We start from the raw sequence: 144,179 nt of genomic DNA, 5'->3' as shown, positions 1-144,179 counted from the left end.
GAGATCTGATGGTTTTATCAGGGGGTTCTACTTTTGCATCTTCCTCATTCTCTCTTTGCCTGCTGCCATCCGTGTAAGATGGGACTTGCTCCTCCTTGCCTCCCGCCATGATTGTGAGGCTTCCCCAGGCACGTGGAGCTGTAATCTCTTTCTTTTGTAAATTACCCAATCTCAGGTATGTCTTTATCAGCAGTGTGAAAACGGAGTAATACATATATACATACATATATAGATATACACACACATATTACATATGTACACACACACAGTGGAATATAGTACAGTCTTTTAAAAAAACAAACTACTGATATATCTTAAAACATAGATATATGTCAAAAACATCATGTTAGGGGAAAGGAGTCACAATAAAAGTATACACTGAATGATTCCATTTATATGAAATTCAAGAACATGCTAAATTCAATTTGTGATAATAAAAGTGAGAACCATGGTTATTTCTTGGGGGCAGTATTGGACTAAAGGAAACTTGTGGGATGCTGTAAATGTCATATACTTCATCAGAGTGGTGATTACAAGAATGTACACATTTGTCAAATGAAAAACTGGGAAAAAGAAACAGGTCATGACCCAAGAGGAGTTTTATATCACCAACAAGCCTATGCAAAAAATAAAATAGCTGCTATTAATAAAGGAAATATCAAATAAAACAGAATACTACAATATACTGGTTTTTAATCCAAACTGTTTTTTTTTTTTTTTTTTTTTTGAGACGGAGTCTGGCTCTGTCGCCCAGGCTGGAGTGCAGTTAATTTTGCTGGGGTGGGATGATAGTGGAGGAGTATAAACTCTTTACATATATATATTTTATATTTTTATATATATATACACACACACACATATATATGCATGTGTGTATGTATGATATACAAATATGTGTGTATGTATATAATATACACACATATATAAACATATATATAAAGTTTGTTTTGTTTGATTACAATGAGCTCAAATTACTTTTTTAATTCAAAAAGCAAGTAAAATAAAAAATAAATCTACCCCAAATTAAATGAAGGAGCAAAGCAAATGTAAACAAGCTTATTCCATTTTGTACAGAGCTTCTGGCTGCTTAAAATGGAACAGTCTAGATTATTTCTATGCTACACTAATAGCATACATTAGTGGCAGCATAGTCAAGGACAGAAAGATAGACAAAGAATCCAGGATCACCCACACCTAGTCTATCCCTCAAAACCACTATACTCTTTCTTGCTTGCAGAAATCATTGTAAACACAGAAGAGGATTTACTTAGGTTGGCCAAATGTTTTCATTTCTCAGCTGCATAAGCTAGACCACACATTCCCAGAGTTGAAGACCCATAGAAGATTGATGCTTACAGATTACCTAATCCATTTTTTTATTTTACATGTAAATAGAGGCCAGGAGAGATAAAATAATTGTCGAAAACCGTGAAGTTATTCCCAAGTGTTCCGACTCCAAGTCCAGTAGTAACATATAGGATAAGATAGGAGCATGTATTATGGTACGCCACAGAAAGCAAATAAATGGATTGTACATGTATAGAGAAAGAGATGTATTGTAAGAAATTGATTCATGCATTTATGGAGACTGACAAATTTCCAGATCTGCTGGGTGAGTCAGCAAGCTGGAGACGCTGGAGAGCCAATGATATAGTTCCAATCTGGATCCAAAGTCATGAAAACCAGGAAAACTGATGATGTATTTCCAGTCTGAAGGATGACAAGATTAAGATCCCAGCAAAACTGATGTTTTAGTTTGAGTCTGAAGGCAGGAAAAAGCCAATGACCCAGCTCAAAGGCATTCAGGCAAGAGGAATGTTCTCTTAATTGGGGAAGAGTCAGTCTTTTTTAAATTTTTTTTATTTTAATTTTTGTTGGTATATAGTAGGTGTATATTTGTGGGGTACATGAGACGTTTTCATTCAGGCATGCAAAGTGTAATAATCATATGATGAAAAATAGGGTATCTCTTCCCTCAAGCATTTATTTTTTGTGTTACCAACAATCCAGTTATACTCTTTCAGTTATTTTAACATGTATAATTACCTGATATTGACTATAGTCACCCCGTTGTGTTATCAAATACTAGGTCTTATTCATTCTTTCTATTTTTTATCCCCATTAACAATCCACACCTCATCCCTCACCCCCCATTACCCTTCCCAGCCTCTAGTAACCATCCTTCTTTTATCTATCTCTATGAGTTCATTTGTTTTCATTTTTAGCTTCCACAAGTAAGTGAGAACATGTAAAGTTTGCCTTTCTGTACCTTGCTTATTTCATTTAACATAATGACATCCGGTTCCATCCATGTTGTTGTAAATAACAGTATCTCATATTTTTGGCTAGATATTACTTCATTATGTATAATTACCATATTTTCATGGTCCATTCATCTGTTAATGGACACTTAGGTTGTTTCTAAATCTTGGCTATCGTGAACAGTGCTGCAACAAATATGTGAGTTCAGATATCTCTTGGATGTACTGATTTCCCATCTTTTGAATATATACCTAGCAGTAAGATTGGTGGGTCCTATGGTAGCTCAATTTTTAGTTTTTTGAGGAACCTTCAAACTGTTCTCCACAATGGTTGTGCTAATTCCACATTCCCAAAAACAGTATACAAGGGTTCCCTTTTCTCCACATCCTTGACAGCATTTGTTATTGCCTGTTTTTTGGATGTAAGCCATTTAACTAGGGTGAGATGATATCTCATTGTAGTTTTGATTTGCATTTCTCTAATAATCAATTATGTTGAGCATCTTTTCATTTGCCTGTTTTCCATTTCTATATGTTCTTTAGAGAAATGCCTATTCAAATATTTTGTCCATTTTTTGATCAGATTATCAGAATGTTTTCCTGTAGAGCTCCTTATATATTCTGATTATTAATCCCTTGTCAGATGAGTAGTTTGCAAATCTCTTCTCTCATTCCGTGGGTTGTCTCTCCACTTTGTTGATTGTTTCCTTCACCGTGCAGAAACTTTTTAACTTGAAGTGATCTAATTTGTCCATTTTTGCTTTGGTTGCCTATATTTGTTGAGTACTACCTGGGAAATCTTTGCCCAGTCCAATGTTCTAGAGAGTCTCCACAATGTTTTCTGGTAGTGGTTTTGTAGTCTGAGGTCATAGATTTAAGTATTTAATCCATTTTGAATTGGTTTTTATTACTTTGAGGTATGTCCTTCTCTGCCTATTTTATTGAGGGTTTTTATCATAAAGGGATGCTGGATTTTATCAAATGCTTGTTCTCATCTATTGAGATGATCATACAGTTATTGTTTTTAATTTTGTTTATGTGATGTATCACATTTATTGACTTGCATATGTTAAACCATCCCTGCATTCCTGGGATGAAATCCGCTTGATCATGATATATTCCTGATAGCCAGACTAAAGTGACTGTTATTGTTCTTCTGGGTCTAGCCATCCAGTGGGGCTACCAGACTCTGGGCTAGTGCTGGGGAATGTCTGCAAGGGATCCAGTGATGTGGCCAGTCTTCAAGTCTCCCAGCAGTGGATACCAGCACCAGCTCTGAAGGGGGTGGCAGGGTCATGACATAGACTCTGAAATTCCTTGGTTGTAGATAGACTTAGTGTGCTGGCTTTCTTGAATACTGGTTATAATAGTAGTGAACTTTTCATGTGGACATACTCAGGACCTCTGGTTAGCCAGGATGTTGCAGGTGGTGGTAATGGCTGAGATCACTCAGTTGTTTTCTCCTTCCTGGGCACACTGTTTTTCTACCTAGAGATGCCTACTGGCCTGTGTTGGTTGACCTCCATTCAGGAGGTGGCACTTGCAAAAGAGCACCAGCTGTGGTAGTAGCAGTAGGATTTGAGCTTTCCCTAAGTTGCCCAGGGAAAGTATTCTGGTTTCTCAAGTAAAGCAGGGGGCAGGGTGGGCAGAGGGCAGTTATAAAGCTCCCAAAAGTTTATGTCATTTGTGTTAAGCTACCAGGGCAGGTGGAAGGATACCACAAGGTGGGGGTAGGGTTAGGTGGCTCTGCACTCTGACTCTCCTTGTGCGGGGCAGGCTGAGGCCCCTGAGAAGTTTGGGAGGTGGTACTCAGTCCACTGTGGTAAGGTATAGAGGAGAATATAACTGCCTCTACTGCGCAGAAGAGTTCACAAAGGGAGTGGGGAGTGGCAGGCAGCAGTAAACCTCCCCTGGCTCCCACAAAGTTGGTGAGGCCAATCTTTATCCTGCAGTGCTCTGCTAACAGCAACAGGTTTAGATCCAGGCAGTCTGCATTCATCTCAGACCTGCCCCAGGCCAGCAGCATCTCTGCAGAGATAGCAACCATGACTTTGAGGCCATGCCCTTCTCCATCTGCCACAAGGCCAGGTGCCCAGCTCCTGCACTGGTGTCTGCAGTGTACTTTTCACTTTCTGACCACCCAAACAAGGTTCTGGTCAAGGGAGTTTGTCTCCACCCAAGATTAAATCACAAAATAGAGTTGGGAGCTTCTTTCACCCTGCGATCCCTCTCTGAGCTCATTGGCTGACTTCCCTCAGGGCCCTTGTGAAATATCATCAAGAATGGCTTCCCTCAGTTCACAGTGGAAACTGGGAATGCCTGCAAGGCACTTTTCACTGCTGCTTCTAATTTAAAATTTCACACAACTCCCTAAATCCATTCTAGCTCTGGGTAATGCTAAGGCCTTCTCCTGTAGTCTGGATTTTCAGATTTCCCAGTGGGAATGTGTACTCAGAAGCAGACTCTCCCTCACTCACACTCTGGGGACTTGACAGTCTTTCACCCATCTCACAGAGTAGGCTGCAGCCTGCCACTTATTTCAAAGAGTCTGTGGATTCTTTTGGTTTTCCAATATGTGGTACATTAGCACACAATAGTTCCTTTCTTGCAGGGTTGTGATAAGCATTAAAAGAGTTAATACATGTAAAGCACTTAAAACAGGGCTTGGCACATTAGGTATCATATAGGTACCACATTAGGTACCAAGATGGCCCTTGACTTAATGATATTTTCAACTTATAGTGGGTTCATTGGGATATAAAACCATCATAAATCAAGGAACATATCTACCTGTTATCTATGATCATTAGCTCAAATATAAGCTTCAGGAAGGCAGTGATCTTGGTCTGTTTTTCTACTAATATATCTAGCACAAGTGCCTAAGGAGTGTATATCACAGAGTAGGTACTTAAAGTATTTGTGGAATAAATGAATTTATATGGTTGTTTTTGCTTTTCAAAGGATTTACATCTCTCAACTGAGATACATATTTACCTTGCTCAAGTCTCAAATCCTTCTCTGGAAGTTTTCTGGGTAGCCCTATTAGTGACATCTTGGCAAAGTGGACAAGAATCTGAGACTTGGACAAAACAAACATGTATCTCAGATGAGAGGTAGAATGATTGTATCAGGTGGAGAAGTTTGCAAAATCTATTTCCACTATGCCTTTACCACAGCATATCAGCAGGGGTGAAAGCAGAACTGGCTGTCTAGGAGACTGAGTCAGTGTTCTTGGTGTACTCCTTGGAAAGGATCACTATCACTTACATCCACCACATATTCTTGCTAAAGTCAACCATTGCTTTCCATTTATCTGATCATTTGTGGTCAGAGCCTGTCCTTCCACCATCTCAGAGGAGTTCTCACTGACATGGACCACTTGGGGGCTTTTATGCACTGCCAAAAAAAAAAAAAAAAGAAATGCAGATCCTTGTCCAGGATCAGCTTCTGGATAGATGGAGTTTAGAAAAAGAGTGAGAATGAAAGAGTTTGGGGAAACAGAGTTGTATCCAGCAAAACCAGCCATATCTTATATCACAACATTATCACAAAGGGGCCCTGTTGAAGGGCACAACCCCCTGGGAACTTGCCCAAGAAAGCCAGGCAGTCCAGGGAGTCAACCACCAACCAACCACAGTGGCTCCTGGAACCTTTCTCAGACATGGTTTTCCCAAGAGCATGTCTGTGTGCTCAGGCTGGGTTGTAAATCACTAGTGATATTGAACACGTGGAGGAGAAAATACCCACCATCAAGGCATTGAAAACTGTTGCCATTCATTTGTAGCAGTTGTTTTATTTCTTTTTCTCACAGAACCCCTCAAAGACTTTTTAAAACAATGTATTCCCTGGTACATGTTTAGGCTAACATGTGTCTTAAGTTTAACTAGACTAAAAGGATATCCTATCTGGTATATTGAAAATACTGACTTGTCAAATAAAGCTGCTATATCACCATTCTAAGTGTGTCCAGTGGAATCTAACTACTGCAGAGATTTGATATCCAACCTTAACCATTTAAAAATATGTGGAACATCAGCAAGACAGTGGAATACAAGCTCCGCAGTACTAGTACTCCCACAAAAACAGCATTTTAACAACTATCCATGCATTAGAATGCCTGTATGAGAATTTTGGAACCAAGGAAAAGGTTACAGCACCCTAGAAGAGCACCCAAACTGAGAAAAAAACATTTAAAAGGCAAAAAAAAACCATTGCAATATGTTCAAATTGACCTTCCCCATGTTGGCACAGCACAGTGCCTAGAAAGGTATCTTCAGCCTATGATTTCTCCAGTGAAGAAAAGAGAGATTGAAGTGGATATTTACTTCCTTCCAGGGCACTGCCCAAGAGGTTCATTCTGTCTCACTTAATGAAAAATATTTGAGCAATTAGAAGAGCTAGCAAATTCAGGGACAGCTAGAAATAAAGAAAAGTGGCAGGAGCTCTCAGTGGCTGCTGCACACAGATTTTGGCAGTAGCTCCACAGCACCCATCAGTGGCCTCACCCAAATGCAGTCCCTGCCATCAGCCCTGCAAAAGTATGCCCTCTACTATCTGGCCCTGCTTGAATGCAAAGCCCAGCCAGCTGCTCCACCTGAACATGGAAAACCCCTCAACAGTGGCCTTGCTCAAATGCAGTCTTGCCATTAACACCAGCAAAACACGGAAATCAGCCTGCTGGCCCTGTCTGACCATGAAGTCCCTCCAGCTGGCCTTGTCCAACTGGACACACAAGAAGGAGACCCCATGCCCTCCAAAGACCACGATGGCAGGCCCTGACCATCATCAGGCCCATGCAGCAGACCTCACCCACCTACAGATCACACTAGTTGGCCTGCCCAGAATCCCAATCTTGGATGACTGGGGAAAGTCTTTCCCTGCCAAAGCCAATCTGTAAAGACTGGAAGAAGTGACTACTTTTTCAAATTTGCAAACACCAACACAAGAATACAAGGATTACAAAGAATCAGGGAAACATGACATCACCAAATAAATAAATAAATAAATAAATAAATAAATAAATAACGCTCCAGTAATTGACTTTTAAGGAATAGATATCCACAAATTTCCTGAGAAATATTTCAGAATAACCATCCTAAGCAAGCTCAGTGAGCTGAAAGATAACACATATAGATATCTGAACAAAATGAGAATTTCAACAAAGAAATAGAAACCACAAAATAAAACCAAACAAAAATCATGGAGCTGAAGAACGTACATATCTGAACAGAAAATTTAAAAGAAAACTTCAACAGCAGAACCAGTCAAGTAAAAGAAAGAATTAGTGAACTCAAAGACAGATCATTTTAAATTATCCAGTCAGAGGAATAAAAAGATAAAATAATGAAAAAAATGAAGACTTATGAGACATCATCAAGCAAAATAATATATGCAAAATGGGAGTCTCAAAAAGAGAAGAGAAAGAGAAAGAAGATGAAAGATATTTATAGCAATAGTTATTGAAAACTTCCCAAATCTGGGGAGGTAAATGAACATCCAGATACATCAAGCCATATATTTTCCAAATTGGTTAAACTTTCAGCCGTCTACACCAAGACAAATTATAATCAAACTGTCAAAACTCAAAATTAGAGAATTTTGAAAACAGAAAGAGAAAAGTGATGTGTCATATGCAAGGGAGCCTCTATAAGAATATAAATGCATTTCCCACAGAAACTTTCCAGGCCAAGAAAGAGTGCAATGATATAGTCAAAGTACTGAAAGAAAAATAAAACTGCATTCTAAGAATACTATACCAAGAAAAACTGTCCTTAAAAATGAAGTAGAGCGAAAGACTTGTCCAGAAAAACAAACAAACAAACAAAAAACCCAAGAAATTTGCCACCACTATACTTACCATACAAGAAATACTATAGGGAGTTCTTCAAGTTTGAAAAAAGTGGATTTTGAGCAGCAACACAAGTCATATGAGTAGAAATCTCACTGCTGAAGTTAAATATATAAGAAAACACAAAACGTGGTAGTAATGTAATGGCTGCACATAGGTCACTTTTAATCCTAGTATAAAAATTAAAAGAAGGGGGCAGAGCAAGATGGCCGAATAGGAACAGCTCCCAGCGCGAGTCTCCAACTCCCAGCGCGAGGGACACAGAAGACCGGTGATTTCTGCATTTTCAACTGAGGTACTGGGTTCATCTCACTGGGGAGTGCCAGACGATCAGTGCTGGTCAGATGCTGCAGCCCGACCAGCGAGAGCTGAAGCAGGGCGGACCAGCCAGAGCTGAAGCAGGGCGAGGCGTTACCTCACCTGGGAAGCGCAAGGGGGAAGGGAATCCCTTTTCCTAGCCAGGGGAACTGACACACAACACCTGGAAAATCGGGTAACTCCCATCCCAATACTGCGCTTTAAGCAAACAGGCACACCAGGAGATCATTCCCACACCTGGCCGGGAGGGTCCCACACCCACGGAGTCTCCCTCATTGCTAGCACAGCAGTCTGTGATCTACCGGCAAGGCAGCAGCGAGGCTGGGGGAGGGGCGCCCGCCATTGCTGAGGCTTAAGTAGGTAAACAAAGCCGCTGGGAAGCTCGAACTGGGTGGAGCTCACAGCAGCTCAAGGAAACCTGCCTGTCTCTGTAGACTCCACCTCTGGGGACAGGGCACAGTAAACAATAACAAACGCAGCAGAAAGCTCTGCAGACGCAAACGACTCTGTCTGACAGCTTTGAAGAGAACAGTGGATCTCCTAACACGGAGGTTGAGATCTGAGAAGGGACAGACTCCCTGCTCAAGTGGGTCCCTGACCCCTGAGTAGCCTAACTGGGAGACATCCCCCACTAGGGGCAGTCTGACACCCCACACCTCACAGGGTGGAGTACACCCCTGAGAGGAAGCTTCCAAAGCAAGAATCAGACAGGTACACTCGCTGTTCAGCAATATTCTATCTTCTGCAGCCTCTGCTGCTGATACCCAGGCAAACAGGGTCTGGAGTGGACCTCAAGCAATCTCCAACAGACCTACAGCTGAGGGTCCTGACTGTTAGAAGGAAAACTATCAAACAGGAAGGACACCTACACCAAAACCCCATCAGTACATCACCATCATCAAAGACCAGAGGCAGATAAAACCACAAAGATGGGGAAAAAGCAGGGCAGAAAAGCTGGTAATTCAAAAAATAAGAGCGCATCTCCCCTGGCAAAGGAGTGCAGCTCATCGCCAGCAATGGATCAAAGCTGGACAGAGAATGACTTCGACGAGATGAGAGAAGAAGGCTTCAGTCCATCAAATTTCTCAGAGCTAAAGGAGGAATTACGTACCCAGCACAAACAAACTAAAAATCTTGAAAAAAAAGTGGAAGAATTGATGGCTAGAGTAATTAATGCAGAGAAGGTCATAAACGAAATGAAAGAGATGAAAACCATGACACGAGAAATACGTGACAAATGCACAAGCTTCAGTAACTGACTCGATCAACTGGAAGAAAGAATGTCAGCGATTGAGGATCAAATGAATGAAATGAAGCGAGAAGAGAAACCAAAAGAAAAAAGAAGAAAAAGAAATGAACAAAGCCTGCAAGAAGTATGGGATTATGTAAAAAGACCAAATCTACATCTGATTGGGGTGCCTGAAAGTGAGGGGGAAAATGGAACCAAGTTGGAAAACACTCTTCAGGATATCATCCAGGAGAACTTCCCCAACCTAGTAGGGCAGGCCAACATTCAAATCCAGGAAATACAGAGAACGCCACAAATATACTCCTCGAGAAGAGCAACTCCAAGACACATAATTGTCAGATTCACCAAAGTTGAAATGAAGGAAAAAATCTTAAGGGCAGCCAGAGAGAAAGGTCGGGTTACCCACAAAGGGAAGCCCATCAGACTAACAGCAGATCTCTCGGCAGAAACTCTTCAAGCCAGAAGAGAGTGGGGGCCAATATTCAACATTCTTAAAGAAAAGAATTTTAAACCCAGAATTTTATATCCAGCCAAACTAAGTTTCATAAGTGAAGGAGAAATAAAATCCTTTACAGATAAGCAAATGCTTAGAGATTTTGTCACCACTAGGCCTGCCTTACAAGAGACCCTGAAGGAAGCACTAAACATGGAAAGGAACAACCGGTACCAGCCATTGCAAAACCATGCCAAAATGTAAAGAACATCAAGGCTAGGAAGAAACTGCATCAACTAACGAGCAAAATAACCAGTTAATATCATAATGGCAGGATCAAGTTCACACATAACAATCTTAACCTTAAATGTAAATGGACTAAATGCTCCAATTAAAAGACACAGACTGGAAAACTGGATAAAGAGTCAAGACCCATCAGTCTGCTGTATTCAGGAGACCCATCTCACATGCAGAGACATACATAGGCTCAAAATAAAGGGATGGAGGAAGATTTACCAAGCAAATGGAGAACAAAAAAAAGCGGGGGTTGCAATACTAGTCTCTGATAAAATAGACTTTAAACCATCAAAGATCAAAAGAGACAAAGAAGGCCATTACATAATGGTAAAGGGATCAATTCAACAGGAAGAGCTAACTATCCTAAATATATATGCACCCAATACAGGAGCACCCAGATTCATAAAGCAAGTCCTTAGAGACTTACAAAGAGACTTAGACTCCCATACAATAATAATGGGAGATTTCAACACTCCACTGTCAACATTAGACAGATCAACGAGACAGAAAGTTAACAAGGATATCCAGGAATTGAACTCATCTCTGCAGCAAGCAGACCTAATAGACATCTATAGAACTCTCCACCCCATATCAACAGAATATACATTCTTCTCAGCACCACATCGTACTTACTCCAAAATTGACCACGTAATTGGAAGTAAAGCACTCCTCAGCAAATGTACAAGAACAGAAATTATAACAAACTGTCTCTCAGACCACAGTGCAATCAAATTAGAACTCAGGACTAAGAAACTCAATCAAAACCGCTCAACTACATGGAAACTGAACAACCTGCTCCTGAATGACTACTGGGTACATAACGAAATGAAGGCAGAAATAAAGATGTTCCTTGAAACCAATGAGAACAAAGATACAACATACCAGAATCTCTGGGACACATTTAAAGCAGTGTGTAGAGGGAAATTTATAGCACTAAATGCCCACAAGAGAAAGCAGGAAAGATCTAAAATTGACACTCTAACATCACAATTAAAAGAACTAGAGAAGCAAGAGCAAACACATTCGAAAGCTAGCAGAAGGCAAGAAATAACTAAGATCAGAGCAGAACTGAAGGAGATAGAGACACAAAAAACCCTCCAAAAAATCAATGAATCCAGGAGTTGGTTTTTTGAAAAGATCAACAAAATTGACAGACCACTAGCAAGACTAATAAAGAAGAAAAGAGAGAAGAATCAAATCGACGCAATTAAAAATGATAAAGGGGATATCACCACCGACCCCACAGAAATACAAACTACCATCAGAGAATACTATAAACACCTCTACGCAAATAAACTGGAAAATCTAGAAGAAATGGAGAATTTCCTGGACACTTACACTCTTCCAAGACTAAACCAGGAAGAAGTTGAATCTCTGAATAGACCAATAGCAGGCTCTGAAATTGAGGCAATAATTAATAGCCTACCAACCAAAAAAAGTCCAGGACCAGATGGATTCACAGCTGAATTCTACCAGAGGTACCAGGAGGAGTTGGTACCATTCCTTCTGAAACTATTCCAATCAATAGAAAAAGAGGGAATCCTCCCTAACTCATTTTATGAGGCCAACATCATCCTGATACCAAAGCCTGGCAGAGACACAACAAAAAAAGAGAATTTTAGACCAATATCCCTGATGAACATCCATGCAAAAATCCTCAATAAAATACTGGCAAACCGGATTCAGCAACACATCAAAAAGCTTATCCACCATGATCAAGTGGGCTTCATCCCTGGGATGCAAGGCTGGTTCAACATTCGCAAATCAATAAACATAATCCAGCATATAAACAGAACCAAAGACAAGAACCACATCATTATCTCAATAGATGCAGAAAAGGCTTTTGACAAAATTCAACAGCCCTTCATGCTAAAAACGCTCAATAAATGCGGTATTGATGGAGCGTATCTCAAAATAATACGAGCTATTTATGACAAACCCACAGCCAATATCATACTGAATGGGCAAAAACTGGAAAAATTCCCTTTGAAAACTGGCACAAGACAGGGATGCCCTCTCTCACCACTCCTATTCAACATAGTGTTGGAAGTTCTGGCTAGGGCAATCAGGCAAGAGAAAGAAATCAAGGGGATTCAGTTAGGAAAAGAAGAAGTCAAATTGTCACTCTTTGCAGATGACATGATTGTATATTTAGAAAACCCCATTGTCTCAGCCCAAAATCTCCTTAAGCTGATAAGCAACTTTAGCAAAGTCTCAGGATACAAAATTAATGTGCAAAAATCACAAGCATTTTTATACACCAGTAACAGACAAACAGAGAGCCAAATCAGGAATGAACTTCCATTCACAATTGCTTCAAAGAGAATCAAATACCTAGGAATCCAACTTATAAGGGATGTAAAGACCTCTTCAAGGAGAACTACAAACCACTGCTCAGTGAAATAAAAGAGGACACAAACAAATGGAAGAACATACCATGCTCATGGATAGGAAGAATCAATATCGTGAAAATGGCCATACTGCCCAAGGTAATTTATAGATTCAATGCCATCCCCATCAAGCTACCAATGAGCTTCTTCACAGAATTGGAAAAAACTGCTTTAAAGTTCATATGGAACCAAAAAAGAGCCCGCATCTCCAAGACAATCCTAAGTCAAAAGAACAAAGCTGGAGGCATCATGCTACCTGACTTCAAACTATACTACAAGGCTACAGTAACCAAAACAGCATGGTACTGGTACCAAAACAGAGATATAGACCAATGGAACAGAACAGAGTCCTCAGAAATAATACCACACATCTACAGCCATCTGATCTTTGACAAACCTGAGAGAAACAAGAAATGGGGAAAGGATTCCCTATTTAATAAATGGTGCTGGGAAAATTGGCTAGCCATAAGTAGAAAGCTGAAACTGGATCCTTTCCTTACTCCTTATACGAAAATTAATTCAAGATGGATTAGAGACTTAAATGTTAGACCTAATACCATAAAAATCCTAGAGGAAAACCTAGGTAGTACCATTCAGGACATAGGCATGGGCAAAGACTTCATGTCTAAAACACCAAAAGCAACAGCAGCAAAAGCCAAAATTGACAAATGGGATCTCATTAAACTAAAGAGCTTCTGCACAGCAAAAGAAACTACCATCAGAGTGAACAGGCAACCTACAGAATGGGAGAAAATTTTTGCAATCTACTCATCTGACAAAGGGCTAATATCCAGAACCTATAAAAACTCAATCAAATTTACAAGAAAAAAACAAACAACCCCATCAAAAAGTGGGCAAAGGATATGAACAGACATTTCTCAAAAGAAGACATTCATACAGCCAACAGACACATGAAAAAATGCTCATCATCACTGGCCATCAGAGAAATGCAAATCAAAACCCCAATGAGATACCATCTCACACCAGTTAGAATGGCGATCATTCAAAAGTCAGGAAACAACAGGTGCTGGAGAGGATGTGGAGAAATAGGAACACTTTTACACTGTTGGTGGGATTGTAAACTAGTTCAACCATTATGGAAAACAGTATGGCGATTCCTCAAGGATCTAGAACTAGATGTACCATATATCCCAGCCATCCCATTACTGGGTATATCCCCAAAGGATTATAAATCATGCTGCTATAAAGACACATGCACACGTATGTTTATTGCAGCACTATTCACAATAGCAAAGACTTGGAATCAACCCAAATGTCCATCAGTGACAGATTGGATTAAGAAAATGTGGCACATATACACCATGGAATACTATGCAGCCATAAAAAAGGATGAGTTTGTGTCCTTTGTAGGGACATGGATGCAGCTGGAAACCATCATTCTTAGCAAACTATCACAAGAACAGAAAACCAAACACCGCATGTTCTCACTCATAGCTGGGAACTGAACAATGAGATCACTTGGACTTGGGAAGGGGAACATCACACACCGGGGCCTATCATGGGGAGGGGGGAGGGGGGAGGGATTGCATTGGGAGTTATACCTGATGTAAATGACGAGTTGATGGGTGCATTACACCAACATGGCACAAGTATACATATGTAACAAACCTGCACGTTATGCACATGTACCCTACAACTTCAAGTATAATAATAATAAATAAATTTAAAAAAAAAAAAAAAAGAAGTGTTCCCTGTGAGGCAATAAAATCACATGTGGAATTTCAATTAAAAAAAAAAAAATTAAAAGACAAAAATATTTAGAGTAACCTCAAAAATGTGTTGATTCATGCACAATATTTTTCAGAAATAAACTCTAACATGAATAACATAAAGTTTGTGTGGGGGGGATAAGAGGTTACAGCTTTTGTATGCAACAAAAGTTAATTTATTATCAGCTTTAAATAGACTTTTATAACTATGAAAGGTTCAATGTCAGCCTCATGGTAACCACAAGATACACAAAAGATAAACAGAAAATAATGAAAGCATATCCCTGTAAAAAGTTGTCAAACCACAAAGAAAAACATCAAGAGAAGAGAGGAACAAGTGAAATACAAATCAAACAGAAAAAAATGACTTGACAAGAGTGAAACCTTCCCTATCAGTAATTCAATTAAATGTAAATGAATTAAACTCTTTAATTAAAAGATACACAGTGGTTGAATAATTTTTTCCGTCAACTTTTCTTTTAAGTTCCAGGGTATATGTGCAAGATATACAGGTTCATTACATAGGTAAATGTGTGCCGTGGTGATTTGCTACACAGATCAACCCATCACCTAGGTATTAAGCCCAGCATCCATTAGCTGTTCTTCCTGATGCTCTCCCTCCTCTCACCCCCTGACAGACCCATGTGGGTGTTGTTTTCTCCATGTGCCCATGTGTTGTCATTATTTGGCTTCCACTTGTGAGAACATACAGTGTTTGTTTTTTTGCTCCTGTGTTAGTTTGCTGAGGATAACAACCTCCAGCTCCATCCATTTCCCTGCAAAGGACACGATCTCATTCCTTTTTATGGCTGGATAGTATTCCATGATGTATATGTGCCACATTTTCTTTATCCAGTCTATCACTGATGGGCATTTGGGTTGATTCCATGGAATGAATTTTTTGAAAAGACCCAACTACATGCTGTCTACAAGAGACTCATCTTAGACTTAAGAACACACATAAGCTAAAAAAGAACAGATGAAAATATTCTATGAAAATTTTGATCAAAAGAGAGCTGGGGTGGCTATACTTAGACAAAATAGATTTTAAGTAATAGACTCTCTAGAGACAAAGATGTTCATTGTATGGTGATAAAAGCTTGAATTCAAAAGAAAGATATAACAACTATAAAAATATACCCTAACATTAAAGCACCTAAACATACAAAGCAAATATTAACAGATCTGAAGGTAGAAATACATAGCCAAAAAATAGGAACTTCAGTACTCTATTTTTCCTAATGGATAGATTATCCAGACTGAAAATCAATAAGGAAATAGCAAACTTGAACAACACTATAGATTGAATTGAGAGGTGAAGCCGGCTGGGCTTCTGGGTTGGGTGGGGACTTGGAGAACTTTTCTGTCTAGCTAAAGGATTGTAAAACGGGCCAATCAGCTCTCTGTAAAATGGACCAATCAGCACTCTGTAAAATGGACCAATCAGCAGGATGTGGGTGGGGCCAGATAAGGGAATAAAAGCAGGCCACCTGAGCCAGCAGCGGCAACCCTCTGGGGTCCCCTTCCACGCTGTGGAAGCTTTGTTCTTTCACTCCTCACAATAAATCTTGCTGCTGCTCAGTCTTTGGGTCTGCACCACCTTTAAGAGCTGTAACATTCACCGTGAAGTTCTGCAGCTTCACTCCTGAAGTCAACGAGACCATGAACCCACAATAAGGAAGAAACTCTGGACACATCTGAACATCTGAAGGAACAAACTCTGGACACACCATCTTTAAGAACTGTAACACTCACCGTGAGGGTTTGCAGCTTCATTCTTGAAGTCAGCGAGACCAAGAACCCACCAATTCTGGACACATTTTGGCAACCATGGAGGGACTATCACTTATCACCAAGCAGTGAGACTATTGCCTATCGCCAAGCGGTGAGTACTATCGGACCTCTTTTGCCTGCTATTCTGTCCTATTTTTCCTTAGAATTTGGGGGCTAAATACCAGGCACCTATCAGCCAGTTAAAAGCGACTAGCACTGGCAGCGGACTAAAGACACAGGTGTCAGGCTTTCAGGGAAAGGACTCTCTAACAACCCCCGAATCTTTGGAGTTAGGAGTGTTCATTTGCCTGGAACCAGCTTCTGCTTTTCCTGTACTTCTGGGCTGAGCTGAGGTTCGACAGAGAGGAAAGCCATTCAGCTCCAGGGTCCTGACAACAAGTTGGTTGACCCTGCAACCATGAGCAGAACTCTCAAAGTCATGTCACCCAAGGGAGACTCACCATCTATTCTATCTACCCTGGCTCTTGCCTCCTGGGTCCTAATGCCTGCCAGACAAACTTCCACTCACCTCTCTTCTCCGAGGCTAGTCCTGCTTCTAAATACCACTCCCTGTCTCTGGTGCTTTTCTAGTTTCTCCTATAAGAATGATTTCTAGTATAAACTCCAGGACTCTGTTACCTTCTTTAGCCACCTGGGCTCACCAATCAGAAAGACATAATTTTTGCCCAAAGCCCCGATGTAGGGGGAACTATCTGGAATTTTAGGATCCCTCCTCAGACAAGCAGGCCTTACAAAAGCTGTTCCTGAAGCTAGGGTATGGGGAGCCTCAGAAATTGTGTCCTTCCTATTCATATAAGTGGGGACAAAAGGCGTCACTCTTCCAACCCTGGAGATCCCTACGCTCCCTCAGGGTATGGCCCTCCACTTCATTTTTGGGGCATAACATCTTTATAGGACATGGGTCAAGTCCCAGTACTAACAGGAGAATGCTTAGGACTCTAACAGGTTTTTGAGAATGCGTCAGTAAGGGCCACTAAATCCAATATTTCTCGGTCCTCCTTGTGGTCTGGGTGGAAAACTAGTGTTTCTGCTGCTATGTCATTGAGCACAACTATTCCGATCAGCAGGGTCCAGGGACTGTTGCAGATTCTTGGGCAGGGGTTTTTTCTGCTGCTGCAATGGTGAGCACAACTATTCCAATCAGCAGGTTCCAGAGACCCTTGTGAGTTCCTAGGTAGGGGGAGAAACAAAACAAACCTAAACCATGGGTGGTTTTGTCCTTCAGATGGGAAACACTCAGGCATCAACAGGCTCACCATTGAAATGCATCCTAAGCCATTGGGACCAATTTGACCCACAAACCCTGAAAAAGAGGCAGCTCTTCTTTTTTCTGCACTATGGCCTAGTCCCAATATTCTCTCTCTGATGGGGAAAAATGGCCACCAGAGGGAGGTACAAATTACAATACTATCCTGTAGCTTGACCTTCTCTGTAAGAGGGAAGGCAAATGGAGTGAAATGCCTTATGTCCAAACTTTCTTTTCATTGAAGGAGAATACACAACTATGCAAAGCTTGCAATTTACATCCTACAGGAGGACCTTCAGCTTACTCCCAAATCCTAGCCTCCCTGTAGCTCCCCTTCCTATTAATGCTAACCCTCCTCTAATCTCCCATGCCCAGAAGGAAATAAGCAAATAAATCTCCAAAGGACCACAAAAAACCCCAGGCTATCGTTTATGTCCCCTTCAAGCTGTAGGGGGAGGGGAATTTGGCCCAACCGCGGTACATGTCCCTCTCTCCCTCTCTGATTTAAAGCAGATCAAGGCAGACCTGGGGAAGTTTTCAGATGATCCTGATAGGTACACAGATGTCCTACAGGGTCTAGGGCAAACCTTCTATCTCTCTTGGAGAGAAGTCATGCTATTGTTAGATCAAACCCTGACCTTTAATGAAAAGAATGAGGCTTTAGCTGCAGCCCGAGAGTTTGGAGATATCTGGTGTCTTAGTCAAGTCAATGATAGAATGGCAGCCAAAGAAAGGGATAAATTCCCTATCGGTCAGCAAGACGTCCCCGGTATGGATCCCCAATGGGACTTTGACTCAGATCATGGGAACTGGAGTCGTAAATATCTGTCGACCTGTGTTCTAGAAGGGCTAAGGAGAATTAGGAAAAAGCCCATGAATTATTCAATGATGTCTACCATACCTCAGGCAAAGGAAGAAAATCCTTTTGCCTTCCTCAAGGAGCTACAGGAGGCCTTATGAAAATATACTCCCCTGTCACCTGAATCACTCGATGGTCAATTGATTCTAAAAGATAAGTTTATTACCCAATCAGCTGCAGATATCAGGAGAAAGCTCCAAAAGCAAGCCCTGGGCCCTGAACAAAATTTGGAGGCATTATTAAACCTGGAAACCTCAGTGTTCTATAATAGGGATCAAGAGGAACAGGCCCAAAAGGAAAAGCGAGATCAGAGAAAGGTCACAGCCTTAGTCATGGCCCTCAGACAAACAAACCTTGGTGGTTCAGAGAGGACAGAAAACGGAGCAGGCCAATCACCCGGTAGGGCTTGTTATCAGTGTGGACACTTTAAAAAAGATTGTCCAATGAGAAACAAGCCACCCCTTGTCCATATCTACTATGCCAAGGCAATCACTGGAAGACGTACTGCCCCAGAGTGCAATGGTTCTCTGGGCCAGAAGCCCCCAACCAGATGATCCAAGAATGTGACTGAGGGTGCCCAGGGCAAGCACCAGCTCATGTCATCACCTTCACTGAGCCCCAGGTACGCTTAACCATTGAAGGCCAGGAAATTGACTTCCTCCTGGACACTGGTGTAGCCTTCTCAGTGTTAATCTCCTGTCCTTGATGACTGTCCTCAAGATCCGTTAACATCCAAAGAATCCTGGGACAGCCTGTAACCAGGTATTTCTCCCACCTCCTCAGTTGTAATTGGGAGACTTTGCTCTTTTCACATGCCTTTCTTGCTATGCCTGAAAGTCCCACACCCTTATTAGGGAGGGATATATTAGCCAAAGCTGGAGGTATTGTCTACATGAATATGGGGAACAAGTTAGCCATTTGTTGCCCTACTTGAGGAGGGAATCAACCCTGAAGTCTGGGCACTGGAAGGAACAAACTCAAGCTCCATCCTTAAGCCTTCCCACAGGACAAAACTTCTCTTTATATGTCACAGAGACAGGAGGGATAGCTCTTGGAGTCCTTACTCAGATTCGTGGGACAACCCCACAACCAGTGACATACTTAAGTAAGGAAACTGATGTAGTAGCAAAAGGCTGCCCTCACTGTTTATGGGTAATTGTGGTGGTGGCCAGCTTAGTGTCAAAGGCTATCAAAATAATACAAGGAAAGGACCTCACAGTCTGGATTACTCATGATGTAAATGGCATGCTAGGTGCCAAAGGAAGTTTATGGCTATCGGACAACCTCCTACTTAGATACCAGGCATCACTCCTTGAGGGACCAGTGCTTCAAATACATACGTATATGGCCCTCAACCCTGCCACTTTTCTCCCAGAGGATGGGGAACCAATCGAGCATGACTGCCAACAAATTATAGTCCAGACTTATGCTGCCCGGGATGATTTCTTAGAAGTCCCCTTAGCTAATCCTGACCTTAACCTATATACTGGTGGAAGTTCATTTGTGGAGAATGGGATACAAAGGGCAGGTTATGCCATTGTTAGTGATGTAACCATACTTGAAAGTAAGCCTCTTCCCCCAGGGACCAGCACCCAGTTAGCAAAACTAGTGGCACTTAATCGAGCCTTAGAACTGGGAAAGGGAAGAAGAATAAATGTGTATACAGATAACAAGTATGCTTATCTAATCCTACATGCCCATGCTGCAATATGGAAAGAAAGGGAGTTCCTAACCTCTGGGGGAAACCCCATTAAATACCACAAGGAAACCATGGAGTTATTGCATGCAGTGCAAAAACCCAAAGAGATGGCAGTCTTACACAGCCGAAGCCATCAAAAAGGGGAAGGAGAGGGGAGAACAGCAGCATAAGCCGCTGGCAAAGGCAGGGAAAGACCAGCAGAAAAGAAAGAGAGAAAGAGACAGAAAGTCAGAGAGAGAGAGATAGGAAGAGACAGAGAGACAAAGAGAGAAAGAGAGAATGAAAGAAAGAGAAAGACAGGCAGAGACAGACAAGTGGGAGTCAGAGAGAAAGAAAGAGAAAGACAAAGTCAAAGAAAGAGAAGGAAAGAGAAAGAGAGAGACAGAAAGTCAAAGAAGGAAAAATGAAGAGACAAAGAGGGAGTCAGAGAAAGAAAGAGAGAGAGACAAAGAAGAAGTCAAAGAGAGAGAAAGAGAAAGATAGAAGTAGTAAAGAAAAAACAGTGTACCCTATTCCTTTAAAAGCCAGGGTAAATTTAAAACCTATAATTGATAATTGAAGGTCTTCTCTGTAACCCTGTAACACTCCAATACCACCTTGTTGTCAGTGTAAACAAAGTCGCAGCCCAAAAGCACTGAGGTCACTGATAACCCACAGCCTTCCTATCAAAACTCCTTAACCCAGCAGGTTTCCTAACAGGGGATCTAAATCTTAATTAATTACCATACAAAGGTCCGACCAGATCTAGGAGGAATTCCTTTCAGGACAGGACAGGACCAGGACGGTTCCTCCTGGGCGATTAAGGAAAAAAGACACAATGGGTATTCAGTAAATGATAAGGAAACTCTTGTAGAAGCAGAGTTAGGAAAATTGCCTAATAACTGGTCTACTCAAACGTGAGAGTTGTTTGCACTCAGCCAAACCTTAAAGTACTTCCAGAATCAGGAAGGAGCCATCTATACCAATTTTAAGTTAATATGGACTGAACGAGGTCTTATTAATAGCAAAGAATAATTGAAATCCCAAACTTACAAGGTTTTCAACAAACGTAAAGTTTGCAAAAAGTTAACAGTGTAACATGTATTATCCTACTACCACACACTCTCAAAGGATTTCTCAGACAGTTTGCAAGAAACAACAAAATCTATCCTTACTCTACAATCCCAAATAGACTGTTTGGTAGCAGTGACTGTCCAAAACCACCGAGGCCTAGACCTCCTCACTATTGAGAAAGGAGGAGTCTGCACCTTCTTAGGGGAAGAGTGTTGTTTTTACACTAACCATTCAGGGATAGTACGAGATGCCACCCGGTGTTTACAGCAAAGGCTTCTGAAATGAAACGCCTTTCAAACTCATATACCAACCTCTGGAGTTGGGCAACATGGCTTCTCCCCTTTCTAGGTCGCGTGACAGCCATCTTGCTGTTACTCACCTTTGGGCCCTGTATCTTTAACCTTCTTGTCAAATTTGTTTCCTCTAGAATTGAGGCCATCAAGCTACAGATGGTCTTACAAATGGAACCCCAAATGAGTTCAACTAACGACTTCCACCGAGGACCCCTGGACCGACCTGCTGGCCCTTCCACTGGCCTAAAGAGCTCCCCTCTGGTGTGCACTACAACTGCAGGGCCCCTTCTTTGCCCCTATCCAGCAGGAAGTAGCTGGAGCAGTCATCAGCCAAATTCCAAACAGCAGTTGGGGTGTCCTGTTTAGAGGGGGGATTGAGAGGTGAAGCTGGCTGGACTTCCGGGTTGGGTGGCGACTTGGAGAACTTTTCTGTCTAGCTAAAGGATTGTAAATGCACCAATCAGCACTCTGTGTCTAGCTAAAGGTTTGTAAAAGCACCAATCAGCACTCTGTGTCTAACTAATCAGGTGGGGACTTGGAGAACTTTTGTGTCTAGCTGAAGGATTGTAAATGCACCAATCAGCACTCTGTCAAAATGGACCAATCAGCTCTCTGTAAAAAGAACCAATCAGCTCTCTGTAAAGTGGACCAATCAGCACTCTGTAAAATGGAGCAATCAGCAGGATGTGGGTGGGGCCAGATAGGGAATAAAAGAAGGCCACCCGAACCAGCAGCAGCAACCTTCTCAGGTCCCCTTCAAGCTTTGTTCTTTCACTCTTCACAATAAATCTTGCTGCCACTCACTCTTTGTGTCTGCGCCATCTTTAAGAGCTGTAACACTCACCGTGAAGATCTGCAGCTTCACTCCTGAAGTCAGTGAGACCACGAACCCACAAGAAAGAAGAAACTCCAGACATATCTGAACATCTGAAGGAACAAACTCTGGACACACCATCTTTAAGAACTGTAACACTCACCGTGAGGGTCCGTGGCTTCATTCTTGAAGTCAGCAAGACCAAGAACCCACCAATTCTGGACACAAAATGAACCTAACATATACAGAACATCCTACCAAATAGCAGCAGAATACATATTCTTTTCAAGTGCACACAGAATATTTTACAGGCTAGATCACATGCTAGGTAACATAAAAGATCTTAACAAATTAAAGAAGTTTGAAATAATTTTAAGTGTCTTTTTCACCCAAACTGGTATAAAACTATAAATCAATAATAAAATTAAATAAAGAAAACTCACAAATACATGGAAATTAAACAACATGCTCTTAAACAACCTTTTTGTCAAAGAAAAAATCAAAAGAGAAATCAGAAAATATCTCAAAAAATGAAAATAAAAACACAACATCCCAAAACTTATGAGATACAGCAAGTGCAGTAGGGAAGTGTAGAAGGGAATGTTATAGTGATAAATGCCTACATTTAAAAAAGAAAAAAGTCTCAATTAAACAAACTAACTTTAAAACTCAAGAAACTATAAAAAGAAAAACAAAGTGAGGACAAATTTAGCAGAAAAAGGAAATAATAAAAACTGGATCTGAAATAAATTAAATAGAGGATAAAAAAGAGTGTAAAAATCAATGAAACTAAGAGGTGGGTTTTTGAAAAGATAAAATTTACAAACCCTTAGCTAGACTAAGAAATAAAGAGAGAAGACTCACATAAATAAAATCAGAAATGAAAAATGAGACATTACAATTTATGCCAAGAAAATTTTTAAAAGATCAGAAGGGACTGTTAAGAAAGGTTTTACACCAACAAATTGAACAACTTAGAAGAAATTCATAATTTCCTAGACATATACATTCTACCAAGACTGATTTAAGAAGAAATAGAAACCCTGAGCAAACCAATAGCAAATATATAAATTGAATGGGTAATCAAAAAACATCCAAACAACAGAAAGCAGAGGACCAGATGCCTTTATGTATGAATTCTTCTGAACATTTAAAGAAGAATTAATACTGACACTTGTTAAACTCTTCCAAAAAATAGAACAGGTAACATTTTCAAACTCATTTTCTGCAGCCAGCATCATTGATACCAAAGCCAATTACACCACACACACAAAAAGAAAACTACAGGTCAATAGCACTGATGAACATGGGTGCAAAAATTCTCAACAATTTATTAGCAAACTGAATTCAACAGCACATGAAAAGGATCATACACTACAAATATTAGTCCATTTGCATTGCTATAAAGAAATACCTGAGGCTAGGAGTTATTTATAAATAAAACAGGTTTAATTGACTCATGGTTCTGCAGACTGTACAAGCATGGCACCAGCATCTGCTTGGCTTCTGGTAAGGTCTCATGGTGGAATGCAAGAATCAGCATATTACATGGTGAGAGCAGGAGCAAGAGTGAGGGGACGTGCCACACATTTTAAACAAGCAGATCTTACAATAACTCACTCACTACTGCAAGGACAGCACCAATCTGTTCATGAGGACTCCACCCCCATAACCCAAACACCTCCCACCAGACCCTACCTCCAACATTGGGGATTACATTTCAACATGAGGTTTGGAGGGAACAAACATCCAAACCATATCACCATGATATAGTGGGATGTCCCAGGGATGCAAGAATGGTTCAAGATACACAAATCAATAAATGTGACACACCACATTGGGAGAAAGAAGGGCAAAAATCACGGGTTTATCTCAACAGATGCACAAAAAGCATTTGGGAAAATTCAAAACGCTTTCACAATAAAAACAGTCAACAAATTAGGAAAAAATAGAAAAAAATTACCTAAACACAATAAAGGCCATATGTGAAAAGCCCACAACTAACATTATACTTGTATCAATCCATTTCATGCAGCTGTAAAAGGCACATCTGAGTCTGGGCAATTTATGAAATAAAGAGGTCTAATTGGACTCTCAGTTCCACATGGCTGGGGAGGCCTCACAATAATGGTGGAAGGCAGGGAGGAGCAAGTCACATCTTATGTGGATGGCAGCAGGCAAAGGAAACTTGTGCAGGGAAGCTCCCATTTTTTAAAAACCATCAGACCTCATGAGACTCATTCATTATCAAGAAAACAGCACAGGAAAGACCCGCTGCCATAATTCAATCACCTCCCACCTGGTTGCTCCCACCACATGTAGAAATTGTGGGAGTTAAATTCAAGATGAGACTTGGTGGGGCGGGGGAACACAGCCAAACCATATCAATACTCAAAGTCAAATACTGAAAGTTTTTCTCTTTTATCTGGAATAAGTCAAGGATACCTATGCTTACCACCTTCTATTCAACATTGTACTGAGAGTCCTAACAAGGGCAGTTAGACAAGACAAAAAGGAAAGGCATCTGAAATTGAAAGGAACAAGTAAAATGATCTCTGTATACAGATGACATGATCTTGTATGTAGAGAGCACTAAAGACTAAACACACACACACACACACACAAACTGTTGGAACTAATAAACAAACTCAGTAAAGTTGTAGAATATGAAATCAACATTAAAAAGTTGAATTTCTATAAACTAGTAACGAACTATCCAAAAAAATATAAACTTAGCAAAAACAGAAACAAAACAAACAAACAAAAAACAAAAGGACACAAACTTTTGAAGGTGATGAATATGTTTAGTACCTTGATTGTGATAATAAAAACACAAGGGAATACATATATCCAAAGTCACCAAATTATATATGTTAATTATGTGCAGCTTTATGTATAAAATTGTACCTCAGCAAAGCTGGGGGGAAAACGAAAAACTATGTAGTTATATAAACTTTGACGCAAATAATTCCTTTATCGATATTCAGCACCAATTTATGACAACAGATTTTTACAAGAAATCTACAGCTAACTTTATACATAATGGTGAAAGATTACATTTTTTAACGTTAATTTTGGGGAAAAGGCACTAATGTTCTTTTGCAATACTTTTATTCAGCACCATAATTGAAGTCCTATCTAGTGTGTAATAGGCAAGGAAAATAAATAACAATTTTACATAGAAGGAAGGAAAAAACCTCTTATTTGTAAGCAACATAGTTGTACATCTAGAAATATTCTTTTTATTCTCAAGGACTAACAAGTAGGTAAAATATTATTTAAAAGACCTAAGTAACGAAAATACATACCATGTTTGTGGACTGGAAGTTTCAACATAGTCAAGATGTCAAATCTTCTCTTACTGTTCTAGAGATTTAATGCAATTTTAATCAAAATCTCAACTGTTTTTAAAGATTTCAACAAATTCACCTAATCCTGAAAATTATACTGAGGGTCAAAAGAGCCAGCATAGTTGAAACAATTTTGAAAAAGAGGAATAAATCACACTATCCAATTTTAAGGTTTACTATAATGCCACAGTGATTAAGACAGCATGCTACTGGCAAAAAGACACATAAACCAACTGAATAGAGAAAAAGAGTCCCAAAATTGACCCATACACATAACCAATTTATTTGGCAAAGATATAAATCAATGCAATAGAAAAGGGTATTTTAAACAATATTCAGTAATATAAAAAATACACGATTGATACTTGCAACAACTTAGATAAATCTGAAGTGCATTGTGCTGAGTAAAATGAACAAGTCTGAAAATATTACATACTATAAAATTCTACTTTTATGGCATTTTCAAGTAGATAACAGATATTGTAATTAATAGAGCCCTCAGAAATAATACCACACATCTACAGCCATCTGATCTTTGACAAACCTGATAAAAACAAGAAATGGGGGAAAGATTCCCTATTTAATAAATGGTGCTGGAAAAATTGGCTAGCCATAAGTAGAAAGCTGAAACTGGATCCTTTCCTTACTCCTTACATGAAAATTAATTCAAGATGGATTAGAGACTTAAATGTTAGACCTAAAACCATAAAAACCCTAGAAGAAAACCTAGGTAAGACCATTCAGGACATAGGCATGGGCAAGGACTTCATGTCTAAAACACCAAAAGCAATGGCAACAAAAGCCAAAATTGACAAATGGGATCTAATTAAACTAAAGAGCTTCTGCACAGCAAAAGAAACTACCATCAGAGTGAACAGGCAACCTACAGAATGGGAGAAAATTTTGCATGGGAAGGAAATGTTGCTATAAAGAGATGCATAAAGGAGGTTTGAGGGCTTATGCCCCTGATTTGTGTCATCATTATGGTGGTCGTTACATAAACTTGTACACCAAAAACTAATCAAATTTTGTACTAATTTTTACAAATAAAATTTTAAATTAAAAGATTGTTTCAATAGGAAAAAATAAAAAATATGTGAACATCTTTTCTCCTTGAACTCGTATTTCTGTTTTACTTCCCCCACAGAATATTACAATATATTAATATGTTTAGAAATGTCTTACTGATCACTGTCACATACTTGTATTTATATATATATATAATTTTATTTTTATTTTTGTGACCATGAGTCTCTAATTGCTTTTATTTCCTAGAGTGAGTTGCCATTACTATTATGCATAGCACATAATTGATAAAACTACATGACTATATCACACATTTTTGGAAAATTAATATGAAAAAGCAGAAAACCAGGAAACCTGAGAGGACCCACAGACCCTCTGAAAAAAGCGGACTGCCCCTGAAGGACCCAGGAGACACTCCAATACTGTGAGTGCCCAAACTGTGGTAGTGAGAAAGGGAGATCCTCTGCTCGTGAACACACATTCCCACTGGGGAAACTGAAGGTCTAGTTTGCGGGAGAAGTTTCTGACCTTACCTGGAACTGAGTGAATTCGCTCAACCTGGAGTTGAGTGAAATACGGGGTAGAGGAAGCAACAGGAAAGGTCCTGGGAGCTGGCTGGGTCCCCAAGCAGGCCATTCTTGCCTGGTACCACAGGGATCCTTCAAAAGGACAGTCAGAGGTGAGGGGAAAATACCACAAGGAGAAAAGTCTCCAGCTGAACTTTGTAACAATTTAAATAGGGCGAGACGTCTCCTGATCAGAACTCAGGGGAGGGCGCTAATCAGGTGTGCAGACTCCACAGGTGGGAGAAGAACCAAAGCCCTTTTCTTTCACAGCTGGGAGGCCGGTAGCCTCAGGCAAATGCTCAAGCCCTTCTCCCCCACTGCCTGGAAACAGACTCGGTGCTGTTAGTCGGGGGGTGTGGTGGGAGTGAAACCAGCCCTTCAGATTACCTGGGAGCTGGGTGAGGCCTGTGACTGCCGGCTTTCCCCCACTTCCCTGACAACCTGTATGACTCAGCAGAGGCAGCCATAATCCTCCTAGGTACACAAGTGCATTGACCTGGGAATTTAACCCCCATCTCCAACAGCAGCCACAGCAAGACCCAACCAAAGAGAGTCTGAGCTCAAATACGCCTAGCCCTGCCCCCACCTGATGGGCCTTCCCTACCCACCATGGCAGCTGAAGACAAATAATGCATACTCTTAAGACTTCTAGGGCCCTGAACACCAACAGTTCCTCTCCATACTACCACAGCTGATGCTCTCCAGAAAGCACCACCTCCCTGCAGGAGGTCAACCAGCACAAAAGCAGAACATTAAACCACCAAAGCTAAGAACATTTACAGATTCCATTTCACCCCCCTGCCACCTCCACCAGAACAGGTACTGGTATCCATGGCTGAGAGACCCATAGATGGTTCACATCACAGGATTCTATGCAGACAACCTCCAGTACCAGCCCAGAGCCTGGTAGACTTGCTGGGTGGCTAGACCCAGAAGAGAGATAACAATCACTGCAGATCAGCTCTAAGGAAATCACATACATTGGAAAAGGGGGAGAGTACTACATCAAGGAGACACCCCGTGGGACAAAAGAATCTGAACAACAGACTTCAGCCCTAGACCTTTTCTCTGACAGAGCCTACCCAAATGAGAAGGAACCAGAAAACTAACTCTGGTAATTTGACAAAACAAAGCTCTCTAACATCCCCCAAAAATCGCACTAGCTTACCAGCAATGGATACAAACCAAGAAGAAATCTCATATTTCCCTAAAAAAGAATTCAGGAGGTTAGTTATTAAGCTAATCAGGTTGGCACAAGAGAAAGGCAAACTCAATGAAAGGGAATCCAAAAAAATGATACAAGAAGCAAAGGGAGAAATATTCAAGGAAATAGATAGCATAAAGAAAAAACAATCAAAACTTTAGGAAACATTGGACACACTTATATAAATGCAAAATGTTCTAGAAAGTCTCAGCAATAAAATTTAACAAGTAGAAGAAATTCAGAGCTTGAAGACAAGGCCTTTCAATTAACCCAATCCATCAAAGGCAAATAAAATAGAATTAGAAAATATGAACAAAGCCTCCAAGAAGTCTGGGGTTATGTTAAACGACCAAACCTAAGAATAGTCAGTGTCCCTGAGAAAGAAGAGAAATCTAGAAGTTTGGACTATTTGGGGGAAAAATTGAGGAAAACTTCCTCAGCCTTCCTAGAGACCTAGACATCCAAATACAAGAAGCACAAAGAACACCTGGGAAATTCATCACAAAAAGAGAATTGCCTTGGCACATTGTCATCAGGTGATCTAAAGTTAAGATGAATGAAAGAATCTTAAGAGCTGTGAGACAAAAGCACCAGGTAACCTAGAAAAGAAAATCTATCAGATTAACAGCAGAATTCTCAGCAGAAACCCTACAAACTAGAAGGGGTTGGGGCTCTATCTTCAACATCCTAGAACAAAACAATTATCAATAAAGAATTTTGTCTCCAATGAAAGTAAGCATCATATATGAGGGAAAGACACAGTCTTTTCCAGACAAACAAATGCTGAGAGAATTTGCCACTACAAAGCCACCACTACAAAAACTGTGAAAAGCAGCTCTAAATCTTGAAACAAATCCTGGAAACACATCAAAACAGAAACTCTTTAAAATCTACATCACACAGGACCTATAAAACAAACGACAATTTAAAAAGCAAAACCAAAAAAAAAAAAAAAAAAAAAAAAAAAGGTACCCAGCAAAATGAATGGAAAGGTACCTCATATCTCAATACTAACATTGAATATTTAAGTGGCGTCAATGCTCCACTTAAAAGGTGCAGAACTGCAGAATGGATAAGAACTCACCAATTAACTATCTGCTGGCTTTAGGAGACTCACCTAACACATAAGGACTCACATAAACTTAAAGTAAAGGGGTGGAAAAAGGCATTTCATGCCAATGGACACCAAAAGTGAGCAGGCGTAGCTATTCTTATATCAGACAAAACAAACTTTAAAGCCACAGCAGTTAAAAGAGACAAAGAGGGATATTATATAATGGTAAAAGGCCTTGTCCAACAGGAAAATATCACAATCCTAAACATGTATGCACCTAACACTGGAGCTCCAAAATTTATAAAACAATTAGTAATAGACCTAAGAAATGAGATAGACAGCAACACAATAATAGTGGGGGACTTCAATACTCCACTGACAGCACTAGACAGGTCATAAAGTCAGAAAGTCAACAAAGAAACAATGGATTTAAACTATACCTTGGAACAAATGGACTTAACAGATACATACAGAACATTTCATCCAACAACCACAAAATACACATTCTATTCAACAGTGCATGAAACTTTCTTCAACATAGACCATATAATAAGCCATAAAACAAGCCTCAATAAATTTAAGAAAATTGAAAGTATACCAAGCACTCTCTCAGACCACAGTGGAATAAAACTGGAAATCAACTCCAAAAGGAACCTATAAAACTACGCAAATACATGGAAATGAAATATTCTGCTCCTGAATGAGCATTGGGTCAAAAATGAAATCAAGATGGAAATTTAAAAATTCTTTGAACTGAATGACAATAATGACATAACCTATCAAAACCTCCGGGATACAGCAAAGGCAGCGCTAAGAGGAAAGTTTATAGCCCTAAACACCTACATCAAAAGACTGAAACAGCACAAATTGACACTCTGAAGGAACTAGAGAAACAAGAGCAAACCAAACCCAAACCCAGCAGATGAAAGGAAATAACCAAGATCAGAGCAGAACTAAATGAAATTGAAACAACAAAAAAATACAAAAGAATAAAATGAAACAAAAGCAGGTTATCTGAAAAGATAAACAAAATTAATAGACCACTGGCAAGATTAACCAAGAAAAAAAGAGTGAAAATCCAAATAACCTCACTAAGAAATGAAACAGAAGATATTACAACCGACACCACTGAAATACAAAAGATCATTCAAGGCTACTATGAACACCTTTGCACACATAAACTAGAAAACCTAGAAGAGATGGACAAATTCCTGGAAAAATACAACTCTCCTAGCTCAAATCAGGAAGAATTAGATACCTCGAACAGACTAGTAACAAGCAGATAGATTGAAATGGTAATTTTAAAATTAGCAACAAAAAAATTCCAGGACCAGACGGATTCATAGCAGAATTCTATTTGACATTCAAAGAAGAATTGGCAGTAATCTTTTTGACACTATTCCACAAGATAGAGAAAGAGGGAATCTTCCCTAATACATTCTATGAAGCCAGCATCACCCTAATACCAAAACCGGGAAAGGACACAACCAAAAAAGAAAACTACAGGCCGACATCCCTGATGAACATAGATGCTAAAATCCTTAACAAAATACTAGTTAATCAAATCCAACAACATATCATAAAGATAATCCATTATGATTAAGTAGGTCTCATAGTAGGGATGCAGGGATGGTTTAACATATGCAAGTCAATAAATGTGATACACCACATAAACAGAATTAAAAACAAAAATCACATGACTATCTCAACAGATGCAGAAAAAGCATTTGACAAATTTGGCATCCCTTTATGATTAAAACTGTCAAGAAAATCAGTGTACAAGGGACATATCTCAATGTAATAAAAGCCATCTATGACAAATCCACAGCCAACATAATACTGAATATGGAATAGTTGAAAGCATTCCCTCTGAGAACTGGAGCAAGACAAGGATGCCCACTCTTACCACTCCTCTTCAACATAGTTCTGGAAGTCCTATCCAGAGCAATCAGACAAAACAAAGAAATAAAGGGCATCCAAATAGGTAAAGAGGAAGTCAAAATGTCACTGTTTGCTGATGATATGATCGTGTACCTCAAAAACCCCAAAGACTCCTCTAGAAAGCTCCTAGAATGGGTCAAAGAATTTATCAAAGTTTCTGGATACAAGATTAATGTACACAAACCAGTACATTCTCTACATAGCTCTTCTATACACCAACAGCAACCAAACGGAGAATCAAATCAAGAGCTCAACCCCTTTTACAATAGCTGCAATAGATAAATAAATAAAATACTTAGAAATGTACCTAACCACGGAGGCAAAAGACCTCTACAAGGAAAACTACAAAACACAGCTGAAAGAAATCACAGGAGACACAAACAAATGGAAACACGTTTCATGCTCATGGATCAATATTGTGAAAATGACCATACTGCCAAAAGCATTCTACAGATTCAGTGCGATTCCCATCAAAATACCAGCATCATTCTTTGCAGAGCTAGAAAAAGCTATTTTATAGTTCATATGGAACCAAAAAAGAGCCCACTTAGCCGAAACAAGAGTAAGCACAGAGAACAAAAATGGAGGCATCACACTACCAGATTTCAAACTATACTATAAGGTCATAGTCACCAAAACAGCATGGAACTGGCATAAAAATAGGCATATAGATCCATGGAGAATACAGAACCCAGAAATAAACCCAAATACTTACAGCCAGCTGATATTCGACAAAGCAAACAAAAATATAAAGTGGGAAAAAGACACCCTTGTCAACAAATGGTGCTGGGATAATTGGCTGGCCATATGTAGGAGAATGAAACTGGATTCTCATCTCTCACCTTATACAAAAATCAACTCAAGATGGATTAAGGACTTAAATCTAAGACCTGGAACTGTAAAAATTCTAGAAGAAAACATTGGAAAAACCCTTCTAGACATTGGCTTAGGCGAAGATTTCATGACCAAGAACCCAAAAGCAAATTCAATAAAAACAAAGCTAAATAGCTAGGACTTAATTAAACTGAAGAACTTTTGTGTGGCAAAAGGAACAGTCAGCAGAGTAAACAGACAACCCATAGAGTGGGAGAAAATCTTCACAATCTATACATCTGACAAAGGACTAATATCCAAAATCTACAATGAGCTCAAACAAATCATTAAGAAAAAAAACAAACAATCCCATCAAAAAGTGGGCTGAGGACATGAACAGACAGTTCTCAAAAGAAGTTATGTGAATGGCCAACAAACATATGAAAAAATGCTCAACATCACTAATGATCAGGGAAATGCAAATCAAAACCACAATGCAATACCACCTTACTCCTGCAAAAATGGCCATAATCAAGAAATGAAAAAACAGTAGATGTTGACGTGGATGCAGTGATAAGGGAACACTTTTACACTGCTGGTGGGAATGTAAACTAGCACAGTCACTATGGAAGATAGTGTGGAGATTTCTTAAAGAACTAACAGTAGAACTACCATTTGATCCAGCAATCCCACTACTGGGTATTTATCCAGAGGAAAAGAAGTCATTATCCGAAAAAGATACTTGCACACACATGTTTATAGCAGCACAGTTCGCAATTGCAAAATCATGGAACCAACCCAAATGCCCATCAATCAACGAGTGGATAAAGAAATTGTGGTATATATGGAATACTACTCAGACATAAAAAGGAATCAATGGCATTCAAATCGACCTGGATGAGACTGGAGTCTATTATCCTAAGTGAAGTAACTCAGGAATGGAATGCCAAATATCGTATGATCTCACTGATATATGGGAGCTAAGCTATGAGGGTGCAAAGGCAGAAGAATGATACAGTGGACTTTGGGGACTTGGGGAGAAGAATGGGAGGGGGATGAGGGATAAAAGACTGTAAATTGGATGCAGTGTATATTTCTCAGGTGATGGGTGAACCAAAATCTCACCACCACTAAGGAACTTATTCATGTAACCAAACACCACCTGTACCTCAATAACCTATGGGGAAAAAAAGCAAAATGTTATCGAAAATTGCTAGATTTAGGTATGTCTCAGTATCAATTCAATTTCTTTCTTTTATGAAAAAAGCTCATCACTGGTCATTAATTTTTACTTTTTGTAGAAAAAGTATTGAGAAATTTTTTTCATATAAAAAAGTTTATAAGAATGGAAGTTTCTTTGAATGTCTTCTGTGTTACATGTGAAATGTTACACAGTGTTCTACCCTCAACGCACTTTTAAATGATCAGTCACTGGTAATATGACTAGCTCAATTTTATTGGAAGCAAATGATTTAAAACATTTGACTTTTAAAGAAATTTCTCTCTATATTATTAGAGATCCCTATGATCAAAATGAGAACAATTTGAGCAACAGAATAGATAACAACAGTATAGGATAATAACTTGTAGAATTAAAAAAAGTCAAACACAAAATTATGAAGGAACAGCTCTTCTTTACAGAAGAATTCCAATTAACAAATGTAGAAAGATTGAGGGAAATAGAAAATCACCATTAGAACACCACAGTAATTATTGTTGCAAAGAAGATCCACCAATGGATGCTCAAATCAATGGGCAAAAGTTTAAGGAGAAACAGGATATTTGCATTGTTTCAAAGTATCTACTCCAAGATACATGTGATGGTTAATTTTATGTGTCAACTTGACTGGGATCAAGGATGCTCAGATTGCTGGTGAACATTATTTCTGGGTGTGTCTGTGAGGGTGTCTCCAGAAGAGATTAGCATTTGCATTAGCATATACTCTGTCTACTCAGTAGACTGACTAAAAAAGATCATCATCAACAATGTGCATGAGTATAAATCATTCTATTATAAAGATTCACGCATGCATATGTTCATTGCAGCAATATTCACAATAGCAAAGACATGGAATCAACCCAAATGCCCATCAATGATAGACTGGATTAAGAAAATGTGGTACATATACACCATGAAATATTATGCAGCCATAAAAAGGAATGAGATCATGTCCTTTGCAGGGACATGAGTGGAGCTGGAAGCCATTATCCTCAGCAAACTAATGCAGGAACAAAAAACCACCCACCACATGTTCTCACTTATATGTGAGAGCTGAACACCTGTTGGAGGGCTGTGCATGGGAACGGAGAACATCAGGATAAATAGCTAATGCATGCTGGGCTTAATACCTAGGTGATAGGTTGATAGGTGCAGCAAACCACTATGGCACACGTTTACCTATGTAACAAACCTGCACACCCTGCACATTGTACATGTATCCCAGAACTTAAAATAAAACTTTCAAAAAATAAAAAATACACAAATTGTCAACCAAAACATAAATAAATAGAAATGAAGATATTCAAGACATGCAAAACAAAACAAGACAAAAACAGTGTATGTGAGGATCATTTGATCTGTTTAGGGCCTGAATAGAGTAAAACAGGTGGAGGAAGAGTGAATTTGCTGTCTCTGCTTGAGGTGGAACATCCATCTTCTCCTGCTTTCAGACATCGATGTGCCTCATTCTTGGGACTTTGAACTCAGAATGAGACTTATACCGTTGTTCCACTGGTTCTCAGGCCTCCAGATTTGAACTGGAAGTTCCACTGGCTTTCCTGGGCCTCCAGCTCTCAAACAGCAGATCATGGGACTTCTCAGACTCCAAAAATACATAAGCCAATCCCTCATAAAAACATTTTTCCGTATATCTATACCTGTTAGCTCTGTTTCTCTGGAAAACACTGAATAATAAAATATATATTAATTGCAAAGAGAAAGTCTAAAATTATTTTAAAATAAGAAGTTAAAACAAACTAAAAAATTAGAAATTGTTTATTTTAGGATTTGTCTCATGGACTACAAACACAGGCACATACATACAGCCATATATTTTACAGGTCATATTTCAGTTTTCTAATCAAAATCTTCTACAAGCACTTCTAAAATTTATGGTAGACAGAGAGTAAGACACTTGAGAGTTATTATATATAGATAGATTAGTAATTTAGTTTTATTGGTAAAAATTATTGCTTATAAGTATTCATTTGACATAATTGGGCAGCATATTAGCTGAAAAGGAAGGGTTTTCTTCTAATTAGGTGAAACTGGTTTTCTGAAGCTCTGGGCATCACATTCTTGATAGCATTTCAGTAACATTTTGTATTACACTTGTGCATAAGTAAATATTCTACTTTTATAAGGTCATTTTAAATCTCTGTGTGGAAATCTCTGCATGTAAACATATAGAGAAGCTATAGGGTCATTAGTAACTGACGGGTCCACCAAAGTTATTTTTTTTTATCAGTGCTCTCTTTGCTTTTCTCTTTCTCAGCAATGTTGCTATTATTTTTAAACATAGTTGGGTGATAGAATACATCATAGCAAGATTCAAGATAAATGTTCTGCTTTTCTTTTGTGGAGTGGGGGAAGGGCAACTATGAATGGAGAGGAAGGAAAAGGGAACCATGGTAAGACATCTTGACTTCAAGCATGGACTCTGGTAGATCAATATTAAGAATTGAATCATATGGAAGTTGAGATAACACTGGGAATTGATTCTTTTAATTCTCCCTTTGCCCGAATACCCCTTGAGAAATCTAGTGTTCCTCCAGGGGAAGGAATACTTCTAATTTGTAGAGGATCCAGAGTTTCAGAGAAAAAAAGAACAAAAAAAAAACTACCAATTTTTGCTTCAATCCTTTAATAGCTTCATTATGAGCATAATTATTATGGTTATAATTGGTGTGAAGACTACTAACATTACATAAATCAGATTAATAGCTTGTATTGCATAGCATTTTTGGGTTTTCAAATTATCTTACATATGTTATTTCATGTCACTCTGTCTTGGGCTTAATAATCTGGAAAGCAGAGCTTGAGGAAAAGGCTTGCTTGAAGGTAGTATATTTGGGAAGTGATTCCAGAAAACAGACAAGAGGGCTAGGGAAGTGAAACAGGTAAGGAGGGAATGAAAATGCAGGTAGGAATTCTTGAGTTGGATATCTCTGTGGATGGCTGGGACCTTCTGAGAAACCTAAAGGGGTATGAAGGAGTATATCTCGGGACTATCAGTCCAGGGGAAAACATTGGTCAAGGAAGGTCCCAAGGACATCCAATGCCAAGGTGCCATCAAAACCACAGGGTAGGGAGCAAGACATGGCAGCAGTGGGTTCAAGATGAAGCACTGTCAGGTTGCACACAATAAAGTGGGTGGAAGTCTGCAACAAAATCATTAATACGGTATTGGTTGGAGTACAAAGTAAGGTCTAGACTATTTTAAATCGCACAAGAGGTGTTCTATACATATCCTTACAGCAACACTATGAGATAGGGCAGAAATTATTATTCATCTCATTTTAAAGGGAAAAACGTAAAAACAATCTACTGTGATTGTTAGTAAATGACTCGGTCACTCTGTGCCTCAGTTTTCATATCTGGAAAAAAGTACAGATTAAAACCATTTACCCTTTCCATTATGAAAATAACTAAAAGAACACCTGAAAAATGCTTTGAACTTCGGAAGGAAAGTATGTAAATAAATTGTGCTATTGTGCTTTATAGTCTATTTGAAAACAAGATGAGTCTTTTGTCATTTTGAAATATTGAATTCTACTTTGCACAAAATTGAAAAATAGAAACTAATTTTATCTCTCATTCTTCATGCATATCTCTCACTAACTTTAAAGGGAGCTTGGCTCTCCCTGTCTATACATAATTATACAAAGTAATCATAAAATTCCATATTTTAGTACTTGTATAATGAGCCTCAAAAGTCAATAACGAACTACAAATATTCATAGAAAATATTTTTCCCTAATTTTAGGATTGATAACTCACTGCTGCTTCTGTTTCGTACATCCAGAATGACTACTGGTAGGATTATTTCTCAGAATTTATGCCCTCATTTAGGAGCAAAGTGACTTCTTTTGATTGTCCTGCATTTATGGCATTCTTTGAAGAAAGCCTTTCCTGGCTCCTGAGCCATCTGCAACTCCATGCTACACCAAGACATCCACCTCAAACTACAATATGAGGAAATTTCTTATTGGTCTAAAGTAACCAATATGCATATGGATGGCATGAAATTGCTGTGCTAGATAGCCACTGCTGGCTTATGGTCTGGGCCCTGGGACATATAATTAGCTTGAGTGACTCTATTTTCCCCTGATGAATTGACTGGTTTTTAGTGTGTTTATGTAACCATTACCATACCTTTGGGAATGTAACCCATGTAATCACATCCAGGTCAGCACAGTCACCTAACTGAGAAAGAAGGCCAAGGTAACAATACAGAGATAGAGAATCTAGGACTCTATACACTTTTTTTCTGTAAGCAAAAAGATGCAAGTTTGCTATAAATTAATAGGCACAGACATAAGCGTATCTTGCAAATTTATTCTCTTTCTATTTGGATTTCTCCCCAAGGACTAGGACAATCTTCAACCCACAGGAGAGCTCATTTCTTCCCTTTCTCCCTCTCCTTCTTCCTTTTGTTCATTACTGGTGCATATTATGTACTAGGTTCTATTCAAAGTGCTACACATATTTAATTCACTTAGTTGTTACAATAACCCTATGCAGTAGGCAACATTATCATATCTATTTTGCTGATGAGAAATCTGATGCTTGGGTAGACTAAATAAATTGATGAAAGTCACCTAGCTTGTCAGTGGCTCAGCCGGTATTCAAACTCAGGTCTGCCTGTTATCAAAGTATTTATTTCGTCTCTTTAGGTAGTGTTCCACCTCTGAACATAGAAAGCTCTGTGTCCACTGGTTATTTTTATTTTTATGTTTTTTTGAGACGGAGTCTCGCTCTGTCACCCAGGCTGGAGTGCAGAGGCCTGCAAGCTCACTGCAAGCTCTACTCCATTCTCCTGCCTCAGCCTCCCGAGTAGCTGGGACTACAGGTACCCACCACCACACCCAGATAATTTTTTGTATTTTTAGTAGAGACGGGGTTTCACCATGTTAGCCAGGATGGTCTCGATCTCCTGACTTCGTGATCTGCCCATCTCGGCCTCCCAAAGTGCTGGGATTACAAGCGTGAGCCACGGCACCCAGCCCCGTCCACTGGTTATTAAGGCCAGCTTCACTCTGGGCTTAAATTTCTTCTTCCAGTCTTTTTCCATTAACCTAATGCAAATGCAATTAATGCTCTAGCCTCCATACTATGTTCCCTGGCCACAAAAATATCTGGCCCTGACTATATCCTGGAAGCTTGTGCCTAACCTATCAGTCATTGCTGTGATTGATGGTATGGGGCCCAGAAAATTCATTGTCTCTTCAAACCTTCGTGATATTCTAGTTCCAGAATCCTTCCCCACCCATTTGTTTATTCAAAACATTTTTATTAAGTGACTAATATGCCAGGCACTAAAAATACAATGGAAAATTAGATGGACATTGCCCCTATATTCACAGAACTTGCAGCGTAATGGGAGTGACAGAAACACAAATAAACCAACACACATACACACACACATATGCACATATACACATGAACAACTGAAATAATTTCAAGCTGTGTTGAGAATTATGAAAGAAACAAATAGGGTTCTATGTCAGAGAAAAATGGAGTTGGGTCTACTTTAGAGAGTCAGGAAAGATGTCTCTGAGGTGGTTATAGTGGAAAGAGGAAGGAATGAGTTATATGAAGAGCAAGAGAAAGAACACTGCGGGCAGAGGGAAAAATAAATGGCAAAAAGCAGGAGGTGGAGAAGGACTTGCCTGGTTCAAACAATACAGAGGAGACCCATGTGTCTTGAGCTTTGTGAGAAGGAAAGACTGATAGGAGATGAGGTTGTAGAAATAAATTGGGGATAGATCTTGACCAAAATCGGTGGCTTTAAAAAAGTGTTTTTGTTTAATTCTTAGAGTCATGGGAAATTATTAATTGTTGAATAGGGATATCTTGCTGTTGTTCAGGTATGAGATGATAATAGCTTGGATTGGGGTGGTAGCCATGGAGGTGATGAAGAATGGTTAGATCTAGCATGTATTTTGACAGTGAAACCAATAAGACTTGTTGACAGATTGAAAGCAGGGAGGTAAAGGAAAGAAAGTAATCAAGGGTGACTTTTAGGTGTTGGCCTGAGCAACTGAGGAATGGGGAAACCATATCAAGATGGGATAGGCTGTGGGAGGAACAATATCAAACATTCTGTTTTGGTCATGTTAAACCTGAGGGACTCATTAGAACTGGCAATTAGATACGTGAATCTAAACTTCTGACTGGATATATAAATTAGGAGTCTGAATATAATGGTAAAAATGGAGCAGAATAGAGAACTCAGAAATAAAGCCAAATACCTACAACCATCCGATCTTCAAAAAAGCATACAAAAAACATGAATCGGGGAAAAGACACTTTATTAAATAAATGGTGCTGAGAAAACTGGCTAGCCACGTGTAGAAGAATGAAACTGAATCCCTATCTCTCACCTTATACAAAAATCAACTCAAGATGGATCAAAGGCTTAAATCTAAGACCTGAAACCATAACAAAATCTAGGAGATAACCTTGTAAAAATTATCCTGGACATTGGCCTAGGCAAAGAATTGATGACTAAGACCCCAAAAGCAAATGCAACAAAAACAAAAATAAATAAGTGGGACCTAATTAAACTAAAAAGCCTCTGTACAGCAAAATAAATAATCATCAGGGTAAACAGACAACCCACAGAGTGGGAGAAAATATTTACAAAGTATGTATCTGATAAAGGAATAATATCCAGAATCTACAAGGAACTCAAATCAGCAAGAAAAAAAAAATCCCATCAAAAAGGGGGCAAATGACATGAACAGACATTTCTCAGAAGATATACCAATAGCCAAAAAACACATAAAAAATGTTCAACATCACTAATCAGGGAAACGCAAATTAAAACCACAATGAAATACTACCTGACCCCAGCCACAGTGGGCATTATTCAAAAGTCAAAAAACAATAGATGTTGGTGTGGATATGTTGAAAAGAGAATGCTTATACACTGCTGGCGGAAGTGTACATTAGTGCAGCATCTATGGAAAACAGTATGGAGATTTCTTGAGGAACAAAAAGTAGATGTACCATTTGATTCAGCAATCCCACTACTGGGTGTCTGCCCAAAGGAAATAAGACATTATATCAAGAAGACACTTCCACGCATGTTTATTGAAGCACAATTAACAATTGCGAAGATATGGAACCAACCTAAGTGTCCATCGACCAATCAGTGGATAAAGAAAATGTGGTATATACACACCATGGAATGCTACTCAGCCACAAAAAAAGAATGAAACAATGTCTTTTGCAACAACTAGAATGGAGCTAGAGGCCACTATTCTAAGTGAAGTAATTCTGGAATGGAAAATCAAATATCATATCTTCTCACTTATAAGTGGGAGCTAAGACATGGGTATACAAAGGCATATAGAGTGGTATAATGCACATTGGAGACTCAGAAGAGGTAGGGTGGGAGGGAGTCAAGGGATGAAGTGTTGCATATTGGATACAATATCAGATTTCACCAGTATTCAATTCATCCATGTAGCCAAAAACCACTTGCACCCAATAAGCTATTGAAATTATAAAAAGTTAAAAATTAAAATTATAAATAAATACTGCAAGCAGAAAATGTTAAAAAAATATATAGAAGGTAAATAAAACCATAAAGCTGGATGAAATCATTCAGGGAAAGAGTCTATTTGTTTACTTTGTTTCTTGCCTGTCTCCTATCCCACACTAGAATGTAAGCTTCATGAGAGTAGGTATTTCTACTCACTGGTGTTTCTCTAGTGCCCATAACAATGCAATTATTAAAAATGTATTGAATATGTGAAATGAATGATTGTGTCTCATTAAATACTTCCCTCACAGTCACATTTGGCCCCACCCTAGCCTCCCACTCCTTGTTTCTTTATTCTTTCTTGTGCCTTTTATAAAGAGTCATATTCACTCATAATGATAGCTGTCACATTTCTAACTTCCAGCGAAAGTTCATAGCTTGTCACATCCGCCTCTCCTGATGTGTTCTTCTCTTTGAGTTTTCTTTGTCTAGGCCTTTTGACCCCTTTACTTGTGACCACTCCTATCTCCTTTTCCCAATACCATACCCTACACAGGACACCTAAAATTGGAGTCTACATGTGGATATCTGAGTCATAGTCAGGTTGCAAATTGTCAAAGGCTGGCTACAGCACTAGAGACACAAGAAGAAATAAATGCAGTGATGCAGGATTTGATCACACTCCTCGAGTGTTCAACTCTGATTCATTCTGTGTATTGAGTTTCAGATTAAGATTATATTTGAAAGTAAAGGTTCTGCTGAGTTTTTAAGTATAAAAATTACTAATACAGACCATTCATTAATTCATTCAACATTTGTTGAACGTTTACTATGTGTCCATCAATGCACTAATATTCTTATAGGCAGCCAGAAAACAGAAAGACTTGGGGGCTGGAGTTGTTGAAGAATTTTACACATCAAGAACTTTGTAGTGTAGAGATAATGGGAAAGTCATTTCTAGGAAGCAGAATAACTCAACACCTAGTGTTTGATGCACTGAGAAGGTGTAGGTGGTGGTGCTCCATCACTGTTCTCTTAGAGGAGTGAGAACAAAGAGTAGGGCATCCCTTTCCCAGTTTTCTCTACCAGTCACTCTCCTCTTATCTTTTCCTTTGCTAGTCTTGCCTCATGGGTTGAACCTCAGAATGACAGGACCTTATATTCTTTCATCTCAAAATCAGATCCAGCATATTGGGGTGCCAGGTGGATTGTTTTCCTTTATAAGGACCATGTTCCCCAGTGGGCACTGGCATTTCGACATCTGCTCACATAGCAAGCTGTCTACATGAAGTCTTCCTCCCGATCCTTCAGGAGTCTACTTAGAGACTGTGTTAGCATCAGGAAACTGCTTTTCCCATAATTAATTTCTGTAATACTGAACGTCAAGCACCTGAAGCAAAGTGTCCTGCTGCCACCACCACCAGGCAAAACTGAATCATGTGCAGACACCGACACCCCAGGCTGCTGGCTAAGAATAAGATAAGCTCAAAATAACTTGCACTATCCCCAGTAGACCTTATTGTCTGCCATTCCCCTCTTTATCCCTGCCTGTGATTGGCTGAAGAGCAAGGTAGACAACTGGTTTCTGAGTCCTGAAATAACATTGACAACAGAAATAAATCTCCTGCCTGGGTTAGAGGCTCATCAAAGCAGAAGAAGGAGATGCTCAATCATTCTGCCACTTACTCAGCTGCACTCAGGATTTCTAGTATGGGCTTCAGGGGGTTCTAGGACTGCCTCCCTCCCCACATCAGGTAGATGGTGTGGGCGTTTAAGTAATGGAGTTTGGGAACAGGTCAGGCAATGTAACTGGGCTTAGTGGCAGGGAAGAGGCAAGGAGGTCTGTACCCATGAGCTGGAAACTCCATTCTTATACTTAGGTCCCTGGCCCCTATGCACACACTCACATTCAGACTGTCAATGGAAAACTACAACCGGGACATATATTCTCAGCTAATGGGAAACAAAGGGAGCTAAGGACAGGGGCTTCTCTCTGACCATGAGAAGCCTCACGATTTCATACCACCTCCTCCAGAGCTAGGGACATCTTTCCTAAAAGTAAACACAAAGCAGAAGGTGAAGGCACTGGTGTTTCCTAGACTGCATCTTACCTGTTGAACAATCTCAGCTAGCTGACAGCTCTGAGAGCCCCAACTTGCCACTCTCATGGTTTACCTCAACTCTCACCTCAAAAGAGGCATTTATCACTCTGCTAGCACTTAATGGTGGACGCATAGGATGGGGTAAATTCTTGAGCCAAGCAAAAAGCAGAAGGTACTGGTCCTTTTAGGATGAGGCCACTTATCAATAATAGGAAGTAGGGATGCATGGGTATGCAAGACTAGCAGACTGACTGACCTTGAATGACCTTCAATACAAAAGCCAGATTCTCTAGAGCTTATTCATTTTACTTATCTGAAACTTTACACCTGTTGATTAATAAGTCCCCATATTGTCATTCCAATAGCACCAATAATGACCATTCCAGTCTTTGGTTTTATGAGTTTCATTATTTTAGCTACCTCATGTAAGTGAAATCATTCAGTAGTTGTCGCTCTGTATCTGGCTTTTTTCACTTAACTTAAAATGTTTTAAGATGCTAGATCTCACGTTAAGTGTTCCTAACATAATAAAATAAAATAATAAAAACCAGAGATTCTCAGCAAGGGCAGGGAGCAAAGCAGTAGAGCATGAGCATTTTGAAAAATCTACAAAAGTTATGATGATCTCCACCTTGAACCTTGTATCTATGCATTAGCAAGTCACTCTTATTAATTTCCTAATTTACCAAAGAGACAAAAATGGCCCAGATAAGCAACATGACCTACGGAAGGTCACCCAGCTAAGAGTCCTGCCAGAACCTGCCTGTCTCCTCAAGTGCTGATACACCCATTACTGTTAGCCCACTTAAAGCTTTGACTATGAGAGTAAGTGATTTAGAGCAACCCCCACTCAGCACTGAGAACAATCTTCTTTCACATGTGTATTAGCTCATGCTGCCACAACATAATGCCATACACTGGAGATTCAAACAACGGAAATATTTTTTTTCACAGTTTTGGAGGCTGGAAGTCCAAGATCAAGGAGTTGGCTGATTTGGCTTTTCCTGAGGCCTCTCTCCTTGACTCCCAGAGAGCTGCCTTCTCACTGTGTCCTCACTGGGCCTTTTCTCTGTGTGTGCACATTCCTGGTGTTTCTTCTTCTTTTTATTAATATAAGGACATCGGTTATATTGGATCAGGGCCCCATCCATATGAACTCATTTAACCTTAACTACCTCTTTAAAAGCCCTGTCTCAAAATACACTCACATTCTGAGATACTAGAATTTAGGACTTCAACATATGAATTTGTAAGGGACGCAATTTGGTCCATAACAACATGAATACTGTGACAACTAGGCATAAAGAATGTTCATTCCAGCTTCACCCTGCATCCATGAAACTACATTGCACTCCTTCCCCATTCCCTGCCACAAAAAAACCTTCCTCTGCTCCTCTATAACCATCACTGCCACTTCCACTAAATCACATCCCTTCTACTGTTCTCCAATGCCACAATACCCTATCGCTCTAGTTCTTCTGCACTATCCTGGGGCTATCTGTGTCTTCCACAAGTCCTTTTCATATATGGGTTCTATGCTGCCTGGCAGCCCTATTAGTTCCTTAAGGATAGGGACCAAATCTTATGTTTCCCTTGGCTCCCAAGAACAGACAGCAAATGTCTGTGCATAATCTACACTTGTGCTGAAACTACTTCATACCCTGTTTAATGACATAAAATGAGAGTAAATGTCACGGCACTCCAGAAATGTTGACTGAGTGACTACTGAGAGATAGGAACAGGGTCACCTCATCCTCCTTTCTGCCACCTTTTCCTAGTCTTTTTCAAACACCATGAAAAAGGCCTTGCTCTCTGCTTCTGTTAGACTGTTCTATTTTCTACACTTACACTCTAGGCAGTGAGAAACTCAAATAAGAATAAAGGGCATTTATCTCACTCTGAAAGGCTGAGGTTTTTTCTGTGCTGCTGGGGCTCTCACTCTCCCAACTAAAGAGCTCAATAACAAAAAATAAAATTAGGAAGAGGAAGTGAGGAAAGGGAAGGAAAAAGGAAGAAAAGGAATGAACAGAAGTGGAAAAGAAGGATGATCAAGTATTAGAGCAGGCACTGACGCCCTCCCTGCTGAGAACAGGAAGGAAGCCACATTTTGTAAAGCACCTGTTAATATAGCTTTTTCTCTGGACAAAGTCCCTAATGGAAACTGAGAGAGGAGTGAGCCCTGTTTCATTCTCATGATCATGTTAAAATGTGTAACCTCGTTATCTGGCTCCTCATCAGCCCAAGAACGAGGGCAGCAAGTGCCTTGTGGTTTATTTTTATTTCTGATATCATCTCCCTGATCCCAGAGGAAGCCCAGTCTGGCTTATTTAAGGCCACATGATGTGACTGTTAGTCTCGTGTGTGTCTGAAGAACGCTTCCTGTCTTTTATAGAGTGGAGAGAATACCTAAGCTGAACCCCTTAGTTGTGTGGCCCTCACCTTCTGACCAGTAAGCAGTTTAATAGTAACCATGAACCACAGAAGCAGCTCAATTATGCTCTAAGTCAGTGAGGACACTAAGCAATTGCACCTGGTTCAGTGACCTTATTTGTTAACAGATAACAGTTGTGGAGTACTTCCTGAACACAAGACTTTGAATGAGGGACAGTGGGACTTTCCCATGGAGATAACATGATCTATGGTTTCAGGAGCTCCATGATCCAGGGAAAAGACTAATTCAATAATGTATTAGTTTTGTATTGCTGCCTAAAAATTACTACACACTTTGTGGCTTACAATAGCATTCATTTGTTAGCTCATCGTTCTATAGTTCAAAAGTGCAGCATGGTTTAACTGGAATCTCTGTTCAGGGTCTTACAAAGCTAAAATCAAGCTATCAACTGATCTGCATTCTCATCTAGAGGCCCAGAGCTCTCTTCTAAACTCATGTGGTTATGGTAGAATTCAGTTTGATGCAGTTATAAGACTGAAAGTACCCATTTTTTTGCTGGATGTCAGCCAGGGGAGCCAATCTATGCTTTGAGAGACCACCCACATTCTTTGTCATGTGGTCTCCTCCATATTGAAATCAGCAACAGCACTTTAATTCCTTCTTATGCTTTGAATCTCTCTGACTTCTCCTTCTGCTTTCCTTTTTGACACCAGCTGGAAAAAATGTTTTCTGCTTTTAAGGGCTTCTCGATTAGATTAGGACTACTGAGATAATCTTCCTATCTGGAAGTCAACTGTGTCATATGATGTAATGTCATCACAGGAGTGATATCTCAACTTATTAGGGAGTGGCACCTGGCTAGGGGTTAGGAGTATATTTTTAGAATTCTAACTACCACAAGTAATAAAAGGAAACTTGTATATGTGTGTGCACCCACAAAGGTTCTCTACCCCCGCTTATCACCATGCACAGATTTGCAGAACTGTGAGTCCATAAATGAGTACATATCTAGGAACCAGCAATAGTCAAAATTTCCCCCAACTTATTTTCTTGTCGTCACTCTGGAAAGATAATGATCCCATCATCTCAGAAACCAGTGTAGTCCTTGAGCTTAAACCACAAAAGAGTGACTGCATTTACAGCTATGTTAGAATACTACTTTGTGAACAAATTTTCCTTCATGGTTGTCCAAAGAATAGAAACCATTTTTGTTTGTTGGTTTTTACAAAAGTGCTCAATAGTGTGGGGCACTGTGTGGTGGCCCTTCACATTTCATAAGCTACCTCGGACCCCAAATCTCTTTGAGTTGTTGACTTTGAAAATACTAATACTTCTATTTATCTCAATGCTCATGACTTTTCCATCATTTAGAAATAAAATGAACTTTTGACTGTGGTCCCATCTAACAGTCTAAAATGTAAATTCAAAGAGAAGATAGTGCATGTGACTGAAGACATGAAAGCAGGATAGGTTAGAGTTAGTGGTGCAGCTGGGAATGAGGTTGAGTAGGGGCTAATATCTGTATTGGTATGAAGATTTACAGAAGAAAATATGCATAATTCTCCAGAACCCAATAGGGATGGAAGATAAATATGATTATGTTTGGATGGTACTATGCCAGCAATGCAAATGATAAATGTCCTTGAAATTTAAGGTGTATGAGGATTCAATTTTTTTCTCTCTAAAATAAATGGAGGAAGAATAAATTATAGAGGATGGCACCCATTTATACCTCCACTCTATATTTGACTTATGTTTTATATCTATCATAGAGTACATTTTTATGGATTCCTTTGAGCTTCCCAACTACCCTGTAAAAAGAATGGCAATTAAAAAAAAAAAAAAAAAAAGTCCTTCATTGTATTTGCTCACTGAAACAACCCTAGTCGGGTGAGAGCTCAGAAATAAGGGACAATTGTGTTGTTAATGAGTTAATGTTCTACAGGACCAGCTGACTCAGACCTAAAAGTATGGTGTGGAGATGGGCTGGTGCTGGCTGAGAGAGCAGAACTGTGAAAGAGCTTAGAGATCTGTGGGGAACTGTAGTGTCAAAGAGAGGAGGAAAGCTTGCATAACAATGAGAAATACTTTTCTTCTTAAGTTGTTTGCCAAAGAGTTCAGAGTTTGGTTTAGGAACCTGGAATGCTACTGCATCAGAATTTTGTATAAGTAATGACAGCATGTTTGACCTAGAAAGATGAAATATATAAGGGTCAGACAAAAAAAAAAAACACTTTGCATTCTTGGGGATGGGGGACTGAAACAGAATTGTGGAATTTGGGAATATGAAAGTATAAGTAAATTTAATGAACCAATGAAAACTGTAAGAGCACAATATACATTTTAATCTACAATAAGCTGAAATCAAAATAGAGATCATGTACGTTTGATTTTCTTAATTGGCATTTACCTTGAACCAGAAATTCCTATTGATGTTAGAAGTACAGCTGGCCATCCATATCCATGAGATTTTCATTCATGGATTCAACCAACCATGGATTGAAAATATTGAAAAAAAAAAGTATAATTTTTTTCTTATTGATTTTCCCTAAATGACACAGTATGACAACTATTTACATAGTATTTATATTGTATTGCATATTATAAATAATCTAGAGATATGTAAAGTATGCAGGAGGATATGAGTAGGTTATACACAAATACTATGTCATTTTATATCATGAACTTGAACATCCATATGTTTTGGTATCCAAAGGGGTCCTGGATACTGAGGGACAACTCTGCATACTCTGTGCACTCTAAATAGTGAAGTGTGATAATCTGGCAGTGATACCTGGCTAATAATCCAAAATCCCTCCAGAGCTTGTTGCAAAACAGATTCCTAGGCTTCACTGTAGACCTATTAAGTCAGAATCTCCACAAACACATTTGAAGAGAAGCACCACAGAAACTGAAGGAAGGACTGGAATCTCAGGAACAGGGATCTCAGAAAAGAAACTCCTTGATATAGTTTGACTCTGTGTCCCCACACAGATCTCACCTTGAATTGTAATAATTCCCATGTGTCAAGGGCAGGACCAGCTGGGGAAAATTTAATCATGGCGGCAGTTTCACCCCCAAGCTGTTCCTGTCATAGTGAGTGAGTTCTCACAAGATCTGATGGTTTTATAAGGGGCTTACTCTTTTGCTTGGCACTCATTCACTCGCCTGCCACCTGATGAAGAGGTGTCTTCGGCCATGATTGTGAGTTTCCTGAGGACTCCCCAGCCATGCAGAACTGTGAGTCAATTAAACCTCTTTTCTTTATAAATTACTCAGTTTTGGGTATTTCTTCATAGAAGCATGAGAATGGATTAATACAGTTAATTAGTACCAAGGTAGTAGGGTCTTGCTGTAAAGATACCCGAATATGTGGAAGCAACTTTGGAACTGTGTAATGGGCAGAGGTTGGAAGAGTTTGGAGGGCTCAGAATAAGACAGGAAAATGTGGGAAAGTTTGGAACTTCCTAGAGACTTATTGGATTGCTTTGACCAAAATTCTGATAGTGATATAGACAATGAAGTTCAGGCTGAGGTGGTCTTAGATGGAGATGAGGAACTTGTTGGGAACTGGAATAAAGGTGACTCTTGCTATGCTTTAGCAAAGAGACTGGCAGCATTTTGCCCCTGCCCTAGAGATCTGTCGAACTTTGAACTTGAGAGAGGTGATTTAGGGTATCTGGCAGAAGAAATTTATAAGTGGCAAAGCATTCAAGAGGAAGCAGAGCATAAAAGTTTGGAAAATTTGCACCCTGACAATGTGATAGAAAATAAAAACCCATTTTCTCAGGAGAAACTCAAGCCAGCTGCAGAAATTTGCATAAGTAATGAGGAGCCAAATGTCAACCACCAACACATTGGGGAAAATGTCTCCACGGCATGTCAGAGACCTTCCCAGCAGCCCCTTCCATCACAGGCTTGGAGGTCTAGGAGGGAAAAATGGTTTCATGTGTCAGGCCCAGGGCCCCCCTGCTCTATGCAGCCTTGGGACATGGTACCCTGTGTCCCAGCTCCCTCATCTCCAGTGCTATGGCTAAAAGGAGTCAAGATACAGCTCAGGCCATTGCTTTAGAGGGTGCAAGCCCCATGCCTTGGCAACTTACATGTGGTGTTAGGCCTATGGGTACACAAAAGTCAATAATTAAGTTTTGGGAACCTCTGCCTAGATTTCAGAGGATGTATGGAAACGCCTGGATGTCCAGGCAGAGAAGTTTGCTGCATAGGCAGAGCCTTCATGGAGAACCTCTGCTAGGGCAGTATGGAAGGGCAATGTGAGGTTGGAGCCCCCACACAGAGTCCCCACTGGGGCACTGCTTAGTAGAGCTGTGAGAAGAGGGCCACCATCCTCCAGAACCCAGGATTGTAGATCTACTGACATCTTGCACCATGCACCTGGAAAAACCATAGGCAGTCAACATTAGCCCGTGAAAGCAGCTGGGAAGAGGACTGTACTCTGAAAAGCCATAGGGGCAAAGCTGCCCAAGGCCATGGGAGCCCACCTCTTATATCAGCATGACCTGGATGTCAGACATGGAATCGAAGGAGATCATTTTGGAACTTTAAGGTTTAATGACTACCCTATTGGATTTCAGACTTGCATGGGCCCTGTAGCCCCTTTGTTTTGGTCAATTTCTCCCATTTGGAATGGGTGTATTTACCCAATGCCTGTACCTCCATTGTATCTAGGAAGTAACTAACTTGCTTTCAATTTTACAGGCTCATAGGTGGAAGGGATTTGTCTTGTCTCAGATAAGACATTGGACTTGGACTTTTGGGTTAATGCTGGAATGAGCTAAGACTTTGGAAGACTGTAGGAAGGGCATGATTGTTTTGAAATGTGAGGACATGAGATTTGGGAGGGTCCAGAAGTGGAATAATATGGTTTCGCTCTGTGTCCCCACCCAAATCTTACTCTGAATTGTAATAATCCCCATGTGTCAAAGGCAGGACCAGATGGAGATAACTGAATCATAAGGGCAGTTTCCCCCCACACTGTTCTCATGATGGTGAGTGAGCTCTCACAAGATCTGATGGTTTTATAAGGGGCTTTCCCCTTTGCTCAGCACTCATTCTCTCTCCTGCCACCCTCTGAAGAGGTGCCTTCTGCCATAATTGTAAGTTTTCTGAGGCCTCCCCAGCTATGCAGAACCTTATCTCAGGTATTTCTTCATAGCAGTGTGAGAATGGACTAACACACCCCTGGAATGCAGGAAAGGAGAGTTAGCTAGCAACAGAGGCTACAAGGTTGTTTTCTGAAGGCCACACTAACCACTCATTTTCATTAGCAGATATTAAAATTTATAATTTTTTTCAGACAAAGAAGCAGAGACTCAGAGAGGTTGAGGCTTGCCCAACATCATACAGTTAATTAGAGGCAGAGCCAGGTTTGGAACCCATGTCTTCTGACCTTTTTGACAGTTTTCACGTCTAGGTTCTTGACCTTGAGTACATTCTTGTTATATGTTATTGAGTATGGCAAGGATTTAGGAAAAGAAGATTAGAGGACAAAAAAAGAGACCCCCTCATTACACTTACCACAGACACTAAATAAGGGTCATCAAATAATGACCAAAATCATTGGTTACTTAGTGAGCTAACTGATAGATGACAATCTAAAGATTCATAAACATATGATATCTGTTGGTACAAATATATTAATTTTATAAAGAATTAATCTCACTGAATTGATAAGCATTTTATTGTGCAGAACAATCTTAGATGACGATTTTGCAGGCTGAAGGGCAAGTATGTTGACTTGTGTCACCTGTTGGTGAAAGATGACATTGCAGTCTAGCTGAAACTGCACATTTTATTTCATTTTTAAAAAATTTCACTTTAACTGCTGGCATACATGAGAACTGCACATTTTAAATGACCAAGAGTGAATCTAATTTCTAGAAGTGAAGAATATAAAACGATAATATTGTGAGATATAGCAGCCATTCTTAGCGCTTGAGGAAGGAGCAAAAGAAGAATAAAGCATCACAGGCTTGACCACTTTGGGGGCTCAATAAATAATACCCCAAAGTATGGCACTTTGACATGCTAAACTGAAAAAGCAGCCTCAAAGATTCTCTGACCTTCCCTGCTTCCCTTTCACTCAATCTTCTATCTCTTCCAAAGCACAGAATGAGGCTGTTCTCTGATGTCCCCTTATCTACTTTAAAACTGGACCACCAAAAAAGAATACAATTGCCTTCAATCTCTTCCCTGAAATTTCATTAACCAGAGAAGATTAAAACTCCTGTCATAGAGAAAGAAACTGAAAATTAAACACCACACCTATAATAGAGCCCAGACAAACTTTGTCCCAAACTATTGTCTGTTCTCAAATCCCATTCAATTCCCCAAAATAATTATTTACTAACCATTGTCTGAACACTGGGTCCATTCATTCCCCCTAAAAAACATTTACTCCAACAACCGTCATCTTCCCTTACTCTAAGAAGAAGGGTATATATGCTTCTGTACCCCATTGGGTTATGGGGTATTCATTCTGTGATTCCCCTGTGCTACACACATTAACTAAATCTGTATGCCTTTTTTACATATTAATTTGCCTATTGTCAGTTCATTTTCAGTGAACTTTCATAGGATGAAGGGGAAAGCTTTCCGTCTTTGCCCCTACAGCAACATAGCTGAGAAATTGCTCACTGAATGATTGATGCATTAACCTACCTTCCTCAAACTTGCCGTTAGGTTGGGGCCATGAAGCTAGTTCTGACCAATGGGAGTGACGTGTACCACTTCTAGGTCCAGGAGGTTAAGAGCTGGTGTTCTTCATCTTTGCCCGTTGTGGTCTTAGATGCTATATATGAAGATGGCGGTACCACAGAAAGAAGGGAGCCTTAATCCCCAAGTCCCTGCTTGGAAGAGAATTCCCACCAATCTGCATTAAACTTGGTGAAATAAATTTTTGCTGTGTTGAGATTAATGAAACTTTGGTTTTCTTTTGTGGCAGTTAGCAGTTACTGATCCTAATGTAGTTTCTAACCTTCATGGAAATATTCAATTTGGTCAGTTTTTTACATGATTCCTACATCCCCCCACCATATGTCATTAAATGCATTTTTAATTGTATGAAAAGATTGATGGTAAAATTGTATTGATACTATGTAAATGTATTTGTATCATTTTTTTGGAGGCCACATATTCTGTAAAACAATGTAGTTAAATTTTAGGCATTTTCCAGGATTCCCAACAAGATTACTGATTATTGGTATAAGCAATACATTCAGAATCCAATCATAAATGTTTTAAAACTGGATTGTGGTGATGGTTGCACAACTCTATGAATATACTGAGAATAACTCGATCATATGCTTAAAACAGGTAAATTTTATGATGTATAAAATATATGTTAAGAAGGTTGTTTTTTAAAAAGCCAACAAGTTATGGACATTTTCAGAAATTTTTGTACATGTTTGCATGTTGATCACAATTATTTTCAAATATACTTCAAGGATTCCTAAGTACAAAGCCATCAAATATGGCATGAGCTAAATAATGCAGCCTTATAATCAGGAGAGCTAAGGATAATATCCCCCGGCCCAAGAAGAAGTCTTGCCAACAGCATCTATATAGTGAGTTTGGGCATGGTTTCAGTTGGCAGGTCCCCAACAAATAGGAGAGATGATGCATCATAAAAGATAGTACAGCAGGAGATAGTCCTCAGAACATGGAACACTTGGGAACCCTAAGAGAAAGCAGTTATCATAGATTACTAATCTCTCACCTATATCATAAGGAACAGAAGCTAGAGAGTTAGCTCCTGCTGAGACACAGAGCGATGACTACAGGCAATTCTGAATAGAGCCATCCTTAAGGAAAAGGGGCAAATATCCCAAGGTTGCCTCTGGAATGTGTTTCTTCACTTCTCTTCCTAAACCTTTGCCTGGGGTCCTTATGTTGCCCATCTGTCCAGGAGTAGAGGAAAATAAGATATCACATAATATTAAGCACAAGAAACTATTGGGAGGATATCCCCAATGAAGCTTGTAAGAAGTAGCTGGAATGAACAAGGCATAAACCAAAAGAATAACTCCATAGTAATAAAAGTAGATATGGAAATGACAAGCTGGTGTGGAAGATATTATTTTAGTAAAGCAGCCTGCCAAATATTCCTGAACTGATACCACATAGGCAACTGTCTATTTTGTAGCAGTAATAATAACTAATGTTTATTGAGCATTTACTATGTGTCAGGCCCCATGTTAAGTGCTTCATATCATTACACTATTTAATACTCTCAACTAACATATAAGATGGGTATTATTATCCTCAGTCTACAGATCAGGAACACAGAGGTTAAATAACTTGTTAGAGATTACACAGTTAAGAAACAGTTTCTTGTCTACACCTTACACATTACAAAGTGCTCTGTACATTACTGAGACAGTTCAACAGAGAAACCACATATCCAGAATAGAAAAAGAAAAAGAAAAAAGACTGACATAATTGAGCGCGTAGATGCCAGGTTCAATACGATGCATATTCCCAGGTATAATCTTGTTTAACCCTCAGTATAATCCTGCATGACCATTAGTGTTGTCCTTACTACAGATGAGTAAACAGTCTCATTCTTTCAACAAATGTTTACTGAGTGCCTATTGTGTGCCAGTAGGATGCCTGCACCAGAGCAGTCAACAAATAAGGCTCGTTGCTTGGTTTTGTAAAATTTACATTTTAGTGGGAAGGAGAGAGAAACAATAAATAAATGTGCTATGAAGAAAAATAAAACAGAATAAACAAGGATAAGGATTCCTTGTTTCCTTCCTCAAAAATAACCACTCTCCTGAATTTACTGTTTATTATTTTATTATTTACTGTTTATTATTCCTGTTTGTATTACATACACATACATTACATATGTTCCGGCATATGAACATTGCATAGTTCAGTTTTTCATGTATTTCAAACCTAGTATCATACAACAACAAGCGTTTGCTCTCTTGTTCCCAGGTCTCTATGTCAGCTGGGGCAGCAATGATTCATGTATTTTCATTCTGAGTTAGAAACTGAAGGGATAGTCTCAAGTGACATGTGCTTCTCATTGTGGAGGTCAGAAACTCCCAAAGAAACAAAACAAAAATATGATGCTTCTTAAGGCCTTGGCTCAGAATTCTTACATTATCAGTTCTACCCAAATATTCTACTGGACAAAGTGAATCTCATGGCCAAGGCATCAATAGACTGGGAAAATATACTCTTCCAAATGATGCAAAAGATGTAGTGTGAGGAGGCATGAATACTTGATGAACAAAAATATACTCCATAACAAATATGTAGTATTGTTTTACATGTTTTCAAACTTTTGGAAAAGGTATGCCCTGAAGTCATTCTGCAACTTGCTTTACTCACTCAACATTATGATTTTGAGATGCATTCATACATGTGACTCCAAGTCATTCATTTTAATTAAGTAAATATATCAAATTTATTTTTCCATTCTCCCACTGGTAAATATTTGACATTTTCTATTCCAGATATCAATGACATTGACAGTCATCATTGTATATGTCTTTGTCTGCTGTTGTACTAGAGTTTCTCCACAGCAAATTCATAAAGGAGAAACTACATTTACACCTACATCTTCATCTTTACAAGATATTGACAAATTCTTCTCCAAAGTGTCTATGCCAATTTATATTTGAGCCAGCAATGATGACAGTTCTTATTTCTTTCCAACACTTGCTATAAATGGACTTTTACATTTTTACCAAACTTACAGATGCAAATTGTATCTTCTTGTTACTTTAATTTGTATTTCCCTGAGTTTAGGTAGTTAAGCGTCCTATCAAGTTTCCTCCTAAGTTCATTACTCAATCATACCTTCTGCCTGTGTTTTATTTTTATTGAGTTATTTAGGTTTTCCTTATTGATTTGTGACTCTTTAAATTGTTTTCATATTAATCCTTCATTAGCTATACCTTTACAAATATTTTTCTCCCAGTCTGAGGCTTACCCTTTCATTTTGCTTATGATACTGTTCATTAATGAGGCTTTTTAAAGTAGCAAATGTATCTTTTTTGATCACAGGTGCACTATTAGTTGGCTGGGACTGCTTCCTCACTCCAGGATCCAGGCTGTTTTCAACAAGAGTATTTTGTGTCACCATGGGAGAGGGAAAGGAGATCTCTGGAAGGGCTCACACTGGCAAATACTAATAATTCAGCCTGGAAGTGGCACATATCACTGCTGCTCACAACCCACTAGCTAGAACTAGTCACATGGCCCACTCCCAACAGAAGGGGACCAGAAAAGTCAAGCTGACCTTTTCATTAAACAGACATTTTGAAATTTTAATGTAGTCAAGTGCATCATTCTTTTGATTTATGGGCTTTGCCTTTTGTGTCTTTTTTAGAAGTTTCTTTCTATATTAAAGTCAAAACAATATTTTTCTAAGTTATCTTTTCAAAGTTTGAATTGTTTCACATTTAGGTCATTAATCCATCTGGAATTAAGATTCTTATAAATGGAGTGTTTTAGGGATATAATTTCATTTCCCAAATGTTATCGTTTGTTGGATTTGTCTATCCTTCCCTCATTGGTTAATAATGCTATTTCTATCGTATCTATCTAGTTTCCTTATAATCATGAATCTGTTTCTTATCCTCTATTCTGTTCCATTTATCCATTTGTTCATCTCTGTGTCACTACCACACTTGTTAATGATTATAACTTTAAGTCTTTATATCTGAACACAAATGTGAAGATGAGCATGTAAACTTACACTAAAAAAAGACAGAATATTTATTGGAATGGTGTTGAATTTATAAATTCATTTTGAAAAAAACCTGACATGCTTTAAAAAACATCTCAAGTCTTTCCATTCATGAAACCTATTTATGAATCCTTTTTGTCTTTTCCCATGTTGCTTTATAATTTTTCTGCATCTTTTGTAAGATTTAGTCTTAGTTACCCTATATTTTTTGTTGCAATTGTGAGCTGAAATATCTTTGTCCTTTTTTTCTGTTTTAAACTAGAATGTTCCTAATTTTTTTTTTTAGTACAATGTTTGCTAGAGGCTTATTAGATACCTGTTACCATAGTAGAATATTCCTTTTTAGTCTCAGTTTGCTAAAACTTTTTTGTCATTAATGTCTTAGGGTTGTAATAGTAGAGATAAGAGAAGTGTGTAGATAACGAATATATTTTGGAAGTAGACTTGTTAAGATTTGCACATGGATTGGAGGTAGCAGCCCAGGGAAGGAAAAACATCAGAGATTATTCCGAGGTTTTGGCAGAAGTGCTGATGGGGTTGGAGGAGAAAACTAATAATTTCCTGTTGCACAGGTTAATTGTGAGCAACATGACTATGTTTAAATCAGAGTATCATCAGCATGTAAATGAGATCACCTGGGGAGATTCTAGATATCGAGAGGAGCTATGTACCCTGGATCATTTCAACACTGGGAGGTTGAACATAGGCAGATGATCCAAAAAAAAAAGGATGAGAAGGGCCACCCAAGGAGGTAGAAGGGAAAACCCAGTAAGTATAGTGCCCTTTAGTTAGTAAGATGGGGATGATTACAAGGAATGGGTTTAGGATCGGAAGATTTGGATCTTGGTTATGGATATGTACACTCTGTCAAGTCTACTAGATATCCAAGTAGAGACTTGGAATAAGTAGTTGAACATTTGAGCCTGAAGTTCAGAGACGTTTGGCCTAGAGATATTAACTTGGGAGTCATCAGTACTTAAGTCAGTGGTTGTCAATCTAGGCTGAAGATTGAAATCACATGATGGCTTACAAAATTTATATATATCCAAACCCTACCCTAGACCAATTAAATTAGAGTTTCTGAAAGTAGATATTGGCACTAGCAAATCATAGCTGATTCTGGTTTGCAATCAAAGATGATAACCATTGGTATAGACCAGTGCCTCTCAAACTTTAATGCAAATGAATCACTTAGGGATCTTGTTAAAAATGCAGATTCTGATTCAGTAGGTCTGGAGTGGAGCCAAGATTTTACATTTCTAATACATTCCCAATGTGATACTGATGCTTTTGGACCATAGCCCACCCTTTGTGTAGCAAGGGTATAGATAACATGTAAAGCCGTGAGATTGAATGAACTCACCAAGGGGGTGAGTATAGACAAGGAAAAGGTGCAAGGGTAGCTAGTTTTTCTCTCTAAATAGTTGAGAACTTGGTGTAAGCATTGAGCAGGGAAATTATTACATTTAACCAGGGTTAGGGTTTTTTTTTTTTTTAATAAATATATGGCTGAATTAAAGAGGGGAAAAGAGTGGAACATTTATGCAAGGGGTGATTACTATGATAAACTAGGGACTCTAGTTGTGTAACTAGGATGGGGTCAAATAGTTGGTAGAGTGGGGATGTTAAGAAACATGAGATGAAAGAATAAGAAGTGTTGGTCAGGAATGGGAGATTTGACATCAGGACTTTAGTGATTGTGTGTTTATTGTTGATGTCAAGAGTGGGAGCTAAAAAGGTTGGGCAGAAAAAATATATTATTGGAGGTAAAGAAGTCAAAGTGTTTAGAGGCCAGTAAATTGGAAGATTGGTTCACATGATGTTGGAATTTCTAAAAGGACGAAAGATTTAAAAATAGAGAAGAGACTGAGCCAGGTGCTAAAGTCCTTATGAATGAGGGATGACTAGGAGGTCAGTAGATGATGGCAAAAATAAAGAGAGGGTGGTATGGTGTAGTGGCATCTACAGATTCTGACTCAGTTGAACTGGGACGAACAAAAGCATCAAATTTTGTAAAAGCTTCCCAGCAGATTCTAACGTCCACCAGGATTAAAAATCACTGTGTTAGAATAATCAATGCAAATTAAAATGAATGGGGCCACCGAATGATTAACTCCTTCTATAGTTGCTGAGAATTGTGGAGCCAATAGCCAGTGTTAACTTAGAATGTTAGTAAGCTCAGTTAACTGCCTTGCCCAAGGACACACAGCTAATAAATGTTTGAGCTGCAATTCAAACCTTGATTTGTCTGACTCCAAAGCCTGGACTGACTTCACTTTACCGTGTTGCCTAGGAGGACAATGTTTTAGTGCAGAAGATACTGAGATATCTTGGAAAGAAAGTCAAATTGCCCCAAATGAAATTCTAGTAAGCTACAGTGGGAGGAGACACTTTCTCTGGAATGGTTCTGGTATTTACCGCTTTATTTACCCTTTTTCTCTCTTGAACTTTCTACCAGCTTTGATTCTCATCTATAGTTTCTACCACCTCTTCTAATGTCTCTTTCATGTAGCAGAGATACTACATGAAAGGGAGCCAACATCAGGGTCTTGCCAATGTGGATGCTGGCTGGCCCTGATGCCCCCCAACCCCACCACCCCCTGACTCCCAAGTACTATTTTCTGGGCCTCATTTCTGGAGGGGAAGGAAGGAGAATACGGCGTTGCCATATTCAAAACCTAGCATTTTGTCTCCCCCTACTTCTGCCTCCTAATGTATCAGCAGCTCTGTATAATGAAAATCTAAATTATTTGTGTGCACACATAGCAACTGTTTATTTGCTGTTAGCTTTGAGGACTCAGTGGGGTTTTGACGAGTTTAGAGAAGAGATCAACCCTGGGAGAGCCAAATCTCAGAAGCAGATGAAAAAAATGAAGCTTAAAATGCATTTCTCTACATCTGAGAGAGAGGCCAGTAATAAATATCTTTCAACTCCAGCCCCACTCCAGCTCAGAAAATGCTCTTTAACCAAGAACAGAAGGTGGCTATGACTCTTTGGAGGGGCTCTGCCTGCTGTCTACTAAGAAAGCTTTACTGTGTATGGCCAGAGATTGATTGTGAGTTCTAGAAATAGCACACCTTTCCCCTCAAGCCATCAAGTAGGATGCCTTCCATCCTTTACAAAATATATTGAGTATTAGTTTTCTTGAAAGTTCCATTTTTCCCATCACCAGGCTTCCTTGGGACCAAATACAATCTTGAAACTACTTTAAATTAATATGAATATTTCTACAGAAAGCGAATGCCAGACTCTGAAGAAAGTGTCCCCATCACATATTGAAGGAGCTAGACCTTTCCTTGGCACAATTTATGTGACAAATTTATAAAGCCTCTGCTTCCCAGAAGCTTCCTCATTCCCTCATCCTCATGGGGTTTTCTCTCATCCAGCCAAGACTTAATATTGCCATCTACTCTTACATAAGCCAGAACTCCTTTCCCAGAGACCAGAACATTTCCATCTTGGCTCAGGTCACACGCTCCTGCAAGGCAGAACCCACTGCCTGGAAGTCACTAGCAGCTGTAAGTGAATGAAAGCAGCTTCTCCTCTGAGAGCAGAGGTAATGAGGTGTGACATTAGAGAGACAGCACCACTGAAGACACACCCCAGTGACTTAACACTTGCTAGCCCAGGTGTAGAAATTTCAATCCTCTAGACACAAAAGCATGCCAACTGGGTAGTTGCTGCCCATCTGACATTATTTTCTGAAACGAGTATCTTGCAAAATGGGCTCTTATGAAATACTAAATGGACTGTGAGTTAGTCCAGAAGAATCACTTCCCACCTCTCTCCCCCTCCCCAAGATCTAAGTGGTTCCAGGGTCAGAATGGGCCCATAGTTAGGCACTCAGCCTGCATGCCCAGGCAAGGAACATGACAGCCAGCCAGGCATGGGACAAACCGCAGAGTCTTTTAGGTTCTTACCTCACTCATTCAGTCTCCACCTGACCCATGGGCTCTCCTTCCTTTCTGTACAATAGCAGCCCAAGACACAGATTTTGCTTCTAAAAGTTTTCTCCAGGCCATGGGGAAAAGAACCTAGTCTTGTCAGACATCTATGTAAAAACAAGGCCTGGCAGGAAAGAAACCAGACACAGGAAGGAGGAATTTAAATTTGAATTGAACATGGGGCTAGATCCGTCTTTGAATATAAGCCCCTGCAGGCCTGGTTTCTTCACAGAAAAAAAATAATCTCTTTTAAATCCATTTTCCTTTCATTGGAAAACAGGAGAAAACATTCCAACTTAATTCAACCTGCAACTAACTCCTGCAAGGTGATAGTTATTTAAAGTGTTATTTCAAATGACCCCCTTCCTCTTCAGTCTCCTTTCCAGGGTCCAATTACTTCACAGTGTGTTTAGGTATCTGGGCCATGGAGGAAAGCAAAGCATATACTTCCTGGGAAGCAGTGCATAAGGCAATGGCATTGTCTGGTGGCTAAGAGCACTCACTGAAATGTTATTTTCCATCGGCCCCTCATACCCCGAAGCTTCATTCTCCACCCTTCCCTGCCATGCTCTGTGCCAAAGGAGTCTGACCTCAACTGACTATAGCAACAGGCTTCTTTTCCAGCTGCTGTATGGCTGGATCTGGCTAATGATGGGCACTGGCAGGAGATCAAAGAGTGGAAAGAGAGTGAGGTATGGGTGTTCATTCCCCTCTCTCCCTCCTTACTGCATTTGGGCAGAGACTACATTGTGCTACCTGAAGCAACAGCTCCTGTAAGGCAATCCCTCTTGTACATGTGCAGTACTTACTGGATGCCAATGACACTGTTTTTTCCCTTTGTCTTTTCAGTGTTAGGAGTAGTCATCATAATAGCCCCTCACTGTTCATACTCTTTCTATGCCTCACCATCAGTGGTAAGTTCCCTTAACCCTGCACACACCATCATAAATTGTCCTTTCACTGAGCTCATCTCCGCTAAACTCCTTGAGTATACCGTCTGTTTCTTGGCAGGATTCTGACTTATACACTCACTTTGACAAAGTCTATCCTACAGAAATCCAGAAGGTTGCCTAGCCCGAGAAGAGAGATCGCCTGATCCAACTATCTTTTCTGAAGTGAGCTATCTGCCTTTTCTCAAATATTTGACATATTCTCTATACCGTGGGCCTTCCTAAATTAAAGTTACATTATTGTGCCGACACAATAAAATTGAGGTTTAAGCTAGTTGCATTTTTATTTTAGCTGTTCTTAGTCATCTTTCTTAAAGAAAAGAGGTGCTGCAAACATATTACATTGCTTCCTTCCCAGTGAGGTATGTTCAAGTTGGCCTTACCTTAAACACTTAATGCAGTTCCATGAGGGAGATAATACTTGAAATGAATTCAATCACCAGTTCCCTACCACCTGTTATTCATCTTGCATTTGCCATCTTGATGATAGGAGTCGCTCACATACCAGAGTGGTCATCCCAAAATTTTCACTTGCCAATACCTACACATATCCATTAGACAATGTACTTCCTAAATATCTTCTTTCAAATTCATCCGTCTTCTCCGGCCTCACAGTCACTACCTTCCTCCAGGCCTTGATTGTTTTATACTTAGATTATTGAAATATCTCTAGTTCTCCTCTTCTTTTCTTTCATTCTCCTCACTTTAGCCAAACTTATCTTTGAAAGCTACAAGTTTGTTCATGTCACTTCCCTTTCAATGACCCTTCTTCAGGAGAAAATTCAAATGCCTTATTATGGAGTAAAAGGTCCCACGGAATCTGGCTACTGCTTCCCTTTTCAACTTCAGCTTTTGCCACCTCTTTTTACACCCATCTGTCATTCTAATGCTGTCTCCATTACTTGGCTGCCATCATTGCTTGTCTTGTGCACTCTTTGCCTTTGCTGACAAAGCTCCTGCTATTCATCTTTCGGACCCATCTTAGGTATCTTCTTTGCTAGGATGCTTTCCCATGAACCCCTTCATGCCAGGTTGGTTTAATGACTTCTCTGTGATCATTTAGCTGTTCTTCTTCACTTTTCTAGCACTTAACACACTGACAAGTACTTGTCGACATGTCTCTCAATACCTCACCACTATCCCTTTTAAGGTGAGAAACTGTCTTTGTCCTTTTATCCCCAGAACTTAGCACAGAATGTGTCACACAGTAAGATACTCAAGAAATGTTTTCTGAATGAGTGACTCAGTAATGAATCAACTATAGATGGGGGAAGCATTTAAATTCACTTACCCATGTAAAGCCAATGGAAGAATTCTGACCTCTCATGAGATGGAATGTAACTTATGAAGCCAGTTTTTTTCTATTTCTATCCCTCTAGGTAGGGCTGTACCAAAAACATGCTGGAATTATTAAGAATAGAAACAGATGAGCTGGCCTTTTGAATCACAGGCCCTCCCCATTCCCTAAAGCTGTAGTTATGGAACAATAGAGCTGACCTGAATTAACTGGGGTTGGGGGGGGGGGAGGAGCGAGACAAACTCTGCCCCCAGGAGACACCAAGTTCTTCTACACCATCCGTCAACCTTGAGCACAGATGGGATGGAGTCCAGGCCTAAAAATACATCAGCCCTAGGTGACATCAGTGCTGTGTTCTTTTGTGGCTAACTCGCCCCAGATGAAGGAGAGATCATTTGACGAACAGTCTTTGAAACAGGCAGATGAACTTATGTCACATTAGGAGTGACTATTGGGGGTAAAAGGCCACCGTGGATTTCCTAGTCAATAAAAATGATCTCTGATAGAAATTTCAATAAGTATCTAACAGAAACATCCTTGTCACTGTCACCATGAATTTAAATTGATTGAGTGCCCCACAAATGCTAGTCTATTCTCAGTACATTTGATGAATGCCATTTCTGTATCTCTAAAAGATTAGGGAATATTTGCTACTATATATTTTTTTGCTCATCACCCAGTCAGAACACAAAATGAATGCCTATGAATATTCTAAAGCATAATGAGGAAGGGGCTCCAGACTAAATGCAAGTATCCTTGACTAACGTTTTCCTCACTGTGAGTCACCCTCCCCCCTCTCCCGAAGCTTCCCCACAACCAGGGGGAAAAAGAAAAGCAGGAAAGAAAAAAAGGAAGAGTCAAGGTATTCTCCTGATAATGACACAAAAATTGAGCAGTAGTACTCCAGAGATGTTTGGGGGTGGCAATAAATACTTGGGAATGAACTGTGTGAATGGAGTGGTAGGAACCAGCCCTGCCCATTCTGTGCTCCCTCCCTGCACAGCTATTCTTACCCAGCCTTAGCTTTGGATCCTGTTTTGCATAAAGGAGTACTTTGGGTCTTCGGGTTAGCAGGTACTTGCCAGTTGGGTGAATGTCTGAGAATGTTTCCTCTAGATGAATTTTATAAACAGCCAGTGACCTACTGGCTAAAAGATAAGTGAAAATGAATGACAATTAGTTTAAAAAACATGCAAACACTAGGCTACACTAATGACAGTTAGATGACAAATGGCCTAATCCTTAGTACCTCTTTTCAGGGCTCTCTCCTCCCATTTCCCACCCTCTCCAATCTTCTTTCAAAGCTCAAGGTTTGAGGCAATGGTTAAGCTCCATAGCATAAGAATTGGTATTCCTCATGATGCTCTCCACCAATATGACAGGCTTGGGGTTTCTTCCAGCAAAGCAAGAGAGCCAGGTGCAGATCAACATGGCTGCAGCTGCTCCACCTCCAGCACAGTAATAGGCCCAGCCAAGCCGACACGTACCTGTGAGAACAGGGACAGAGAATGAGGATTGGGTTGTCTTTTCATATTTTCTCTTTGGTAATGAACTATAGAAATGATTCCAGAAAGTATAGTTTTTATACATTCTCTTTGAGATGCTATGGTTAGGGTGAGAATAGGAAACAGTGAATGCCCCTGGGCTTCCTATTTTTTTCTTTCCTTCTGTGCTGACTGCTGATCTTTGCTTTTTAGCAAGAGGTTGTAAGATTTTATTTTTTTGTTAGAGTAGGAGCCTGGGGGTGGTATGGGTGGCAATGCTAATGACAATGATGACAAGAACAACTTGATAAGATGTCAAGCATTATGCTAAGCTCTTTAAACATATACCTCACTGATCATTACAGTAATTATATGAGATAGGTACTCTTATTTTCCCTGTTTTACAAAGGACAAAGCAACTGAGGCACACACAGCACAGAAGATGAGGCAACTGAAAACCACACAGCTGGCAAGTGCTAAAGATATAAATGCTGACTCATCATGACTTCAAAACTCCACACTTTTAACCACAGTGATAGAATACTGCACATGGGCTGCCTGCATCATCAGGGGATTAGACAGGTAAAATAAAATCCACTCCCTCTTACATCATGTCTCTAGCCTAACCTAGCCTTTCAACACCCAGGAAAGAAATATGCATTGGAATCAAAGCCAAGCTTTGAAGTAGGTAGTTTTCTCTTTATAAGGTAACGGGAAGGTCACCTGCTCAAAGACATCCACCCCACCACCTGCTATTCCATCAGAGACTGGTTCCTTTGTCTGAAAGATTTGTGACTTTTCAGCCATCCTCCAGAAAATGTCAATGCCTAGAGAAATAAGAGCTATTACTTTACAAGGTATCAAAGTAACTAACTGCTAAAATAAAGTTAAGCAAACAGGACTCCATAAATTATGGTAGGGTCCCAGTGATACAAAATTGCAGAAAGGCCCTGAAAAGAAAGATAGGCAGCAACTTTCACCGGCCTCTAAATCTTGAAGAAAGTTAATCCTGACTACAGTCAGTGGAAGATGTCAAGATTGATCTGTATGACAATTTATTTTTTAAAAAGCTAAATTCAAATAACCAATTATTTATTTTCATATAGTACCTGGTGAACCTTAATTTTACTGCTTTTAATTGATTAGTTGGTGTGTCCTAGAAAGAGTCTAAGATGGCCCCAAGCTTGGCTGCTTTCCTTTCCCATTCAGGCCAGCCTAATTTATCCCCACATTTCCCATCTCAGAAATAAAATAGTCTACCACCAAGTCATGTCTCATGCTGTTTATCCTGCCAGAAACATCTTCTCTCCTCTTATTCACCAATCTATAGCTTCCTCAGAGCACAATCCAGAACTTGGCACCTGCTTGAAGCCCTCCCTTAATTCACTCCATTGGGCTCATATCACCTCAACCAAGTAGCCCTCCAGGAATGTATCTGTATACTCCATAGACAGATGTACCTGCTGGACAAAATATTGGGAGAAAGATTTACATTTCACAGTTTTATCTGTCCTTTCCTCTCTTCCAGATTGTTGGCTCAATAGTACAGATGCATTTGTTTCTTTTTGTGATTATACTTTAATGTGCTCTATCCACAGTGGGTACCATTTCAGTATGTGTGATTTAGCCTAACAGTACTTCAAAGCTGAGTACATTGGCATTTTCAACCCTTAACACCTAAAACTATGGCTTAAATTTTGAATTAAAGTTGAAAAACCAGTGAATATAGTATTTTATTTCTTTCTGGAATGTGCCCTGATCCCTTGTACCTTAAGGCTTATGCACGTTCTGTTTCCTTTGCCTAAAATATTTACTGCATGTGCACGTGTATGCATATACTTTCCACTACTTTCTTTACTTAGTCAATGTTTAATAATTCCTCAGAACTAAACATAATCATTAATTCTTCAGTGAAGTTTTCTCTGACCTTCCTAAGTCAACTTCCCTCATCAGAGGCTCTCACAATACCATGTATCCTTCCTCTCTACTTGAATGGGTGAATGGATCCCTTATCCCCTCATATGACCAGTGTCAAGTGTTACAGTCCTTCAGAGGAAATAGTACTTTACCAATAGACCTGGGCAGTCATATAAGTTCCTGAACTCCTGTGGTCCCACCCAAAATTATGGTGAAAGCCAATTACAGCAGCTATGAAAATAGTACAAACCTCAGAAAGAGCAAATTTGAAAGAGAAGCCTCCTTTGAGAAAGGAGCTCAACTATCTCCAAAGTAGTTTAAACAAGAACAACAATGGTGGACTCTGAAGACAGAAAACTGAAGAATAACGTATAGAGACAAGCAGCCTATAGAGCTGTATCCCCGCCTTGTTGTTCCTCCCCCTAGACACACACACACACACACACATACACACACTCATGCACACACAGACTCCCTGGTTCACATACACAAAGTAGGAAGGTTTGAACAATGTTTTGGAATTCACAGAGTGAAAACTCCAGAGACTGGAAAACCTTCAACTTCTGCCATCACTGGGAGGAAGACTGCAGATTTTATTGCATCTACTTCACAAACCATAATATGAGGCTCTGGTGATAGCCCTGGGAACTCTCTCAGAAACAGAGAGGTAGAAGCAGAAATCCAGACCAAGTCTCTTTACTCCCAATTCAGTGCTCTTCCCTCTGCAGGTTTTTTCATCACACCCAAAAGCATTTTCCTCTTACAGGACCCTTGACCTGTAAGCCCTAAGGAGGGGGGTTCCTAAGTCAAGTTGTAATAGACTCACCTGAGCTTCTCTTCTAACCCCCTCCAACAAAAATCTCCTGTACTCACCTGGCAGAGCGGACAGGAGCCAGCTCTGAGGTGGGCCCATTGTCAAGCAACTTCATCCTCCCCAGCTTATTCCAAATCTAGTCTAGGTAAGACATCAAAAGTCTCATTTTGTTTCTTCAGCTGCCTGTCAGATCATCCCCTCATTCAAGGAGCAAGGATATTTCTATTACGTACATGCACCCTGGGATCAGGGAAAGACTCATTTCTCTGAATGAAGAGAATAAATGCATAGCATGCCATTACCCCAAAGCCCTAGGCAGGAAGAAAGCTGACAGAGTGGTCAGCTCCAGAGTGAAGAACTGGCTAGAAAGGCCCCAATAAACCTCACTGAAGCCAGAACCAGGTATCACTGGGCTAGAAGCCAACACTAAAGTGTTCCTATTGCCATCCCAAGTGCCTTGTGAATTCCCTCTCACAGAGATTCCTGTTAGACCTCTGAAGGCATCTAAGCCCCAGTCTGCTGTCATAAAGGAAACTAAGGAGAAAGAGGGGAAATATCTCTTACATCCACATCCCTCCCCACAACTCTACCTGTTATCTACCGGAGGAAAGGAAGAGATTATATCATTGGCATTGTGAAAGAAAAAGAAAAAGCAGACCTTTTAAGAACTACCTTACGATTTGGAGAGCCACCGTAAGCACTCAGTTACTCCACAGAAAACTTGCATGCTGGTCTGATGGCTCACTGAGGAAACCTTCTATGGAAGGGTGCGAAAGTAGGGAGCAGGTGGCAATGAGTTGCCATATTTTACCTCTTGTCGCCTTTTAGTGAAGTCCTGTGGACCATCATCCATTCCTAAATCCCATTATTTAAAGTACTATTGATCCTTATTTTCATCTGACAAACGTGTATTGAGTACCAACTATATGCTAGGCATTTTTAATACACAATCTCATTTAATTCTCATAATAGCCATGATTATTTCCATTTACTGCTCAGGGAACTGAGTTTCAGAAAGGTAGATGACTTGGCCCACTTATAAGTGTCAGAATTGCAATTTGACTGCCAGACCTAACTCAAAGTTCATGATCATCCATTTCAACCATGCTAGGAGAATGAAACCAAGAACACAAATTACTACAGTCCAAGTCTTACGAGAATATACAATGCCTTCAGCCAATTACTTCACCTTTCTGGACCTCCGTTTCCTTTGTTTTTAGTGGAAGGATTTAATGAAGAGAATTCTAAAAGCCCCTTCCAGTTCATATTTTCTATTGTAGTATGACTATGATAAGTGCTTTAAGAGATATATGTGTAAAATACTATAGGAATATCCAGGGAAGGAGGAATTATTTGCAGCTGGGAAAATTTGAGCTCAGGTAAGCCTTTGTAGATGCTACATTTCAACTTGGCTTTAGTAGTGGGAAGTGGGCATTCTAGGCAGAGGGAGTGGTTGGCGTGAGCCAAGTTATGTGAGTGAGAAAGCACATGACATGTTTCAGAAAAAGCATAACATTCAGAGTTGTTTCCAAAAAGGAGCTATAGTTGACAAAATAATAAACTGAATCTACATCAGGAGAGGTCATGAAATCTGTCATCTTTCTGACAAGCAGTGTGAAACAATAGAAAGTTTCTGAGCAGGGAATGATATGCTAGAGCAAGGTTTCTCAACCTTGGCGCTATTGACATTTGGGGTTGGACATTTATTTGGTGTGAGGGCGGGGGCAGGGGGCGGTTTTCCTGTACACTGTAACACCCTGGCTTCTACCCACTATATATCTATAGCAGCTTATTCTTCCTCCCCATCAAGTTGTGAAAACCAAAAATGTCACCAGACATTGCCAAATGTCCCCTGGTGTGAGGGGAGGTTGCTTTCTATTGAGAACCACTAAGTTAGAGGTATTGTTTGGAAATATTAACCTGAAAGGTCTGTGTCAAATAGATTGGAGGTACATGGAGGACATAGGCAGAGCGAGTTAACCAGAGGCCAGGGACACTGCTACACACCAACAATACATAAAAGAGTTCTCCTCAACAGAAAGTGATCTGGCCAAAAAGTATCGATATTGTCTAGGTTGAGCAATCCTCATGTAGACAAACACCAGATATTTATACTTTAAATTATATTCAAAATAAATCTCGATGACTAAAAGATTAGCCCAACAGAATGGAATTTCCTCCCTTAAGAACGGCCATGCATGGTTCCTTCTTGACCTGGGAAGCAGACTGGGACTGAGGCATGGTCAGTCTTGAGCATTCTGGTATGTTACCCCCTGGAAGGTAAGGGAAACTCAAGGGGAGAGATCTCACAAGGTATTGAGGAGGAAGCACTGATTCCCTGGGAGTAAGGAGACAGGATAAACATATGAATAAATGTTTTGACTCCACCAGGTCTCAGCTCTTTAACCCTTAAAATGGGGAAAAATAATTAAGTACCTGCCTAAAGACATCACATTAGGATCAGATGCGTTCTTAAAGTCCTTTGAGAAACACCAGACTAACCGCTTCCTTGCCTTCAGATTAAATGCACTGACTCTACTTCCATGCTAGAATTGTTAAAAGTCTGTGTCCTTAGAAGATACTGCAGGGAGATGACATCACACCTAGAAATTTTCTCCATATCTATGCATGGGTGTCTGTGAAGAGAAAGATCGGTGGCAGGATAGGGGGAGAAAAGAGGTTCTAACTGCAAATTAGCTTTATGCAAAGATTCTGGATGAGCCCTGAGAAAAGCCTATTCCTTTTTGTGCTCTTCTGTATCATTTCTAACACTCTATCTGTGAGTCACTCAACTCCAGTGTTGAATTTGCTGTGACAGAATCCCTCATATGAGTTATTAAATCATCACTCAGCAGTGGGCCTGACATTTAAATCAAGACACGTTGCTTTTATTCCAAGTTGCAAATCAAATTGGTTTGGAATTTGACTCTGTTTCCTTTGATGCAGCACTATGTTATGTTTTACAGCTCACTGTTTAGAGATAAATTGTCACTGGCAGCCACTTAAACTGACCACCCTCCCTAGAGCCGCAGTCGTATGCCCTTCAGGGTTGTGGTGTCTGGCTAGTTGTCAATGGGTCATGATGAGCTATGGGGAGTTAGCCCTAAACCAGTGCTTGTGGTGGGACCTAGCATTGGTGTGAGCATCAAAATTATGGACCAGAGTGAGTCAGAATCTGATAGAGTGGCTCCCTCATTCAGGGGGCATGTGCAGAATGCCAGCTTAGAAACCAAGAATGCTCGAGAGTGAATCAAAAAAAGGAGTTCTCTTTGGAGGAAGAAGGAAACAATGTCAAAAAGAAAGGGCATAGAAAAAGTGAGGTAAGTCTGTCTTTTGAGTGAGTTGAGTCTTCTCTTTCAGAGAATCATCTGATGAAATTCCAGGCTCCTGAAAGGTTGGAGGAAGAGTCAGGGAAGCAGGGATATAGCAAGCCCATAATGACAACTAACACCTCCAAAACTGAATAGGGCTGCATGAAATGTAATGGCACCTTCAGATCTATGACAATTTAATTTCACACAAGTGTTGCCAACAGTCAAGTTCTGAGAGCTGCTACTGTAGAAGGAAAAAAACAAGCATGCTAGGACCCCAGATTATGGTAAGAAGTGTTCAATATTGGTGTGGCAGGGGAGAGGCTCATGAAGATGGGGTAAGAATTGTGAAGCAGTTTGGAGTTTCAGGGTCAAGCAAGAAGGGAAAAATCCATTTGGACAATGTGAATAGTTCAAAGGTGTAGATAGAGGGTTGTATTCCACTAGAAAGATGAGATCCAATTTCTAGAAATTCTTGCAATCAGAAGACTGGAGAGTGTTTCAGGTAAGGGGCAAAGAGAACAATGTTAGCATTTGTTTTTTCATCTAATATACTCCAATAATCAAGAAGTTTAAGAGACACTGCCCTGGCCTTAGATAGGCAAAAGAAGGGAAGCAATGACACCAAGGATAGAGAAGAACCTAAAATGGGAACCTGCATATCATCCTCAACTTCACCACCCAGTGTAGAGGGACAGGACAGATATGCAGAGAAGTCTGCTTGGGAGTGACCCGGGGGTCTCGATGGCCTTCATAGGCTTCCACATATCAAGCCAGGTAGCCTATACTGGCCCTGAGGACAAAATCCTCAGCTACAGAGAAATGTCTAGGAATCCTTTGGAATTTGATAGAGTAGGGAGTGAGGCGAAGGAATAGAGAGAAATCAAAGAAGAGAAAGAGACTAAAGGAGAATCAATGGGGCAGGTGGAAGATTAGAACACTAGAGATAGGGATCATGGCACATGGAGACTGATGGCTGGGGAAGGTTAAGCTTTTACAGACCTCTTCCTATTGAGGATATTATTTTTTCCAAAGCAAACTCAGTTCAGGAAAGTCAGCTGTTCTTCTCAACACTGTGGCACCATCTAAAGTCATGAAACCACATAACAACCCATCTCCCAAACTACCGTTTGGTACACATGGTAGGGTAAGGGAGGAATTGGTGGTTGCTATTCGCTGACTCAACATATTTTTGCCATGAGGACCTGAATTTTATGTTAGCAAGAGCTGGTGGTCGCATCTGCTCAGAAACATGCTGTTGACTTTAGGGTCTTTATAGGTAGCAACATAAAAACATTTTTAATGCAGCCAAGCTAAATGAGCAGAGAACTTTCTCTGCTAGGTTCAGCAAACACAGATGAATAATCCACAAAGATAAAGCAAAGCCAACGAATTCAAGAGCAATTGCCAAACATCCTACCACCCCCACCACGGCCCCCAGCAAAAAGACAGCCAAAGCTATGAGAACATCTCTCTTCTCACTCTCCAAGCTGGGCGTGAGTGTCAACAGCAGCCCAGATTGGAGGCCCAGAACCTACTGAAGATTCCAGAAGCCTGCCAGGCTCCTTTGCCAGAGAAGAAGAATAAAAAAAAAACCCACTGAAAACTTCAGTTGTTCAGGTAAATATGCTATTGTGAGTAGCCACTGACTTTTTGGTCCAGTCAGGTCTGCTGGAGGGGTAGGACATTCTGGGTTTTTAACTTCATCGCGGTTCAACCCAATGTTCCAAAGGGTAAGGGAAGACCAGAGCACTTGCTAGAAAGTCCATGCGAGTACTCAAAGAAGAGCCAAGCCCTCATGATGACAGAAATGCCCTGATTTGGCTGATTTTTCTTTTCTCTCTCACACACTTCTGCCAAACAAGTTGAATCTTTCGATTAAAATCTTCCTTGCAACTATTGAGCATTAGCTTCTGACCTTTCCTCATGTTTTGCCAACCTGTATTGCTTATTTATATCACTTTTCATAGAGCTGTCCTGAGTTTTAGCTACTCTGCTCATCTACCATGTCTCAGGCCAAGTTAAATTGTGCTTCTAGGTCTCTCTCCAGATTTACCTTTAGCTGCCTCTGGAAAACACTTCTGTGTCACCCCGTGTTGCCTTTTATATAGCCTGTCAGCTACACCTGGAGCAGCTTCTCAGAAGAGCTTTGGGCGCTCTCCTCAAGGAGTCGGGTTAAAACCCATCTGACCAAATATTGGATGTATTTGATTCAGCGCTAGCTCTTGAGGACACTTAGCCTCTAGGAAATTGGTTCCTCTCCCCTAACATCTGCTCAGTAGCCCTCTGCTTGCTTCCACTTAAACTTTCTCAGCTAAATAAGGCAGTTACTGGAATAGTAATAGCTAATATTGGTTAAATGCTTCTATATGCCAGTCACTATAGTAAGCTCTGTAAACATATTGTTTTCTCATAGGTAAGATCAACAAACTAGATGAGTGAAAGGGAGTCAGAAGCAGAAATGGGACAAGAAAATAGACTATTAGTGTGACAAGTGCTCCGATATGGACTGCTGCAAGGATATAGGTGAGAGATATCAAATCCAATTGAAAGGAGCTGGGGAGTTTTCAGGGAAAAATAAGAAGTTAGCTAGGTAAGGAAGAAAAGAAGGGCATTCCTAGCAAACGGAGTAGCACATGCAAAGTTGCAAAGGGCGGAGGAACATGGTATTTTCGAGGTGGCTGGGCAAGAGAAGAAGATAGGGTCGTGATGGAAGTGATAGTCAGAGTCCCTGTAGGCCTTGCTAAAGAATCCGGACTTCATCCTGAAGGCAATGGGGAACCACTACTAAAGAAGGACAATGACATCAGATTTGCATTTTAGAAATGTCAGTTTGTCCACCAAATGGGAGATAGATAAAGGGGTTAATGTGCAGTACCTTTGTGGAACAGGGAGAGAGAGAGTCAGGGGATATTTTCAGTAATCTAGATGAGAACTTACATAAAGAGAAGGAAGATAGATTCTAGAGTTCTTATTGTGTGCCTTAGCATAACAACAGTAATTTACTCCTTCTGACGACACTACACATTTGTGATTGACATCATTATGGCTGCTTTTGTTAGATTCCATCTGTGTGTGTGTGTGTATGGATCATGTCTCCTCAAATAAACTACAGGCTTGTTGAAGACTATATCCTTAAATTCTTTGTAATTTTTACAATGCCTTATTCAGCATCTTGAATACAGTGAATGTCCAGAATATGCTTACTGAGTGACTGTTACTAAGTTTTGACCTAATCCTCAAATATTCAAGAATGCTAGAAAGCCAGACCCAGTGAGCTGACTTACCTCAGGACTCAGAAGTGCATGTTCCCTCATTCTAGCCATCAAGTTAGCCCCATACCAGCAATGTCAGCTTTGAACATTAGCTATTTCCATCCATGCTTTATCAGCCAAAGGATAAACACCATAGAGACTTCCAGGTCCAAGGTTCCTGGGTAATGACAAATGCCACAAATACCACCCAATATGAGCTTAGCCCTGTATCATTTTTAAGGTATTTTGCAATCCATTATCTCATTTATTTATTTTTCATTTGTTTTATTCATTCTTCAAGTCCCAGCCAGAGGCAGGAATTATTATAGAGGAAAGAATCGAACAGTCAGATAAAGTGTCTGACCAAGGTCCCCACTTAGAGAATATAGAGACTGAGCCCAGGTCTGTGTGTGCTCAGGAAGTCAGTGTGATACAGAGAGAAGAGTCTGGGATGAGAGTTACAGGGAACTGGGCTGGAAATCATGTCCTTGCACAAAATGAACCTCTGAGGCAAGCCACTTATCCTTTCTGTGTTTCAGCTTCTCCCAGAGTAAAGTGGAAGTGATACCACCTATCTCACAGAGCAGCTACGAAGGTCAAAAAGATGACACATGCAAAACACTTAGCACTAGGCCTAGAATAATTAATACTTCTCAGATCCTCTTCATCTCAGCTAAACACGCTCCCAACTGGTCCCACAAGTTCCCAAAAGCATCTGAGAGAGTAGTAAACTACAGATTCCTAGGCCCCACTCCAGCTCTACAAAATTAGTATGTCTGGGGAGAAAGCCCAGATGATTCTGATACACAGCTCCATGGGGAACCACTGGATATGACCATATCATTAGTCCACATCAGTCTAAAGCAAGAGGAATCAACATTTATTGGAAACCTACACTTGTGCTTGATGCAGTGCTAGCGGCTTTCACTTGAAAGACACATTTGTCTCCTTCTCATAATTTCTCACAGTTCACCAGGGTGTGGCTTGGTGACAAAGATCTGAAAAAGTCATATGACATAGAACCCAGATATAACATATATTTTCACCCCTGTAACTCTAGCCTCTCCAGGGAATTGGTCCTAGGATTACAGTTGTCCCTAGTTTTCCTCCTGGTTCCTGCCTTTGAAACCCATTTCACTTTATTAAAAATCCTTCTATATTGTCCAACCTATACTAATAACAGCAGTAATACTATCAGTTAATGTCAAGCCAAGTGGCTCACGCCTGTAATCCCAGTACTTTAGGAGGCTGAGGTGGGCAGCTTACATGAGTCCAGGAATTCGAGACCAGCCTGGGCAACATGGTGAAAAATATTTTTTTAAAAATATATTTTTTTGTTGAGACGGGGCTTCACCATGTTGCCCAGACATTAACTGGAAGAAACAGAAGCAAGGATAAAGTGTGATTCACATTCTTTGAGCTAAGGATCAGAGGCAGGACTGAGAAAGCTGCAGAGAATGAATTCACCTGACTTTACTGCCATCGTGTGGTCATCTGATGCATAGACAACTGGCTCACAATTCTGCATTCATTTTTCCAGTCATTGAGCCTACTAGGCCCTCTGCAAGGCAATATGAAAATAAGGTCAAGTGAAGCAGAAGACCTGCCCTCCAGGCTATTGTAACAGCCTTGTTTTCCTCTGGAGTCATCAAGCTGGAAGTCACCTTAGTCACCAACTACTCCAGTGGTGAGCACCCCATTCTCATGCAGACTATGTCAGAAAAGATAGAAATGTTTATAAGCACCGTCATTAATTTTCTGTTCAAAATGAAAGTAGCTTAGTGGCCCATGGGATGTATAGAGTCTCATTACTTTAAGCACCTCACTATTTTTAATAGAAGATGATCAGTAAGAAAATCTAATGGTAAATTAGCTTTCTAATCTGTTATGCCTTGTACCTATAGAGCATTATTTTCATAAAGCACATTTATGTGCATTTTGTCATGTTATGGCCAAAACAATTTTTGAAGGTAGGTGTATTAGTCCATTCTCATGCTGCTATGAAGAAATACCTGAGACTGGGTAATTTACAAAAACAAAAACAAAAAAAGCCGGGCACAGTGGCTCAAGCCTGATCCCAGCACTTTGGGAGGCCGAGGTGGGTGGATCACAAGGTCAGGAGTTCGAGACTAGCCTGACCAACATGGTGAAACCCTGTCTGTACTAAAAATACAAAAATTAGCCAGGCGTGGTGGCGCACGCCCATAATCCCAGCTACTCAGGAGGCTGAGGCAGAAGAATTGCTTGAGCCTGGGAGGCAGAGGCTGCAGTGAGCCGAGATCATGCCACTGCACTCCAGCCTGGGCTGCAGAGTGAGACTCCATCTCAAAGAAAAAAAAAAAAAAAAAGGAAAAAAAAAAAGAAAAAAAAAAAGAAAAGAAAGAGGTTTAAGAGGTTTAATTGATTCACAGTTCCACATGGCTGGGGAGGCCTCAGGAAACTTATCATCATGCCAGAAGGTACCTCTTCACAGAGCAGCAGGAGAGAGAATGAGTGCAAGCAGAGGAAATGCCAGATGCTTATAAAACCATCAGATCTTGTGAGACTCGCTTATTATCATGAGAACAGTATGGGGAAAACCCCCCATGATTCAGTTATCTCCACCTGGTCCTGCCCTAGACACGTGGGAATTATTATAATTCAAGGTGAGATTTTGATGGGGACACACAGTCAAACCATATCAGTAGGAAATATCATCCTAACTTTAGTCATGGGGAAACAGGTTTAAAGAAGTGAAATTACTTATCTATGGTCATACAGTCAGATAGAAACAGAGCCACCCTACAATTTGTTCATTCCATTCAGTGCAACACTTAGCATGCCAAGCACTACAGATGTGCAGTTGAAATCACGTCCTGTCACAAACTTAACCTCTGGGGCAAGTCATCAAACCTTTTTGAGTTTTAGCTCCCCATGAGTAAAACAGAAGCAATACTACCTACCTCACAGAGCAGCTGCTTAAGTTGCCTTTTAACTGACTGATTCCCTGCTGCCTGCTCCAGCCCAACACAGCTGCTTCTCTGGTTTGATACCCCTCTATGTGTGGGCTAGACGGGCAACTAAAACATCTTAAGCAACACCTAAGCCATGGATTTTCAAGGACTGTCTGCCAGGGCATTCTAGCTGATGCTGCAGGAAAATTGTGAGGGGCGGATGGCCTTCTATAGATGAGTTGCTTTGGACAATCCCTTTGGCCAATCTCTGGCCCCTGCTTCCATGGGTGGGTATTACTTTCTTTTCTTTTCTTTTCCTCTATAACCTAATCTTGATGGGGTGGGTATTACTAAAAAGCTCCTTTCCTCTAGAAGGGATGCCTTAAGTAGATTGCTTTAGTTTTTATTGTACATTTTAAACATATACAATATGTTTTTATAGTGAAATGATTACTATAGTCAAGCAAATTAACATATATTTCTCCTGTGTGTGTGTGTGTACACATTAAGAGGACCTGATATCTGCTCTTCTGTTATTTAAAAACAAATAGGTAGACATGAAATTAGATCAAAGACCTCACCATAAAAGTAGGCATATCACAACACAGGGAGCTAGGCATGTATCTGGGGCCTCTGAGTACTTATTGATCTAGTCCAATGCTCTCTATGTGAAAACAAGGAAACTAAGGCTCAGAGTGCCAAAGTGACATGCCCAAGCAAGCTTAAGAAGATCAAAACCCAGGTGCCCTGATACCCTGGCCATGGTTGTTTCTACCACACTTTGATGCCCCCCCTATGGGCACAGAAATGTATTCGCCTGCTTCTTTGTGCTCTGGTGAGCACAAGAAAACAAACTGTCCATAAAGAAGGAAACTGACAGAAAGAAAAGGTAACAGGAAATGCCTGGAAACTGAACCCACAAAGGTCAAACCCCAAGTCACCATAAAAGGCTTTGAACTGGCAAGAATGAGCGGAAATGATGGGAGAGCAAAGGAAATGAACCTCCAGGAGAGGAAACAGAGGGAGCACACACATGGCTTTTGGGTAGGCTCTACTGCAGGCCTTTGCCAAGTGTGTGTTGGAGGGAGTCCCTCCTTCCCTCCCAGAAGCCAAGTCTGAGGCATCCCCTCCAAAAAGGCTCTTGAGAACTGGGCTGCTACTAATAGCAAGTTACATATAATGCAGCCTATTGTGCTTTGTATGTGTCTATACTTCACTTATTCTTCTCATTAAACCCAGGTCATTCTACTATTAACCTGTGCATTTATCCTTCATGCTGCATATACTGACTCCTGGCTGTAATAGGTTCTTTTTCTGGAAACTAAAGTACTGGGAACATTTTTATTTTAACAACTGGTATGAGGATGATGATGCTGATGATGATGATGATGATGATATCAGATATCAACTATTGACTGGTTACTATATACCAAATACTATACTGAGTGTATTGCATGAATTATCTCATCTAATCCTCATAACAATCCATGAGGTAGTAACAAACTCACAAATGCTGAATAATTTGTCCAAGGTCACAGAGCTAAGAATGTAGCTATGCAAAAGCCCAGTCTTTTTTTTTTTTTTTTTTTTTTTTTTTTTTTTTTTTTTTTTTTTGAGACGGAGTCTCGCTCTGTAGCCTAGGCTGGAGTGCAGTGGCCAGATCTCAGCTCACTGCAAGCTCCGCCTCCTGGGTTCACGCCATTCTCCGGCCTCAGCCTCCCAAGTAGCTGGGACTACAGGCGCCCGCCACCTCGCCTGGCTAGTTTTTTGTATTTCTTAGTAGAGACGGGGTTTCACCGTGTTAGCCAGGATGGTCTCGATCTCCTGACCTCGTGATCCACCCGTCTTGGCCTCCCAAAGTGCTGGGATTACAGGCTTGAGCCACCGCGCCCGGCCAACAAAAGCCCAGTCTTACAACTAGGCAATCTATGCCCAACCCTCCCTTTCAATTAGATGCTTGGTGAAGAATAGCATCAATTTAGAATTGGACTTCTCAAGAATTCATCTGTGTGGCATCAAGTCCATAAAATCTTCATTTGATGGCTGGAATTCAATTAACAACCAGCAAAGCTTTTTTCTCAACTTAAATTTTTTTCATTTATTTAATAAAATTAAGGTATATGAAAGGCATTGCACTTGACAGGGCTGTTGCAAGGAGCCTTTACCTATTTTCTCCCTCTTGTTGAATGGGTGATTCATTCAAGAAACAGATACTGGGTTGCCATTAAGCAGCATCTACCGTATATGTGGGAGTAAGGAAACTAGTCCTAGGTCACTAGTTGTGGGGCCTTGAGAAAGTCACCTGCTCTTATTTGCCCCACTGACTGATCTCAAGGTCCCTCTCAGTTTAAGTTTCAGTGTAAGTTCTGGTTAATGTTTGTTCATTTTCTGTTTTAAATATTTGGCTGTTAGTTTCTTCTTTAAGTGAAGAAAAGAAGAAAAGGAATCAATTTCCTAAACCGTTCAACTGAAGACTAGTGGGACAGGGTCAGGTACATAATTTTCCAGTGGGGGTAGAGTGAGCACCAAGGGAGTCTCAGGACAGCAAGAGACCTGGAAGATGGACTAGAAGACACAAGAGAAGAACCTGGAAACAAAAGAGGCGGTGGAAGGAAGGAGGTCAAACTTTCCTGGTTTGCGGGGTTGGGGCTGGTATATTCTTTTTGCAATTGTACGCTTTTGTTTTCAAGGCTGTATCTTCCCCAAACCCCATCCAATCATTCATCCTCCCTATCCCCCAAACACATACCCCAGAAGACCAGAGAGAGGCCCCAGATAAACTGTATATACTCTTAGAACATGTGGAACACAATTTTTGTAGATATTTCTTATTTGATTGAGTTTAGCAGGACCATTTAGGTTCCTTTATTAGTGCAAATCAAATCTAGAGGCATTTAAGAATTTCTCATATATATCCATTCCAATTGGGATCTCTTTCAAAATCCCATCAGGTCCAGCCACTTCCTTATTTATGTTTAATCTGATTATACTAAAAGATTGAAGGGGGCTGGGGGTGGGGATAGGGGTTGAGGTGGGGATACAGGATGCAACACTAGGTACTTTCCATGATGTTTCAGACATTTGTTTCTGAAAACAATAGAGCTGAAGTGTATCCTAAAGAAAACAAATTCTCAAATGACTCAAGACATACCCTCACCAATGGAGAGGAAAAAAGTCATTGTAGCACACAGGCAGTCAGTTAGAAGATAGGTTCATTCATTATTCTGCCTTTAGTTTGCTGTGTGACCTTATACAAATCACTTTAGCTCTCCATCTCAGGTTTTCCTCATTATAAAAATGGCATATTACCATCAGTTATGCTTGAGTTTTTTAGGGTCTTATTATATTATGTTCATGAAAACATGTTGTGAATGTGATCCACTGGTGGACGATACAGACATGACCCTAGAATTAAGTGCTATTTATAACACAACAGTTTTATAAGCTTACTTAAAAGCAGCTATGTCTCATTAGAGACCTAAAACCATAAAAACCCTAGAAGAAAACTGAGGCAATACCATTCAGGACATAGGCATGAGCAAAGACTTCATGACTAAAACAACAAAAGCAATGGCAACAAAAGCCAAAATTGACAAATGGGATCTAATTAAACTAAAGAGCTTCTGAACAGCAAGAGAAACTATCATCAGAGTGAACAGGCACTCTACAGAATTGGATAAAATTTTTGCAATCTATACATCTGACAAAGGGCTAATATCCAGAATCTACAAGGAACTCAAACAAATTTACAAGAAAAAAACAACCCCATCAAAAGGGGGCAAAGGATATGAACAGACACTTCTCAAAAGAGGACATTTATGCGGTCAACTAACATATGAAAAAAAGCTCTTCATCACTGGTCATTAGAGAAATGCAAATCAAAACTACAATGAGATAACATCTCACACCAGTTAGAACGGTGATTATTAAAAAGTCAGGAAAAAACAGATGCTGGAGAGGATATGGAGAAATAGGAACACTTTTACACTGTTGGTGTGAGGGTAAAGACAGTTTGGCGATTCCTCAAGAATCTAGAAACAGAAATACCATTTGACTCAGCAATCCCATTACTGGGTATATGCCCAAAGGATTATAAATCATTCTACTATAAAGACACAGGCACACATATGTTTATTACAGCACTATTCACAATAGCAAAGACTAGGAACCAATGCAAATGCCCACCAATGATAGACTGGATAAAGAAAATGTGGCACGTATACACCATGGAACATTATGCATCCATAAAAAAGGATGAGTTCATGTTCTTTGCAGGGACATGGATGAAACTGGAAACCATCATTTTCAGCCAACTAACAGAGGAACAGAAAACCAAACACCGCATGTTCTCACTCATAAGTGCTAGTTGAACAATGAGAACACATGGACACAGTGAGGGGAACATCACACACTGGGGCCTGTTGGGGGGTGGGGGACTAGGGGAGGGATAGCATTAGGAGAAATACCTAATGTAGATGAATGGTTGATGGGTGCAGCAAACCACCATAGCAGGTGTATACCTATGTAACAAACCTGCATGTTCTGCACATGTATTCCAAAACCTAAAGTATAATTTTTAAAAAAGAATATCCTTAATAATGTAGTTTAGGGACAGATGGCCATACAAAAATAACCAAGTTTACCAAAATGATGTTTAAAATGCCACATTTCTCTGAACATTGTCACTGAGCAACAGGAGTAAAATTCAAGATTTTTATGTCCTCTTCCTCAGAACTAAAGAGTAAAGGAAAATAATAGTGTAAGAATCAGCTAAAAAAAAATCTGTTTCCTGATCATTTCATTTTGATTAAACTAAAACTTTAACATAGGAATAGTTTGACTTCTACCTTAATAGACTACAACTTAAAGTATATTATATTTTAAAAACTCACAAAACTGTGTTCTCTTTTCCCCTATGCTAGACAAAAAAGGACTTCTTAAATTCTTTTATCTTCCACCTTTTTCATCTGTAAAATAAAAATTGCAACATTAAAAAAGAAATTTATGTATTTATTTATTCTTCAAATATTAATGAGGACATTTATTGTGGACTCTGTGTTAGGTATAGAAGGTGTAAGTTGAAACATATTATTTTTATCTTATAATCACAATGTAGTCTCCCATACCTTGACAATAGATTGACTCTATTACCAATAAATAGCGCCTTCAATAATAGGAAGTAGTAAATATTGTTCAATAAGGGACCAAGTTCTCTACTAAGATACTTCTCACTTGTTACATGTACAGTGTTATTTTCTTGAGCTAATTTAATATAAATGAACCCATATTTAAAATTAAAATATATTCTTACTTTAGCTCCCAATTGTTTTAAAGTATACTTCTTTTTCATTTGACTTATATTTGGACCATGACTTTCTTATGTATGTTTATTGCATGTTTGTTTATCTGGGCATTTCTAATATTCTTTTTATCTGTCATCTGACATTTTCCTATTCACAAATTATCCTAACCTTTCAGTCAGAATTTCTCCTTCTTCAAGACTCCCTTTTTCTTATCAACCTTTTCACTGAAGGCCATAAGCCTCCTCCAATTGAGAACAACTGCCTTCTAATATGTTACAGAGGAGTCATTCATGCATTCTTCAAAAATTTGCAGACTTGTAGTTATGGTTTCTTGGATTACTTGCCTTCCTCTTTTGGGATTTATTCTCTCTTTTGACTGTAATGTATCTTCCAATATTCCCTTATGAAAAATGCATGAGAAATAAATGTTATATGGCCTTCCATGTTGAAAATCTTCATTATTTTATTTTACTTGAATGACAGTTTTTCTGGGTATAAAATTTTAAAAGCATTGTACCCTTTTCATCTAGCATCCATTGACTTTGATAAAATATATTATGCCAGAAGGATTTTGATTTTTATATGTATTTTGTCTTTTATAACTTTTTTATTCTCTATGAGTTTTTAAGGCATTCTGTTTATCTTTAATGTTCTGAAATTTTATCATAATATGTGTATTCATGAATCCTTTTATTCTCATTGTGCAGAGTAATCAGGGAGACCTTTTATGTTGCTGAACATGACTTCTCACATCCCTTTTTTCATGTGTGGAACAAATAAACATCTAGTTTTTTGTGAAGAAAAAAAAGAAGTATATAGCTTCTCTAAGTTTTCAGTGGGACCTATTTGGGTGTCCCCTGTCCATATGCCATTGAATATGAAAGAATTCTCTAGTTGTGTGGTGGATTTAAGAGGATTTTGAAAATCTCATCGAAGTTGAAATAAGTATATCAAGAAATCACTTGAAATCTCTGTTCAGGGCTCTTACTTAGATTTCTTTATAATACAATAAAAAAGTATCCTACTCATTGCACCCTCAGTTTCTCAGAGACTGTTCTTTTTTGCATCATTCTCTCTCCACTACAGGATCATTCCCATCAGCATCCAAGCATTTGGTCATCTTAGAAAAGGCCTTTCTTCATCCTGCATTCTCCTCCAGCTACTGCTTACTTTCTCTGCTCTCCTTCTTAGCAAAATTGCTTGAAAGAACTATCTACACACATTGGCTTCATTTCCCTCATCTCACAATACTGCCAGTATCTGTAACTCCAAAACTTCTCTTCTAGATCACCTTTGTCTGACTGACTCCAATGGTCACTTCTCTGTCCTCATCGAGTTTAATGCAGCAGTATTAAACATAGTTGATTACACGTTCTTTTTTGACATACTCTTTTTCTCTTGGCTGCTGTGACCCCCACATTCTTGATTTTCTTTTTTATGTTTCTCTGGCTACTCCTCTGAGTCTCCTTAGTAAGTTTCTGTACAGAGAAGCAACTAAAAGCACAGACTCTCTCAAGTCATGCTATGCAATATGGTAGCCACTAGTCACATTGTGTCTATTACACTTAATAAAATTACATTAGATTAATTAATAAAATTAGACATTTATTTAATAAAATTAAAAGTAATAATTCAGTCCCTCAGTCCCATCAGCCATATTATAATTGTTCAACAACATGTGACTAGCAACACGTTAGACAGCAGCACAGAGAGCATTTCCATCATTGCAGAAACTTCTGTTAGATGGTGTTGCTTAGATCGGACTTCTGTCTGCCACTCCACAGCTGAATGACCTTAGGCAAGTTACTTAACCTCTCTTAACCTCAATTTCCCATTCTGTAAATGAGGCTAATAATATCTTCCTTATAGATTGTGGCAAAGATGTAATGAGCTCTTGATGTATAGTGAGTGCCACATAGGAGTTCGCTATGATTGCCCATTGTTTACATATGAAGAATTTCCCATTACTAAGACTGGGCTCTCGTCTCTTCTCACTCAACTCTTTCTGCATAGCTAAATTCATCTCGGATAAGTCCCTTTACCTTTCTGTAAACTTCTCATCCTCATGATAAGATGAAGATAATGACAGCATCTATTTCACTTGGTTGCTGTGAAGATTAAATGAGATGATACGTATAAAACACTTGGAACATTGTCTGGCACATAGGTCACATTCACTAGGTGATAACCACTGTTAGTATTACAATCCTCTTTCCTAGTACTTTAAACATCATTTATGTACTAAGAACTCCCAATTTCTAAACTCAAGGTCAGATACCTCACTGAGCTCCAGACTGCTTGCTTGACATCTCCACTTGGATTTCTCACACAGGTATCTCCAAAACCTACCTAAAACTGAGTTTCCTTCTCTTTTCCCAATCCCAGCCACAGTTGCTTCTCCTCTAGTCTTCCCCATTTCCGGACATCTCTTCCATACCCATATCAAATCTACCACCTGTACAATTGATTATACCTTTAAAATATATTTTGAAACAGCCTACTTTCCCCAGCTCCACAGTCACCTTTGCTATGCTCATGTCTTTGCCTAGACTATGGCTCAGCCTCCTGACTGGTCTCCTGCTTCCACTCTTGTCACCATCCCCATAGCCATTCTCTATAACACTGCCAGAGGAAACTTCTTAGAATAGAAATCATATCCTATCTCTTTTCTTCTTCAAGCCCTGCAATAGTCTCTCATTACAGTTAGGATAAAATACAAAGTCCTTTAAATTCTGACTAATGCCTATGTCTCTGAGATCATCTATTACTCTTCCCATTACTCACTCTTCTGATTCAGTAAAACTGGCCTTAGAATAGTACCCAAATGCAACATGTGCTTTCCCACGTTAGAGCCTTTACAGCATTCTACCTCTTTGTGTGGAACTCTCTTCTTCATGTAGTTCACTTGGTTAAGCCTACCCACCTTTCAGGTTTCTTCTTAAATCTTACCCTCTGGAAGAGGACTTCCTTAATCCTCCTCTAATTGAAGTCAGATGCCCCTCTAGAATTCTCTCACCAAACCCTATCTCTTCCTTCATATCCTTTATCAACACTAATCAGACACCATGAGGACATCTATCATTTTTATAACCACTGAAGTTCCTTCCCTCATAGCACAGTGCCTGCCTGAGATTCAGAAAACCTAAGGTGTGTGATCTTGGCAAGTCCTTTTCCAGGTCTCAGGATTCTTGTCTTTATATTGAGGAGGTGGGATTAGATTTATTTGCTCAGTAAGCCTCTGTTAAATGTGAAAAAGGACACACAAGGTCTCTGCCAACATGAAGCTTACATTCTAATAAGGAACACAGGTAATCAAATAAGCAAATCTAATAATTATAGATTGTGATTAGTGCTACAAAAGACACCAAAATGATGCTGTGATAGAAAAGTATGATGGTGAGTGACTTTGAGGTGGTGACATTGAAGACAAAGGATAATAAAGAACCAGCCCAACCCAAATGATAGCTAAGATCTATTTTGCTTGGACATTCTATGATTCTGTATGCCACACATAGCTAAGTATGCCAAGTAGCATAAAGGAGGGAGCTGCCTCATTAAAACTGACACCAAAGGCTTTGTGCTCTCAGTGCAGGGATATGAGAGTTTTATTCTTCCTCTCAGGATAATATCAGTAGATGAAATCAACCTCACGGAATTGTTTTAAGAAACCAATATGGTAATGAATTTAATGTTCATAGCACAATCACCATAATGGTACATACAACATTTTTAAGACCTCCAAATTCAAGATTGTAGTTACTTCTGTTGAAGAGGCACAGAGATGTAATTGGGGCAGGATACACAGAGATTCAAACATATTGGTAAGGTTTTATTTTCTAAGCTGAAATTCAAATTCCAGCTCTGCCACTCTACCAGTTGAGTGAGTGAACTTAGGCAAGCTACATAACTTTAAGTAGCTGCTTAATCAGTGACACGTACAAGGATGTTCATGGTATTACTTCATGTCTCTTAAAATATTTGAAGTATTGCATAATAATTCTAAAATGTCGGGGGGCGGAGCAAGATGGCCGAATAGGAACAGCTCCAGTCTCCAACTCCCAGCGCGAATGACACAGAAGACCGGTGATTTCTGCATTTTCAACTGAGGTATGGGGTTCATCTCAATAGGGAGTGCCGGACAATTGGTGCTGGTCAGCTGCTGCAGCCCGACCAGCGAGAGCTGAAGCAGGGCGAGGCATGCCTCACCTGGGAAGTGCAAGGGGGAAGGGAATCCCTTTTCCTAGCCAGGGGAACTGAGACACACAACACCTGGAAAATCGGGTAACTCCCACCCCAATACTGCGCTTTAAGCAAACGGGCACACCAGGAGATTATATCCCAAACCTGGCGGGGAGGGTCCAACGCCCATGGAGCCTCCCTCACTGCTAGCACAGCAGTCTGCGATTTAACTGCAAGGCAGCAGCGAGGCTGGGGGAGGGGCACCCGCCATTGCTGAGGCTTAAGTAGGTAAACAAAGCCGCTGGAAAGCTCAAACTGGGTGGAGCTCACAGCAGCTCAAGGAAACCTGCCTGTCTCTGTAGACTCCACCTCTGGGGACAGGCCACAGCTAAACAACAACAACAACAAAAAGAAGCAGAAACCTCTGCAGACGCAAACGACTCTGTCTGGCACCTTTGAAGAGAGCAGTGGATCTCCCAACATGGAGGTTGAGATCTGAGAAGGGACAGACTGCCTGCTCAAGTGGGTCCCTGACCCCTGAGTAGCCTAACTGGGAGACATCTCCCACTAGGGGCAGTCTGACACCCCACACCTCACAGGGTGGAGTACCCCCCTGAGAGGAAGCTTCCAAAGTAAGAATCAGACAGGTACACTCGCTGTTCAGCAATACTCTATCTTCTGCAGCCTCTGCTGCTGATACCCAGGCAAACAGGGTCTGGAGTGGACCTCAAGCAATCTCCAACAGACCTACAGCTGAGGGTCCTGACTATTAAAAGGAAAACTATCAAACAGGAAGGACACCTACACCAAAACCCCATCAGTACGTCACCTTCATCAAAGACCAGAGGCAGATAAAACCACAAAGATGGGGAAAAAGCAGGGCAGAAAAGCTGGAAATTCAAAAAATAAGAGCGCATCTCCCCCTGCAAAGGAGCGCAGCTCATCGCCAGCAACGGATCAAAGCTGGATGGAGAATGACTTTCACGAGATGAGAGAAGAAGGCTTCAGTCCATCAAACTTCTCAGAGCTAAAGGAGGAATTACGTACCCAGTGCAAAGAAACTAAAAATCTTGAAAAAAGAGTGGAAGAATTGATAGCTAGAGTAATCAATGCAGAGAAGGTCATAAATGAAATGAAAGAGATGAAAACCATGACACAAGAAATACGTGACAAATGCACAAGCTTCAGTAACCGACTCGATCAACTGGAAGAAAGAGTATCAGCGATTGAGGATCAAATGAATGAAATAAAGCGAGAAGAGAAACCAAAAGAAAAAAGAAGAAAAAGAAATGAACAAAGCCTGCAAGAAGTATGGGATTATGTAAAAAGACCAAATCTACATCTGATTGGGGTGCCTGAAAGTGAGGGGGAAAATGGAACCAAGTTGGAAAACACTCTTCAGGATATCATCCAGGAGAACTTCCCCAACCTAGTAGGGCAGGCCAACATTCAAATCCAGGAAATACAGAGAACGCCACGAAGATACTCCTCGAGAAGAGCAACTCCAAGACACATAATTGCCAGATTCACCAAAGTTGAAATGAAGGAAAAAATCTTAAGGGCAGCCAGAGAGAAAAGTCAGGTTACCCACAAAGGGAAGCCCATCAGACTAACAGCAGATCCCTCGGCAGAAACTCTACAAGCCAGAAGAGAGTGGGGGCCAATATTCAACATTCTTAAAGAAAAGAATTTTAAACCCAGAATTTCATATTCAGCCAAACTAAGTTTCATAAGTGAAGGAGAAATAAAATCCTTTACAGATAAGCAAATGCTTACAGATTTTGTCACCACCAGGCCTGCCTTACAAGAGACCCTGAAGGAAGCACTAAACATGGAAAGGAACAACCGGTACCACCCACTGCAAAAACATGCCAAAATGTAAAGACCATCGAGGCTAGGAAGAAACTGCATCAACTAATGAGCAAAATAACCAGTTAATATCATAATGGCAGGATCAAGTCCACACATAACAATATTAACCTTAAATGTAAATGGACTAAATGCTCCAATTAAAAGACACAGACTGGCAAACTGGATAAAGAGTCAAGACCCATCAGTCTGCTGTATTCAGGAGACCCATCTCACATGTAGAGACATACATAGGCTCAAAATAAAGGGATGGAGGAAGATCTACCAAGCAAATGGAGAACAAAAAAAAAGCAGGGGTTGCAATCCTAGTCTCTGATAAAACAGACTTTAAATCATGAAATATCAAAAGAGATAAAGAAGGCCATTACATAATGGTAAAGGGATCAATTCAACAGGAAGAGCTAACTATCCGAAATATATATACACCCAATACAGGAACACCCAGATTCATAAAGCAAGTCCTTAGAGACTTACAAAGAGACTTAGACTCCCATACAATAATAATGGGAGACTTCAACACTCCACTGTCAACATTAGACAGATCAACGAGACAGAAAGTTAACAAGGATATCCAGGAATTGAACTCATCTCTGCAGCAAGCAGACCTAATAGACATCTATAGAACTCTCCACCCCATATCAACAGAATATACATTCTTCTCAGCACCACATCGCACTTATTCCAAAATTGACAACATAATTGGAGGTAAAGCACTCCTCAGCAAATGTACAAGAACAGAAATTATAACAAACTGTCTCTCAGACCACAGTGCAATCAAACTAGAACTCAGGACTAAGAAACTCAATCAAAACCGCTCAACTACATGGAAACTGAACAACCTGCTCCTGAATGACTACTGGGTACATAACGAAATGAAGGCAGAAATAAAGATGTTCTTTGAAACCAATGAGAACAAAGATACAACATACCAGAATCTCTGGGACACATGTAAAGCAGTGTGTAAAGGGAAATTTATAGCACTAAATGCCCACAAGAGAAAGCTGGAAAGATCTAAAATTGACACTCTAACATCACAATTAAAAGAACTAGAGAAGCAAGAGCAAACACATTCGAAAGCTAGCAGAAGGCAAGAAATAACTAAGATCAGAGCAGAACTGAAGGAGATAGAGACACAAAAAACCCTCCAAAAAAATCAATGAATCCAGGAGTTGGTTTTTTGAAAAGATCAACAAAATTGACAGACTGCTAGCAAGACTAATAAAGAAGAAAAGAGAGAAGAATCAAATAGACGCAATAAAAAATGATAAAGGGGATATCACCACCGACCCCACAGAAATACAAACTACCATCAGAGAATACTATAAACACCTCTACACAAATAAACTAGAAAATCTAGAAGAAATGGATAATTTCCTGGGCACTTACACTCTTCCAAGACTAAACCAGGAAGAAGTTGATTCCCTGAATAGACCAATAGCAGGCTCTGAAATTGAGGCAATAATTAATAGCCTACCAACGAATAAAAGTCCAGGACCAGATGGATTCACAGCTGAATTCTACCAGAGGTACAAGGAGGAGCTGGTACCATTCCTTCTGAAACGATTCCAATCAATAGAAAAAGAGGGAATCCTCCCTAACTCATTTTATGAGGCCAACATCATCCTGATACCAAAGCCTGGCAGAGACACAACAAAAAAAGAGAATTTTAGACCAATATCCCTGATGAACATCGATGCAAAAATCCTCAATAAAATACTGGCAAACCGGATTCAGCAGCACATCAAAAAGCTTATCCACTATGATCAAGTGAGCTTCATCCCTGGGATGCAAGGTTGGTTAAACATTCACAAATCAATAAAGGTAATCCAGCATATAAACAGAACAAAAGACAAAAACCACATGATTATCTCAATAGATGCAGAAAAGGCTTTTGACAAAATTCAACAGCCCTTCATGCTAAAAACGCTCAATAAATGCGGTATTAATGGAACATACTTCAAAATAATAAGAGCTATTTATGACAAACCCACAGCCAATATCATACTGAATGGGCAAAAACTGGAAAAATTCCCTTTGAAAACTAGCACAAGACAGGGTTGCCCTCTCTCACCACTCCTATTCAACATAGTGTTGGAAGTTCTGGCTAGGGCAATCAGGCAAGAGAAAGAAATCAAGGGTGTTCAGTTAGGAAAAGAAGAAGTCAAATTGTCACTCTTTGCAGATGACATGATTGTATATTTAGAAAACCCCATTGTCTCAGCCCAAAATCTCCTTAAGCTGATAAGCAACTTCAGCAAAGTCTCAGGATACAAAATTAATGTACAAAAACTACAAGCATTCTTATACACCAATAACAGACAAACAGAGAGCCAAATCATGAATGAACTTCCATTCACAATTGCTTCAAAGAGAATAAAATACCTAGGAATCCAACTTACAAGGGATGTAAAGGACCTCTTCAAGAAAAACTACAAACCACTGCTCAGTGAAATAAAAGAGGACACAAACAAATGGAAGAACATACCATGCTCATGGATAGGAAGAATCAATATCGTGAAAATGGCCATACTGCCCAAGGTTATTTATAGATTCAATGCCATCCCCATCAAGCTACCAATGAGTTTCTTCACAGAGTTGGAAAAAACTGCTTTAAAGTTCATATGGAACCAAAAAAGACCCCACATTGCCAAGACAATCCTAAGTCAAAAGAACAAAGCTGGAGGCATCATGCTACCTGACTTCAAACTATACTACAAGGCTACAGTAACCAAAACAGCATGGTACTGGTACCAAAACAGAGATATAGACCAATGGAACAGAACAGAGTCCTCAGAAATAATACCATACATCTACAGCCATCTGATCTTTGACAAACCTGAGAGAAACAAGAAATAGGGAAAGGATTCCCTATTTAATAAATGGTGCTGGGAAAATTGGCTAGCCATAAGTAGAAAGCTGAAACTGGATCCTTTCCTTACTCCTTATACGAAAATTAATTCAAGATGAATTAGAGACTTAAATGTTAGACCTAATACCATAAAAAACCTAGAAGAAAACCTAGGTGGTACCATTCAGGACATAGGCATGGGCAAAGACTTCATGTCTAAAACACCAAAAGCAACGGCAGCAAAAGCCAAAATTGATAAATGGGATCTCATTAAACTAAAGAGCTTCTGCACAGCAAAAGAAACTACCATCAGAGTGAACAGGCAACCTACAGAACGGGGGAAATTTTTTGCAATCTACTCATCTGATAAAGGGCTAATATCTAGAACCTACAAAGAACTCAAACAAATTTACAAGAAAAAAACAAACAACCCCATCAAAAAGTGGGCAGAGGATATGAACAGACATTTCTCAAAAGAAGACATTCATACAGCCAACAGACACATGAAAAAATGCTCATCATCACTGGCCATCAGAGAAATGCAAATCAAAACCACAATGAGATACCATCTCACACCAATTAGAATGGCAATCATTAAAAAGTCAGGAAACAACAGGTGCTGGAGAGGATGTGGAGAAATAGGAACACTTTTACACTGTTGGTGGGATTGTAAACTAGTTCAACCATTATGGAAAACAGTATGGCGATTCCTCAAGGATCTAGAACTAGATGTACCATATGACCCAGCCATCCCATTACTGGGTATATGCCCAAAGGATTATAAATCATGCAGCTATAAAGACACATGCACACGTATGTTTATTGCAGCACTATTCACAATAGCAAAGACTTGGAATCAACCCAAAAGTCCATCAGTGGCAGACTGGATTAAGAAAATGTGGCACATATACACCATGGAATACTATGCAGCCATAAAAAAGGATGAGTTTGTGTCCTTTTTAGGGACATGGATGCAGCTGGAAACCATCATTCTTAGCAAATTATCACAAGAACAGAAAACCAAACACCGCATGTTCTGACTCATAGGTGGGAACTGAACAATGAGATCACTTGGACTTGGGAAGGGGAACATCACACACCGGGGCCTATCATGGGGAGGGGGGAGGGGGGAGGGATTACACTGGGAGTTATACCTGATGTAAATGACGAGTTGATGAGTGCTGACGAGTTGATGGGTGCAGCACACCAACATGGCAGAAGTATACATATGTAACAAACCTGCACGTTATGCACATGTACCCTAGAACTTAAAGTATAATAATAATAATAATAATAATAATAATAATAAAGTAAAATAAAGTGTAATTTAAGTACAAAAAAGAAAAAAAAATAATAATTCTAAAATGTAATTAATATGATGCCTATGCAAGCATTCAATAAATGATAGCAATTATTGTTACATAATGATCACAGCACCTAAGTAATAGTTGAGAGCTAGGGCAATGGAGACTGCCAGGCCTGGTTTTAAATCCTGGTTCTGCCAATTACATGCTCTGTGCCCTGGAGTAACTTAAAAACCACCTTGTCAAGAATTTTGCTCCTTCAGTTATTCCCTCTCTGCCTGTCATCAATGTTTAAGTAAAATAATGTATTGGATATAGTAAATTCTCAAAAACATATTAATTATTGTTAACATCGTTTTTATTATCCTCAATCCTATGCACAGAAAAAAGAAAAAGAGTTACGAATAAGTGAATTGAAAGGATAAAGTGGGTCTCCCATCCTCTGCCCCCTCCCTTTCTATTTCTTTTCCTTGCTGAAGGAAGATGGCATATGCTAAAAACTGTTCTCTCCAAGAGAAGCAGTAGGAGGTCCTTCGATAGCAAGCCTGCCTGGGAGTTGGAGATGAACTGCTAGAAAGGGCTTTGACTCCAAGCTAAAATACACCAAGGCAAATCTCAGGAACATTCTAATCAGGGTCTGAAATCAAGTAGACTTAAATATAAATGGATAAAAGTTAAGGATTTTTAAAGAATTGTAATTGTAAATAGACACTGTTACACTTTAAAGTTGCTGGGGTTGAATATATTATTTGAAATGAGCAATAAAAATGAAATGTTATTTACTCCTTTTCATAATTATTGAAATGCAGATTAAAAGAAGATACCAGGGTGGAAGAAACTGAAATGTTGACAATCCACAAAACCGAGGAGGCTATGGGACATCAGGCAAACTCACACTGTGGGTTGGAGAATAACTTAGTGCAGTCTCTTTGGAGAGAATTTAATTCACCAGTGACTTCTGAAAATTTAAAATAACCATTAACCCAATCATTCCACTCCTAAGAATCTGTCCTACAGATAAACTAGTATGCTAAGACATATACATAAAGTTGTTCCCTGAAATATGTTTTGGAAAAGCCAAAAACTGGAAGCAACCTAAATATCCATAAAGAAGTGGTTAATAATCATGATTCAATCATTCAACAAATATTCAGTACTATTTGGTACTCTTTAAGCAGGCACTGGGGAGATAGCAATAAACAACACAGACAAAAATCTATGCCCTCACAGAGCATGTTATCCCTACAATGGAAAAATATGGCATACCTAAAATATAGAAGGAAGATCTATAAACATTGATAGCTTTTCAAGAGACATGAATAAGTGAAAAATCCATGGTACAGAACAGTGTAGCTAGCTAGCTAGATAGAGAGCTAGATAATATGATCCCAGTTGGAAAAAATGTGTTGTATTTATTAAAAATTCTGGAGAATATAAAAGGAACTTAATGGTCACTTTGGGGAATGGGATTGAGGTCAGAAAAAAGACTGATTTTAAGTTTTAAACCTTTATATATGTATTGTTTTATTTTGTCACATACATGAATTATTTTTATTTAAAATAACGTTCTGAAATATACTTATGGTTTGGCATTTTTCTGGTTATCCATTGCTGTATGACAGACTACCTCAGAGCATAGCAGCTTAAAACCAACCATTTTATTATATCTCGTGGTTCTGCGGATCACAATTTGTTGAGAGCTCAGGTGGGCAATTCTTCTACTTTAAATGGTATTAACTGATGTTATTCAGTGATATTCAGTTAACCGGTATGGAGGGTTCAGAACAACTTCACTCACATGTCTAGTGCCTTGGCAGGAATGGCTGTACTAGCTGAACTTTTCTGTCTTTAAGTAACTCTTGGAAATCCCATGTCGTCTCTCCAGGATAGTCAAACTTTCTACATGATGACTCAGAGCTCCAAGAAACCAAGATGGAAACTGCAAGTTCTTTAGACCATAGGCCTAGAATAAGCTTGACGTCACTTCTGTCATACTCTATTTATCTTCTATAATGAAGCTGACTAGACTATGAAGTCTAATGCTCTAATTAGATTTAATTAGATTAACTTAAAGCAGCTATAAGTCACTTAAGATTTGGGGAATAGGAATTGGAGATAGACCCAGCTTCTCTATGGGAAGACTGTCAAGAAATTTGTGGCTATCTTTAATCCAATGCAGACATCAAGATCAGTGCCTTAATATAAATTGTATTTTTGATCATTCAAATTAGGACTGAAAAATAATGTGGATGGTTTAGGATAACTTGAATGAAAACCTAAGAAAAGATAGATTGAAGACATGAATGTGATTTCTTCATATAGGAGGCTGCAGAAAACCTATCAGAGTATTAGAGTGGTAAATCCTTTTTACTTACTCTGACAGATTGATAATGCCTGCCTCTATTCTCCTCCCTACCTTCTTCATCTCTCTGAACCATGTCAGGGTAAAAAGCTTATTCCTTTGGTAGGGACCATGTCTTTTCTTTTTTGGCTCTGTGTATCTCCCTTCCCAAGTAGCTGGGACTATAGGTGAACATTGCCATGCCCAGCTAATTATTTTTACTTTTTGTAAAGAGAGGGTTTCACCATGTTTCCCAGGCTGGTCTTGAACTCCTGGGCTCAAGTGATCTACCCACCTCAGCTTCCAAAAGTGCTGGGATTACAAGCATGAGCCACTGCACTCAGCCCAGAACTACCCATTTATGAACTAGGTCCTTAGGTGGTGATTAGGGCAGAAAACAAAGTTGGTAATCTCCATGCAAATCACATATCCAACTTTTTACTTTGGCATTTTACCTTAATCAAAGTAGAATCATAGCAATTCATTCTGTAAAGCCAATATTACCTTAATACCAAAGGTCAATAAACACATCACAAGAAAAGAAATATACAGGTCAATATCCCTAATAAATATACATGCAAAAACCCTTAATAAAATGGTAGAAAACTAAATCCAGCAAGGTATAGAATAAATTATACATCATGACCAACTGTGATTTATCCAAGAAATGCAAGGTTGGTTTAACATATGAAAATCAATCAACGAAATGCACCATATTGAAAGGATAAAAGACAAAAATTGCATGATTATCTCAGTAAATGAAGAAAAGGCATCTGATTAACTCCAACACCCTTTCATTATGAACACAATCAGCAAAATAGGAATAGAAGGGAACTTCTTCAACCTAATAAAGTTCCTCCTGGGAAGTGGAGGTGGCAGTGAGCAGAGATCACACCACTGTACTCCAGCCTGGGTGACAAAGTGTTACTCCATCCAGAAAGAAAGAAAGAAAGAAAGAAAGAAAGAAAGAAAGAAAGAAAGAAAGAAAGAAAGAGGGAAGGAGGGAGGGAGGGAGGGAGGGAAGGAAGGAAGGAAGGAAGGAAGGAAGGAAGGAAGGAAGGAAGGAAGGAAACCAAGCAAATGTTTTGAATGCACATTTCTCCAAAGGAGATGTAAAAACAGCCAATAAGTACATGAAAAGATGTTTGAAATCATCAGCCATCAGGGAAATGCAAATCAAAACCACAATAAGAGAGCACTTTACTCCCACTAGGACAGCTATAACAAAAAAGTGGAAAATAAGTATTGAGGAAGATGTTGAGAAAATTGAAACCATTGTACATTGTTGGTGGGAATGTAAAATGATGCAGTCATTTCGGAAAGCCTGGCAGTTCCTCAAAAGGCTTAAACATAGAGTTAATATGTGACTCAGCAATTTTGAGATATATACCCAAAAGAAATGAAAATATGTCCACACAAAAATGTGTACACAAATATTTATAGAAACATTATATAATAATAGCCAAAAAGTAGAAACAAGTCAAATATTCATCAAATGATAAATGGATAAATAAAATGTGTTACATTTATACCATGGAATATTATTCAGACATGAAAAGAAATAAAGTACTGACACATGCTACAACATGTATACATCTTGAAAACTTCTCGCTCAGTGAAAAAGCCAGACACAAAAAAACACATATTATATGATTCCATTTACATAAAATATCCAAAATAGGTAAATCCATATTGACAGTGGTTATAGCAGCTGGGAGCAAAGGGAAATAGGCACTGACTGCTAATGGATAAGAGGTTTCTTTTTGGGCTGATAAAAATGTTCTGGGGCAGGGTGCGGTGGCTCATTCCTGTAATCCCAGTAATTTGGGGGGCAAAGGTGGGAGGATCACCTGAGGTCAGCAGTTTGAGCCATGGCAGAAACCCCCGCTGCACACCCTGTCTCTACTAACAATACAAAAATTAGTTGGGCATACTGGTGTGAGCCTGTAGTCCCGGCCACTCGAGAGGCTGAGTCAGGAGAATCGCTGGAACCTGGGAGGCAGATGTTGTAGTGACCTGAGATCGGGCCACTGCACTCCAGCCTGGGCAACAAAGTGAGACTCCATCTCAAAAAAAAAAAAAAAAAAAAGGTCTGGAATTGGATAGTGGTGATGGCTAGACAACATTGTGACTATACTAAAACCCACTAATTATACCCATTAAATGGGTACATTTTATAGTATGTGAATTATATATCAACAAAACTGTCATTTTCGAAAAGTAGAATCAGTCCCCACAACCAACTAGGAAAAATGTACTCAATCTTTAGCTTTTACCTCAGCTAGCAGGACTAGTAGCTTGCTTCCCTTTCTTCAGCACCTGCCCCAAGTATTTATTCATTCCTTTACGTCAGAAATATTATATTTACCAGTCAGCCTTGCCCTGAGTGAAGAACACCGGACATTAGAGCGTCCACACTAGTTACACTTTCCCTCGTGTTATGTTTGCATAGTGAAAAACTTTCTCAAAAATGAGTCAAGCAAGACTCAAAAAACAATCTGAGGCAACAGAGAGAAAGGGAAGTATTGGAGCACAAGCTATAAGTGGTTGGATGGCCTTGTTGTTCCCAAATCCTTCTGTACAATTGAGAATACCCAAGGAAACCTAGACATTCCCTCTCCTACTCTTTCATCATGATAGGTGGGGGAGTATTTTTGAAATCTTCCAATTAGAATCTAATCTATTACCAACTCACAACAGTGAATCTGAGACATTCTCAATGAAAATTGGCAACCAGAGAATGGTTCAGGGCTACTTCTGTCACCTACTCTAATATTTAACAACTCTTGCCGTTAGAAACCATTTTGAATATTTATATAGGTTCCTCATGCATCAGGTAAACTAAATAACGTTGTGTTACATCTTCAGTGGAGACTGACAAGCAATACTGTTGATTTACATTTGGAAAATTGTGCCTAGAAGGAAACACTAGTAGGAACTAAGATTTATTCAGAAGATGGCAGATTGTTAGTCTCCAAGCATTTTAAATCCCTCTGAAGATAAGGTTGCCCTAACAGGTCATAGGTCTCTGGGTAAAAGTGCATAAATGGTATGGAGAGATAGTTAAAGAAGGGAAATTTACAGCTAACTCTTGTGAGTTAAGCCACCACTTCCCATAAGCTAACACATTGAGAGAGATTCAGGCAAGTACCACTAACAGAGTCCCCTCCAAGTGGTAAAGCGCTTTGGAAAACAGATTTCCCATGAACCATCACTGCCGTCTGCCCAGGCCACCTTACCTAACTGAAATTGATTGGAGACATTCCCACATGTTTGCATTATCTCCGGGCTATTCCATCCTAAAGGGTATAAGGCACAGCCTGAGCTTATCAGCAGCCCTAGAAAGAAAGCATACACACAGGTAGAAAAAAATATAACGTCTTCTGTCACCCCAACATTCCCTTTGGATTAGCTCAGCGCAAATTCTGCCTCCTCAATTGAGCTTACACTTCCCCCTTTACCCTAAATTTCTATGAGAGTTCCAACTCAACAGGATTTTTTTTTTTGGCCATGCCACAGGTAGTGGGGTGTAATAGGTAACAGAGGGGACAACTCATAAATTTAAAAAGTGTTGAAAACTGAGACAACCCAATAAACTTTTTACAGTCAAAATACTTTAGTCAATGACTTACAAGGCCAGGTTGGCTTCTCCAACTTCTTTTGCTTTGGTCTGATACACAGAGAATAACAATGTAAAGGCTGCTACTCTTTTCCAAAATCCAGCTGTTTCTAAACATCAGGTAGGTCCCTACTAGCTGAAAACATGTAATGATTTCTGTAACTTGGAGTCAACTGCTGGACTGATGAGCAGGGAACCACACTCCTCCCCTAATAAATCATTCCAGCTTTATACCAAGCAGTCCTTCCTTCTTTGGTTTCCATATGCCTTCCATCATGAACCCTTACCCTAAATAAAAGGATTAAAGCCCTTTTATTTAGGTCATTTAGTCATTACAGGGAAATTCTGTTGTACCTTAGTGATAATCTTATTCTTCCAACCAGAGATACAAATCTGGATCTGCTTGCCAACACTGCCTTCTAAGTGCAACTGTGTTGCTCACAACTTTTTCTTGCTGCATACGTTTTCACATTTTATATCCTATGGCTTTTACCCTGCCTCTGGTCACAGAGGATTTTATCAAGCATTGGCATCTGACAACTAAAACAAATTCATTGGCTGGTCAGTGATGGGTGACATTGTAGCCTGGCATGAAGAGGTGACCTGGGTTAGATTCTTGTTTCTGGAATTTTTAATTGAGAAACATAAAGATCTGAAGGTAGTGAGTTGTCTCAATTGATTGTTCACAGTCAGTTATAGATTGAACTTATTGTTCTACTCTTTCCCCCTTCTCACGACTGCACTTGACTAGTCTGTTTTAAAATGGAGGGAAAAAAATCATAAAGATGCTGAGCTAGTTAACAGATAATGCAGAAGTTGAAAACACCCCCACAACACCAGAAGGTAGAATCAAGTCTGTGTCAAGCTAAAGCCAAGTTCAATTCAAAGTTATGAGTGGGTATCAATTCTGGATAAGCTGAGCAAACTGATTGGTAGAGGGAGAGAATAGAAGAGAATAGTGACATGAAGCAGACATACCACGAGAAAAACTCCATACTGTCAATGGAACCGCTAGAAAAAAGAGAAGCCAGGCCTTCCTGATGGCTTTCCAATTCTACTTTCCTTGTTTTAATAAATTCCTTTTTCACTGAGGAAACTCAAGTGAGTTTCTGCTACTTGCAAGCAAGAGTCTAATTACAATCACACCATACTTGGGTGCCACACTAATGATCATGGGAGGGACACCTGCCATGAATGTGGATGCAGAAAGTAACACATAGCACAGAACTGTCACAAAGCAGTTGCTTGATTAATGGTGAATGAATAGCACATTTACAGGTTCCAGAGCTCTGGGGCTCAACTGGACAGTGAAAAGCAGGCTGCTCCAGGGACTGCCAGCTTCATCTTCACTTCACTTTTCTCACTGAGGAAGAAGCCATATATACTCTAAGGAACTCATATTGCCTTCAGATGAATCCTTTAGGAAGATCTCAAAGTAGCCTCCAAGCTTGACTGCGCCATGGCAACTAGCTTTTCTCAGTACTCATTGAGGCCACAGAAGAAGAGAAGGACCTTAAGAAATAGCAAGAAGGATTTAAATAAGAAAATATGGAGAATTTACTGACAGTGAGAATGGTTTTAGAAACTAAAACAATGACCAATTAAGGTTAGAAATTCTCTTCAGTGGAATGCTTAAAATTAGAACACATTCTTATCTGTCTCGTGGTGTCACAGGAAGTGAAACTGGTCACTCAAAGACCTTTCTAGGCCCTGGAATTCATCCAGTGGTAATACAACAACACCCCCTGTTTTTTCCACAGATAAACTGAAATCCTAGGATATGAAGAGGTCGTCCAGAGTATGCACACTGGGTTAAGGACAAAAGTAGAAATGAAACCTAAGCCTTTTCCTGCTGCCAGTATATACCCTTTGAGGGAAAATTTAATAAAGACTGAGTTTTCCCACACAGACTAGGAAGAAAAGAACACAAGTTTATAAAAGAACACCAGCTCTATTTTCTAACTTTCACATTCAGATCCCTGGGACTGGCACGAACTCTGCCTTCTCAAGCGGAAACTAGAGCTGGCCAAGTGCCTTTCTTGGCACAGTAGAGGGAACCTTCCATCTTCTTCAGACCCCTGCCCCTCAGATCTTACCATACTGAGGAGCTCAGGTCAAGGATTTCCTTCTCCAGGAAGTCTTCCCTCGCCATCCCCAACCCCCAGGCTAAATTACATGCTCCTTCTTTCTGTTCCCATAGCACCCAGTGCTTACTCCTGTGACTAAAATAGTCTGTAATATATATTCTTTACAAAAGTTTATCATCTGCCTCCCTCACTAGAGTGTGTATTCCTTGAAGGAGGGAGACATACTTACCTTCAATTCTGTGTCCTTGGCACATGGTAGATAATAAGTACTTGATAAATGCATCTGTTTCAGAGTATGCACAGGCTATATAACAGACAGTTTCTTTTGCCCACATTGCCCAAGTGGAAAGTCCCTTCTGAAGGGACTCCAATATCATGGCTGGGAAATCATCCCAGACACCTGACACCATTAAAAAAAAAAAAAAAAAAAAAAAAAAAAACAAAAAAAAACTTAGAAAGGAAAAGGCTTTTGGACATAACCTACCCTAATCTCTCCTTATTACAGATGTGAATGTTGAAACACAGAAAGGGAAAATGATTTACCCAAAGTCACATAGCAGTAACTAGCAATGCCTTTTTTCACTGATCAAAGAGATCATCAACCCTTAAAGGCTCTGTCCTTCTAGAGACATGTGTCCAGGGATGATTATCTCTTGGCAACAATATTTCTAGCTGGCACTAGGAATTTTCTAGGCATTAGATGGAGAGTGACAGCACAACATGGTGGCTTAAAACAATGGGTTCTGTAGTCAGAATGCAGAACTAGACCTGAATTCAAATTCCAGCCCTGCCACTTGGAAGCTGTGTGAGTTTAGGCAAGTTACTTAATTTCTCTGTGCTTCATTCACCTCATCTGTAAAATGGGAGTAATAATAATACACTTGTCCCTTGGTATTCACAGGGGATTGGCTCCAGGACCCCTGCAGATACCAAAACCTGCGAATGCTCAAATCCCTTATATAAAATGATGTAGTATGCATATAACCTACCACATCTTCTTGTATATTTTAAATCATCTCTAGATTACTTATAATACCTAATGCAATGTAAATGGTATGTAAATAGTTGTATTCTTATTGGATTTTTAAAAATATTTTTGAGTCATGGTTGGTTGAATATGTGGATGCAGAACCTGCAGATATGGAGGGCTGACTGTATTTTATGGAGCTGTTCCAAGAATTAATGAGATTAATATACATAAAGTGCCTCATACATAGAAAGTGCTCAAGAAAAATTTATTATTCTTATGCAGCTGACTCTTCCTGTGGCTCCTCTCCCAGTTTCTACCTGTGTTCTCCATAGTAATTTCTTCCTCACCTCTTCAACCCTTTAACCTCATAACAAATAGCTAAAAAGTCCAAACCTGAACAGGGCTTGATTCAAAAGCTGCCTGGTTGGAGTTATCTTGCAATTTTGCAGAGGTACCTGCTGAAAGAACAGGAATCTCTGCAAAGCATTTGTTCAGCTCTAGTGCATGTAGTTCCATGCTCTGCCCAACCTGCCCTCCCACCCCTGCCATCTTCCTCAGCCCTCCATCCTGCCTTTTAGACAGGTGAGCACATTAGGTTGTAAACATACTTCATGAAGATATTTGACTTGTAACTGACAGCTGATTCCATTACATTTTATCATAGCTGGAGAAAGATGCCCCTGGGAACACATTAAAAATAAAAATGGATTCACTGAGTAATTCATTCTCAATTATATTTGTCTCCAGCAGTTCTCATTAATTTGGAGTTGTGAAGATGTGCTTCAGGTAGCAACAGGGAAGTCATTCACAAGTGTCAGTACCTGCCACCTTCTGAAAGAATGGAGGTTCATTAAAAATGTGGATTTTTGAACTTCAGCCCCAGGTATTTGATTCAGTAACTGCAGCCCAGGAATATGCATTTTAAAAGCACCCTGTAATGTGGAGGTATCTTGTCCTGGTACCAACACTTAAGAAAAACACCACTAAAAATGTTAAGAGCAGAAGCTCTGGTGGCAGAGAAAACTTGTTTAAATTCCAGCTCTGCCACATATGAGCTGCAGCCCTGGCTCTCACTTCTCTTCTGTGTCATTGCTAACTCCCAGTTTGACTTCCGCTTCAACCACATATGCCCCTTGAAGAAGTCTGTTTCAACTGTATATGCTTAGCTGGGAACTTTTCTAATCTCACGTGCCTCTAGGAAGGAAAAGAAAGCCTTTAGAGTGTGTTACTGTCTTTACTCCCCTACTACACGTGGGCAGGTGTCCAACAGGCTGCCATTTTGTTTCCCTTCCTCAACTGCTCCCCTCCCTAAGAATCCCCTATCAAAAAAAATACCAAATGTTCTCCCTGACATAGTTGCCATGGTTTGAATTTACTGAGCTAACCAAGAAGAGGGCTGGAGTTACTTTATTCAGCTTCAGCCCTTGTGGAAACTGGGACACCAATACATACCCTCAAGTGCAAAATCTGATACAGAACTTGGAACCCTCCCTCCAGCCATACCACAGCTGCTCTCAACTTTCCCCTGTTCCCAGCATTACTAGTTACCTATATCCCAGCTGCTATATAATCCTCTCCCAACTACACATTCTCAAATAGGTAGATGCCTAATCTTTGTCTTCTGGCAGGGATAACCTCCTCGTTGGGTATTACCAACCCCCATTGCACACCCCTCCACTATTCACAAGTGTAACTGTTGGGTGGGCATTTGTTAAACTTCCTGCTCTCGTTCTCAATTCTCTTATCTTTGCATAGCTGCCAATCCTGCTTTCCAAACATAATTATTGGGTAGCTTGGAATTACTGCCCTGAGCAGAAGCCTAGTATGGGTTAATTTGTTATTATAACAATTTTGACTCAAACACAAACCAGAGGAAAATTTACAAACCTGACTTTCAACTATATCTCAGCTTTCCCTTCCTAGGGAGTTCCTTTACTTACCTCCCCCATTCATTCTACCCCATATTCCTCTTGGAGTTACAGGATAGTTCATACCTGCTAAAGATGTCAAAAGTAGATCAGGGAAGGCTTCACAGAAGGGCTGCATTGGACCTGGCCTTTGAGAGATAGGTAGATATTTACAGGGAGGGATAGAAGAAAAGGGAATTCCAGAAAGAAACAACACCCTAAACAAGGCTGAGCAGAGTTTCTCAAATTTTAGTGTGTCCTGGAATCATGATAGTGAATGGTAAGTAACAACTCCCAGACAGTTGTTACCTTTTCAGTGGGGACAAGGGAATGTGATCAGGGTATAAAGGAGGCTTCAGCTATATTGCTAATATTCCATTTCTTACACAGAGTAGTGAGTACATCTGAAATATTTTATAACATATTTTCAAAAACATATGAGCATGAGAGGTTGTATATTATGCACTTTAGCAGGACCTGGTGCAGTCTGTAGGACTAAGGAATCTGTAATAACAAGCACCCCAGGTAATTCTTAATCCAAGTGGTTCGTGGACCACTCTGGAAAACACTGTGATAGCATTTCTTTTCCAACAGAGAAAAGAAAAAAAATCAAGAGCATCAGTGTATGAAGCACAGGATTGAGAGTCAGGAGTCCTGGACCATATTCTCAGCTCTGCTCCAATTTGCTACATAAGTCTTTGCTAGTGGGTTAACTTCCCTGAATACCACTTCCCAAACAGAAAATCACTTTCATAATCCTTTCTCAGCATGGTAAGGATAAATAAAATGATATCTGGTGAAACTTTGAAAGATTTTCCGGAAAAAAAAAATGGTTTCCAGAGATGATAATGATTTTTAGAAGCATGGCACTCTTCCTGAAATCAAGTTCTCAGTGATATGCCTCCAACGGCAACTTTTATTCAGTTTGAAGCATATAATGTTAGGATCTTATACGGGGAAAAGCACTGGTGTGTTGAATGCTGTTCTCTTAACAACAAAAAATAATGTCCAGGGTAGTGATCTTCCCTTGGGCTGGGGAAAGGGAACACACATACACATCAAAGTCACTGGGGAGATTTTACTAAATGTGCAGCCTTACACCTCTTGTTGTGTATGTCAAAATGGGAAACAAGACCAGAGAGTTGGAAAGCTCACATTTTTTAAGCACCCCAGGTGATTCTGATACACTCCTTGGTCAAGAAAGATTTTTGGCCTCCCATGAGTAACCTGATCCAAGATCTTACATTGTTTTCCTGCCAAGAAGTTCCTTATATTTACTACTTACCTATTTGTTCTTTGTTTAGCTCTCACTGAAGATAGAGGATCTCATAAGCATCTTGCATATGTATACACAGGGGAATGTGAATAATGGCCATGTTCTCAGGGACTGGGAGCCAGCTGTTTGGAAATCTCAGCATTCCCAGTGTTGAAATAATCTCCTGGCCAGGTGTTTCCTTCATTGATTGGAGCAGGGCATGGAGGTCCCAGTGGAAGGCTCTCTGGACCCGAGGCTTGTCCAGATGGATCAGCTACAGGTGGAGCAAATGGGACCCATGGGCCCCATCAGGTCACCTTGCTGAGTATGAGTCAGGCCAGCAGCTCTTTATTTCTTCCTGTCTCTCCCACTTCCCACAACTCATCTCTGTGGGCAGCCGCCAAATGGGGGAACAAGAGTCAGGTGGGGGAGGGGGTAGTTCTTAATGGATACTCCATCTCTTCAGTGGTTTGGGGTCTGGGAGAGAGAAACCAGACCTGACAGAAATTGACTCCTCCTCCAATGTATTTCAGTTAATGCACTAGCTGCTGAGAAGCGGCCAGGCCTGAAGCAACAAAATCAATTCTCCTCAGCTACACAAGTTTGAACTTAATCTCCCAAACTCTTTCCCTACTGTCTTTTATCCATTGGGCCCAAAATGCTGCCCAGCTATGGTTTCCTTCCACTGGCAAAGCCTGTCTCAGAGGGTCAGGCCGAAGATGTCCAAAGATCCTTAGGTCACAGTCATATGCCAAGGGGCTTCTAGTAAGTTCATCCAAGCAACCCTCACCATTCTTTCACATCTGATATAACCTGGACAGCCACCAGTCTCTAGAAAGGAGGCAGGAATGGTTCTTAATTGACTGGTGTTACAGATGGGGAAGCTGTGGATGTCTAGCGATCTGTCCCAATATCAATTCCCTGCCCAGGGATAAACCTGGTAGCACACCCAGGGTCTTGAAGATTTGTAGGACTACTGCCAAACGGCATTTTCTTCTTGAGCTTTAAAGACCCTCATCTACATGTGAACACTGTGACTATGTTCCTATGAGCAAGGCTCTTGTGGATATAGAATGGCAGAATCATGTGAAACTAAAATGATGCTCATGTTTTTATTTCCTCTATATGATACCTGCCACTCAAAGTTCTGTCCCGCCCAAGCTGTGAATATCCAGATCTCCACTACCTTCCCACATTCCCCATCAACAATTTCATTTGAGTTTCTATACCTAGTAGGTGAAATCAACTGAAATACATCATATGGAGAATTACGAATGCTTTGTGAAAGTCTCAGTTGAGCCCAAAAGAGGAAGCAAGCTGGGGGTATGGGAGCTGCTTTAATGTGTGGAATCGGATGGAGGCTGTTGCTAAGCTTTCTGATTCTTGACAGTCAGCCCCTCCTTACTCTGCTGGAAACTCTTAGAAATACAAGTGAAACTAAACTGTCACTCTTTTGTCAGAAGAGATGAGAACTCAGGGTGCTAACATCCCTGCATGGAAGGCTGGAAAAAGAGGAAAAGATATAAACTAATCCAGCTCTCACACAATCAGTTTATCCCAACATATGCTAGATATTGCCTTAGCCATGCATTCATTCTTTCTACAGTTACTGAACATCTGCTTTGTGCCAGGCACGGAACTGGGCTCCAGGGCTATGAATACGAATTGCAAGGATGACCCCTCTGCCCTATCAGCCAAGTGTCACTTCCTGAAATAATGTGTTCATAGCAGTGCTGAGTTAATTATAGCATGTTTAAAAATAAAAGTGAAAGGTAAGCCTAAGACCTATTTGTAATACCCATGGAGCTTCGAAAGCCAGCTAAGATAATTGGCTTAGATTAGCCTTAGCAACTGGTGTAGTATTACAGTTTTCAAAGGGAAGAAACTAACCTAATTATACATTCCAATGTGGCTAAAAACCCATTAGTGGCTAAACGGTGGGAAAAATCAGAAATGAAGGAGGCTAGAATGGTAATTCAGATTTAAAACTTTTAAAGTCTGAGAAAAGAGGAAACCAGAAAGCATCACCTTAATTGGTATTACAAAAAGAGTCTGATGCTTTTCATAATCAGGCCAGGAAACCATGGTAGCCTAGCCCAGGGTTTCTCAAACTTGGAACTATTGACATTTTGGCTGGATACCTCTTTGTGGTTGTGGGGGAGTGTTGTCTTCGTCTTGTGCATTGTAGACGTTCATCAGCATCCCTCACCTTTACCCACTGGATGTCAGTAGAACCCTCCCCAAGTTGTGACAGTTTAAAATGCCTCCAGACATTACCAAATGTCTTCCAAGGGGAGGGGCGTGCAAAAGTAGTCCCCATTGAGAACCACTGTCTTAGCTCATCACTGCCATCTTACTCCAAGGCCACCTGAATGCAGTCATTGGGCAGAAGAAAGAAAGATCAGATCTGGACTATATCACCAGGGGACAAATTCAAAGGAAGTGAAGCATAGGAAAGGTCATGTCATTTTCCCACTATGATCACACAGCAACTTAGTGAAAAAAACAGAAGTGAAATCCAAGTTTCCTGGCCCTAGTGACCCACACTGTCATGCTAATGGAGATAATAATGATAATGAATTGGATAATAATTCTAAAACTCTGTAACAACAAACTTCAGCAGTAGATTCTACCAGCACTTTTTCCCAGTGCCTAATCTAGGTTTTGCAAAACAGTCAAATATTCACATATATATTTTCCTGTCTTTCTAAATTTGCTTTTTCTTCTCAGACGTTCAAATTATACAGCTCTCATCGTCTTTCTGAAGTCTCCCATTTTTGCATTTTGTTTTTTTCTAGGCAGTCCACACACTGCCAGTATCTCAGGTTCCCTTCACTAAAGTTAGGGGGAGCCTGAATGAGGGGAATAACAAGTAAGGTGGGTCAAGGTCACAAGAAATCTGGGTAGACTGCTAATAGTTGCCAGACAGGGCTAGCCTTAGATGTGTTCCAAATAAGTAGTCATCTACAGTTTGTCTCATACCTAGCATTTCACTATTAGAGGTGTATTTCTTTGATGAGAACTGTTAGTAATTTGTACCTGTGTGTATGTGTTTATCAGATCACTGTTCTCTGATAAACTACCATAGAGCAGGACTACTAGAGATTAAGTTTATATTAGAGCAGTAATACTAGAGTGTATGTTGCTGCCTCTGTAAGGCAGATATATTAATAGATAATGTTTTTAAATGGGCTACCTGCAGGCAGATGAAGGTAACAAAAATAGAGGGTAAACAACAGATATCAACTCTGCCTACTAGCCAAATTTACTGTGAATAAAACTCTGATATTGATTGCACTTTGGGAAGTCCTAGACTAAATATTTTAAAGGAGACTTCATTCATAGCCTTAGAGTTGGACAAAGTGAAGGGGATGAGAATGGGTTTCCCCATAAGGCTACACTCCCCACTCCTCCCTGCCCCAAAGCTACCCAACCCACTCAATCCTAAAAGCACAGTCTTACCTCCAACAAATTGCGCTGCTCCCATGCAACGTCCCATCATTCTGGAGATGAGCTCCTCCATGCAGCAACCCAGGACAGCAGCTAGTGCCACCAGGAGTAGCAGAGCACAGCCGGCACCTGTCACCACCGTGCACATCTGCCAGGCCAGGCTTGGGATGGCATTGAAGCTGGCATAGCGCCCACATTCTTCCACCATGATCAGACTGTGTCCCTCTCCCCGCACAGGGTAGTTGCACCTCCGGAATGTACTGAATGACACTGGCTTCCCCAGCTGGGATCCAAAGAGCCAGTAAGGTAGGAAGTAACTGGTAGAACTGGTCACGGCAGTAACAAGGGACAGGAAGGCCCAGAGGGTTCCCACCATGGTCAGGCTGCTCCTCATGGTCACAGGTTTCTCTGCAGGGATGGGGAGATGAGTTGGATCACAGCACCAAATGCAGTAAGTTACCATGTAGGCTCCACTGGCCTGTTTTTCATCTGGTTGGCCAGTCCTGGGGCTCAATTATGTGCCACTTGTTCATTGCTTCTGGATAAGACTATTCTCTCGAGGACCATTTGGATCCCTGTGGGATTTTGCTTTTCAGTACTTTTCCCACCTTCCCTTCCTTCTGCCTGATTTAGAGTTCTATGGTCTTTAGGCTGCAATGGAGGAACCAGATAACTGAATTAGGGTCTGCTCTGCCAACTCAAATACAGCCGGATCAGACAGCTTTTAACTCTTGACATACATCGTGGAACAAGTGGCAGGAAAGGAGACTAAATGAAAACAAGGCTGCTGTCCCGGCTTCCAGCTGAATGGACTTCCTGGCCTGGTAGCTTGGAAGGAGGCAATATCTGAAGAGGATCAGGAACAAAGTTGTTTTCAGTGAGTGAAGGAGAAGGAAGACAACTTAGCAGGACCTGCCCCTACTATAAGGGGTAAGAGGGAAAGAGACCTCGCCATGGAGTTCCAGGTTGTTCCCATTTGACTTTGGTAAGATGTCCAGCAGTGTGTTAGTGTGGGCTTTTCAACTGGGATGCATTAGCCAGGTTAAAATGGATAGAATAAAATAAGGGGTGTCTAGTCTCATACCCCGTGCTTGTCACTGAGAGAGCACTGATCAGTCACTTTTCCCACAATTGAAATGGGAGGCAACTTTCCAACCAGGAGAGGTTAACTCTGGACTGGCTATTAAGAAAAGCTTCCTCGTCCTTTGCTGGATATAATCCAAAAAGCTTCTCAAAATTCTGAAATAGATCAGGATCAGGCAGTCCCTACCTTGCAGAAGGAACATATAGCTGTAAGGACCTTTCAAGGTCCTTTTTTGGAACAAGTAATCTTGTAATCAAGACGCTGAGTCTCTTTCCAGATCTAATTCCTCAGCTCAGCTCACAAATGGTTTTCACAGACCCCTCTGTCAAAAATCAACAACTTTCCTCCCAACTCCATTAATCTGCCATTTCTTTCTGGCCTGTTTCTCTATTGGGCCGGCTAGAGACCACACTGCAGCTTGATGACAGGACTGTGAATGTCTCCAGCAGGCAGATGGTGGAATATGTTTCAAAAACTTCTCCATGATTCACCACCATTGCTTAAAGTTATATGTGGTGGTGTAGAGGACAGGGAAGGAGGTTGGGGGACCCAAAGCAGGGGAAGTACAGGAACTGGCTGTATGGGGTCATTGTCACATTCCTAATTTTAGACACTGACAGGAACAAGCAGCAGAGGTACTAAGTGTCTCAGGGTCTCAGTCATGAGCCCTTTCACAACCATCGTCAAACAGTGCCTGACACAGAGCAGGCAGTTCAATTCACGTTTGTTTAGTGAAAGCCATTTCATAGAATCATTCAATTTCCAGATGGGTAGGGAACTTAATGAATCATTTAATCCAACCTTCTTGTTTTACATATGGGAGAATTTGGCCCAGTAAAGGAGGAAGTGATTTTCTTCAAGTCACAGAGTAAGCAAGCAGCAACATCAGAACCAGAAACTTGATCTGCAGATGCCTAGGCCAGTACTTTTCTACCACGCAATGTTAAACTACCCCCTCTCCATCACTTTACAGATGGGAATATGGAGAGGAAGTGATTTACTCAAGGGTGAAGGGCTAGTGAGGTACACTGGCCAGATCAGAGCCCAGTTATTTGATTCTTAATATAATGTTCTTTTTTTACTCAACCACAATTCCCCTCTTGATACATATGTATTTTGTGCTATGTGTTTTGTGCAGGAAGGGAGCAGAGATCGTAAATTGCAGGTGCTTACTCTGGAATGTTAGGGCTTGGGAAGAAAGTGCCCTGAGCTGGGCCCCTGGGAATTGGGGTTTGTGGCTGAGAATGGGAGGAATGAGAGAAAGATGTGATGAGGGATTGAAAGGCAACAGGGGGAGAAGTGGAACTAGTTTTGAGTAATTGCTGTTAGACAGCAGGTATGGTTGGCCGCAATGAGGTAATGCCTCTGCTTGTTATATTAGAGTTTGTAAGATTACAAAAAGTGCAAGCAGCCCTCCGTTACAGACTCATTTCCTGATGAAGAAGCCCAGGCCAGAGGAGGAGAGGAAACAAGCTGACAAACAGCTATTAGCTGTGTCATCACAATCCCTTCCAAATCCGTTATTGTATGTGCTCTGCCCAACGGTCTTCTTAGGTTAGTAAGAAAGATATTATCCCAAATTTACAAATGAGCAAATTGAGTTTCAGAAAGACAAGTGACCTACCCAAGGGTACACAGTGATTCAACGGCAAAGCCATAATTTCTCACTTCTCTTTTACCTGAAGGCTTCCCCTACAGTATTACCCCAAAAGTATTACAATTAAAAGCCTCCATGATTTCCCATAGAGAATTAAAAAAAAAAAATGTTGGAGAATCAGGAAAGAATTCCAGGGAAGACAGAAGGAAACCCAAATTCTCCAAACATAGTGCAAACACCGTCAGGGCAAGAACATGATTTCTTTCAATCTCAGCACTTGCAGTCAAAACTAACTCCAAATGTCCCTCATGGACGTCATCACCTGGAGATCAAAAGTCCCAGTATGAAGCAAAAAGAACAAATCTGGAAGCATCATACTACCTGATTTCAAACTATACTCTAAGGCCAGTCACCAAAACAGTGTGGTACTGGTATAAAAATAGGCACATAGACCAATGGAACAGAATAGAGAACCCAGAAAAACCCAAATACAGCCAAATGGTCATTGAGAAAGCAAACAAAAACAAAAAGTGGGGAAAGGACACCCTTTTCAACAAATGGCGCTGGAATAATTTGGCTAGCCACATGTAGGAGAATGAAACTGGATCCTCATCTCTCACCTTAAACAAAAATCAACTCAAGATGGATTAAGGACTTAAACCCAAGACCTGAAACTATAAAGATTCTAGAAGATAGCATTGAAAAAACCCTTCTAGACATTGACTTAGGCAAGGATTTCATGACCAAGAACCCAAAAGCAAAGGCAATAAAAACAAAGATAAACAGCTGGGACCTAATTAAACTAAAAAGCTTTTGCATGGGAAAAGGAATGGTCAGCAGAGTAAGCAGACAATCCAGAGTGAGAGAAAATCTTCACAATCTATACATCTGACAAAGGACTAATATCCAGAATCTATAATGAACTCAAACAAATCAGTAAGAAAAAGAAAACAAACAATCCCATCAGAAAGTTGTCTAAAGACAAGAATGGACAATTCTTAAAAAAGGATATACAAATGGACAACAGACATATGAAAAAAAAATGCTCATCACCACTAATGATCAGGGAAATGCAAATCAAAACCACAATGCAATGCCACCTTATCCTGCAAGAATGGCCATAATCAAAAAATCAAAAAACAGCAAACGTTGGCATGGATGTGGTGAACAGGGAACGCTTCTACACCGATGGTGGGTGTACACTAGTACACTGTGGAAAACAGTGTGGAGATTCCCTAAAGAACTAAAAGTAGAACTACTATTTGATCCAGCAATCTCACTACTGGGTATCTACCTAGAGGAAAAGAAGTCATTATTGCAGCGACCTGGATGAGATTGGAGACTATTATTCTAAGTGATGTAACTCAGGAATGAAAAACTAAACATCATATTTCTCACTGGTATGTGGGAGCTAAGCTATGAGGATGCAAAGGCATAAGAATGACACAATGGACTTTGGGAGTTGGGCGGAAGGTGAGAGATAAAAGACTACAAATATGGTGCAGTGTTTACTGCTTGGGTGATGGGTACACCAAAATGTCACAAATCACCACTAAAGAACTTACTCATGTAACCAAATATCACCTGTACCCCAATAACTTACGGAAAAATAATTTTTTTTCAAAAGTCCCAATATAACAACCAGTAGGAGGGGCAGAGAACTTAAGGCAGAGGATCGGACTATCTCTGTGTAGTACCGAGACTACAATAGAAATGAGGGGAGGGGTTGTAATATATGGTTGTCCTCACCTGTGACAAATGAAGCTGTTAAATTAAACTACAATACTTCAACTACTGTTACCATGATTTCAGTTTAAAAGTAACGTTTTTGAAGCCAAGACATAGGAAGGCAAATTCTCAAAATTCAATTTAAATTAAATATGTTTAGCTTTAGAAAAACTCATTATCCTTCAGAATTTAGATGAAGTACTTTCAACTTTACGGAAAATTCATAGCCTTTATTTCATTTATGACTAAGATGACCAGCCATGTCAGTGTCCCTGGGACTCAGGGGTTTCCTGGGATGTAGAATTTGCAGTGATAAAACCAGGAAAGTCCCAAACAACCTTGGATGAAATTGTCACCCTATTTAGGACTAGAGATGTTATGGGCTAGCACGATCCATAGACAGCAGTTTAAGAATCACTGCCACAGATAATTATTTAACATTCTCTTTTCAGGACTCAAACAATATAAAGTTAAAAGTGACCGTGGAATTAAACATTGAAGATATGAAGTTTATATACTTTAAATGTAAACCTTTCTAAATCATAGACTTCACTTGAATGGAGTCAAGGTAGACATCTCCGAGATCCAATTGCTTAATAGTTTCTGAACACAATATGAGTCTCAGCCCAACTTCTCTTGTGGCTGGATAGAGAAGCCGCAGGGCACATGTAGTCTGTTCACACACACTGCTTTATGTTCACATGTGGTGAACAGTGAAATGTATTCTAGAAAATGCTTTTAGTTATGCCACCTGCAATGGAGTAATCTCCTTCATGACAACCCTCCCAAGCAATCCAAGTTCATTCCCAGAAACCGGCTAAGTCACTTTATATTTACATAACTAGAAATCACAAACAATGCTACATTTTATTCTATCTTAATTCCTGTTGTATACTTCATGTATGTAACAGCTTTGTTTCCCTGCCCTAGAATTTCCAGCCAAATAGCCACACTGGGTTTCGGGAACCAAGAACTCACCCTGATGCTCCTGCTGAGTGGTCGAGTTACCAGGCATTGATAGGACTGCAGCTGAACCTCTCTCTCTAGGTGTCACATTATCCCTCATTCCTCGGGTTTTTTAATCTGCTAGATGGGTCGCAAGCCTGTTTCTGAGATTGGTTGTATGAGATGCAGTGAATGCTGCCAGAAAGTTGTAATAAATAGGATAAAAGCACGAGTTCTGTTCTGAATCTGCTATCCTTACTAAAGCCTAATGTTTGCTCATCTTTAGAGATAATGCTAGCCATTCTAGCACAGCCTCGTGGGTAGAAGTCACCTCAACCTATATGATGCAGGAAACCCACCTAAACCACACATGGCAAATGGTTATCTCTACTACTTTTAAAGAACTCTAGGAAAGGGAAATCTATAATATCTCTGAGTAGCTTAACAACTCTCACTGTCAATAAATGATTTGTCACATGCCTTTATAAACTTTGCTTGTTGCAACCTAAGGCCAGATCATTTTGTTGGGTCCTCAGAGGGAATGGAGAACAGCTAGCCACCATCTTCCAGATGAGAACCCTTCATCAACTTGATTGCTAGCAGGAGATGAGATCTTTAGCCTTTTTCCCCATAATGAGCATTCTCCCTCTCCCTGTGGTGTCCAATTGCCAAGCCTTTAATAATTTGTTCTCACTCTTTTTTTCGCTCTCTTGTATACCTGCTCATGTATGGGCACTTACAATGAAGTATCAGTGAAAGTGAAACGTTGCTTTTATATTTCTCTTGGTGGAGAAAAAGCTACTCCTTCCTCTATCACCTCCTCCCCAGTACCCACAGAAAAAGACACAAATCCTTTTGTTCCCACTTGAGCTTGTTGTGCAACTTCTGAGTTAAGGAAAGCACAGCCTTTCCCAGGGTAAGAGGGTACAGGCAAAACAGTAAGCAAATTAAAGACTAGAACATGAAGTGGTAAGAAAGGGAGTCAGTGACTTAACAGCTGCTGAGAGAAACATGCTTGCAAGACTGCTGGTTTAGGACTGGTCTGTGAAGAGAAGCTTTCTTGGCACTGGTGTTGGCAAAGGAATGTGAACAGGCCTTTCTCCTCACGCCCCCAGACAGTGTGCATTGTCTTCCTGCCAATCCTGTTACAAATACATCTTACCCAGAGTTGAGACTTCCCTAGGAAATGAACGAGATATGCAGGCATATGTTTCCAGTGGGTAAATAGAGTCCTGCTCCAGAGAAACGTGTTGGACTGATGTGACTCCTTATATCAAGTTGGGTATATGAGCAGCCTGACCATGCTAGATCTGTCTGTTTCAGACAAAGCTTTAAAAAAAAAAAATACTGCTACTCCCCCAACATGTCTCTCCTCATGTTCTGCTACCTATCTCCCTCAGGGGTTTCTTCTCCCCTGGCTACCTCCATTATGAGAAGTGCTCTGAGTTCTCCTGTGCCTGAAATCATCTCACGATGTACTCACTCAAAGGGCTTTATTTTCCATTTCTACCTTGGTGACTCTAAGAAGATCTCTCTTTTGACTTATGTCTTTTATTTCAAATTCCTCAGATTTCACGTTTGCTGAACCTCTTTCTGGGCCTTCTTCTTCCTTCCCTCCTCTTTTAGTTTGGGGTAGAAAGACTAGTAAAACTGTGTTGGGTGAGTTCATGTGTTTATTTGCATCTCTCCATCCACAGGTGGGAATGCTCACAAGCTGGTAAGTCATTAAAAGGCAGGAAGCCAGAGACTAAGTGGAGAGAAAGGACTAACTGAGCAATTGATAACTTTGAAATGATCAACTCTAAATAAATATATTTGACGATGCAGAGACAAAGTGAGCTCAGAAAAAGAACCTCTACATCAGGTCCTGGGCTATTTCCTTTCTCCAGAGTTTGAGACTGAAAAGGTAGGAACTAGAATAAACTCCCCAAATTTCATATCAGCTTCTCTCTTCTTCCCTCTCCCCAAGATGCTGCTCCTTGAGCTCCCCATCTGTCCTATGATTTTAAAAGTGAGGTGCCAATAACAGAGCTTCATCTCAGTTCTTATTCTGGCTAGACAGGTGCCATCATCTTCAGTGATAAGCTGGTTAGCTACGAGTTCTGTCTCACACTCTCAGCTAGTTAGAAACTACCCCTATCAAGATCCCTGGTAAGACACTGTTAAGTTCTAAACACCAGCCATGTTATTGTTGCCCATTAGTCTCTCTACGCCATTGTATAAGCTGGAAATAAAATGTCACCACAGCTGACCACTTCCATTGAGTGAATCTGGCCTATATGGGAAGAAGATGGGCTGATTGCTTTTCCAATCACTTCAGAGAAGTTGAGAGGCAGCATGGTATATCAAGAATGTTTCTCAACAGAATCACTTTCAATGCTTGTTTAGAATCACTTTCAATGCTTGTTCAAAATGCAGACTATGTCACCCCCTCCTAGATTCACTGAATTCGAATTTATGGGAATTCATACTGTTAAAAATCCCCAATTGATTCTAATGGGAACTAATGATTGAGGAATACTGTTTTAGTGGAAGAGTCACAATTTTGAAATCAGATCAGAGTCCTGAAGTCCGCCCCTTACAGGCTATATGCCCATAAAAAGATCACTTAAAATCTGTGAGTTTTGGTTTCATTTATAAAATGGAAATGATTAAGCATAAAATTCAAGTGAAACAACATCTGCACTATACCTAACACCACAGTAGGTATCAATTCTCTCCCTTTCTACCAGAAAAGAGACCCTATTCTCTCATAAGTAATGGAAAAGATTTGAAGCCATCTAAGAATTAGAACGTCTCTCCTTTCCCCTTTCTCTCCCCACAACCACGCCCTGGGTGATTTTTCCTCACCCCTAGGCTTCGTTCTATTTTCAGTTCCCCACGACAAAAGGAAACCACTTGGCCGAGTGTTCTTTGCAAGAATGGATTTGTAGTTTAAGTATTTCAGGTTCTTTTGGAAATTGTCATGCCTTGGCGCACATAGTAGGAACTCATAAATATTTACCGAATGGATGCATTCTTTTATTTCCAGCCTGAGAGGCCTCAATATTTGCATTTCAGTTTAACTTCATTACCCCATTTCAGTTGCATAACCCCCCAGATTTAGGCAAATCTAGATCAACCTACCACATTAGCAAACCGGATCCATTTTTACTTGTATAGACAGGTCATAACAAAATCACTCTCTCCACTCCCAGAAACAGGCACTTCCTCTCCTCAGGTTACCAACTCCCCTGGGGAAACCAACTAGCACTTAACCCTTAGGTCCTCAAATCTTGTCAATATGAAATAGGAATCCAGCCCTGATTCATCGTAGCCTCTGTGCAAACAACGGACTATGAAGAAATAAAAAAGCACCAGGCTGCCCTTGGGTAGAAAACGGCTTCTCTGAGCTTTGAGATGAAAGGACAGGAAACCTGAGAAAGGAAAGGGAGAAGGGGGGCTGAGCAAGGGGAGAGCAAAGCAGTTTCTTATCCAGCTGTTTGAATTGCATTTGGCCCAAGTTGCATATTTACCTTCTGAGCACGAAGGCTGACTGACTTGTTCCCTCTCTTCAGGCTCAGATCTCAGAAACAACTTCTCCTCACAGCTTGTTAAACAAGGATGGGAATACTAGCTGCCCTTTGCAGTGATGCCTGAAAACCTTGCTTTACCTTTGGGAGAAAGGGGCGGAGTCCAACCTAATGGGGATTAACTCCAAACACGCTGGAGGCTTCAAACCCAGCCTCAGACATACAGGCACTTGAAATAGAAAGTAGCTTAGCGGGCACAGAGTCCCCAAACCTCCAACCTCACAGCGGACAATTCAATTCAGCTGTGTGTGTGTGTGTGTGTTTGTGTGTGTGTGTGTGTGTGTGTGTGTGCGCACAGGCATGCCCGCTCTTGAACTGCGTTATCTTACTTCCTCACTTGCTGCCCAAAAGCCTGCTGAGGAACAGAGATTATCTCTAATTTTCCTCCAATGACCTAAATAATCTCTACCATGGTAGATAGCAGACCCATGTGGCTAGAAGTGACTGAGAGAACACATGCCTAAATAGAATAAGACAGAACAACCTCTTCTCCCCAAACTGATTTCCATTGCCTGATGGGGAAGATGCTCCCGCAGAGCAATCTTTGGCTCCAAGATGTAATGAGCTTACATTTAAGAATTTGTGGAAATCATACATTGAAAGGAATAACTAACATATTTTTATAGTAATAATACAATCAAAAGTCAGTGTTTAATTTATCCCAGTGCACTAATAACTGCTCCTCTGCTTGGGAAAAGAGCTGAGTGGTCTGGAGATGAATGGAGCTTTGCCTGATGTTCTACTCCAAACTGATGTCATATTTCCCACGTGTGAATGTCCCTGACACTTCATATTTTAGGAAACTTATTATCTTCTACCTTGTATTATGATTATTGTTATTATTATTATTTTCATACATGTCTCTTTTCCCCTCCTAGATGTCCTGTGAATGGAGCACTTTGTTGAACAAATCCAAATGAATTAGAAGGAAGAATGGTTCCCTTAACAGAGCACACTGGACGGATCCAAAGTATCTATGCTTCTCTGATGGCCCAGTTCCCTCACCAGAATTCTACAAAGGTGATTAGGCCTATTTTCTGGTATTTTGTGGCAATAATTCAAAATATGTCCATAAGTTAACATATTAATTGTACCGTGATTCTTTAATGAATTTACAAAGTTTCTCCTGCCTTCTGTGTATACCACCTGTATCCTGCCTTTTATCAGTGATATAATCTTATATTAATGCATGTATTTGTCTATCTAGCAACTTTCCATCAGCAATTTTTACCGTTTTGTTCTACAACACAGTAATAAATCACATTTCCATCTGTAATCATGGCTTACTGAGGCCATATTTCTGGGGGAAGCACAGATGACCCCTTAGGTAGAATGTCAGACTTTTGGCAGTGTAAGCCCCCCAACTAAGTTTTAATCTCCAAACTGTCATTCCCTTAAGAGCCATTGCTTCAGACATAGGATTATGTAAAAAGAAATGTTAGGTCCTCCTTCATTAAAAATAGGTTAATATTAACTGACACATAGTAACTGTGTGAGATATGGCTGAAAAATGTTGACATATAAAAAATAGATTATCCCCACTCTATGCACAGCAGTAAATATTGCCCTTTGCTTAATGATTACACCTGTCATTTGGGGAACCTATCATTATTTGAAACTCTAAGAAGAGTACCATTTTGCTTTCGTTTTACTTTCTTCTTTTTATCCTCTTTTCTCTATAGACACTTAAGTGTATAATAAATAATAATCTAATTTATTGGGCAAAGTTTTCTTTCCTGTTCTTAACAGCTGAACGCTCTCTCAGAAAAAAAAAAAAATTGCTTGCATCTGTGGCTCTTGATGTGTTTTCAATTAAAAATGCTCTTCAGCCATGCTTTCCTAAGATTATGTGGAAAGGCTTGAGAAAGGAACACTTCTTGTAATGTATTTAGGGGACGGGATGGTGCTAAAATGGGTATTGGAAAGGAAACTAGGGAATACCTAAATCCTGCCTTTGATCAGTCTGGAATAAGAGATTCTGCAAGGGTAAGATATGGGTGACAGGTGATTCTGATATATGCCCCCATCCCCATCCCTCATTTGCCAAACACTGTTGCATACAATAGCATTTCCCAAATGAGATCAACACCCCCACAGCATTTTGCAGTCTAGACAATAGGTCAGCAAGCCAGAGACTGTGCATGCCAAATCCAGGAGGCTGTCTGTTTTTGTAAAGTTTTATTGGCACACTCTCACTGTTTATTCACTTATGTATCATCTATGGCTGCTTTCACGCTACAGTTGCAGAGCTGAGTAGTTGTGACAGAGATCTTATGGTCCACAAAGCCTAAAAATATTTACTAAGTGACTCTTTACTGAGAAAAGATGTTGACCCCTGGTTAAACACACATCCATAGATTATGGTAGAGACATTATATTGATTATGAGGAGAAAGAGGTTGGAAAGGAAGGGAAAATGGTGAAATAAAAAGAAATACTGCTTACTGTCAGCTTTGTTAAGGTGCCAGTTAACCCACGCTAGTTAAAATCTATTCCCTGTGAGTTAGCAACACACTGGAGTTCAGCTAAGCCAAACATTTGGTCGTTTTATGAAAATGTATTTTTCTGTTAATTATCCTTTGAACCCCTGTTGATGTTGTTTTCCAACATATTTTAAGTTATTTTTTCCTCTTTTGTCAAAGTTTCTTCTTCTCTTATCAGTATGTTCTGTTGTAGTCTTCAAAGACAGAAGCATTTATTTTGTTAAAAAAAAAAAAAAAAGAAAGAAAAGAAAAAATCATTTCTAGAGTCCCGTTGCCCTTGAACTTTGGGAAATTTGTATATACGTGTTTGCAAATTTAAAATCATGTGAACTCCATGACCTCTCACCCATACAGGTTGGATATGGAAGGTACTCCTTGCCTAAACTATAGTTTCAGTTATAGATTGAAAACCTAGAGATGAAACTTATATTTCTTTAGTATATAAAAATGAGAACCAATAACTCTCTTGTTGAGTTTCCTTTTTGACCTCGAAGGATGAACTGACAGTGTTAAGCAGTGATGTGGTGTGTTGGTAAACATTTAGTAACTGGCTTCAGGAGGTGGGAGGTGGAGGACTGCAAAAGAGCCCTAATTTGTGGCATTTGCTGATTTCCGTAGTATAAATACTCCCATCATGGCCAATTTCAAGCTACCAGCTTGACATCAGTAAAAGTAGAATTGGGAAGAGATAAGCACAATCGATTCTTAGAAGCTGCTACAAGCCAGCTCCAGCATACCACTGGAACTCGGATTCAAGAAGTTACTTCTATCTTGGTCTGTGTAGCTTTATAAGCTACACACAATATTAACAAAAATGGGATTGCTGTTATAGTTGTTTCATATGTTACACATAGGCTTCTCTCCACTACACAATATGTTTCAAAATATATTTTAAAATGCATTTCAAAAATATTTTGCTGCACCAACTTTTAAGCTTTTGCAGTGCAATTTGTGTATTATTCAGAAGTAAACCAAAAATAAATTTGCTCATGGATCTTGCTGCCTGCTTTAACAGCTTTTGAGGGAGGATTTTTATTATATTTATAGTAGATGAAAATAAAACAGATTGCAAATCCTTTTTTAACTAAAATCATGTACCAAATTTTGGGTCCAAATTGAATAGGGTAAGTTAAACTAAATTGCATTATATTCACACCACTATGAGTATCTTTCTGTAAGCATATTTATGTTTAAGTAAATTTTTAAAAAACAGATTTAGGAAGATAAAGAGTAGATTGATGATTACCAGAGGCCTGGAAACCAGCGGGGAAGGAGGATGAATACAGATTGGTCAATAGGTATAAATATACAGTTAGAATAAGACCTGGTGTGTGACAGATGAGTAGGGCGACTATAGTTAACATTAATCTATTGTACACTTCCAAATAGCTAGCAAAGAATAATGTAATTGTTCCTAAGATAAAGAAAAGAGAAATATTTAAGGTAATGGAGGTTCCAATTACCCTGATTTAATCTTTACACATTATATGAATGTATCAAATTATCATTTGCACTCTGAAAATACATACATGTATTATGTACCAATAAAAACATATTGGTTTTTATTGGTACATTTAGTGGCCAGGCGCGGTAGCTCATGCTTGTAATTCCAGCACTTCAGGAGGACGAGGCAGGCGGATCACTTGAGGTCAGGAGTTTGAGACCAGTCTGGCCAACATATTGAAACCCCATCTCTACTAAAAGTACAAAAATTAGCTGGGCATGGTGGTGGGTGCCTGCAATCCCAGCTACTCGGGAGGCTGAGGCAGGAGAATCATTTGAACCCACAAGGTGGAGGTTGCAGTGAGCTGAGATTGCATCACTGCACTCCAGCCGGGTGACAGAGTGAGATTCCATCTCAAAATAAATAATTAAATAAATGGAAACAGATTTAGTGAAAATTTCCATCAAGATGTTAATACAAAACTCTGAAAAAGTCCTATATATCAGAATTCTATATACCTTGGGGCCCTGTATTCAAAGTACCTCAATGCTGAGCTAATTATGAGATTGGTTAGCTTAGGAACAGAAAGTCCACTCTCTCATGGTCCAGTTAGTGAAGATTTGAGTAGAATTTTACTCTCCAGGCAGTATCCCAAATGATGGTCCAGAAAGCTGAAAGAACAAATCCTCTATCAACTTTCTCAACAGTATTTCCTCTGTTATTCTTCCTCATCCTACCTCTCTTACCACAAAGTCATCAGTGTCTTTCAAACACTTTCTAACATAAACATCCCTCTCTTCTCAGTCAGTCAAATCATGTGGAGGAGTGGCCATTGGTGGCATGGCTGATTTTCCAGACCACCCCAATTCATTTCCTGGAGAATTTTTTCTAAAAGTCAGTTTTAGAAAATTCAGTGAAACAAGAGAAGCAGCATTCCAGAACCAAGAAATCATTGTTCTTGCCTCTGTCTCCTAAAGCAAATCACGGAGCTTTGACAATTTTGGAATCTCACTCACAAAGACTTTGGTTTCCAGGCCTCTCGTTGGTTATTACAGCACTGCAATAGTTTCCTGGCTTTGCTGAATAGTATAGGCAGCCAGGCTGCTCCAAAAGACCTGGGCAGCCACACCACAGAAGGACATCAAAAGAGCTAAAAGGATGAACATGTCTTCTGCCATTTCAGTGCTGGCTTAGAGGCTGAAGGAAAAGTGAAGGCTACAAGATAGTCCCCTGCCCCCCCAAAAAAATGCTCAGGAAATGAGACATGGAGCTCAGGAAATACACGGCAACCTTTTCTACAGGGGTAATCTGATAGGGCCAGTGGCTGGCCAGTGGAGACAGTGCTACAAACTAGACTACTTGCCCACCAAATCCCATGAAGCAACAGCTGCAGGAAGCAAAGATGATACAATAAGAAAAGCCCTACTCTATAAACCTCAGCTTTGTTCTCTGGCTAAGTATTCGGGTGCTAGCTTAAGACCACCCCAGAGAACATTTGGGCATTTGCCTAGTGATCTGCGATATAAACCATGTTTTCTTGGCAGCAATGAGTAAAGCAATTGACAGCCAAACAACTTCGTTTCATCACTTCTTGGGATGTAATTCTGATCTCTGGGGAAATAATAGGCACATTGGTGGATTCTAACATGTCTTCCATTTAGAAGATCTTCCCAGGAGGCTGTCATTAAGAATATTTGCTAGGAATTACAGGCAAACATTGCCTAATCCTTGCAAGCAGGACTTGCCTTTTAATGAGTAATGATTCCTAAAATTTGAATAGTAAAGTTGATCCTCACAATAAACTTATGAAATAAACATTACCCCCCTTTTCAGAGAAGGAAACTTAAGCTTAGAAAAGTTAAATGACTTTTCCAAAGCCACAGAGCTCTTACGTCTGTTGAGTAACAGATTCAGAAAAAAAAACAAAAAAACAAAAAAAACCCTGGAGAAAGAAGAAAGGCTGGAGGCTGGATGAGGACAGAAGGCAGGGTCCAAAAGGGAGTAAAGGAAAGGGAGAAATATTTTATGAATCCTAAATTTCTGCTTTGAGAAAATTTGTGCATAGATATATCCTTCATTAAAATAAGAACACAGGCACACGGCAATATCCCCACCTCTCCACACTCTTTCTCTGTGGTAGTGGACGGTGAGGATCAGTAAATTATTGAGTTCAGCATCGCTATTAGGTTCAAAGCATCTCTGTACATCCCAGTGGAGATGTGCAATAAACATAGTTATATGGGTCTAGAGCTCAGGGGAAAGTTCCAGGCTGAAAGTTCATATGGGGAAGATACTAGCCTACGGGTAGATGATAGAACAAAGGTGTTTGTCAAATACGAGGGCCAGGAACAGGAGCAACCCTGAGAAACACTCACACTTAAGGGATAGGTAAAGAAACAAGGACTTGTGAAGGAGACAAAGATTGGTCAGACCTCCCCCAACCACCCTGTTTCCCACATACCACAGCTTCTCAAGGACAAGAGGTGGCTCAGGAAAAAGTGACTCAGGAAGGATGTGGGGACTGGGGCAAAGTGGTTACATATCCTTTCAGCTTTAAGTGCTGTATCGACCAACTATTGTCCGGTGGTAACCAGGGATGAGCTGTGAGAAACCAATCTTACCCAGAAATGAAGCAGTATTTCCAGCTTCCTTAACAATTCTTTTTCATTTTTAATGAGTTCTAAGGGGCAACTCAGTGGCTGATACTTGCTGTGCTTGGCAAAGAGCCATCAACTCTGGTACCACCTGGTTTTCTTTCTTGAATTTAGACAAACTTTGAGGAAATACAGGGAGGCTGGAAGCAGGTCCAAGCACCTTGAATTTGGCCTTGAGTAGCTTCAAACAATGTGTCTCTTGTGTCTTTCTCCCTTTACTCTTGTGGGATACCACAAGCTAAATTAATGCTGTGAGGATTGCTCCACAAATCAAAGATTCCCTGTTTCACCTTGGGCAGTCACTTTCACCCTTCTCAGGACTTAATTCTTCTACCTAGGGAAAAAGCTTAAAAAATTTAAAAAATTATCATTATACTATGGGAACAAATCATTAAGTAGCAAAATAATTTTGAGGTAATTGTTATTAGTATCACTACTACTTATGGGACCACTACATTCATTCTATAATAATTTGTTGACCACCTATTATGTGTCAGAGGCTGGAGATACAATGATAACAGGACAGACAAGATCCTTGCTCTCACAGAGCTCACCTATTAGTTGTAAAGACAGCCAATAAAACAAGTGAACATTAATGAAGTAGAGAGATAAATTTTAAAACAAAAATAAAATTTGGTTATAGGATAGAGTGGTGGGGTGGGAATAAGGACAACTTTAGATTAGATGGAGTAGTTAGGACACTCTGATGAGGTGATATTTCACATGAAACCTAAAAAGTCAGAAGCCAGCCATACAAAGAAGAGAGGTAAGAAATTTCCAAGCAAAGAAAACAGCAAATGAGGAAGCCTTAAGTTATACAAATGATCAAAGTGTTTAAGGAACAAAAAGCAGATTAAGGACAACTGTATATTTATATGCAAAAGAATAAAGTTGAACCTCTACCTCATCTCACACCATATACAGAAATTAATTTAAAATGTATCAAAGAACTCAATATAAGAGCTAAAACCATAAACCTCATAGAATACATAGGTATAAATCATTGTGACCTTGAATCAGGCAGTGTGTTTTAGATATGACACCAAAAACACAAGCAACAAAAGAAAAAAGATAAATTGGACTTCAACATTAAAAGCTTCTGCGCATCAAAGGACACTATCAAGAGAGTGAAAAGATAACCCACATGGGGGGGAAATATTTTCAAATTGTGTATCTGGTAAGAGCCTAGTATCTAGAATATATAAAGAACATGAAGGCAACCTAATTTTAAAACACCCCGAAGACTGGAGTAGATATTTCTACAAAGAATATATGCAAAAGGCCAATAACCACATGAGAGGATGCTCAAAATTATTAGTCATTAGGATAATACAAATAGAAACACATGAGATGGACTAGGAAACAATACAGTCAGGATGGCTAAAGGTGACCACAAGAAACCAAAGGGCAAGATGTCTGCTTATGCCTTCTTCGCGCAGATGTGAAAAGAAGAACATAAGAAGAAAAACCCAGGGGTCCCTGTCAGTTTCGTAGAATTTTCCAAGAAGTGTTCTGAGAGGCAGAAGACCATGTCTGGGAAAGAGAAGACCAAATTTGATGAAATGACAAAGGTGGATAAAGTACACTATGATCAGGAAATAAAGGATAATGGACCAGCTGAGGGAGGCAAGAAGGACCCTAATGCCCTCAAAATGCCACTGTCTGGATTCTTCTTGTTCTGTTCAGAATTCCGCCCCAAGATCAAATCCACAAATCCTGGCATCTCTATTGGAGGCATGGCAAAAAAGGTGAGAGAGGTGTGGATTAACTAAAGTGACAGGGAAAAACAACCTTACATCACTAAGGCAGCAAAGCTGAAGGAGAAGTATGAGAAGGATGTTGCTGACTATAAGTCTAAAGGAAAGTTCGATGGTGCAAAGGGTCCCACTAAAGTTACCTGGAAAAAGGTGGAAGGGAAAGACAAAGAAGACAAGGAGGAAGAAGAGAAGGAGGAGGAGGAAAAGAAGGAGGAAGAGGTGGAATAAAAAAACCTGTTTATCTGTCATCTTGTGAATACCTTAGAGTAGGGGAGTGTCATAATTGACTTATCTCTTATTTGAGAAGTGTCTGTTGCCCTCATTAAGCTTAATTGCAAAATTTGACCATGATCATAGTGTAGTCTCTCAAAGTGCTCTAGAAATTGTCAGTTGTTTACATGAAGTGGCTGGGTGTCTGGAGCATCCTGAAACTTTATCAAATTGTACATATTTCAAACATTTTATAAATGAAAAGTCACTCTGGTGTTCTCCCTATTCTGTGTACATTGTAGTTGGTGTGTCAAGGCATTTAAAGATGTTTTTGGCAGTTTTTTAATTTTTAAGGTGGTATTAAGTCTATGGTTATTGGCTAGAAATGCTGAGTTATCAACTGCATATATCTATAATTTGTAAAAAGAAAAAACAATCCCGACAAACTATTCATGCTCCTTGCTTGGCGTTGAAGCTGTGGGGGAAGATGCCTTTTGGAGGGGCTGTAGCTCAGGGTGTGCTGCTGTGAGGCTCCACCTGTTGACTCTGCATGGGCATCCATTTAGCTTCAGGTGGTCTTGTTTCTGGGGTATAGTGACATAGCATTCTGCTGCTATTCTTAGCTGTGGACAAAGTGGGGTCAGCTGGCATGAGAAGTGTTTGCTTTTTTGTTTTTAGTGAAGTGTGGTAGTTTTTAAACTGTTTTTAAACAAACTCTAGAATTCTTAATTGTCAGTAAAGATCCACTGGATCAATGAAGTTCAAGAACCTTCTGTACTTAAATACGATTTGCAACGTTCTGTTATTTTTTTCTATGTTTAGAATGCTGAAATGTTTTTTAAGTTAAATAAACAGTATCATACTTAAAAAAAAACATGAGATACCACTTTAGACCCACTAGGATAGCTATAATAACAACAATTTTAAAAACAGAAAGTAAGTGTTGGGAAGGAGTAGAGAATTTAGAACCCTTGTACTTTTCTGGTAGAGGTGCAAAATCATGCAGCTGCTGTGAAAAACAGCTTGGCAATTCCTCAAAAAAGTCACACAGAGTTACTATGTGACCCAGCAAGTCTACTTCTAGGTATACATACTCCAAAATAAAAGCTAGGTACTCAGGCAAAAACTTGAGCGTAAATATTCATAGTAGCTATGAGTATTCACAGTGTTTATAGTTTCACAGTGGCCAAAAAAAAAATAGAAACAGCTCAGATGTTCACTAACCAATGAATAGATAAAATGTGTCCATTATATATAACGGCAAATTATTCAGCCATAAAAGAAGGAAGTACTGATAGATACTACGACATGAATGAACCTTGAAAACATTATGCTAAGTGAAATAAGCTAGACACAAAAGGCCACATATTGTATGATTTTTTTATATGAAATGTCCAGAACATGCAAATCTATAGGGATAAAAAGTAGATTATTGGTTGCCAGGGCCTGGGGGAACGGAGAACGGACAGTGTAGGGAAGGAAGAATCATTTTGTTTTCAACTTTCATAAATTCCAGTTAAAGCAGATCCCTGTAATAAAAGGCAGAGGCAGGGTAACAAGAGAAAAGCAAAAGGAAGTTTATTACCATATATGTAATCTGTATTCATATTATGCATATTATACATACATATTATATAGACACATATATGTATTTATATGAATATATAAATATATTTCCATAAATATATAAATATAAATATATAATATTATATATATAATGTATTATATACTTATATAAATACAAACATATAACACATTCTATATACATGTTATATATTATACAATGTTATATATTATATATTATATAATAGTTTTATATGTTATATAGTATGTATCTTATATTTGTTATATATAATTATATGTACTTATATATTATATAAGATTATATATGTTGTATATAATACATAATATGTAATTACATATAATATATATAACATAAATACGGAAGATACCCAGAGAATGAGTAATTCTCAGAAAGGTGGCTTTGAAGTCCACCTTATGTAGCACCATCAACAAACAACAGTCAATTTTTAGAGAAGTGGCAAGACAAAGAAAGAGGACTGTGAGTCTCTAGGAGTGATAACTTGTGAGAATGCAAATAAATGGCACATAAAAGCTTGTTAGTAAAGCTTGTTAATGTAGATTTCTGTGTTGCCATCTCAAGGCTTATGAGAATCTAAAGTTTTCTTCAGTGGTTAGCCTTTGTTCTCTCTGGTAGAAGGAAGAAGTGGTGTATCTTTTGTCTTTCTAAATTTATATTCTGTTTTTAGACAAAAAGAGGGAGGGCAGAGAGCTTTCCTGCATCTGCTTTTTCTCAATTGCCTTCAGCTTAAGACAATCCTTATGCCAAAGAGGCATATTTGAGGGTGGTCTATTCTAGTCTCCCACAGGAGAGATTGCTCAACATTTACACATCGTGAAAAAAAAGAAAAATAAATCACCATGAAAAAAAAAAAAGAAAAATAATTTAAAACATCATGAAAAAAATAAAAAGAAATTAAAATCAGTTTCAACACCAGAGGATATCATGAAAAAATAAAAAATGAAATAAAGACTAAAAACATTTACAGAGCTTCTTTCAGGGCAATAAAAATACTCTAAAACTAGAAAATGGTGATGGTTGCACAACTCTATGGTCATACTAAAAACCATTTTAATTAGGTGAATTGTACAGTTTGTGAAATATATCTCAATAAAACTGTTATGCATTTTCAAAAACCAGGCTAATGTGATAGGAAAATCGTAAGCAAGAGGGAAAGTGACAGAAGGGGCAGAAATGGAAATTTCCTAAGGATGTCATCCTCCTATGGCCCCATGAATGTCTAAGTCTCATCATGCTAAGTATAAGCTTAGCAGTTTCCTTAGCTTCCTTGAGCTAGGCAAAAGGTCTTTTCTTTCCTTCTAGAAAGTAGCACTCCGAAAGAAAGGAACAAAGATCCCTATAACAACTCGGGGAGAAAAAGAATATTTGTCCCTGTTTCTAGAGCAAAGGTAGTCCTAGTACTCTCCCTAGTCCTATAAATGCTGTGAATATCCTCCCAACTCCCCACTCCACACTTTGTGTGTCTAGAGTAATCAAAAGAAGCAATGGAGAGTAATCAAAAGAATAAAAAATGGAGAGTAATCAAAAGAATCAAAAAGTAATCAAAGAAGCAATGGAGAGAGGCTACAATAGGGAGAGGATGTCCTTCTTGCCACAAAGACATGGAGGTTTGTTTAATGGCTCCCTACATCACATCAGTTCTCTCCAGAACGATGGCCCAAGGATCACCTTGGTTAACATTAACTACATTTTATTCAATGCTTACTGTGTGCCAGGCATTATGCTAGGTGATTTTACATAGGTTATCTCATTTGATTCATACAACAATCTAGTGATTATTTTACACATTTATAACCCAAATTTAATAGTTGAGGAAACTGTGGCAGAGGTGGTTCAAAACCCCGCTTAAGATTTCATAATCAGAACTGGCATAGAAGTTCTGTCCATCTTAACTTGTTCTTCAGCATCACATCATACTACTCTGTCCCTTCTGACCCCCAGGAGTACTCCTATTCTGTGGGGTTATGAGAGGAAGCTCTGAGATCCTTCTAGATGTTAGAGGTATGCTCTAAATACATTTAATTTTTTAATCTGATTAATTTAGTGGGATAAATATACAAATTTTGGCCAACAAGGAATGTAACTGGCCGCCTTAGAGGAGATAGGTAGAGAACCAGAAACATCCTATCTGTACACCTTCATCAGGCCACTTCTCTGTCCCAGCTGAGGACCATGAGGGAAGAAGGAAAAAATGTGTTTGTTATCAGGATTCCAGCTTTAATTGTTTCCCTCATCCCATGAAAGCCATTATTCTGGAATTATAGCCTAAAGTTGTCTTAGCTAGCAATCATAGCTAAGAGATACTAATCATTTACTATCTAGTAAGTGCTGTAGTAAGCACTTTTACATACATTATCTTGTTTGATCCCGACAAGTAGTCTGAGTAATAGGTAGTATTTTATCATCCCCTTTTCATGATTGGGAAAACCAAAGCATATTTACAAGAACAAACTTATGCTAGATCTCTCAGCTCATAAAAATACTGACACTGAGGTCCATTTCATACCACAGGACCCTTACTTTTTTTTCTTAACTTTTAAAAATTTTGGTAAAAATACATGACATACATTTTACCACCTTACAGTATTTGTCTTTTTGTGATTGGCTTATTTCACTTAGCATAGTGTCCTCCAGGTTCATTGGTGTTGTAGGATATGATAGAATTTTTTTCTTTTCTAAAGCTGAATGGTATTCCATTGTGTGGTGTGTGTATAGACACACACACACACACACACACACAAAATGTATATATAAATATATATACATAAATTGTATATGTAATACATTTATATTTTGTTTCCATTCATTTTGTTTATGCACTCATCCTTCTATGGGCATTTGGGTTGCTTCTGCCTCTTGCTATTGTAAAAACAGTGCTGCTGTGAACAAGAGTGTGCAAATATCTATTTGAGACACTGCTTTCCATTTTTTTAGATATACACCCAGAAGTGGGATTGTTGATTCATATGGTAGATCTATTTTTAATTTGGGAGGGAGGCTTCATACTGTTTCTCATAGTGGTTGCACCATTTACAATCCCAACCACAGTGCAGAAAGGTTGCAGTTACTCCGCATTCTTGCCAACACAGGTTATTTTCTGTGTGTTTTTTGTTTTGTTTTGTTTTGTTTTAATAGAAGTCATCCCAATAGGAGTGGGCTAATATCATTGTGTTTTCATTTGCATTCCTCTGATGATTAGTGATGTCAAGCATCTTTTCACATGCTTCTTGGCCAGTTGTATATCATCTTTGGAGAAATGTCTATTTAAGTCTTTTGCCCATCTTTTAATCTGGTGATTTAGCTTTTCGTTGTTGAATTGTAGAAGTTCTTTATATTTTGGATATTACCCTTTATCAGGTATGTGATTTGCAAATATATTCTTCCATTCCATAGATTGCCCTTTCAACCTTTGATGAAAATTGTTCATCAGCTTGATGCAGTCTCGTTTGTCTATTTTTGCTTTTCTCACCTGTGCTTTTGTTGTCATATCCAAAAAAATTATTGCCAAATCTCATGTATTCTAGGAGTTTTATAGCACTGGGTTTTATGTTTAGGAATTTAATACACTTTGAGTCAATTTTTGTATACTGTATGGTGTAAGATAAGGTTCCCACTCTATTCTTTTACATGTGAATACCCAGTTTTCCCAGCACCATTTTTTGGAGAGACTGTTTCTTCCCCTACTTGAGGGGGAAGTCTTTGCAACCTTGAGGATTGTTTCACCATATACATGAGAGTTTATTTCTGGGCTGTCTATTCCATTCCATTGATCTTTCTGCCAGTACCATACTGTTCAGATTACTGTATTTTTGTAATGTGTTTTGAAATCAGGAAGTGTGAATCTTTCAATTTGTTCTTATCAAAATTGTTTTGGCTCTTTAGGCTTTCTTGAGATTCAGTGTAAATTTTAGCATGGACTTTTCTATTTCTGCAAAATATCCCATTGGGATTTTCATAGGGATTGTATTGAATATGTAGATTGCATTGAGTGTTATGGATATCTTAACAATATTAAGTCTTCTAATCCATGAACACAGGATATCTTTCCATTTATTTATGTCTTAATTTCTTTAAGCAACATTTTGTACTTTTCAGTGTAAAAGTCTTTCATCTCCTTGGTTAGGTTTACTCCTAAGTATTTGGTGCTGTTGTAAATGAAATTGTTTATTAATTTCATTTTCAGATTGTTCATTGTTAGTGTGTAGAAATACAATTTATTTCTGCATGTTGATTTTGTATCCTGCAATTTTGCAGAATGTCTTTATTAGTTTTAACAGTTCTTTGTGGAATATTTAGGATTTTCTATATATAAGATCATGTTTTCTGTGAAGAAGAATGATTTTAATTCTTTCTTTTCAATTTGGATTTTTAAATTTCTTTTTCTCATGTAATTGCTCTGGCTAGGATATCTAAAACTATGTTGAATAATAGTGGTGAGAGAGTGGTGAGAATAGGTTTCCTTGTCTTGTTCCTGATATTAAAGGAAAAGTTTTAATCATACCAATGAGGATGACATTAGTGTGGATTTTTCCTATGTGGCCTTTTTTTATGTTGAGGCATTTTCTTTCATTTCTAGTCTGCTGAGTGTTTTTATCATGAAAGGTTATTTCATCTCATCAAATGCTTTTTCTATAATCTCAGTTGAGATGATGATGTGGTTTTTATCCTTCATAATGTTAATGCAGTGTATTACGTTGATTAATTTGCACATATTGACTCATTCTTGCATTCCAGGAATAAATCCCACTTGGTCATAATGTATAATTCTTTTAATGTTCTGTTGAACTCAGTTCACTGGTATTTTGTTAAGAATTCTTGTATCAATATTCACTAGAGATATTTATCTGTAGTTTTCTTGTAGTGTCTGTTTGGCTTTGTAATGCTGTACTTATAGAATGAACTTGGAAGTGTTTCTGCCTCTTCAATTTTTGGAAAAAGTTTCAGAAATATTGGCACTAATTCCTCTTTAAATGTTTGGTAGAATTCTCCAGTGAAGCCACTTGGTTCTGGATTTTTATTTGTTGGGAGGTTTCTAATTATTAATTTAATCTCCTTACTTGTTATTGGTCTATTTGGATTTTCTCTTTCTTCGTGATTCAGTTATGCTAGTTTGTGTGTTTTTAGAACTTGATTCATTTATTCTAGTTATCCGATTTGTTGGTGTACAATCATTCATAGTACTCTCTTAAAATCTCTTTGTGTTTCTGTGGTATCAGTTATAATGTAGCCTCTTTCATTTCTGATTTTAGTTATTTGAGTCTTCTTTCTCTTTTTCTTGGTTAATCTAGCTAACAGTGTGTCAATTTTGTTTATCTTTTTCTTAAAAAACTCTTTGATTTTTTTCATGTTTTCTATTCTCCATTTTATTTATCTCTGCTCTAATTATTATTTCTTTTCTTCCACTAACTTTGGGTTTAGTTCATTTTTTTCTTCTAATTTCTTGAGATATAAAGCTAAGTTGTTGATTTGATATCTGCCTCTTTCTATTAACTTCTCTCAACACTACTTTTGCTATATCCCATACTATTTTGTATTTGTGTTTTTGTTTTCAAAACAGAAAAAGAAAATCTCGTTTTGTCTCAAAATATTTTCTAATTTCCCTTGTGACTTCTCTGACCCATTGGTTGAGTGGTTTGTTTAATTTTCACATATTTGTGGATTTTTTTCTACTGCTATTGATTTCTACCTTCATTGCATTGTGATCAGAAGAGATGCTTTTATAATTTCGATCTTTTTGAATTTGTTAAGGCTTATTTTGCAGCCTAACATGTGGTCTATCCTGGGGAATGTTCCATGAACAGTTGAGAAGAATGTAAATTCAGCTGTTGTTGGATAAAGTGTTCTGTGCATGTCTGTTAGTTCCAATTGGTCTACAGTGTTATTAAGTCCTTTGTTTCCTGTTGATCTTCTGTCTGGTTGTTCTATTCATTGTTGAAACAGTGAGGTATTGATGTTTTCTACTGTTATTTTTGTATTGTCTATTTCTCCCTTCAATTCTATCAAAGTTTGTTTTGCATATTTAGAAGGTTTGGTGCATAAATATTTATAATTGCTCTATCTTCTTGGTGAATTGCCCTTTTATCACTATATAATGTTCTTCTTTGTGTTTTGTAACAGTTTTTTATTAAAGTTTATTTTGTGTGATATTAGTATAGCAACCCATACTCCCTTTTGGTTGCCATTTGCATAGGAGCCCTTGCTTTTAGCCCCCATGTCATACTGCCTTCCCTCTGGCCCTTCAGTACTTTTTTCTTGTGGAGAGAGAGAGGGAGCTTTGAGTTCTTTCTAGGGGTTAGGTATGTGCTAAGATATTTTATTATTTCTCCTGTAAATCCAGTGGACAAATGAGTAAGACCTGTGGTAATCCAGGGGTGTAGATGGCACCCTTAAGGAAGGAGATATGTAGAATATCAGAGAGTCTTGCATACACATTCATAAGACCACTTCTCTAAAACTTCCCACTGTTGCTAAGTAACCACCTGGTACCAACAGGATGGCATTTCAACCACTCAAAGCATTTTCAAAGAGTCCCACTCAAAGCCTTTTCAAAGGGTCTCTGATATTACCTATCACTGAAATGAAGCAAAGCTTAAAGGACTCCTGAATCTTTCAGCCTCCTTCTTCTCATCTTTTGCCAAGAGTGCCTTGTGACCCTAAAATTCAGAGTTAGCAGGGGTCAAGGCTAGTGAAGGTCTTTGAAGTCTTTCTTATGAGGCCAGAAAAAGGAAAACATAAAATGAGCCTTCTAGATAGATCTGTAAACAACTTATCTGAAAGTCAAGTCCTGTGAACTAACATAACATCTTGTCTTCAGAGGAGGCGTGTTGCCCATATCTGAGTCCCTGGGTTTCAAGGCTGTTCTTGGGACTTCCACCAAGTGGGGCCCTTCAAAGTAATCTCTGGGAGAACTGCATATAGGAAAGACCATGTATAAGCTAGAGCAATGGCAAGAGAACTAGTTGCTACAGCTAAGACTCTACCAGTTACCTGCATTCCCACTTTCATCTCCCCATACCTCAGCCAGTTTTAGTTCTCACTGACTTATATCCTTTACAAAATAGTCTCTGCGATAATGCAGATATTTAGGTTGGCTACAACTGGCTTTGTGCCAGATAGGTCTCTGATAGAAATAATCTAATAATAGGGTTTTTTGTGAAAGTAGAGAGCTGAATGACATCCAATAATCATGAGGAATCCTGCTGATTAATGGGCCAATTGTCCTGAAGTTCATCTGGTCTGAACTTGGCTAGAAAACATCAAACATGGGTTGTTACCCAAAGCAACACAACAGCTGCTCCTTATAGCTTCCATATTATGCCAGAATGAAAAACAACAATCAAATTTTTTAATCACAGATGAGCTATACCTTTACCTGGAACTCTCAGGAGCTTTTCTTCATTATTCCTAAAAGATCAGCTGATCCTTAATGCATATAACCTGATTTTCCCCTCTTTGTGGAATTATCAACTGTCTAGTCTCTAAGTGCTCTCATTCTACTCCAAGAAATTTCTATAAAAATTGGCCTTTCAGAACAACCGGTACCAGCCACTGCAAAAAATGCCAAATTGTAAAAATCAATGATGCTATGAAGAAACTGCATCAATTAATGGGCAAAATAACCAGCTAACATCATAATTACAGGATCAAATTCACACATAACAATATTAACTTTAAATGTAAATGGGCTAAATGCCCCAATTAAAAGACACAGACTGGCAAATTGGATAAAGAGTCAAAACTCATCAGTGTGCTGTATGCAGGAGACCCATCTCATGTACAGAGACACATCAGCTCAAAATAAAGGGATGGAGAAAGATCTACCAAGCAAATGGAAAGCAAAAAGAAGCAGGGGTTGCAATCCTAGTCTCTAATAAAACAGACTTTAAACTAACAAAGATCAAAAGAGACAAGGAAGGCCATTACATAATGGTAAAGGGATCAATTCAACAAGAAGCACTAACTATCTTAAATATATATGCACCCAATACAGGAACAGCCAGATTCATAAAACAAGTCCCTAGACACCTACAAAGAGACTTAGACTCCCACACAATAATAATGGGAGACTTTAACACCCCACTGTCAATATTAGACAGATCAGTGAGACAGAAGGTTAACAAGGATATTCAGGAATTGAACTCAGCTCTGCACCAAGCAAACCTAATAGAAATCTACAGAACTCTCCACCCTAAATCAACAGAATATGCATTATTATCTGCACCACATCACACTTATTCCAAAATTGACCACATAATTGGAAGTAAAGCACTCTTTTGCAAATTTAAAAGAACAGAAATCACAACAAAGTGTCTCTCAGACCACAGTGCAATCAAATTGGAACTCAGCATTAAGGAACTCAAAACTGCGCAACTACATGGAAACTGAACAACCTGCTCCTGAATGACTACTGGGTACATAATGAAATGAAGGCAGAAATAAAGATGTTCTTTGAAACCAATGAGAACAAAGGCACAACATACCAGAATCTCTGGGACACATTTAAAGCAGGTGTAGAGGGAAATTTATAGCACTAAATGCCCACAAGAGAAAGCAGGAAAACTCTAAAGGCGACACCCTAACATCACAATTAAAAGAACTAGGGAAGCAAAAGCAAACACATTCAAAAGCTAGCAGAAGGTAAGAAATAACTAAGATCAGAGCAGAAAAGAAAGAGATAGAGGCACAAAAACACCTTCAAAAAAATCAATGAATCCAGGAGCTGATTTTTTGAAAAGATCAACAAAACTGATAGACTGCTAGCAAGACTAATAAAGAAGAAAAGAGAGAAGAATCAAATAGATGCAATAAAAAATGATAAAGGGACTATCACCACCAATCCCACAGAAATACAAACTACCATCAAAAAAATACTATAAACACCTCTACACAAATAAACTACAAAATCTAGAAGAAATGGATAAATTCCTGGACACATATACCCTCTCAAGACTAAACTAGGAAGAAATTGAATCTCTGAATAGACCAACAACAGGCTCTGAAATTGAGGCAACAATTAATAGCTTACCAACCAAAAAAAGTTCAGGACCAGATGGATTCACAGCTGAATTCTGCCAGAGGTGCAAAGAGAAACTGGTACCACTCCTTCTGAAACTACACCAATCAACAGAAAAAGAGGGAATCCTCCCTAACTCATTGTATGAGACCAGCATCATCCTGATACCAAAGGTGGCAGAGACACAACAAAAAAAGGTAATTTTAGACCAATATCCCTGATGAACATTGATGTGAAAATCCTCAGTAAACTACTGGCAAACCGAATCCAGCAGCACATCAAAAAGCTTATCCACCATGATCAAGTGGGCTTCATCCCTGGGATGCAAGGCTGGTTCAACATATGCAAATCAATAAACGTAATCCATCACATAAACATAACCAAAGACAAAAACCACATGATTATCTCAATAGATGCAGAAAAGGCCTTTGACAAAAATCAACAGCCCGTCATGCTAAAATCTCTCAATAAACTAGGTATTGATGGAACATATCTCAAAATAATAAGAACAATTTATGACAAACCCACAGCCAATATCATACTGAATGGGCAAAAACTGGAAGCATTCCCTTTGAAAACCGGCACAAGACAAGGATGCCCTCTCTCACCACTCCTATTCAACACAGTGTTGGAAGTTCTGGCCAGGGCAATCAGGCAAGAGAAAGAAATAGAGGGCATTCAGTCAGGAAGAGAGGAAGTCAAATTGTCCCTGTTTACAGATGACATGATTGTACATTTAGAAAGCCCCATCGCCTCAGCCCAAAATCTCCTTAAGCTGATAAGCAACTTCAGCAAAATCTCAGGATACAAAATCAGTGTGCAAAAATCACAAGCATTCCTATACACCAATAACAGACAAACAGAGAGCCAAATCATGAATGAAATCCCATTCACAATTGCTACAAAGAGAATAAAATACCTAGGAATTCAATGTATGAAGGAGGTGAAGGACCTCTTCAAGGAGAATTACAAACCACTCCTCCATGAAATAAAAGAGGACACAAACAAATGAAAGAAAATTCCATGCTCATAGGTAGGAAGAATCAATATCACGAAAATGACAACCACACTGTCCAAGGTAATTTATAGATTCAATGCCATCCCCATCAAGCTACCAAAGGCTTTCTTCACAGAATTGGAAACAACTACTTTAAACTTCATATGGAACCAAAAAAGAGCCTGCATTGCCAAGACAATCCTAAGCAAAACGAACAAAGCCAGAGGCATCATGGTACCTGACTTCAAACTATACTACAAGGCTACAGTAACCAAAACAGCATGGTACTGGTACCAAAACAGAGATATAGACCAATGGAACAAAACAGAGGCCTCAAAACTAACACCACACATTTACAACCATCTGATCCTTGACAAACCTGACAAAAACAAGAAATGGGGAAAGGATTCCCTATTTAATAAATGGTACTGGGAAAACTGGCTACCCATATGTAGAAAACTGAAACTGGATCCCTTCCTTATGCCTTATACAAAAATTAATTCAAGATGGATTAAAGACTGAACTGTTAGACCTAAAACCATAAAAAACCCTAGAAGAAAACCTAGGCAATACCATTCAGGACATAGGCATGGGCAAGGGCTTCATGACTAAATCACCAAAAGCAATGGCAACAAAAGCCAAAATTGACAAATGGGATCTAATTAAACTAAAAAGCTTCTGCACAGCAAAAGACACTACCATCAGAGTGAACAGGCAACCTACAGAATGGCAGAAAGTTTTTGCCATCTACCCATCTGACAAAGGGCTAATATCCAGAATCTACAAAGAACTCAAACAAATTTACAAGAAGAAAACAAACAACCCCATTAAAACATGGGCTGAGTATATGAACAGACACTTCTCAAAAGAAGACATTTATGCAGCCAACAGATATATGAAAAAATGTTCATCATCACTGGTCGTCAGATAAATGCAAATCAAAACCACAGTGAGATACCATCTCACGCCAGTTAGAATGGCAATCATTAAAAAGCCAGGAAACAACAGATGCTGGAGAGGATGTGGAGAAACAGGAACACTTTTACACTGTTGGTGGGATTGTAAATTAGTTCAACCATTGTGGAAGACAGTGTGGTGATTCCTCAAGGATCTAGAACTAGAAATACTATTTGACCCAGTGATCCCATTACTGGGTATATACCCAAAGGATTATAAATCATGCTACTACAGACACATGCACACGTATGTTTATTGCAGCACTATTCACCATAGCAAAGACTTGGAATCAACCCAAATATTAATCAATGATAGACTGAATAATGAAAATGTGGCACATATACACCATGGAATACTATGCAGCCATAAAAAAGCATAAGTTCATGTCCTTTTCAGGGACATGGATGAAGGTGAAAACCATCATTCTCAGCTAACTATCACAAGGACAGAAAACCAAACACCACATGTTCTCACTCTTAGGTGGGAATTGGTAAATGAGAACACTTGGACACCACACACTGAGGCCTGTCATGGAGTGGGAGGCTGGGGGAGGGATAGCATTAGGAGAAATACCTAATGTAAATGATGAGTTGATGGGGTCAGCAAATCCACATGGCACATGTATACCTATGTAACAAACCTGCACGTTGTGCATATGTACCCTAGAACTTAAAGTATAATAGTAATTAAAAAAAAAAAAACAGATTTAAAAAAATTGGCCTTTCAATATACAACTCAGAGTACATAAAGTGTATGATTTATTTAATCACTTGTGTATAAGCCCCTGGTTTCTGCTTGGCTTTTCTCTCTGGCATTTGTTTTGTTTTCTTCCTTTAGGCCTGGGTGCAGGGGGCCCGGTGTTTTCCTTGGGAGGTAAGAAAGCCCTCAATAAAAATATTCTATCACCAGAAATAAACTATTGGTAAGTTTGCCAAAAAAAGACAAACAAACGAACAAAAGAGATCATCAGAAAATAAAAACATCTTTGGTAAATTTCAGTGTGGTGGCCCCCATTTTAGTGAGTTTTTAGTGGTGTACAGGTTTTGTTGTTGTTGTTGTTATTTTTCAACGTCTTGTTTTCTTTTGGGGGGTGAGAGGAATCTATTATTATCTTTTATTGAAAGATAAATACTTGGGTTTTATGAAAGCAACTATTCAGAACAGATCGGAAAGGTTAGGAAACTTCCTCACCTATGGCTGCCTATTCTGGGCCCACTGCCGACCCTGACATTAAACCTAACCAATGGACTCTCTAATAGGGATCTGGTATTTTCAGAAGTCCTTTTGTGTCTTTACTTTTGCTAGCTTCTTGTTTGACCTCTTCCATGGTCTCCCTTCCCCCCTTACACTGGAGTCAGTACTCTTGAGAGACTAGCCAGACCTCACTATGAGAGACACTGAAGCCATAAAGTTTTCTGTTACATGTTCTGGCATCACCCAAAGGAGTTATGGCCTTCATATACATACCCTGAAACTGATACTTTTTTGTTTGTTTTAAAAATGTTTGTTTTCTTCTTTTGTTTAAGAGTATCTCCTTGTCCCAGAAATCACATTGCTGGATATATATGCAGAGGAATATAAATTATTCTATAAACCACAAGCATTTGAATGTTCATTGCAGCACTGTTCACAAGAGCAAAGACATGGAATCAACCTAAATGCCCATCAATGACAGATTGGATAAAGAAAATGTGGTACATATACACCATGGAATACTATGCAACCATAAAAAGGACAGGATCATGTCTTTTGTGGCAACATGGGTGGAGCTGGAGGCTATTATCCCCAGCAAACTAATGCAGGAACAGAAAACCAAATAGCACATGTTCTTACTTATAAGTGGGAGCTAAATAATGAGAACTTATGAACACAGAGAAGGAAACACCAGACACTGGGGTCTGCTTGAGGGGAGAGGGTCGGAGGAGGGAGAGGAACAGAAAAAGGAACTATTGGGTACTGGGCTTAATTCCTGGGTGATGAAATAACCTGTACAACAAACCCCCATAACATACATTTACCTGTTTAACAAACCTTCACATGTACCCCAACAGCACATCCTTGAATTGGACAAGGCAAACCTCTGTAGATCCTAAAAACTTAAAAAGACTTTCTCACAAGTACCTACTTACTCCTTAATCTCCAAGTAATGGTGCACTCTACCACCTGGGTCATATCAAGAGGCCCTTCTCAGGGCAGACTTGGCACTCTTGGGCTTTGTGATTTAAAGTACAACTGAGAGGACTCAATGTGATAGACTCTCTTTTTATTTGTTCTTAACCTCTTTGGCAGAGGGACAGATTTCTTATCTTTAAAACAGAGAATAGCACCATTTAGTTAGCTAGAACAAGTATGCAGCATGTATTACTGAAGTCTGGAGGTTTTCTTACAGAAGGCTGCATATTCTGCAGCCTTAAATGTTTCAATCTGAGCATTCTGCTCATCCTTGAATGCTTATCTCAGGCCTAGCCAATGGACCCTCTAAACAGGGATCCTGCCTTCCCAGAAGGCTCTTCACATTTTGGCTAAAAGCCGGATATTTGGTCTCTTGCTTGCACCACCACAAGAATACATATTCCTAACAGATCACCCAGGCCTCCTTAAACCATAAAGTCTTATTCTAAGTGTCCTGGCACCACACAAAGGAATGATGACCTTCGGGTGCCTTTCCACAGATACAGTAGCCATTACTATAATTTTCAAGTTTTACACTTTTTTAAAACTTCTGTTTAGACAGCAGGATCTCAGTCACGTGGTTGGCCAAGGAGAAACATTGCCGTCCAAAAAGTTTCTCTCTCGCCAATGTCTAACTCTGCTTCTGAACAGTTCTCACCTCTGGGCAAACATGTGGTTTAACATGCAAGACCTACATAGTGTACAAGGAACCATGGCCGAAGCTTGTCAGTTGAAATGCTGGGAGAAGTATGCCTGAGGCCTGGGCTTCAGTGAGGGTGCTTTGGAGTCCAAAGTCAGTTTGAAGTACATAAATATTCAGTGACATTTTATACTGGCTTTCCTCATGTCTCCACCAGCCCACAAGCTCAAAAGCAGCCCTCAATCCCCATCAGAGGGGAAAAAAACAGATCCCTTACTTTGAGCATAGGCTGAGAGGATCCTGAGAGAAAGGTTTGGAGATTTCTCGGGCAACACTTGCTGGTAAGAAAATCCGCATCTCTTTGGTGGATAAGTGACAAGATTACAAGATGATGGCAGAATGCAACAGAGAGTAGGAAAAGACAATAGGGTTCATGACTTTTTCATGTTGAGAAAAATGAGAATGAATGTGACATTGTGATATAATAAGATATATCTGGTCTCTGCCCCTGGTTCCTGGCGCACAGCTCCTAAAACCCTTGGAATCTCTGGAGTGACAAGAGTGTATGGTAATGAGATGACTGGTGGCTGGGGCACCTAGATAGCTTCAGAATGCGGGCTGGTCATAGGAAAGACCAAGGCATAGAAGATTGAGACTTTCAGCCCCATCCCCTCAACCTCTGGGGAGGGGAGAGAGACTGGAGGTGGAATTGATCACCAATGGCCAATGATTTAATAAATCATGCCCACATGACGAAGTCTCCATAAAAACCTAAAATGACAGGATTTGGAGATCTTTCTAGTTCCCAAACTCATAGACGTTCCTACAGGGTGGGATGCACAGAGACGGCATAGAAGCTCCACTCCCCTGCCCCATGCCTTGCCCTATGTATCTCTTCCCTTCGGCTGTTCATCTGTATCCTTTATAATAAAGAGGTAAACGTGAGTAAAGCATTTTCCTGAGTTCTGTGAGCCACTTTAGCAAATGAATCATACTTGAGGAGAGGCTCACAGGAACTTTATTTTATATCCAGTAAGTCAACAGTATAGGTGTTAACCTACTACTTGTAATTGTCATCTGAAGAGGGGGCAAACTTGTGAAACTAAACCCTTAACCTCTGGGATCTGACACTACTTCCAGGTAGATAGGGACAGAATTGAGATAAATTATGAGATACCCATTCAGTGTCCACTAGAGAATTGCTTGGTGTGTAGGGAAACATCCCCCTGCACCCAACTGCATATCTGGTCACAGAAGTGTTCTGTGCTGTATTGAGTGAGTGTGTGAGAGTAGGAAAACACTGGATTTTTCCTGTCTGAAATAGTGAGACAGCCAAAAAGGACACCCCACAGACACATTAGGAAAAGCCTGCTATTTGCTCTTTTTCCCTCTCACTGATGGACATGGGCAGTGGAAACATAGAAATATTCTTGATTGTATTCACATAAATCAGGCCCAACTTACCTGGTGGAATCTAGTTGGGGACGGTGAGGAGGAATGACATCCAAAAAGTGCAGCAAAGGAAAATCCTTAGGGGAATGAAACCCAGGAGGACCAAGAGAGGGCATAATTGTCACATGCTAGGAGACCCCTGTGCTCCCCTCTGCTTGGTGTGAGGAATATAGTGATGCTAACTGACATCCTGTTCCAAGTCCTCCTAATCCACTTGAGGCACAAATACAGTGCCCTCGAACCACACCCTACCCAAGAGTGGTGGGCTTTATGTTATCCTTTTAAATGACACCTGCTATTTTCTAGACCCTTTGGGGGATTTTATATATATATATATAAAGAGAGAGAGAGAGAGAGAGAGAGAGAGAGAGAGAGAGATGCTTTCTTCTTTTTGTGTCTTGCATTTCTTTTACATTTGTCTATGTTTGCTTTTCTTTCCCTTAGCAATTTATTTTTATTTTTTATTTTTTGGCTTATAAATAACTTTTTTTTCATAAGTTATTGAGGTACAGGTGGTCTTTGGTTACATGAGTAAGTTCTTTAGTGGTGATTTGTGAGATTTTGGTGCACCCATAGCCAAGCAATATAGACTGCACTTTATTTGTACTCTTTTATCCCTTGCCCCTCTCCCGCCCTTTCCCCCAAGTCCCCAAAGTCCATCGCATCATTCTTATGCCTTTGCATCCTCACAGCTTAGCTCCCACGTATCAGTGAGAACATATAACGTTTGGTTTTCCATTCCTGAGTTACTTCACTTAGGATAATAGATTCCAGTTTCATCCAGGTCGATGTGAACGCTGTTAATTCATTCCTTTTCATGACTGAGTAGTATCCCATCAGATATATATATATATATATATATCTCACAGTTTCTTTATCCATTTGTTGATTGATGGGCATTTGGGTTGGTTCCACAATTTTGCAATTGTGAATTGTGCTGCTATAAACATGCATGTGCAAGTATCTTTTTCCAATAATGACTTCTTCCAATAATGACTTCTTTTCCTTTAAGTGGATATCCAGTAGTGGGATTGCTGGATCAAATGGTAGTTCTACGTTTAGTTCTTGAAGGAATTTCCACACTGTTTTCCACAGTGGCTGTACTAGTGTACATTCCCACCATCAGTGTGGAAGTGTTCCCTGGTCACTGCATCCACGCCAACATTTACAGTTTTTTGATTTTTTTATTATGGTCATTCTTGCAGGAGGGAGGTGGTATCACATTGTGGTTTTGAGTTGCATTTCCCTGATCATTAATGATGTTGAATATTTTTTCATATGTTTGTTGCCCATTTGTATATCTTCTTTTGAGAATTGTCTATTCATGTAATTAGCCCACTTTTTGATGGGATTGTTTGTTTCTTTCTTGCTGATTTGTTTGAGTTTGTTGTGGATTCTGGATATTAGTCTTTTGTCAGATGTATAGATTGTGAAGATTTTCTCTCACTCTGTGGGTTGTCTGATTACTCTACTGACTATTCCTTTTGCCATGCAAAAGCTCTTTAGTTTAATTGAGTCCTAGCTAATTATCTTTGTTTTATATTGCATTTGCTTTTGGGTTCTTGGTCATGAAATCCTTGCCTAAGCCAATGTCTAGAAGGGTTTTTCCAATGTTGTATTCTAGAATCTTTATAGTTTCGAGTCTTAGATTTAAGTCCTTAATCCATCTTTAGTTCATTTTTGTATAAGGTGAGAGATGAAGATCCAGCTTCATTCTCCTAATTGTGGCTAGCCAATTATCCCAGCACCATTCATTGAAAATGGTGTACTTTCCCCGCTTTATGTTATTGTTTGCTTTGTTGAAGATCAGTTGGCTGTAAGTATTTGGGTTTATTTCTGGGTTCTCTATTCTGTTCCATTGGTCAATGTGCCTATTTTTATACCAGTACCATGCTGTTTTGGTGACTATGGCTTTATAGTATAGTTTGAAATCAGGTAGTGTGATGCCTCTAGATTTGTTATTTTTGCTTAGTCTTGCTTTGGCTATGCAGGCTCTTTTTGGGTTCCATATAAATTTTAGAATTGCTTTTTCTAGTTCTTTGAAGAATGATAGTGGTATTTTGATGTGGATTATGATGAATTTGTAGATTGCTTTTGGCAGGATGGTCATTTTCACAATATTGATTCTATCCATCCATGAGCACGGGATGTGTTTCCATTTGTTTGTGTCATCTATGATCTCTTTCAGCAGTTTTTTGTAGTTTTCCTTGTAGAGGTCTTTTGCCTCCTAGGTTAGGTATATTCCTGAGTATTCTATTTTTATTTTTTTGCAGTTATTGTAAAAGTTATTGATTTGATTCCCCCCCCCCTTGGTTGCTGTTGGTGTATAGGAGAGCTACTGATTTGTGTACATTAATCTTGTATCTGGAAACTTTGCTGAATTCTTTTATCAGTTCTAGGAGCTTTCTGGAGGAGTCTTTAGGGCTTTCGAGGTAAAGGATCATATCATCAGCAAAGAGTGACAGTTTGACTTCCTCTTTACTAGTTTGAATGCCCTTTATTTCTTTCTCTTCTCTGATTGCTCTGGCTAGGACTTACAGTATTATGTTGAAAAGGAGTGGTGAGAGTGGGCATCCTTCTCTTGTTCCAGTTCTCAGAGAGAATGCTTTCAATTTTTCCCCATTCAGTATTATGTTGGCTATGGGAGTTTGTCATATATGACTTTTATT

General features: G+C 39.5%; 1 protein-coding gene and 1 pseudogene across 4 annotated transcripts; one reads left to right on the top strand and one right to left on the bottom strand.

Moving 5' to 3' along the window:
* Positions 1–61,911: 61,911 nt before the first annotated feature.
* LHFPL1 (LHFPL tetraspan subfamily member 1) lies at positions 61,912–117,174 on the bottom strand. 4 transcript variants are annotated; one of them, XR_005237479.2, is made up of 5 exons: positions 116,073–117,162; positions 107,216–107,854; positions 97,155–97,253; positions 63,608–63,845; positions 61,912–63,506 (listed from the first exon to the last, which is right to left on the bottom strand). XR_005237479.2 is itself a non-coding variant. In XM_007992617.3 (4 exons), the coding sequence occupies exons 2-4, from the start codon at positions 107,664–107,666 to the stop codon at positions 63,664–63,666; spliced, it is 732 nt and encodes a 243-aa protein (XP_007990808.1). In that variant the 5' UTR covers positions 107,667–107,854; positions 116,073–117,162; the 3' UTR covers positions 61,912–63,663. The 4 variants fall into 4 exon arrangements, 3 of the variants coding, with proteins under 3 accessions (XP_007990808.1, XP_007990811.1, XP_072869541.1); XM_007992617.3 differs by having other exon boundaries at positions 61,912–63,845; XM_007992620.3 differs by having other exon boundaries at positions 61,912–63,845; positions 107,216–107,611; positions 116,073–117,153.
* Positions 117,175–124,085: 6,911 nt separating this feature from the next.
* Positions 124,086–124,844, top strand: LOC103232504 (high mobility group protein B3 pseudogene; annotated as a pseudogene).
* Positions 124,845–144,179: the final 19,335 nt, after the last annotated feature.

Source organism: Chlorocebus sabaeus, chromosome X (assembly GCF_047675955.1).
Source record: "Chlorocebus sabaeus isolate Y175 chromosome X, mChlSab1.0.hap1, whole genome shotgun sequence".
Taxonomy (NCBI): Eukaryota; Metazoa; Chordata; class Mammalia; order Primates; family Cercopithecidae; genus Chlorocebus; species Chlorocebus sabaeus.
The sequence above is the reverse complement of the archived record's forward strand: the minus strand, read 5'-3'. Positions and strand labels throughout refer to the sequence as shown.

Bases quoted from the DNA above. Each gene is read 5' to 3' on its own strand.
- LHFPL1 (XM_007992617.3), bottom strand. From the start codon at position 107,666: ATGGTAACTTACTGCATTTGGTGCTGTGATCCAACTCATCTCCCCATC. The intron at 97,254-107,215 runs GTAAGACTGTGC...CTTTCTTTCTAG, and splicing joins AGCAGCGCAATTTGTTGGAG to GGCTGCTGATAAGCTCAGGC. The intron at 63,846-97,154 runs GTAAGGTGGCCT...CTGTTCTCACAG, and splicing joins CTCCAATCAATTTCAGTTAG to GTACGTGTCGGCTTGGCTGG.